This window comes from Triticum urartu, chromosome 3A, assembly GCF_056163025.1.
Source record: "Triticum urartu cultivar PI428250 chromosome 3A, HENAU_Tu73, whole genome shotgun sequence".
Classification (NCBI taxonomy): domain Eukaryota; kingdom Viridiplantae; phylum Streptophyta; class Magnoliopsida; order Poales; family Poaceae; genus Triticum; species Triticum urartu.
Window position 1 is genome coordinate 503499643 of NC_141875.1, and position 126019 is coordinate 503625661.

At 44.5% G+C, this 126019-nt stretch overlaps 4 protein-coding genes and 1 pseudogene across 7 annotated transcripts; 1 reads left to right on the forward strand and 4 right to left on the reverse strand.

The window, feature by feature from the left end:
• Positions 1-1749: 1749 nt before the first annotated feature.
• Positions 1750-5494, reverse strand: LOC125544676 (anthocyanidin 5,3-O-glucosyltransferase-like; annotated as a pseudogene). Its single transcript, XR_015619197.1, has 2 exons — positions 3922-5494; positions 1750-3574 (listed from the first exon to the last, which is right to left on the reverse strand). The product of XR_015619197.1 is annotated as an anthocyanidin 5,3-O-glucosyltransferase-like (transcript).
• Positions 5495-17973: 12479 nt separating this feature from the next.
• Positions 17974-23981, reverse strand: LOC147980281 (uncharacterized). Its single transcript, XM_087516865.1, has 3 exons — positions 23756-23981; positions 18576-18643; positions 17974-18489 (listed from the first exon to the last, which is right to left on the reverse strand). Exons 1-3 carry the CDS (start codon positions 23979-23981, stop codon positions 17974-17976), a joined length of 810 nt encoding a protein of 269 aa, XP_087372991.1.
• LOC147980282 (uncharacterized) lies at positions 18774-22379 on the forward strand. The gene is made up of 2 exons (XM_087545758.1): positions 18774-18876; positions 21760-22379. The coding sequence occupies exons 1-2, from the start codon at positions 18774-18776 to the stop codon at positions 22377-22379; spliced, it is 723 nt and encodes a 240-aa protein (XP_087401884.1).
• Positions 23982-26945: 2964 nt separating the features above from the next.
• On the reverse strand, positions 26946-34839 carry LOC125544653 (respiratory burst oxidase homolog protein A). Its single transcript, XM_048708396.2, has 14 exons — positions 34061-34839; positions 33808-33967; positions 33671-33719; positions 32776-32889; positions 30187-30606; positions 29543-29926; positions 29362-29457; positions 29171-29286; positions 28843-29010; positions 28599-28758; positions 28240-28437; positions 27997-28125; positions 27750-27828; positions 26946-27428 (listed from the first exon to the last, which is right to left on the reverse strand). Exons 1-14 carry the CDS (start codon positions 34704-34706, stop codon positions 27319-27321), a joined length of 2829 nt encoding a protein of 942 aa, XP_048564353.1. The 5' UTR covers positions 34707-34839; the 3' UTR covers positions 26946-27318.
• A 15318-nt stretch (positions 34840-50157) lies between these two features.
• LOC125548568 (uncharacterized) lies at positions 50158-52173 on the reverse strand. Of its 3 annotated transcripts, XM_048712137.2 has the most exons (3): positions 51998-52159; positions 50829-51059; positions 50249-50665 (listed from the first exon to the last, which is right to left on the reverse strand). In XM_048712137.2, exons 2-3 carry the CDS (start codon positions 51012-51014, stop codon positions 50483-50485), a joined length of 369 nt encoding a protein of 122 aa, XP_048568094.2. In that variant the 5' UTR covers positions 51015-51059; positions 51998-52159; the 3' UTR covers positions 50249-50482. The 3 variants fall into 3 exon arrangements, 2 of the variants coding, with proteins under 2 accessions (XP_087403607.1, XP_048568094.2); XR_015619198.1 differs by lacking the exon at positions 50829-51059 and having other exon boundaries at positions 50158-50665; positions 51998-52173; XM_087547481.1 differs by lacking the exon at positions 51998-52159 and having other exon boundaries at positions 50158-50665; positions 50829-51032.
• Between the last annotated feature and the right edge of the window lie 73846 nt (positions 52174-126019).

The following is a 126019-nucleotide window of genomic DNA, read 5'->3' on the forward strand; positions in this document are numbered from 1 at the left end:
GAGTAGTTTACTTCAGACCTACGGGTCCATAGTTAGTAGCTAGATGGCTTATTCTCTCTTTTTGGATCTCAATACAATGTTCTCCCCCTCTCTCATGGAGATCTATTCGATGTAATCTTGTTTTTGCAGTGTGTTTGTTGAGACCGATGAATTGTGGGTTTATGATCAAGTCTATCTATGAATAATATTTGAATCTTCTCTGAATTCTTTTATGTATGATTGGTTATATTTGCAAGTCTCTTCGAATTATCAGTTTGGTTTGGCCTACTAGATTGGTTGTTCTTGCCATGGGAGAAGTGCTTAGCTTTGGGTTCGATCTTGCGGTGTCCTTTCCCAGTGACAGAAGGGGCAGCAAGGCACGTATTGTATCGTTGCCATCGAGGATAACAAGATGGGGTTTTTATCATATTGCATGAAACTATCCCTCTACATCATGTCATCTTGCTTAAGGTGTTACTCTGTTTTTAACTTAATACTCTAGATGCATGCTGGATAGCGGTCGATGAGTGGAGTAATGGTAGTAGATGCAGGCAGGAGTCGGTCTACTTGTCTCGGACGTGATGCCTATATACATGATCATACCTAGATATTCTCATAACTATGCTCAATTCTGTCAATTGCTCAACAGTAATTTGTTCACCCACCGTAGAATACTTATGCTCTCGAGAGAAGCCACTAGTGAAACCAATGGCCCCCGGGTCTATCTTTATCATATTAATCTCCTACTAGTTAGTTATTTCCTTTGCTTTTTTACTTTGCCTTTATTTTACTTTGCATATTTATCACAAAAATACCAAAAATATTATCTTATCATATCTATCAGATCTGACTCTCGTAAGTGGCCATGTAGGGATTGACAACCCCTATTCGCGTTGGTTGCGAGGATTTTTATTTGTTTTGTGCGGGTACGAGGGACTCACGCGTAGCCTCCTACTGGATTGATACCTTGGTTCTCAAAAACTGAGGGAAATACTTACGCTACTTTGCTACATCATCCCTTCCTCTTCGGGGAAAACCAACGCAGTGCTCAAGAGGTAGCAGTTTCTAGTAGTGTTGAATACATCTTGTAGTTGATGCTAGTTGGTTTATTTGGTGGAAGATCATATGTTCAGATCCTTAATCATATATTATACTCCTCTGATCTTGAACATGAACATGATTTGTCAGTAGTTATGTTTGTTCTTGAGGGCATGGGAGAAGTCTTGTTATAAGTAATTATGTGAAGTTGGTATTCCTTCAATATTTTGATGATATGTATGTTGTTCTTCCTCTAATAGTGTCGTGTGAATGTCTACTACATGACACTTCACCATGTTTGGGCCCAGGGGAAGGCATTGTGGAGTAATAAGTAGATGATGTGTTGCGAGAGTGACAAAAGCTTAAACCCTAGTTTATGCATTAATTTGTAAGGGCTGATTTGGATCCATACGTTTCATGCCATGGTTAGATTTATCTTAATTCTTCTTTCTTAGTTGTGGATGCTTGCGAGATGGGGTAATCATAAGAGGGTTGCTTGTTCAAGTAAGAACATCACCCTAGCACCGGTCCACCCACATATCAAATTATCAAAGTAGTGAACGCGAATTAACTAAACATGATGAAAGTTAACTAGACAATATTCATATGTGTCCTCGAGAATGCTTTGCTCACTATAAGAAGTACTTTCTGCTTGTCCTTTGCTATAAAAAGGAGTGAGCCACCTTGCTACACTATTGCTACTATTGTTTGTTGCTACTTGTTACAAATTACTATTAGATAAAATGAGAATAAACAAGACATGAGAGACACAAAGTTTTACATACAAACCCTTGTGGAGAAAACCACGGACGCACGAAGGCGCAATCACTGTGATGGAGGAGTATTACAAGCACGAGACGACATGCAGTCGTTAGGTGCGACTACATGGGGTATATGTGAGAGACAATACACAAGAGTCCTTGGAGGACAAGTAAACGAGTGGTACTCGTACGCGTCAATGCCAACGCAACACCCACAACATGTGTACCACGTCTAGTCCAAGGCGGTAGAATTTGGATCACAATTTAAAATCTCCACATTGAGCCAAATTCCCTCTGGTAGTCCAAGAAAGTAAATACTCAATCCAAATTAGCATAAACACCTTGGGCGTCAAAGTCTATAGGACTAGTGACAAATACCAACTAAGCTTGAGCAAAGCTCTAACTTATTGGTAGGAACTGGCTTTATCATCATATCTGCAGGATTATCATGAGTACTTATCTTTCTTATCTTCAAATCGCCTTCAGCAATAATATCTCGAATGTAGTGAAATCGGACATTAATATGCTTTGTTCTATCATGACACATTGAATTCTTTGTAAGACATATTACACTTTGAATGTTAGAAAATATGGTTAGGCAAGATGAATCTTCACAAAGGTCGGCATACAAACCTCTCAACCAGATAGCTTCTTTGCATGCCTCAAAATAGCCATATATAATCGGCACCAGTAGTGGAACAAGCCACAATAGACTACAAAGTTGCTCTTCAACTCACAGCGCAACCACCAATGGTGAAAACATAACCTGTGAGTGATCTTCTCTTATCCAAATCACCAGCAAAATCAGAATCAACAAAACCAATAAGTGAATCTCTAGTTTTCCAAACTGCAAGTAAGCATTAGAAGTACCACACAGGTATCTAAAAATCCACTGAACTACTTTCCAGTACTCTTTTCCAGGATTAGCCATGTACCAGCTAACAACACTCAATGCATATGAAAAATCTGGACAAGAACAAACCATTGCATACATAAATGAACCAACTGCACTCGAATAGGAAACTCTAGATATGTACTCAATATCTGCATCTAACTCGTTACTGACTTGGCATTATGCATATTAAAACGATGAAGAACTTTATCAATATATCCCTTCTGACTTAGATACACTTTTCCTGATAGTCTATCTCTGGATATTTCCATGCCAAGTATTTTCTTTGTTGTACCTATATCCTTCATCTCGTTATTGAATTGCTTGTTTAATTCATTAATCTCCGGCATACTCTTTGAAGCAATTAACATATCATCAATGTAAATGAGCAAATAAATAGCTGAACCATTGACAGTTTTCAAATAAATACAGTTATCATAATTAGACCTTTTGAAACCTTGGGAGAGCATAAAAGTGTGAAATCTATTATACCACAGTCTAAGAGATTGCTTCAGTCCATAAAGAGATTTTATTAACTTACAGAAAAGCTTTTCTTTTCCAGGAATAACAAAATCTTCAGGTTGTTCCATTTCGATATCCCCTTCTAATTCTCCATGTAAAAATGCAGTTTTAACATCTAATTGTTCAAGCTCAAAATTATGCATGGCAACAATACTGAGTAAAGTGCAAATAGAGCTATGCTTTACAACAGGAGAAAAAGACTTCATTATAGTCAATACCTGGAATCTGGCTATAACCTTTATCAACTAACCTTGCTTAGTATCTTGACTCATCATTAGGAGAAACACTTTTTTTTCATGTCCGAAAAATGTTGAACTTGCTGGAATGCCTGTTGTGGCATGTATCTATGGAAGTGTTCTCCAAGGTCTTGTGTTCCGAGAATCTGCTGAAGAGTAATATTCTTGTTGTTAGAGAAATAACTAAGCTCCCAGACCCAATGTTAGATTTGGCATATGGGTGCTCACATATTTTTTGGATTAGTTCCAGTTTTTTCAATACTATTCTTTTTGGTGGTATATTCGTTAGACTACAAAATGATTGTGATGACTTCATCAATCTCACGATCTTCCGGCTCAGTTTCCAAAAGTGTTCATATAGGTAGGATGGGCTCATGCGTTCATATAGGAATAAGTTTGCCTGAGTATTGTGCGTCCCCAGTGTGTTTCTAAAAAGAAAATCCAACATTAAGTAGAGTTTACAAGCTTCGCATCAATCGTGCATGGTTGAGACCTTGGAAATGTCCATGTCTTTGAGGAATTGGGCAAACGCCAAGTTGGACGAGCCCCCTTCCTGGAGCGCCTCAGCCGCCGCATCCTTCGCTGCCGCTACCCGCACCCTGAGTGCCATGCCTCCCTCGGACGCCATAACCCATCTGACCTTCTCCTCCACCTCCTCGGCCTTAACCACCTCTTCACTGTAGCCTCTCATCTCCACCCCGAGCTTCATTCCCTCCACTATGTGCACCTTGTTCACCTTCTGCTCCGCGTACAGCGGCCAGCACAGCAGCGGCAACCCTGCCGTGATGCCCTCCAGCGTCGAGTTCCAGCCGCAGTGCGTCATGAATGCGCCGGTCGCCCTGTGGCGCAGGACCTCCACCTGCGGCGCCCAAGACTTCACCACGAGCCCTCTGTCCTTGGTCCTCTCCAAGAACCCTTCCGGCATGAGCGCGTCGAGGTCAGGCTCCAGGAGCGGATCGCCGTGCTTCTGGTCGGGACTGTGCGGGCTCCTTACAACCCACAGGAACCTCTCCCCTGACTTCTCCAAACCAACTGCAATTTCCTCGAGCTGCTTAGTGGAGAATGTGCCCAGGCTGCCGAAGGAGAGGAACACCACGCTCTGGTCCGGCTGCGCGTCCAGCCAGCGGAGGCACTTGCTCCTTGTCTCCGCCTCCCGAGACCAACGGTCCAATGCAGTATACCGGCGGCGTCGCACGACCAGGGACGCAAAGTCCGTCGTTGAGAGCGCTCAGTGCGGGCTCTTCCAACGAATCGAAGGAATTGATAAGAATTCCTTTCGCCTCTGCCATTCGCTCAAACATGCGTAAGACGTACACGAGCGCTTCGTCGTCGCCGATAACTTCGGAGGGCAGCTCCGAAGCCTTGAAAGGAGGAACACCCGGGAAGGTAATGATGGAGTCGCCGAGCTCTTTTACCTTGGCCGTATTGCTGGCGAACTTGCTCGGCAGGTTGAGAAAGATGGCGAGGTCGGCGGCAGCGGAGGCGAACGAGTAGTAGACCGGCAGCTTGAGCTCGGCCGCGACGTCCTGGGCGTCGACGCAGAACATGTCGAGGACGAGCGCGTGGACGGCGGGCAGCGAGCGGAGGAAGTCGCGGAGGGGCGCATTCATGGCGGCGAGCAATTGGATAACCTTGACGACGTGGTGCCTGGGCGCGCCGTCGGGGTTTGAATCTGCGGGCGGCGACGGCAGGACGTGGAAGGCGACGGAGGGGTTGGAGGCCCTCGCGCGGGCGACCGCGGCGGAGAAGTCCGTGGACTCGACCTGCGGCTCGACGAGCGCCACGGTGACGGCGAGGCCGTGCTTGAGGAACAACTTGGCGACCTCCACCATCGGCACCAGGTGGCCGACGCCGAGGCCAGGGTACAGGACCACGGTCTTCTTCATCGCTTCACTTCACTCTTCTAGCTAGTAGGAAATGGTTTTGGGTTGGTTTGTGTGTTGTGCCTCTGCTCTGCCGCCCTGCAAACAAACCCACCGGGAACGGGGATAATATAGTGTGGCCTGCTCGAATCCAGTCAAATTTGGACATGGTGGTGGTCTGGTAGAGCAATGCATGGCGACGTGAGACCGTGAGCTGAGCTCAGCGACACATGTCGACAGAATTTAAGCTCTGACACGGTGCCTGAAGCGGCCGTCGTAAAGGGACAGCTCCACAGTCCTCATCTCATCCAGAGTGGCGCCTTTGGGAGTGGTAACGTCATCCGTGACGGTACTCTCCGTGGAGCCTTCTTCCCGCGAGTTTCCGCCATCCCGATCTGCTCTTCGGATCGACGCCGGCTTCTTCTAGAAGGCTTTGTTTGCTCGCTCTTCAGAGCATTGCCACGAGCCCACGAGCACAAGTTACATTTCTCCTACTCACATGCCGATCGCCCATCGACTGCCATTATTGATACATAGTACTCCCGCGACTACAACTTTTAGGCTGGTCGATAATGGAAGTATTATGCATACTAACTAAGTAATTTTGATGAGGTGACATAGAATTAAATGAAAAAAAAAAGGCTTAAGTATCATATCATGATACAGTATCATATTAAATGATGTGCTACTTTATGTCATGCATGGCAATAAATATAGTCATCTATGATACCAACATATGATATTACGGAGGTAGTATTATAAGTTGTAGTATCATGCATGTCTTAGGATATAGTATCATAGACTAGTATCATATTAGTATATGATACTCTCCATTACAACCAGCCTTACTGTTGCAGTAACGTAATGAATGAATTATTTTTAAAAAGATCCACATCCAGGATTCAGCGAAAGTACAAAGGACTTTAAATACAAGGGTTAATATAAGAATCGCATCGAAATGCCTGTACCATGAATGGTCAATGCCGTCGCTAGAACAAGACTGCGGTGCGTCAATGACCAGCGCTCTAGAGTCATAATGGTCACTGTTGAATTGATCTGAAGAATCTATGATCAAATCTCATTGTCGCGTAAGTACCTTCCTAAAACAATGCTGAATGTTATGGGCCGAGCCAAGTTGATCACCAATGAGCATTTCGTTCATAGTGCGCGCTACAAGCGATACATTCGCTAACACGCTCGCCCACAAAAATGACTAGGTGAGGCTAGGCAAACTCAATGCCTGACTTTGGGATCGAGGATACTTTCAACAATAAATATATCAAAGCTTCGTCGGTTAAAGTGCACCAAAGGATAAGATATCTTTCTCGTCATACAAATTGAAGCCGTTCTAGCTTGATAATGTGCCCCGTGCCTTTAGCTTTTCAGGCTATACGCTCCTGCCTAGCATGACACACCATAAGCCAATGGAGCCCAACCCACCTCACGGCTTGTGCCACACGACTTGGATGCTAAGCATACGCACGTAGCTGAGGATGTGTCTATAGCTCACCCGCAGCGAGCATTTCCCTCGCCCTGCGCAACGCGCTACTGACTGGCACGGTAGTTGCTACGAATGTTAGTTCGTTCATTTGTTTCTTTCTTTCTTTTTTCCCTCTAGATATTCCGAAATTACTTTGATAATAATTTTAAAACATTCATCACACAAAAATGCCCATGTTGTGTAAAAATAATGTCCGCACCAATTTAAAAAGTGTTCATGTGTTTCAAAAAAATTGTTTGTGACATTTTAAGGAAATGTTCACGTAATTTTGAAAAAGGTATTTTATACCACTCAAAAAGATACTCACACATTTGAGAATGTTCGTCACATTTTATAAAATGTTTATATAAGGCAAAAAAATGTTTGCATAATTTTATAAAATGCTTTGTACCATTCAAAAAAAAAGTACGTGACATTTACAGTATGTTCACACATTCAAAATAATTGTTTGTGACATTTAAGAAAAATGTTTACATTATGTAAATAAATGTTCGTGGAATATAAAAAAATGTTGCATACCATACAAAAATATGTTTGTGACAATTTAAAATATGTTTGTCACATTTAATAATATGTTAATATATTGTAAAAAGATGTTTGCGTAGGACAAAAAAAGGTTCCATACCCTTCAAAAAAAGTTCATCATGTATGGGAAAATGTTTATCATCCATAAAAAATGATTGAAAATATTATTTTGGAAAAATCTTAATCATGTATTTGAAAAATGTTCAACATGTATCAAGAAAAATTAAATGTGTGTACGAAAAATGTATAACATGTATCAAAAAATGTTAAACTTGTATCAAAAAAATGTACAATGTGTACCAAAAAATACTCATTATGTATTTTTAAAATATTCAACATGTATACAAAAAATGTAAACATGTAGTGCAAAAAGTCGACATATAATTGATTTAATAAAACTACAAATAAAAAATACGAAGAAAATCAGAAAGAAACACAGAAAAAGAAAACCAAAAACCGAATATCATGAAAAAAAGACAGAAAAAGGTAAAGAAACACAAAAAACCAAAAACAGCAATAATAGCAGGTAAAAACCCAAAAAAACATGAATGCAGGAGGAGCTCCATAGATTTTGAATCTAGAAGATTCAAAATTCATACTTTTATGTATCAAAGAAACTACACATATACCTAGAGGCATAATGTACATGTGTGTAAATTTTCATGATGAAATACGTTGAAATGAGGGTTGTGCAAAGAAAAACAAATTTGTGGCTTTTCAACACATGATCTGTTCATTGCTGAAAGTCCATGATTTTTTTCTTATACAAGTCGCAATTCAAGATATTTAATCATGAAATTTTACACGCACATACAGGGTATTTTTCTAGAATTTTTGAACTAAAGAGGAAGTATATACATGTACTCTATGGAGCTCAGTCTCCAAAAGGTCCTATTCAAAACCCACACAAGAAACCAGACAAAAGTGTTGTTGACGTATAAAAAATGTAGAATAATAAGCAAAAGAACAAACAAGTGAAAAAATTAAAGAAGCGAATTGCGAAAAAGAATGGAAAAATAGAAAAGAGAAAAACTCAAAGAAAACAGGTTTGAAATAGCCTCAAGTACAACGCACACCTACAACTTATCACTAAGGGTGTGTTTGCTTCCAGTTTGGAACAGTAGTCGCATTGCATACCCTTCTCAACCCAGTCTGATTGAGAAAAAACAGGCCCTAATACGCCATATGCAACTTGTTTGGTTGTCTGCATCCCTAGTCCCTGCATTAGGTAATACGCAAGTGCACTTTGTTTGGTTGGCTGGATTGGCCCTAGCGGCACATGAACACGGTGTTTGGTTACATACGGCATACATGTTGTGCTTACCTTGTACCTAGTTGGTGAGCTTACCCACAATGATCACACCTAGCACACCAACGCCACAACACAGCAATGGTGATGAACTGGGCGAAGATGATGAAGTTCTTCAGCTTCAGGCCGAACTGACGATCCACCTTAGCAGCTTCCACTTTGATAGCTCCAACCTTGGCACTGTCGACACTGCTGCCTTCGTGCTTTCGCACCCAGGCGGAGTAAGCTTGTTCTGCTGCCTGCCTAGTCTTGAACCCTCTATAGTTGTTGTTGCTATACGATGCCACTTGTGCATTGGCTTCTTCCCATGAACTATAAACCCCTGGAACCTCACCGATGAACACGGCATACCACTTGCCCTAGCAATGCACAAGAGCAAGACTTGAAGCAGCAAATCAATGGAGCACAAGTAGCAAGAAAAGTAGCACACAAACAACAATGGAGCAGAAAGAAGTAAAGCATGCATGATCATACGACATAGCAAGTTCAACCTAACACTACCTTGGTGTTAACCTACCACCACATCCAAAAAAGGGTGTCGTCCTACCACCGCAAGTTCACCATCAGCGTGAGGGGTTAGTATATTGTTGGAAATATGCCCTAGAGGCAATAATAAAATGGTTATTATTGTATTTCCTTGTTCATGATAATTGTCTATTGTTCATGCTATAATTGTATTATCCGGAAACCGTAATACATGTGTGAATACATAGACCATAACATGTCCCTAGTAAGCCTCTAGTTGACTAGCTCGTTGATCAATACATGGTCATGGTTTCCTGATCATGGACATTGGATGTCATTGATAACGGGATCACATCATTAGGAGAATGATGTGATGGACAAGACCCAATCCTAAGCCTAGCACAAGATCGTATAGTTCGTCTGCTAAAGCTTTTCTAATGTCAAGTATCATTTCCTTAGACCATGAGATTGTGCAGCTCCCGGATACTGTAGGAATGCTTTGGGTGTACCAAACGTCACAACGTAACTGGGTGGCTATAAAGGTGCACTGCGGGTATCTCCGAAAGTGTCTGTTGGGTTGGCACGAATCGAGAATGGGATTTGTCACTTCATGTAAACGGAGAGGTATCTCTGGGCCCACTCGGTAGGACATCATCATAATGTGCACAATGTGACCAAGGAGTTGATCACGGGATGATGTGTTACGGAATGATTAAAGAGACTTGCCGGTAACGAGATTGAACAAGGTATCGGGATACCAACGATCGAATCTCGGGCAAGTACTATACCGGTAGACAAAGGGAATTGTATACGGGATTGATTGAATCCTTGACATCGTGGTTCATCCGATGAGATCATCGTGGAACATGTGGGAGCCAACATGGGTATCCAGATCCCGCTGTTAGTTATTGACCAGAGAGATGTCTCGGTCATGTCTGCATTATTCCCGAGCCCGTAGGGTCTACACACTTAAGGTTCGATGACGCTAGGGTTATAGGGAAAGTATGTACGTGGTTACCGAATGTTGTTCGGAGTCTCGGATGAGATCCCGGACGTCACGAGGAGTTCCGTAATGGTCCGTAGGTAAAGATTTATATATGGGAAGTCCCATTTTGGTCACCAGAAAAGTTTCGGGTGCTATCGGTAACGTACCGGGACCACCGGGAGGGTCCCGGGGGTCCACCAGGTGGGGCCACCAGCCCCAGAAGGCTGCGTGGGCCAAGTGTGGGAGGGGACCAGCCCCAGGTCCAGATGGAGAGTGGGAAGGGGGCAAACCCTAGGTCCAGATGGGCCTCAAGGCCCACCCTAGGGCGTCCCCCACTCCTCTCCCCTTTGGCCGCCACCCTAGATGGCATCTAGGGCTGCCGCCCCCCTAGGGAGGGAACCCTAGAAGGGGGCGCAGCCCCTCCCCTCCCCTATATATACTTGAGGTATTAGGGGCTGCCCAACACATGATTTGATCTCCCTCTTGGCGCAGCCCTACCTCTCTCCTTCCTCGTCTCTCGTAGTGCTTGGCGAAGCCCTGCTGGAGTCTCGCGCTCCTCCACCACCACCACGCCGTCATGCTGCTGCTGGACGGAGTCTTCCCCAACCTCTCCCTCTCTCCTTGCTGGATCAAGGCGCGGGAGACGTCACCGGGCTGTACGTGTGTTGAACACGGAGGCGCCGTTGTTCGGCGCTTAGATCGGAATCGACCGCGATCTGAATCGTTGTGTGTACGACTCCACCAACCGCGTTCTTGCAACGCTTCTGCTTAGCGATCTACAAGGGTGTGTAGATGCACTCCCCTTCCTCTCGTTGCTAGATTACTCCATAGATTGATCTTGGTGATGCGTAGAAAATTTTAAATTTCTGCTATGATCCCCAACAGTGGCATCATGAGCTAGGTCTATGCGTAGTTTCTATGCACGAGTAGAACACAAAGTAGTTGTGGGCGATGATTTGTTCAATTTGCTTGCCGTTACTAGTCTTATCTTGATTCGGCGGCATTGTGGGATGAAGCGGCCCGGACCGACCTTACACGTACGCTTACATGAGACTGGTTCCACCGACTGACATGCACTTGATGCCCAAGGTGGCTCGCGGGTGTCTGTCTCTCCCACTTTAGTCGGATCGGATTCGATGAAAAGGGTCCTTATGAAGGGTAAATAGCAATTGGCATATCACCATTGTGGTTTTGCGTAGGTAAGAAACTTTCTTGCTAGAAACCCATAGCAGCCACGTAAAACATGCAACAACAATTAGAGGACGTCTAACTTGTTTTTGCAGGGTATGTTATGTGATGTGATATGGCCAAAAGGATGTGATGAATGATATATGTGATGTATGAGATTGATCATGTTCTTGTAATAGGAATCACGACATACATGTCGATGAGTATGACAACCGGCAAGAGCCATAGGAGTTGTCTTAATTTATTTATGACTTGCGTGTCAATGAAAATGCCATGTAATTACTTTACTTTATTGCTAACCGTTAGCCATAGTAGTAGAAGTAATAGTTGGCGAGGCAACTTCATGAAGACACGATGATGGAGATCATGGTGTCATGCCGGTGACGATGGTGTTCATGTCGCGCCTCGAAGATGGAGATCAAAGGCGCAAGATGATATTGGCCATATCATGTCACTTTATGATTTGCATGTGATGTTTGTCATGTTTACATCTTATTTGCTTAGAACGATGGTAGCATAAATAAGATGATCCCTCACTAAAATTTCAAGAAAGTGTTCCCCCTAACTGTGCACCGTTCTAAGGTCCGTTGTTCCGAAGCACCACGTGATGATCGGGTGTGATAGGTTCTAACTTTCGCATACAACGGGTGTAAGCCAGATTTACACATGCAATACACTTAGGTTAACTTGACGAGCCTAGCATGTACAGACATGGCCTCGGAACACGGAAGACCGAAAGGTCGAAAATGAGTCATATAGTGGATACGATCAACATGAAGATGTTCATCGATGATGACTAGTCCGTCTCACATGATGATCGGACACGGCCTAGTTGACTCGGATCATGTATCACTTAGATGACTAGAGGGATGTCTATCTAAGTGGGAGTTCATTGAATAATTTGATTAGATGAACTTAATTATCATGAACATAGTCAAAAGGTCTTTGCAAATTATGTCGTAGCTCACGCTTTGGTTCTACTGTTTTAGATATGTTCCTAGAGAAAATTTAGTTGAGAGTTGACAGTAGCAATTATGCGGACTGGGTACGTGAACTAAGGATTGTCCTTAGTGCTGCACAGAATGGCTATGTCCTTAATGCACCACTTAGTGCGTTGAACCTCGAGCGTCGTCTGTAGATGTTGGGAAACATCTGACATACACGTTTTGATGACTACGTGATAGTTCAGTGCGTAATACTAATGGTTTAGAATTGTGGCACCAAAGACGTTTTTGAAACGTCACAGAACATATGAGATGTTCCAAAGACTGAAATTGGGATTTCAGACTAGTGCCCACGTCAAGAGGTATGAGACCTCTGACAAGTTTCTTAAGCCTGCAAACTAAGGGAGAAAAGCTCAATCGTTGAGCATGTGCTCAGATTGTCTAAGTACTACAATCGCTTGAATCGAGTGGGAGTTAATCCTCCAGATCAGATAGTGATAGTTCTCCATAGTCACTGCAACCAATCTATTAGAGCTTAGTGATGAACTATAACATATCAGGGATAGACATGATGATCCTTGAGCAACTCGCGATGTTTGACACCGCGAAAGTAGAAATCAAGTAGGAGCATCAATTGTTGATGGTTAAACCACTAGCTTCAAGAAGGGCAAGGGAAAGAAGGGATACTTCATGAGACGGCAAATCAGTTACTGCTCTAGTGAAGAAACCCAAGGTTGAACCAAACCCGAGACTAAGTGCTTCTATAATGAGGGGAACGGTCACTGAAGCAGAACTACCCTAGATACTTGGTAGATGAGAAGGCTGGCAAGGTCGACAGAAGTATTTTGGATATACGTCATATCATTGTGTACTTTACTAGTACTCCTAGTAGCACCAGGGTAATAAATACCGGTTCGGTTGCTAAGCATTAGTAACTCGAAATAAAAGGCTGCGGAGACTAGCTAAAGGTGAGATGACGATATGTGTTGGAAGTGTTACCAAGGTTGATGTGATCAAACATTGCACGCTCCCTCTAGCATCGGGATTGGTGTTAAACCGAAATAATTGTTATTTGGTGTTTGCGTTGAGCATAGACATGATTGGATTATGTTTATCGCAATACGGTTATTCATTTAAAGAGAATAATGGTTTCTCTGTTTATTTGAATAATACCTTCAATGGTCTTGCACCTAAAATGAATGGTTTATTGAATCTCGATCGTAGTGATACACATGTTCATGCCAAAAGATATAAGATAGTAATGATAGTACCACGTACTTGTGGCACTACCATTTGAGTCATGTTGGTATAAAACACATGAAGAAGCTCCATGTTGATGGATCTTTTGACTCACTCGTTTTTGAAAAGATTGAGACATGCGAACCATGTCTATTGGTAGATATGCATGAAGAAACTCCATGCAGATGGATCGTTTGGACTCACTTGATTTTGAATCACTTGAGACATGCAAATCATACCACATGGGCAAGATGACTGAAAGGCCTCGTTTTCAGTAAGATGGAACAAGAAAGCAACTTTTTGGAAGTAATACATTTTGATGTGTGCAGTCCAATGAGTGCTGAGGCACGTAGTGGATATCGTTATGTTCTTGCTTCACAGATGATTTGAGTAGATGCTGAGTATATTTACTTGATGAAACACAAGTCTGAATTATTGAAAGGTTCAAGTAATTGCAGAGTGAAGTTGAAGATCATCGTGACAAGATGATAAAATGTCTATGATATGATCATAGAGATGAATATCTGAGTTACGAGTTTGGCACACAATTAAGACATTGTGGAAATTGTTTCACAACTAATACCGCCTGGAACACCATAGGGTGATGGTGTGTCCGAACATCATAACTGCATCCTATTAGATATGGTGCATACCATGATGTCTCTTGTCGAATTACCACTATCGTTTATGGGTTAGGCATTAGAGACAACCGCACTCACTTTAAATAGGGCACTACAAAATTCCGTTGAGACGACACCGTATGAACTATGGTTTAGAAAAACCTAAGCTGTCATTTCTTAAAAGTTTGGGACTGCGATGCTTATGTGAAAAAGTTTCAGGCTGATAAGCTCGAACCCAAAGCGGATAAATGCATCTTCATAGAATACCCAAAAACAGTTGGGTATACCTCTTGTCTCAGATCCGAAAGCAATAGAGATTGTTTCTAGAATCGGGTCCTTTCTCGAGGAAAAATTTCTCTCGAAAGAATTGAGTGGGAGGATGGTGGAGACTTGATGATGTTATTGAACCGTCACTTCAACTAGTGTGTAGCAGGGCACAGAGAGTTGTTCCTGTGGCACCTACACCAATTGAAATGGAAGCTTATGATAGTGATCATGAAACTTCGGATCAAGTCTCTACCAAACCTCATAGGTCGATAAGGATGCATGCTACTTCAGAGTGGTACGTAATCCTGTCTTGGAAGTCATGTTGCTAGACAACAATGAACCTACGAGCTATGGAGAAGCAATGGTGGGCCCGGATTCCGACGAATGGCTCGAGGCCATAAAATCCGAGAGAGAATCCATGTATAAAAACAAAGTATAGACTTTGGAAAGAACTACTTGATGGTCGTAAGGCTGTTGGGTGTAGATGGATTTTAAAAGGAAGACGGACAATGATGGTAAGTGTCACCATTAAGAAAGCTCGACTTGTCGTTAAGATGTTTCCTGACAAGTTCAAGGAGTTGACTACGATGAGACTTTCTCACTCGTAGCGATGCTAAGAGTCTGTTGGCATTATGTTAGCAGTTACTGCATTATTTATGAAATCTTGCAGATAGAATGTCAAAACATTGTCTCCTCGATGTTTTTCTCGGGGAAAGGTTGTATGTGATACAACCAGAAGGTTTTGTCAATCCTGAAAGATGCTAACAAGTATGCAAAGCTCCAGCAATCCTTGTAAGGACTAGAGTAAGCATCTCTGAATTAGAATGTGCACTTTGATGAGATGATCAAAGATTTTGGGTTTATACAAAGTTTATGAGAAACTTGTATTTCCAAAGAAGTGAGTGGGAGCACTATAGAATTTTTGATGAGTATATGTTGTTAACATATTGTTGATCAGAAATGATGTAGAATTTCTAGAAAGCATACAGGGTTATTTGAAAAGTGTTTTTCAATGGAAACCTAGATTAAGCTACTTGAACATTGAGCATCAAGATCTATAAGGATAGATCAAAACACTTAATAGTACTTTCGAATGAATACATACCGTGACAAGATTTTGAAGGAGTTCAAAAATAGATCAGCAAAGAAGGAGTTCTTAGCTGTGTTACAAGGTGTGAATATTGAGTAAGACTCAAGACCTGACCATGGCAGAAGAGAGAGAAAGGACGAAGGTCGCCCCCTATGCTTTAGACGTAGGCTCTACAGTATGCTATGTTTTGTACCGCACCTGAAGTGTGCCTTGCCATGAGTCAGTCAAGGGGTACAAGAGTGATCCAGGAATGGATCACATGACAGCGGTCGAACTTATCCTTAGTAACTAGTGGACTAAGGAATTTTCTCAATTATGGAGGTGGTAAAAGAGTTCGTCGTAAAGGGTTACGTTGATGCAAACTTTGACACTAATCCGGATGACTCTGAGTAGTAAATCGGATTCGTATAGTAGAACATTTATTTGGAATAGCTCCAAGTAGCGCGTGGTAGCTGCATCTACAAGATGACATAGAGATTTGTAAAGCACACATGGATCTGAAAGGTTCAGACTCATTGACTAATAAACCTCTCTCACAAGCAAGATATGAACAAACCCCATGGGTGTTGGATTCATTACAATCACATAGTGATGTGAACTAGATTATTGACTCTAGTGCAAGTGGGAGACTGTTGGAAATATGCCCTAGAGGCAATAATAAAATGGTTATTATTGTATTTCCTTGTTCATGATAATTGTCTATTGTTCATGCTATAATTGTATTATCCGGAAACCGTAATACATGTGTGAATACATAGACCACAACATGTCCCTAGTAAGCCTCTAGTTGACTAGCTCGTTGATCAATACATGGTCATGGTTTCCTGATCATGGACATTGGATGTCATTGATAACGGGATCACATCATTAGGAGAATGATGTGATGGACAAGACCCAATCCTAAGCCTAGCACAAGATTGTATAGTTCGTCTGCTAAAGCTTTTCTAATGTCAAGTATCATTTCCTTAGACCATGAGATTGTGCAGCTCCCGGATACCGTAGGGATGCTTTGGGTGTACCAAACATCACAACGTAACTGGGTGGCTATAAAGGTGCACTGCGGGTATCTCTGAAAGTGTCTGTTGGGTTGGCACGAATCGAGACTGGGATTTGTCACTCCGTGTAAACGGAGAGGTATCTCTGGGCCCACTCGGTAGGACATCATCATAATGTGCACAATGTGACCAAGGAGTTGATCACGGGATGATGTGTTACGGAACGAGTAAAGAGACTTGCCGATAACGAGATTGAACAAGGTATCGGGATACCGACGATCAAATATCGGGCAAGTACTATACCAGTAGACAAAGGTAATTGTATACGGGATTGACTGAATCCTTGACATCGTGGTTCATCCGATGAGATCATCATGGAACATGTGGGAGCCAACATGGGTATCCAGATCCCGCTGTTGGTTATTGACCAGAGAGATGTCTCGGTCATGTCTGCATTATTCCCGAGCCCGTAGGGTCTACACACTTAAGGTTCGATGACGCAAGGGTTATAAGGAAAGTATGTACACGATTACCGAATGTTGTTCGGAGTCCCGGATGAAATCCCAGACGTCACGAGGAGTTCTGGAATGGTCCGGAGGTAAATATTTATATATGGGAAGTCCCGTTTTGGTCACCGAAAAAGCTTCGGGTGCTATCGGTAACGTACCGGGACCACCGGGAGGGTACCGGGGGTCCACCAGGTGGGGCCACCAGCCCCAAAAGGCTGCGTGGGCCAAGTGTGGGAGGGGACCAGCCCCAGGTGGGCTGGTGCGCCCCCCACCAAGGCCCAAGGCGCATGGAGAGTGGAAAGGGGGCAAACCCTAGGTCCAGATGGGCCCTAAGGCCCACCCTAGGGCGCCCCCCTCTCCTCTCCCCTTTGGCCGCCAGCCTAGATGGCATCTAGGGCTGCCCCCCCCCCCTAGGGAAGGAACCCTAGAAGGGGGCGCAGCCCCTCCCCTCCCCTATATATACTTGAGGTATTGGGGGCTGCCCAACACATGATTTGATCTCCCTCTTGGCGCAGCCGTACCTATCTCCCTCCTCGTCTCTCGTAGTGCTTGGCGAAGCCCTGCTGGAGTCTCGCGCTCCTCCACCACCACCACACCGTCGTGCTGCTGCTGGACGGAGTCTTCCCCAACCTCTCCCTCTCTCCTTACTGGATCAAGGCGCGGGAGACGTCACCGGGTTGTACGTGTGTTGAACGCGGAGGCGCCGTTGTTCGGCGCTTAGATCGGAATCGACCGCGATCTGAATCGCTGCGTGTACGACTCCACCAACCGCGTTCTTGCAACGCTTCCACTTAGCGATCTACAAGGGTATGTAGATGCACTCCCCTTCCCCTCGTTGCTAGATTACTCCATAGATTGATCTTGGTGATGCATAGAAAAATTTAAATTTCTGCTACGATCCCCAACATATATACCACCTCACCAAAATATACAGACCATCAAATAGTTTTTGAGCCCTAGCTACACAAAATGTACGTCGTCATCGTCATCGTCGTTGCCACCGTCATCGTCGTTGGGGATCATGCACGCTCACAGGCAGCACTACTCTAGTAGTAGTGCTTGCCCAGCCAGCTCCTGAGCCACAGCACCCTGTGAGCGTCGGCCATGGCAACGAACCCAACACCCTGGGCCTTGTTGTCAAGCAGGTGGCTGAGAGCTGCCAAGAGAGCCTCGTCGCTGAATCCACCCTGGGTCATGACAGCGCCATACAGGTCCGGGTGGACGTCGAGGGGCTTGCATTCCCTGATGGCTGTTGCCACCTCCTTCACCGCCTCAGTCATGCTGCAAAAGACATTGATCTCCTCCTCCATCAGGCCTCCTCTCTTCCTCTTCCTATCATGGATGGGGTCAAATGGCTTGTCGAAGGGCTTCGCAGCTGGCTTGTCAGGGCCATCAAGGACCTCGACGTCTGGTGTCCCAGGGAAGTCTGGCATGGGAGAACCAAGAGGCTCACCCGAGCCCATGGCATGCTTCCCAGTTGCCAGCCCAAAGAAGAAGATGTGCTGCATCTGGTTGTAGTTCTGGATGGGTGTGTTGAGGAACTCAGCGTCCCTTGGGTGGTCCTAAGAATGAAACACAAGTGTTGCTAGTTGCGATTAGGAGTAGGCAATGGTGGACAGTATGAAAAGGAAGAGGGTTGTGAGCTAACCACGACATGGCCGGCGTAGTGCTCTGCCTCCAGAACTATGGAACAAGCATTCTCATCCCATGAGGCGCAACTAAGGGCATCTCCAGCCATTCGGCCCCCCAGGGCGCCTAAATAGAGCGGCCTGGGGGCGTGCCGGCGCTAGTTCGGCCCCTGGGGGCGACCTAGCTCCCAGTCACGCCCCCAAGCGCCGGCCCCAGGATGCGGGAATTTAAACTTGGTCGTTCCCGCTCTCAAAAGACGCCACAAATTCGGCGATTGGATGTAGTCTGGCGTTACAAAAACAGAGCGCCGCACGCCGCAAGTTCGCGTGCGCAATGATTCACTCGGCGGGTGTAACACCCTCGATGCGGCTATAGCTCCTACGTGTCGAGGCACGACTTAGAGGCATAACCGCATTGAAAGCAATGTCGCAAGTTAGGCAATCTTCACAACATCCCATGTAATATATAGATAATAAAAGGGGAGATACATAGTTGGCTTACACTCGCCACGTCAATCAAAGTACACAAATAGCATTACAACATTCAAACACTCATGGCCCGACTACGGCGCCAAAATAAAAGATCAACCCAACATGCGACACGGTCCCGATCGCCCCAACTGGGCACCACTACTGATCATCAGGGAAAGAAACATAGTAATGGCGTGAGTCCTCGTCGAACTCCCACTTGAGCTCAAGCGCGTCATCTGGAACGGAGTCATCAGGCCCTGCATCTGGTTTGGAAGTAATCTGTGAGCCACAGGGACTCAGCAATCTCGCACCCTCGCGATCAAGACTATTTAAGCTTATAGGTAAGGCAAGGTACAATATGTGGAGCTGCAGCAAGCGACTAGCATATATGGTGGCTAACCTGTTCGCAAAAGAGAGCGAGAAGAGAAGGCAAAGCGCGAACGAATAACTAGAGAACAACCTGTGACAAGTATTACTCCAACACCGTGTTCACTTCCCGGACTCCGCCGAGAAGAGACCATCACGGTAACTCACACAGTTGGTTCATTGTAATTAAGTTAAGGTTCAAGTTATCTACAACCGGACATTAACAAATTCCCATCTGCCCATAACCGTGCGCACGGCTTTCGAAAGTTCAAATCCCTGCAGGGGAGTCCCAACTTAGCCCATGACAAGCTCTCACAGCCAACGAAGGAATAGACCTTCTCCCGAGACATTCCGATCAGACTCGGTATCCCGGTTCTACAAGACACTTCGACAAGTTAAAAAAAATCCAGCAATACCGCCCGAATGTGCCGACAAATCCTGATAGGAGCTGCACATATCTCGTTCTTAGGGCACACTCAGATTGTCTAAACTTCCGGTAGGCCGGCCCAGAGTTGCCCCTGGTGGCCACCGGCGGCTGACGAGGTGGACCAACACTTAGAGGAGCACTGGCCCGGGGGGGTTAAAATAAGATGACCCTCGGGCTCCGGAAACCCAAGGGAAAAAGGGGCTAGGTGGCAAATGGTAAAACCAAGGTTGGGCATTGCTGGAAAAGCTTTAATCAAGGCAAACTATCAAGGGGTTCCCATTATCACCCAACCGCGTAAGGAACGCAAAATCCGGGAACATAACACCGATATGACGGAAACTAGGGCGGCAAGAGTGGAACAAAACACTAGGCAAGAGGCCGAGCCTTCCACCCTTTACCAAGTATATAGATGCATTAAGATAACAAGATAATATAATGATATCCCAACAAGTAAATAATGTTCCAACAAGGAACGGTCTCCAATCTTCACCTGCAACTAGCAACGCTATAAGAGGGGTTGAGCAAAGCGGTAACATAGCCAATCAACGGTTTGCTAGGACATGGTGGGTTAGAGGTTGGACATGGCAAATAGGGAGGCATGATAAGCAAGTGATAGGCATCGTAGCATAGGCATAGCAAAAGAGCGAGCATCTAGCAAAGCAAAGATAGAAGTGATTTCGAGGGTATGATCATCTTGCCTGCAAAGTTGTCAGAGTTGACTGGATCCTCGAAAGCAAACTCAACGGGCTCCTCGTTAGCGAACTCGTCTCCCGGCTCTACCCAAACAAGACAAACAAGCAACAAGGACACAATCAACCACGTGCAAACGCAAACAACATGATGCAAACATGGTATGCTATGCGGGATGCGATATGTGATGCATATGCAAGATTTGACAAGGAATGAATGGACCTGGCCTCAACTTGGAAATCCAAGTGTGCCACTGGAAAGTTGAGATGAAATCGCTTGAAAACGATATAAAGAACGCCGGAATCGGAGTTACGGTTTGGAAATGGCAAGCAATTCAAATATGGCACCGGTCTGCGATATACAGCAAGTAGCCATCTAAATGCAACAAGATGAACATGCTACAGCACTCAAACATGACAAGAAAATACATGTCAGGGATCCATTCATGAAGCTTAACAAAAGATGAACACTGAGCTACGGCCAATTCATCCATTAACAGGTTCAAACAAGCATGGCAAAAATGCATTTGGTAAACAGATTTCAGACTTAGTGAAATTAACACTTGTCTGGGACTTAGCGGGCACGGGCGAATCAGACGGCGCCAAGTGGCGGCGGCGGGGTGGAGACGGACATGTCCGTCGGCGGCTTTTTGTCCGGCGGCGGCGGATGGAATGGATCTAGGGTTTCGGGGGGAAGGAGAAGGAGAATTTCGGAGGGGTCTTTATATAGTCATAGAGGGAGCTAGGAGTGTCCAAATGAGGTGCGGTTTTCAGCCACGCGATCGTGATCGAACGCTCTAGATGATGGAGAGGGTTTTGGGCCAACTTGGAGGGGTGTTGGGCTGCAACACACACGAGGCCTTCTTGGTCCCTCGGTTAACCGTTGGAGTATCAAACGAAGTCCAAATGGTACGAAACTTGACAGGCGGTCTACGGTAGTAAACCAAGGCCGCTTGGCAAGTCTCGGTCCAATCCGGAAATGTTTAATCCCCACACACGAAAGAAAGGTAGAAATGACCACCGGAGGAGAACGGAGCGCCGGAATGCAAAACGGACAACAGGGAAAATGCTCGGATGCATGAGATGAACACGTATGCAAATGCAATGCACATGATGACATGATATGAGATGCATGACAACGACAACAACGCACGGAGACAAAACCCGAACCCGAGAAAATAAAATAACTTAACGCCGAAAATGGCAAGAGTTGGATTACATATTGGGTAAATCATATCCGGGGTGTTACAGCGGGGTCGGCTCCAGGCGTTGGCGGAGTCGGTGTGCGCGGGCTCGGCAGTGTCGGAGCTGCTTCGGTGCTGGGCTGTGTCGGCGCGGCTTCGGCACTGCTGGGCGGCGATGTAGAGGCGTCGTTCGGGCTTGGCGTCCGTGTGGTCGTGGGCGCGGGAGCTTGCGTCGTCGGCTTCGTCGGCGTTGCCGTCTGCATCTGGTTCAGGATGAGGCCACGCTCTGCCATGTACCACGCCCTGAGCTGCTCGTCATTGCTCTGGAGCATGTCCGCCCCGCCCATCAGAAAAGCCATGTCGGTGTTCCTCTTCTTCGCGGCGACGTTCGTCCGGAGCAGGTCGAGCTTGATGGCGCTGTTCTTCATCAGCAATGACCACCGCGCCTCGGTCTTCTCTTCACGTAGGACGGCCCGGGCCTGGGCGTCGGCGAGGCAATGCTCGATGGACTCCTGCACTCGCGCGGTTGCTGCGTCGGCGTTTTTACCCTTCTTTGCCAATTTGTGGCCGTCCGGCCGCCCCTCTGACGCGCCCGGAGTCGTCGCGTCCGGCTTGTATGTCTCCTTGGCCTTGTCGAGGGCACGTCGGACTTCCGCCCACTTCTCGCACTTGTCAATGCGCTTGTAGACGTGGAGGTGCTTGAAGTCGGCGTCTTGGTTGTCAAGCCGATACATGGTGAACATACGCAGCAGCTGCATGGAGGAACAAACCTTTGGAGGGCGGCGGGCGTTGACGACGAAGAGATGCGGGCGAACGGCGTGCGTACCTGATTCTCAACGCTGGCACCGTACCGGTGGTCGGGTCGAGGCAGACGACTTTTCATGCTTCGGCGAGGCATTCCTCCTCCTTGGACGTCCACTTGATGCGCGGTTCATCTGACCTAGCCGCCCGCTTCTTCTTCTTCTGGCGCCCCTTCGTCGGAACAGGAGCCGGCTCCTCCTCGTCCTCCTCCTCCTCCTCGGGTTCCTGCGCTTCGTGCGCGTCCTCGCCGTAGACGTAGCCAAGCTCGGCCTCCATGTCGTCGCTGAGATCCACTAACTCGTCCTGGGTGGCGAACCCGGGAGACGCGGTGGCCGCGGTCGATCCTGTCGCGATGATGTCGTCCATGTCGGCTCCTGTGTCGTCCGTGTCGCCGAGGTGCGAGAAGGGCAGCGGTCCACGGCGGAGATGGGGCGTCGATGTGGACGCGTAGGCGGCGGGCGGCGAGTAGTTGTATGGAGGGTACTGCATGCCGACGAAGGCGGGCGAGGGTGTGCGCGTCGCGAGGTGGCCATGGGGGAAGGTCACGTTTGGGTTGAACCCCCCGTGCGCATCGCCGTCGGCGTAGCCGGGCGACGACGATCCCCATGGAGATCCGGCGCCTTGCTGTCCCCAGGGCGCGTACTGGGCGTGGCTGACGACGGGTGGATTCATCATCCCCGCGTGGTCGACCGATGAGGAAGACGCCGCCGCACGCGCCGTGTTGTCGCGGGCCTTCTTGGCAATGGCCCTGTTCTGCCGGTCGGTGGTGACTGCGTCGCGTCGCTGAACTTCCACCCTCCACTCGGCGCTCGACATGCCCGGTGGCTTCAATGGCGGCGCCCTCGGCTTCCTCTGCTTCTGCTGGGCCACGGTGCCAGTCGTGGTTGCCGCCGCGCGCGGCATGGCGTACTTCTTCGGTGGCATGGCGGCGACTGGAAGGCGAGCTGGAGGGGGTTTGGCGGGAGAAAGGGAGGGAATGGCGGGAGGAAGGCGAGCGACCGGAAGAGATGCGAGGGAAAAGCGTCAAGAAGTGGCGGGAAAAGGCCCTCGGGTCGCCGCCAGGGCGGGCCCACGCGCCTTTTTCGCTTGTGCCGGCTCCCCAAGCGCCCCCCAGGGCGCCGGGTTCAGCCTGGGTCCGCCGGCACCAGTTTTGGCCTGAGCCGGCGAAAAACGGGCTTCTGGGGGCGCGACTGGGCCGTTTTTTTGGCGCCGGCGCGGCAAAATCGCCTGGGGAGGGTCTGTTGGGGGCGCGGCTGGAGATGCCCTAAGGTCTCTCAGCTTGGACACTTGGATCCATCGACTTCTCCACTTCCTCAGGTGGTTGTACACCTGGGTGGCAGACACCTCTTGCCCACAGAACTCGAACACCTGCTTCGCAACAGTGTTCAAGTGCACCTCCTTGAAGCCCTTGTCAATCCTAACTCCACTAGAAATGAGCTCACACATCTTGTTTAGCACGAACGTGGACATGAACGGCTGCCACTTCATGTTGTTCGACCTACCATCCTTCTTTGCCTTTGCTGCTGCTAGCTTGATTGCAGCGGCAGCAGCAGCAGGAGTTGGCTCAACGAGCACTACTGGCACATAGAGGGAATCAGACTCGAACACCTCTGAAGTAGGTGCTATCTCGGACATAGGTTGCGAGTCCTCGACAAACGATGGAGCAAACTGGCTGTCGGACACGACAAGGGCCTGACTAAGATCTTGCGTCTGCGTGGTCATGTCCTACAATCATAGTACGCATTGACAGTGAGCATAGCACACAACATACCGGACAATCCATAAAAGCAGGAGCATACATGTACATGGTTCATCACTATCATAGCAAGCACATGCTTCATCACTACCATACTAAGCATACCAGACAATCTATGAGCAGGAACATACATCTACAACAAACAACATGCTACAAATGGACCACCAATAGCTACAAATCACAAATCTAAGCATGATTCAACACAAGCACAAGGTTCAACTTCAAACTCTACTACTAATCTAGCCTACCACATGCTTGAACATCTAGCCCTACCACAAATTGCAACCGCGGCATAGCAACCAACCATATCAGCTCACAGATCGGACCACTAATCAATCATGCATCTAAATCAAACCCTAGCTGCATCTCAGATCTAGCTAGAAGGAACAGAGAGAAAGGGGGATTGAACTCACAGAGGCCATGGCTGCAGCTTGAGGACGAGGGGGGCGGTGGTGGAATATGAACGGCGGCCGGTGAAGGAGCTCCGATATCGTGGACCGCCGGCCGATGAAGATGCGCCGCTTACCTGCTCGTCGGTGCCGATGCGCGTCAGCGGGAAAGCGCGAACGGAGGAAGAATGGTGGCGGGAGTTGGGGCGGTGAGGGAGGGGCTAAATAGGGGTGGAGCGGCAGGAGGTGAGCCGAAATCCTCCCGCCGATTTTTCGGCGACGCGGGCGAGCTCGCGCCATCTCCCCTGCTCGCATGAGGGGAGAAGCGCGTCGCCCTCCCCTGCCTCGCCCGAGTTAGGCTCGCAAGCTACTGCCGATTCGTGCGTTTCCCCTAGGCCTGGCCTGGACGTGCTTTAAGTTTACTGCGATGTGGGCCGCACAGTAAATGCAAAAAACCAAACAGGCCAAATTCTTCCTGCCCGGGCCAAGCTGGGCCTAGTGCGTGCAACCAAACACGCCCTAACATGACTTGGCGGAGTGTTAGCAGCACCCGGGGTCGCCCACTGAAGACCAGGGATGGAGCCCTGGTTCTCCCTTTTCCTCATCTCCTTTTCTTCCTACTGTATGCGTGCGCGAATGGGCCGGCCCAATACGAAGCGAGGAGAGGAACTCGGCTCTTTTTCTTATTGTGGGAGCAACTAGTTAACGAGCGCTTCTTCGGGAGCCTCGCAATGATCAGCGCCACTTGGCGCGCTCTCAGCCATTCGCCACATGTCTGGACGCTCCCTTCGGAAAAAAAATGTGCACGCGTTTTTTGCTTTTTAAACGGTTTTTTTTGTTTTTCGACGTTTTGGTTTTCTCCCGGTCTTCCTTAGCTTTTTGAAAAAAAATTGCACGAAAAGAACGCGTTTTTTTTCCTTCACGAAAGTCACGGTTTTTTCACAAGAGGCATGGTTGTGCTTTAGCAAGAGTCACGGCCGTGCCTCTCGAAAAGGAAAAAACAAAACGCGTTTTCTGTTTTTTTTCTTTTGCAGGAGTCACGGTTTTGCTTCCGCGAGAGGCACGGTCGTGAGAGTCACGGCTGTGCCTCTCAGAAAGGGAAAAAATAAGCTTTTTTGTTTTTTTTTCTTTCGCGAGAGTCACGGTTTTGCTTCTGCAAGAGGCACGGTTGTGCTTTCGTGAGAGTCACGGTCGTGCCTCTCGAAAACGAAAAAAATAATGTGTTTTCTGGGTTTTTTTTCCTTTCATGGGAGTCACGGTTTTGCTTCCACAAGAGGCACGGGTGTGCCTCTTTTGAAAAGGAAAAAAAACCATGCTTCTGGTTCGGTTTTTTTCGTCCGGTTTTTTCATGAAAAAAAATTCATCAAAACCTATCAAAATGGGATCTAATTTTGAAGATCTCGACGCGAGGAATCCAATAATGAAAACGGTTCAAGATTTTGACGCACAATTTAAAAGATAAAACGTTTTGAATAAACGGATGTACGAAAAAAAAGGGAAAACTTCCAGGTTGCGACAAGTGGCGCGCTGTATGTGCATCACTTGTCGCAACCTGGGAAAGTGGAGTGTTCTTTGCAACGAATACTCCTTAATTAGTGATTTCGTCTTATTGTTGTAGTATATATGGCTATATGCGTGCGTGAATGAGCCGGCTCAATACAAAGCGGGGAGAGGAAAAACCCTCAGCACGAGCAGCCTCTCGTCTCGCTTAATGCGAGAAATAGACGCCGCGAGAAGCTTCACTAAAAACCGCTTCCCCAAGAACCGTATTGGGCCGGCCCATCTGTCTCTCGCCTACTGCGAGACGCAAAATATAGCTCCGGCACCCAGCCGACGCGGCCCTCACTTGCTCCGCCGCCGTGCCGGGCGGAGCACCGGAGAGGGCAGCTCGACTGAGCGCCAGCCCTGTGCCCCTGTGCGCCACTGCGCACGCCCTTCTTCCTCACAGATTCTGTACCCCGGTCTCTGGAACACCCGAGGATCAAAAGTACCATTCGCTTCCCAGATGGCAATGTTCAGGTGAGTGAATCATGTTGGCTCCAGATTTCAACACGAGCATTATTAGATACAGCAATGCAGGCCTCGGTTTTACCCTTCCTGATCACTGTCACAACTCACAGCAATGACGCCACACCCAGCCTTGAACCAATCAGCACCGATGCACTGAATATACTTGTACAAGTTACAAACACCCGAATCGAGTATACATTTTCTTTTTTTCTTTCACTTTTCTTTCGTTTCATTTTTTGTATGTAAAATTACAGACACAAACGTACTTTTTTTGCCTTGGTCAGACACTCAGCTGCATGATAAAAAATATACAGTTAATTAGCCTTGTGGCTCGTGGTTCCCTTCCTATGTCCTACATATCATCATCCTATACTCCCAACTATATTCAGGAGAAGCTCAAGGTCTTCTTCTTCAGGTGGTCTCTGTACATTCGAGGCCTACCGGGAGGAATCCCCTCGCAGGTCCATGTTGTAAAAGCCATCACGGACGCCACATGTAGTTCTACATCCTTCTTGTTGGCGCATTTGGGATTCTGAAGTCTGGGGCGATGGCTATGGTTGCTTCTTCCCCTTGGCCTCTCCTGTCCTTTATAAAGAATATACCAGGACAAAAATGCTGTACAAGTAGCGTAGTCTCTATTCTCGTTTCCTGTCAAGTGTCTACTTGGAATTCAGAAATACTCCTTGTGGAACTCGAATTTTGTGGTGCATTTCCCATTGAACTCGTGGCAAAGCTTGGCAAGTTCTTGTGCCAGGACTGGAGCTCCACAGTAGAAGACACCTGTATGCAACATAAATAATTATGGACTTGGCTTATCGACATAGGATTTGATATTTACTAATACTAACTCAACCCAAGATGAAATAAAAAAATCATGATTACTAATACTAACACACCATTTATAATTTTAAAAATTTGCCTAGCAATCTTACTTGTGTAGTACATCCAACTGAACGTTTTGCATATCAACATACTAGTGCGTGCACATAATAACTCTAGCATGGATATACAAAAATAACTTTGATAACAGTAGATAATCCATGGGTCGATGACTTCAACAAATCAAATCACGTTTGATTAGGCTGTGATACGTATACTAACCTATCTTCGCATACGGGTGCTTTGAGGCAATTTTGGCTAGGACCTTTTTCCAATTTGGTCTTGCAAAATGTGTCCGGACCTGCAAAATGAGTTCACTGGTAGTCAAATGCAAGTGGTAGCAGTACAAGGCAAGTGTGAACCTCTTTTAAACATTTATGCCAATAAATAGGGAGAAATGGCTTAATATTTTGATGCATTCACTTTACAGACTATGCAAAGCTACTAATAGCTTTATATCACTGCTTACTTTAGTTCCAGAGACAACATCGACACCATTCTTGGCATGGTTCAGAGCTTGAAGCATAGTGATGAGCGCTGACCGAGCATCCCCTTCCTCGTAAACGCTTGTGAGGTAGTTGTGCATCTCAATGATATTCTACATGGATCAAAGGTAAGTTTAACTACAACTTCGCAAGGGGAACCTATTGTGAATTTCTGAAGATAACAAACTGCACCGCAAACAAAAGTAACTGTCACTTGATGTACTTACCCTTTGATCCATGTCGGCAATCTCATTCATGACTCCTTTGAACCAATCAAAAGAGCCTTGCTCACGTGTCACCCAATAAAAGTAAGCATTTGTAGTCTTTAAAACCTTCCTTGGTCTTGTGGTAACCCTCATAAGCGTACCCAGATCAACATGTGGCTTATTCCGACCAATTGGTGGATAGAGATCCGTAGAAGTATCCTGCAATTATGCTTGTGAGTGGAAAATAAACCATAGAAAGAATATGTGAATGATATTTTATTTCACTTCTTAGACTTTTTTGAGTAATCTATTTATTTCTTGAATAATTACTTCTAAGACTATGAAGATGACTGACTGATGATATGGAGAATATAACGAACCTCCTCTTCCTCCATCTTAATGATGTTGTTGAGGAGATCTTTCAAAATGCTGATAAAGGGTGTAGCACCAATTCCTAATCCAACAAGTAGTAAAACATCATACTTGCCGTAATCCTGAGCAGGAGAACCATAAGGGCCATCGATCAGAAGCTTGGGTAAGCTGCATCACCAAAAGACAGTATTATAAATTGTGAAGTGTCCACAGAGCACAAAGGTAACCGCTAAAATATAGGGGCGTTCATACGTTTTCTTAGTTGTCTCGTCTGCTCTAAGAAGACCACTTTTTCCACTCACTGGGGGCTCGCAGGCCGCGGAAAATACTCTCTTGAGCTCTCGTGTCCAGTCACCAAGTTGCCGAACATGGATGCTGAGATATTCATCCCCAGGTGCTGAAGTAATTGAGAAGGGGTGCCTGAAAGAGAGGAAGTGTTCAAAGTTCAATGTAATGAGACAGTCTGCCTTCTGCAGACATGAAATGTACAAGAAATTATGTGTTATCTATCCTAGAAGCTGAAACTAGCACACACAATTCAGCAATGATTAAGGGCCACAAGTGTACAGTAATAATATACCATTCAAAGGGCGACACTGCTGGACACTGAACAAACATATATTGCCCACTTTTATAGCGAAAGGTCGCAGGTTTGGTCATTTGCAGCGTCAAGACATTACCAGGATAAATGGCCACCTGCAGATAAATGGCACTAGATTAGTACAAGGCACAAAGAATCAATGCTCAAGTTTCTGATGTATTTTTACTGACCTTCAAGAGCCGGACAGCATAACTGCCAGACCTGAAGAACCTTAGAATCCTCTCCCCTAGATACAAGCACACAGGCACTGCAAGATACATCCATGTCTGCATCAAAAGAAAAATATAAGAATCTTAGGAATCCAACTCGTTTCAAGTAAAAGAATGGACGATAAATACATAAATATCTCACCGATTTTCTGTACCAGACACGAATAAGGTACAGAAACTGGCCATGAACAATGAGAGCCACGTACACAATGGCAAACAAATGGTGGGAGTACCAGAAAGCATTGAAGCCAGTCAGTTTGTCAAATGGTTTTGGAAGCTTTACTAGGCTACGCCGGAACCACCGGGTTGCTAAAGTAAAAGCAATTATCATGCACACAACCATGATTATCCCGGTGACGCCCTCGACTCCTTTGATCAATGCAAGATATGTTGGCTTTGTTTCCCCGAAATAAATTCCCAAAGGAGCGTACATTTCTTCTGATGAACGTATAAGCCGTGGAAAATCGCATACAAGGTGGTTCCCTGCATGGAGAATAACACCAACCACAATTGCTGCTGCAATAGTCTGCCATTACAACAAAAACACAAATTATTATTATTACTTGTGAATTTCATGTAAGCTAAAAGGTTCTGAGTTGGCAACAGGGCTACTATTTTATCTGCAATATAGATTCTCCCTAAGTTGGATTTAAGTAATTTAATCAAATCTACACACATTCACGTCTGTGAGGGCCTCTAAATACATTAAACTAACTTCTAAGGTGATTGCACTATGAAAGTCTAATTTAACTTCAGAAGAGAGGAAAATGATATGTCGTGTCTAACCTTGTGGAAGTTGATATTGTCATCAAATGGCAATACACGTGCAGCCCTTGTATTCCGCAGCCAAGTAATGGTATTGCGGCACACCGGCAGGAGGATGATTGCCATGTTCAGCTTCAAGGTTTCAGCGGCGCCCTTTGCAGTTGTCACGCAGTAGCCCATCACTTTAAAGACATAGCGCTCGCGGTACTGGATGAACTTCCAGGTGAAGAGTCCAGCCATGATTCCAATCCACAACGCGAGCACCCACAAGCGTTTCCAGTTGTCCTCCAAATAGTAGATCAGGGAGTTGCCTATTTTGCGGATGGAGCCCTTCTTCCTTAGCGCCAAGTTTTGGCTCAGTGCCTGGCTTGTGTAACTTAACGCCTGGCTGTAGTTCACGTAGGTGTCTTTCTGCAGCAGAAGTGTCTCCAATTGCCAAAGCTGAAAGGAGAAAAAGAATAGCAGTGCACTTCTCAGAAGTCAGTAAAAGTAGAACCATTGGCTCAAATTCAAGTGACAGTTATTAATTTGTAAAAGAAATAGCCTGTGACCAAAATGACACTTACATTGGCATTACTTACAGCGACCAAGCATAAGTTCAGCACAACAGTGGCCAAGCATAAGTTCAGCACAGCAATTCAGAATTCAGAAACAAAAAACAAAGGTAGAGAAGAGGTTACTCTACAGCCAGTCTGCATTCCTATGGGTCAACCTTCAGACTGCCTAATGATTGCTTAGACCAGCTCGGAAGGGATAAGCTTGCGCCTGAACGATGCACAGCTGAAGAATCATGGGAGCCATGACCGAACCATTCGGTTCGGTGGTAACGGAGGTGGTGGCGCGACGGGCTGTAGGTGGCAACCGGCACTGTACTAGGCAAAACAGAAATTGATGCTAGCTAGCTGGTCCGGCAAAAATCACTGTTTTGACCTGTGCATGAAACAAGATCACAAAATAAATTGTTGGTAAAAAAATTTCATCCGACTAACCTTTTTGTGTAGCACCCGTCATCTAGACGTCACACTACACTGTGCAACGCCTAGCTCCCAGACGCTACACGCCTGACCATCGTCGCACCCCGAGCTGACTGAAAAATGCTAAGTCAGTGTGCAACGCCTAAGATATAGGCGCTACACTATACAGTGTAGCGCCTACCATGTAGGCGTTGCACTAGTTGCACTTAGCGCTTGGGGTTCTAGGAAGGGCGAGATCAATGGGAGTCTTGGGAGTCGGGTCCCTTTTGTCACAGGAAGCGGTGAATGGAGTGCTTCGGAGGTGCACAGTGCATGGAGTGGCTCCAGTTTTTTGAAGCGGGCCGGGACGATAAAATCGTTCGTGGTGATAAAAAGTACTTCCTCCGTTTTTATTTACTCTGCATATTAGGTTTGACTGAAGTCAAACTTCATAAACTTTGATCAACTTTATAGAGAAAAGTATGAACATTTACAATAGCTAATCTATACGATGTGAAAGTGTATGCAACAATAAATCTAACGTGATTGATTTGTTATTGTACATGTTAATATTTTTGTCTAAAAACTTTGTCAAAGTTTATAAAGTTTGACTTTGACCAAAGCCAATATGCGGAGTAAATAAAAACGGAGGGAGTATATACAGCTAGAACGTGTCTTGTCGTTTTGTTCAGCCTCAGTCCACCTTTCTTTTACGGGCAGGAGCGTATGCTGACTGTTTTCTTTCGTTGCAGAGGGACGAGGGCAGCTTTTGCGCTAAGTGCAGCTAGTGCAATGCCTACGCGGTAGGCGCTACACTGTATAGTGTAGCGCCTATCTCTTAGGCGTTGCACATTGACTTAGCATTTTTCAGTCAGCTCAGGGCGCAACGATGGTCAGGCGTGTAGCGCCTGAGAGCCGGGCGTTGCACAGTGCAGTGTGACGCCTAGCTGTCGGGCGCTACAGAAAAAGGTCAGCCGGGTGAAATTTTTTCATCAACAGTTCATTTTGTGATTTTATTTTGTCTGTCATTTTTGCCAGCTGGTCCACAGCTGCTCACCAACCTCGATATGAATGATGATGGGGAAGAACAGCCCATTGGATACCACCATATCCAGCTTCATTCAGTCCATCGATTTCGATGCTGCATCTCGCTGCAGGTGGTTGGGGCCCTTCAATGTGGCGAGTAATTTTTTACTACAAAAACCATACTGGTGCTGCGTGTCGCCTGCCAAGTTTAAGGGTGCTACTGCTGCTGTTTATTTCGCCGGTTGAGGTACACCCATCACCCAGGCCAGCAATGCGTGAGATGCAGATAAAAACGATGATTGATATTGGACATTGGTACGGCTGGGCTCTACTACTATCATATTTTATACCCCTGCCGGTACAGCTCCACCGGCTTGCCGAGGTAGACAACCCAGGTCAACTGCTCCTAAAAATGCAGCGGGTCTTCTGGGCTGAGGTAAACAAACAAGGTTTACCTACGCGAATACCAGTAGAGAGCATGATCTCATTGTTTACGAAGGCGCACGCATCTCCACGCGCTAAACGAGTACGGTAGTAGTAGCACCAGCAATCGAAGAAGTGGTCGCTGACAGGTGTAGCACGCACCACGCAGTCAGGCACCAATGCTAAAGCGACGGTCGATCGAGCTCACCTCGATGTATCCCAGCTCTTCGGGGTCGAGCTCCTCCATGATCAACGCGGCGTACTCCTCCGCCTGCTCCTTAAGCCTCGACAGCTTATTGGCCGACGCGCTCAGCATGATGATCTGCCAAAGAGTTGAACATGATATGAGTTGAAGATGATGTAACATTTTCCAAAAAAACCTACGGAAAGCTGATGACGCCGCCCCAGTGAAAAGCACCCTGTACGCGCCCCAATCCATTTTTTTTACAGGCATAAAAAAATATCCTAGTACGTGAATCACCGCGCCTTTCAGCCTGAGTCGAGCGGATGAGAGAAGATCAGCGGGCAATCACGGAAATGCCCCTCACCTACTGCCTGGCCTCACACAAAGCGTTCTAGAAGAAAGCTGCCCGGGCTTTTCCTGAACGAGGGCTAAAAAACGAGCGTCCCAAAAGCTGGCAGGTGGGGTGGGAATTGCCGAGTTGGTGAGACGCGGAGATGTTTTGGTTCAGCTCACCGACTCCGATTAGATTGATGACCACAGCGTCTTACGTACGTGCTACTTCCCCCAGGTTCTTAATCCTCTAATAATTCTAATCTAATAACCTAATTAAAACCACTCCTTGCATGCCGGATTATAGTACTAGTACTGCTTAATTAAGAAAGAATTGTCCTTGGTCCTCTGGAAGCACGGAGTGATAATTAACAAGTGCTGGGGAATGCCATACGGTACGGGGGGCGCGGTGCATATTCGGCGAAACACTCGACCGATTTCTGATATGGACAGCTCGGTCGTCGACCAAATGTTTGAGCCGTCAAACCAAAGCCTAAATGATCAGATTTGGTGTCCTCAAATAGCAATGTTTGAAAACAAAGGGGAAAGGCAAGCACGGCGTAGTCATGGGCATGGAGTGTTTGCTCACCTCTTTCACCTCCGCCTCCCCGATCCGGCCGTCCGCATTCTTATCCACCCTGATGGCAAGCAATCAAAATAATGTGACAAAATGGCTAACTTGACAGTAAAATCGAATGACAGACTTGATAACGGTGAATTACATACATGTCGAAGAAGATTTGGAGGCGGGAGTCGAAGCTGTTGTCGGTGATCTGCTGCCAGATTTCCCGCAGCTCCTCCTTGCTGATCGTGTCCAGCTTCATCTGCCGCCGCCGGCTCAGCGTGTCGAACAGCTCCACCGCGAACTCCTTGGACTCCGTCATCCCTGCAGCAGCGCGCCTCGCCGGTGTTTGAATTCCTTGGATAGGGTTCGAGAGGAGCGAAATGGAGAGGCGGGCGGGACGATGGGGTGCCGTACCGATGCATTCCGCGAAGTCGGAGCGGGAGAGGTAGCCGTCGCGGGCGAGGCGGTCGAAGTTGGCCTGCACCTCCCTCCACGCGTTGCTGGCCTTGTTGCTGCTGATGAAGCGGAGGCCGCGGAGCGCCCGGTGCGCGCCGGAGCGCGTGCGGTCCAGCTGCGCGCGCTGCCGGCGCGCGGCGCGGGCGGCGAGCGCCGACTCGATGCCGGACGACGGCTGCTGGTGGGCCTCGTCGCGGCTGTGGCTGTGGCTGCGGCTGAACCGCCTGGTGAGGTCGTGCGAGAAGTGCCGCGCGCCGGCCATGAGCTCCTGCGACAGCTGCAGCAGCCGGTACGACGACGTCCGGCGCATCGACGGCGACCGCGACGACGACGACGACGCGCCGCAGTCCCCCAGCTCGCCCCGCGCCGGCACCGGCAGCCTCAGCGCCCCCGAGCCCGAGCCCAGCGCCGCCGCCGCGGCCGGCTCCACGCTCCGCAGCACAATGGTGTCGTCGTCCTGCAGGTCGAGCGTGACCTCCACCAGCTCCTCCCCGTCCTCGGAGGCCGGCTCGGAGCCGCGCGGCGAGGAGCCCGTGCTGAGCGACCGCGGCGTCGTCCCCGCGGAGCCCCATCGCGGGTGGCCCGCCGAGGCGCCGCCCCTCATCGCACACGCGGCCTCACGAGGCAGTCCGGCCCAATGCGCGAACGCACGCGAGCGCGAGCTCGACGGGATCGCTCCTCGGAACCTCTGGGGAAAGGCGGCCGCGACGCGTCGGAACGAGAGGCCGGCCGAGGAAGCAACGGGAGAGGGAGAGCAATATATGCGCGACAGGTCGACCCCAGAAGCACAGCGATAATAATTTACAAAAGTGACTGAAGTACTCCTACTACTAGTAGCGGCAGCTGCGGTCTAAGGACCTGTTTGATTTCAAATAAGTCACCAACTTATAAGTCGAAAAGTAAAAAACTGACTTATTTTGTCAAACAGACCTCACTTATAAGTCAGGTGACAACCAAACAGGCATGACTTATAAGTCACTAGTTTTAAGTCACCTAACTTATAAGTCGGATGACTTATTGAAACCAAACAGGCCCTAAGTACCGGAAGATTAGTGAGGGAGATGCGCTGGAGAGAATGACACGGGCGGTTCACTTTCCGGGCTCATCTCGTTCATATGAGAGTCCACACTCCACGGACTTGCCGAGCTCTTCTTTTTGAAATACAGTAGAAGAAGAAATTGGTACACTTCTCACTCTTCTGGCTTCAATGAGTAGCGCATTATCTTTGAGCGAAACGCGGGCGCTGCGTCAGCTCTATTAAGATACAAGAATCCAAGAATGCAAGACCGCAGTTTTCTAGCTTCAATGACCGGTGGATTTTGCAGTGCATTCTGTTGACACTCGTATGCAGCGTATAATTGTTTCGAGTAAATAACAGTGGAGGAAGCGTGGAAGGCAGTACGCGCGCGTATTAGGGGTCTAGTTTTGGGCTCTCCGTATTTAACAAGATGATGATTCTGTCCTTGTAGCGGAGTCAACTGTTGTTGTGATTATGATAGAAAAAGAACTGTTGCTGTGATCTTTCCTAACGTTGATGATGTAAGGTGGTTGGTGTTGGGCGATCGATGTTCTTACGTGTGATCCGAACGTGAGATATTAAGAGAGGGGCGGCCGAAACATACACGCGACCAATGCTCTGATGGGCTTGTATCTTTTTCTGGAAGAAATTGCATCGTATTCGACGTGTCATTACACCTACCAACCAGCCGTATGAAGATCATGTAGTAAGAAATTAAGCATCAAACGAAAAACTAGAGTATATCTCACGTTGCTTTGGAAACTGCTTACAATATACTTCCTCCGTTCTTAAATACTTGTCTTTCTAGGCATTTCAACAAATGACTACATACAGAGCAAAATGAGTGAATCTACACTCTAAAATATGTCTACATACATCCGTATGTAGTAGTCATTTGAAATGTCTAAAAAAACAAATATTTAAGAACGGAGGGAGTATTTCTGTAATATACTAAGAGTTTTTTTTTTGCGAGGAGAAAGATACTAAGATTAGACTGTGTGAAACATGAATATTTTGATTAATAATATGATGAGATTAAAATACATATAATTGATTATATGAAAAAATGCATCCTACCTCCCGGTGGTAGTTACGCTCATGTCTTATATATTACCATGTGGTTGTATATATATACCAATTTATCATTCTAAGTATGTTCATATATTATATCTAAGATATTTCAAACCTATCTACATGAAAAAAAATACATGTGAGTTCATAGTTTCTAGTATATTTTCAAAATTACTTCATATTTGTATGTATAAGGCATACTAGAAAAATAGTACATACTACCTAAAAATGGTATAAATATTATCAAAACATTTTTACATACTACATACTACGTGTATATACTCTCGGTTTTGAGAGATAATACATACAACATACAAAACACACATGAGGGTAACTACCACTGGGTGGTAGGAAACATTTGTCCTTATTATATTTGATTCTTATATAGTGATAAAATATTTATTAATTCATATAAGCTTTTTGTACATAGAGTATTTACGTTCCAGCCCACTTTGTGGTTGGAGGTGGAAGAGGAGGATCCGAGATGGCAAATGTTCGGAGATGACTATGAAAACACCTCTCTATATCCTCGATTTAAAAGAGAGATTGAGAGGGATCAAGAATCCTAAATGTCTTAGGGAGAAATGCTACAAAAGAAGAGATAAAAGGTTGTTGGGCCTCTCCTACTCTGTGGGCAAGGAGGAAAAATTCTTTTTTGAACCTGTGAAACCAAGAATCTATGGAATGTGGGCAAGGAGGAAAAATTCTTCTTTGGAACCTGTGAAACCAAGAATCTATGGAATGGAGATCCCTTTGAAATTCTTGGCCTCCTTTGGTTCATAGTATTGGAAAATTATAGGAATAGGAAAGTCATAGAAAATGAGACGACATGCATCTCAAATCCTATGCATAGGAATAGAAAAGGAGATGCCCTTTGATTCACACCATAGGATTTTTTTCCATTAAGTCTAGGCTAATGTTTATTTTCCTATGAAATGTGGAGGATAGGAAGAATTCCTCCATAGAAATAGGATTTCATTCCTACAAACCAAAGAGCTTTGAAGGAATTTTTCCTATAGAAATCCTATCCTATGAAAATCCTACAAAATTCTTCCAAACCAAAGAAGGCCTTATTGTTTTTTTCCTTCCAAATGCTCCAAGCGGCCAATAAGAATATCTCCATGAACATAGGTATGTCCCACACCTCCTGAAACAGTCCATTAATCGTGAGCCTTGTATGGAACCCTGACAATTCTCTCCATAGCAGCATGGTAAATTTCTGAAACACATGGTAATTTTCTCTACTGCAGCATGCCAAATCCCTTAAACATATGACAATTATTTCTGATATAGCATGTCAATTACTCCCTCCGTTCCTAAATATTTGTCTTTCTAGAGATTTCAACAAATGACTACATATGGAGCAAAATGAGTGAATCTACACTCTAAAACATGTTTATATTACATCCGTATATGGTAGTCCATTTGAAATCTCTAAAAAGACAATTATTTAAATACTCATTGATTGCTAACATATCTTCATAAATAATGGTACTGCTAGTTGATAAGATAGTTATTTAATAATCATATAGTTAATAACAAAAGAAAAATGCACTTGATAGTTATTCGCAAAAAAGGAAAAAAATTATCCATATAGATGCTTTCATGTTCTTTTTTTTTAGATGGGGATGCTTTCATGTTCTGTTATGAAGTCTTTTCGGTTCGCGAATTCGTTAAATATTACTAAAAGGGAAAAGTGACTAAGGGATATGAGCTAAAGATTTCTTAGCTTTTTTTTGCGAATCGATTTCTTAGGCTAGTTGTAATGGTAGTATTATAGCTAGTATCATGCATGCCAACTAGGCAATTTTGATAAGGTGTCATAGCCTTAAATGAAGAAAGAGATTGTGGAGTATCATATCATGATACAGTATCATAATAAATGTTATGCTACTTTGTGTCATGCATGTCAATAAATAGAATACTATATGATACTATGCATTAGGGAGATAGTATCATATACTATACTATTATATGATACTCCCCATTACAACCAGCCTTAGCATATTATATCGGTCTCCTCAACTAATACACCGTGAAGATTAGTCTCGTCATTCGCCAACAAGTAGCACTTGATCCGATGAGCTAAATATACTCTATATATAGTAGTATATGTTTGCACTCCAGAATTTCGCTACCTTACATCAGCTGGAACGAACTAATCCAACCAGCGTGGTTGGACGATCGCGGATCGATAAAATAGTGCCGGCTCAGAGCAGCGGCCAGTTGCACCCTGAACCGCCGGCTCGATTAAATCGAAATGAATCATCATCAGAAGATAGGTTGACCCCGAACACCTGAACCGATTCCCATCCTCCCAGACCCCACAGGGAAAGAAATAGGGCAATGGAGCTCCAGGTGCCGACCTGATCCGATCCAATCCTCAGAACGAGCTCCAAAGGAGAAAAATCCAGACGCGCGCGCGACAGAACCAGACCAGACCAGACAGGAAGAGACCAAGCCCGTCGTATCATGGCGCCGTGACGTACGACGACGCTCCGAGCAGGCCAAGTCGGAGGAGGAGGAGGTGAGGTTTGGTGGACGAATTGACGTGCGCGCCGGGCGCGAGCGACGTGTGCGCTGCCGGTGACCGGGCCGGCGTCGACCGGCGTCCGCGCGTACCGGTGACCGGCACCGGCGAGCCGATTCGACCCCGACGTACGTACGTCTCCACGGGTCGGGTGGGAAAGTGGCGTTTCCACGGGCTTTTTAGTTGGACGCGAAGCGGCGGGAGAAGCTCGTCGTACAGTCGCGTGGCACGTCGGTCAATTCGAGAATATGTGCGCTCTGGACCTCGGAGTGTACCGGCGTTAGTGGCGACAGCATCATAGCGCCGGGCCGACGAGCGATCGATCTGGACTTAGCTAGTTGACTTAATGGCTAGGGACATAGTGTCTTCTACGTTAAGTGTCGGCTCTCAAGGCTTCTTGTACTGTAAAAACCGGCGGAGTCTCATTCATTACTACACCGGGCTGCAATTTATGTTACCCGGTGTTCTCTGCACTGCCATGATGTTTGATAGATACATCGAAAGTTTTTTTCAGAAATAAATTAAAGATATGTTTGGTTTCAATAAGTCACGCTTGTTTGGTTATCACATGACTTATAAGTCACCTGACCACACCTTCCCACCTTGTTTTTTTTATGTAAAGATGGTGGGATCCACACAAAAGGGGATGACTTAGGCTGGTTGTAATGACAAGTATCATATACTACTATCATGCATATGATACTAGTGTATGATACTACATTCGTAGTGCATAGTATCATATGTTAGTATCATAGATGACTTCATTTATTCGCATGCATGGCACATAGTAGCACAACATTTAATATGATACGGTATCATGATATGATACTCAACCATCTCTTTCCTCATTTAATTCCATGATACCTCATCAAATTTGCCGAGTTGGCATGCATGATACTCAGTGGCGGGCGCCACGGTAAGGGCGACTATGGTCGGCCGCCCCGGGTAGCCGAAATCCAAATACGATTCGCTTGTACATAGGCTGATACATGTGTGCATTTACACTGCACTGCACGGTCACACCCTAGCCTAGTTGCAGCTCGTAGAGCATTGGATGGGTTTTTTCTCCGAAAAACTCGGAGCCTCCAACAGAGGCGATTAGGGTTTCTGGGAGCGACGGCGGCGCACGCCCGAACTACATCGGCGGGGCGCGGTGAAGCTGAGCAAGATGGCTGCATCGGGCTCCGGCAAGTCGAAGGATGACGCCCCTCCTTCGCGGGGGGCCTCAGATCGTGGGAAGGAGGCGCGGGCAACCCCGGGTTCGCCAGGCGCGGCTAGGGTTCATCTTGAGGAAGCCCTGGGGAAACTCGGCATCACGGATGAGGAAGCAACTCCGCTGATCCTAGATGATCGTGAGGATGAAACTCCGCCGAAGTGGCTACTTGCGGGGAAGGTGCTGCACCGAAACATACTGCATATCCAGACGATAGGTAATGCACTTCGCCTGGCTTGGGGGAATCTTCGAGGTCTGCAATTTCGATCTATGGGGGACAACATGTTCGTGGTGGAGCCGGAATCCAAGCGCGACAGAGAGAGGATTTGGGCAGGATCGCCGTGGCATGTCAGCAATCATGCGGTGATCCTTGCTGATTTCGAGGAGTGCATGCGCCCGGATGAAGTGAATTTCGATCGACTCCATCTGTGGGCTCGTGTCATTAATCTGCCATACAACCTTCGGGGCGATGCATGGGGAATTGAGATTGCTAAGCAGATAGACAAAGATGCTATGTCGGTACAGTTTGATCATATGGGCGGCTATCTGCGGGCGCAAGTCTCTGTTGATGTGAGGAAGCCACTCAGGAGATGGATCCTGATTGATTGAGCAAGAAGGAAGCGGCAAGATCTCTATGACATCCAGTACGAAAATGTACCACACTTTTGTTTCTCTTGTGGCCGCTTAGGGCATTCTGATCTCTACTGCCCCACCTCGGGGAAGAGAGACATACATGGTGATCTTCCTTTCGGGCCTAGTCTGCGGGCGTCGGATGAACGGAAGAAAACTACATCCAATGACAGTTCAAGTAAACAAGGTACTGCTGCCAATCAGAGCAAAAGGGAATAAAAAACTCAAGTAATGTTGGTGCTAGCAAAACTACTCCTGAGGTAAACTCACCGATCAAGAATCGCCCTATCAAACGGAAAGAGGTACCTCGGCAGGAGTATAGGAGGGCGACTGGCCCACTTCTACTGATGGACTCGGGTGCAGAACAGGTGGACCTTGACACGACCTCGATGCACGATGAGGACCTATCAGAAGGACGGCATGATGAGGATGGACGGAAGAAGAAGAAACCCACCCCAGAAAACTCGGCAGAGGCTGTTGGTCAGCCCTGCCCATCCAAATGAATTGCATAAGTTGGAACTGCCGGGGGCTTGGGAACCCTGCGGCAGTTTGAGAGCTTCGCAGCATAGTGAAGCAAGAAGGTCCTGCCCTTGTGTTTGTCATGGAAACCAAAATAAGGGCGAAAAAAGTAGAGAACCTGCGAAATACTTTGGGTTTTGCAGGATGTTTTTCTGTTGACAGTAACGGTCTCAGTGGTGGGGTGGGACTGTTCTGGTCGAAGGAGGTTTCAGTTGAACTGAAAAATTATAGTGTGAGCCACATTGACGTGGTTGTCACAAAGGCTGGAATGGATTCTCCGGGATGGAGATTTACTGGCTTCTATGGAGCTCCAAGAGTGGAAAATCGACACCACGGTTGGCGCTTCATGAGGACTTTATTCGGCATCCAACATCAAGCGTGGATGTGCGTAGGTGATTTCAACGAAACATTATACGGGACGGAACACTTCAGTCGTACTGCACGGCCGGAGTGGCAAATGCGAGCTTTTCGCGAAGTCGTTGATGAGTGTGCCCTCCAGGATCTTGGATGGGCGGGAGTGGAATACACATGGGATAACCAGCAGCAAGATGCGGCCAATGTCAAGGCACGCTTGGACCGGGCTCTTGCCAACTCGGCCATGTTGAATCTGTTTGAGGAGTCCAGGGTTAGACATGTTAGCTCTATTGAGTCAGACCACTGTTTTATTGTAATTGAATTGCGTGAGCTTAACAATCACACCCGTAATAAAGGAGTGAAGCAGTTTTGTTACGAGAACGTGTGGCAATCACATGCCGACTATGATGATCTTGTTAGTGAATCATGGTAGTGGCTACATCAAGGTCAAGGCCTTGCGGGTATCGCATGTACTCTCTCCAAGATGCAAGGCGAACTTGGTGCATGGGGTGCAAAAGAGTTTGGTAACCTCTCCAAAACAGTCAGGACACTTCAAAAAAAGATTGAGAGGTTGCGCCGGCATGCAGTTGGCCGAGGGCCTTCGGCGGAGGAGATGGAAACAGCTCGAAAACTCAGGGAAGCTCTCCGGCAAGAAGAAGTTTGGCTGCGGCAGCGCTCAAGAGTACACTGGCTACGCGCGGGTGATCGCAATACAGCCTATTTCCAAGCTCAGGCGAAGCAACGGAAGCGCATGAATCACATAGCCGGTCTAAAGCGCCTAGATGGGTCTGTATGTGCGAATCCAGAGGAGGATAAAGCGGAGGTCCAAGAGTTCTACCAACATCTCTACACATCACAGGGCTTTCACAATATGGATAGATTGTTACAGTTTGTGCCCGAACGAGTTACACCGGAGATGAATGCTGACTTACAGCGACCCTTCGATGCCACGGATGTACGCACGGCGCTGTTCCAAATGGCCCCGTCTAAAGCACCTGGCATTGACGGCTTCACAGCGGGTTTCTTCCAGCGACACTGGTCAATTGTTGAGAAAGACTTAGTGCCAGCTGTGTTAGATTTTTTGAATGGTGGGGAGCTTCCGACGGGTCTCAATGACACTTCGATCACGCTGATTCCTAAGGTACGACACCCCCAATCCATCACGCAATACCGTCCCATATCTCTCTGTCCAGTGCCATACAAGATAGCTGCCAAGGCGATCACCAATCGCTTGAAACCATGGATGGATTCGATAGTGGGAGAGGAACAAAGTGCATTTGTACCAGGCAGGTTGATAACAGATAATGTACTGGTGGCATTTGAGAGTATTCATTCTATGAAGAGAAGGAAGAAAGGTAAAAATTTCTCATGTGCTATTAAACTAGACATGATGAAAGCGTATGATCGCGTCGAGTGGCATTACTTGGAGGCTATGCTCCTCAGATTGGGTTTTGGCCACCTTTTTGTTCGTCTGCTAATGAAGTGTGTCATGTCAGTCAGATTCACTGTTAGGATGAACGGCGAGTTGCTCCCTTTTTTCACACCCTCTCGGGGTTTGAGACAGGGATGCCCGGCATCCTCTTTTCTGTTTCTGCTCTGCGCAGAGGGACTCACCTCACTGCTCAACCACTTTGGCGGAAATTTTGTCGACAGAGGAGTTCGGGTCTCATACAGATCACCATGGGTAAATCATCTTCTGTTTGCGGATGACAGTTTAATCTTTATCAGTGCAACAGAGGAAAGTGCAGATAGGCTGGATCAGATTCTGCAAATATACGCGGATTGTTCGGGCCAAAGTGTCAACAAAGATAAGAGCTCGGTCTTCTTCACTTCAAACACTCCCACCCTAGTCCGGAATTTAATCAAACAGAGACTTGGAATTATGGTGGAAGCATTCAGTGAGAGATATCTTGGTCTACCCACAGCTGTGGGAAGGATCACCAGCGACACCTTTGACCATATTGGCGACAAAGCTCGTGGAAATATGCAGGGGTGGTCGGAGCGCAACTTTGCATGTGCAGGGAGAGAGATCTTGCTTAAGTCTATTATCCAAGCTATCCCTACTTTCAGTATGTCATGCTTTCGGCTCACGAAGAAGGTATGCAAGAAATACACTTCCAACATGGCCAAATATTGGTGGAGTAGCTCTCTGGACAGAAAATCCTTGCATTGGATTTCTTGGAAAGCACTTGCAACTCCAAAAGTTCAGGGGGGAATGGGTTTTCGTGATATGGAGCTGTTCAACCTTGCACTTCTTGGGAAGCACGGGTGGAGGTTCATGGTTAGTCCCGATTCACTGTGCGCTCGAGTTATGAAGGGTTGGTATTTCCCGAATTCAGACTTTATGCAGGCCACAGTGCCGAAGTCCGCATCCCCAATTTGGCGGGCGATAATGGCTGGGCGTGAGGCCCTTCAAACAGGTTTGATCATGCGAGTTGGTGATGGAAGCACCATCTCTATATGGGAAGATAAGTGGATTCCAGGCACCATCAGTATGTCTCCCATGTCTATCATCACTCCTACTACATTACATACAGTCAATGAGCTTATTGATGAAGAAAATTGAATATGGAAGACGGATCTTGTGCGACAAAACTTTCTTGCTCCGGATGCAGAAGCTATATTAAACATACCTTTGCGCACCGGAGGTGGACAGGATTTCTTTGCTTGGGCTTTTGAAAACTCAGGTGTCTACACAGTCAAATCGGCGTACCGTGCTCTCGTGAATCAGAAAGAGCGTCATGCTCTAGAGGAAGGGACGGCTACCGGCGCCTCAAAATCAGAACAACAGATGTGGACATCTCTATGGAAGCTCAACGTGGTGCCTAAGGTCAGAGTCTTCTGGTGGAGAGTTCTTCGTGGGATCCTCCCTGATGAAGCAACCTTAAAGCACAAACATATCAAACCTCTTAGTCTATGCAATGTTTGCCTGGCCAAAGAGGAAGATCTCATGCATGCATTGGTGTCTTGCTCCCATGCACGCCGATTTTGGGACGAAGCGCAAAATTGGTTTGGCCTTCGACTCCCGCGCTTGCACCCTGCCACCTGGGCGCGGGACATCCTATGTGATGATCGTTTCTCGGATCAGGTAAGAGAACAGATTGTGTCGGTGATGTGGGCTATCTGGCAAACGTGGAACCGATGAACTCACGAGAAGGAACATGTTGACCCAGTATACTCCACTCGACGCATTCGAGAGGATTTGGCCTTGCTGGAGATTCCTATGAAGCAGGCCACTTTATTGCCAGGACATGGTTGGCGGCCTCCAGAAGCAGGATTTGTCAAAATCAATGTTGATGGTGCAATCAATTCGGAAGCGGGACTAGCCGGAGCAGGCAGTGTTGCTCGTTCTGCTATGGCGATGCTTGCTTCCTGGTCCAAACCGCATGTCGGTGTTACGGATCCCCTCATTGCGGAGGCCTTGTCACTACGAGAGGGAGTTCTCTTTGCTCGTCTCCGAGGCTATGCACATGTGATATTGGAATCCGATTGTCTGGAGGTAGTGAATCTCTGGAACACTCGTCACGGCTCTCGTTCGGTTGTGGCTCCGTTACTAGTAGAGATTGGAGAGCTAGCTTTGTCTTTTGATTCTTTTGTAATTCAGCATATAAACAGGTCTGCTAATCTCCCGGCCCATCTCTGTGCAAAACATGCCAGCACGTTGATGGTGACCGAGACTTGGTTAGATTCTGCACCCTCGTTCCTCATCACTAGCCTGATGGTTGATGATCCTAGGAGCGTTTTTGTTTGAATAAAGCTCTCACAATTTCCTGCAAAAAAAAATAGTTGCAGCCCGTAGCTTCAATAGTTAGCCCGACACACCCCATTCGCCCGAACAGGTACTGGCAGCCCCGGGAAATCTCCACATCGAGCCAGCCAGCCAGCAACCAAGCACACCCAGTTGTGACGTTTACGTTAGATTTTATGATTTTTGGTGGTTAGATTATCTATAGTCAGACTTTGCAAATTTGACCCCTTAAACGCCCGTGTACGCGTCCGCGGACACTGACCGGGCACGCCTCATGCATATTTCCTTCTCCACGTATAACTTTCTCATATTCATCCCCTAAATCCATACAAAAGCATGCAAAATATATAGCTACGTACTACATTTTTCCTATTCAAATTTCGTTGTTGGCGGCGATGACCGGAGCCGCCTGCGCCGGAGCCGGAGCTGCCAAAGTCGGAGCCTGGGCTGCCTGCGTCGCCTCCATCTGTTGCCGACGGCGACGCCTGGCCTCCGCAACCGACTCCGAGCAGATGGAGTTCAGGATGGCATGCTACTTCAGCCACACGCTCACGTCCTCCTCCATCATCGACACCGCCTCCTTCCCCACATCTAGCGGCGGTGCCTCTTCCTCTTCCTCCACAGGCTCCTGCTCCTCCTTCTCTTCCTCCTCCCCCCAGCACCTCCTCCTCAACCTCCTCGAAATCCTTCTCCGGTTCCAGAGGTAGCCTCGCTTCCCTATGGATCCGGACCTTCTCAAGGAGGTAGAGACGGAGTTGGATCGTGTAGTAGCGGCGGCATGGGGGTATGGCTAACAGGCTCGAGTGGCGGCGGAGGGAGGAAAGAGGCGGATGTGCTAGGGCTGGGGGTGCCGGCCGGCTTAAATAGGCGGCTACGGCCTCGGGTGGCGAGCATTTGTCAATCAAAAAATTTATACCTCAAATGTTTCGCCCCGGCTAAGTTCAATTCGTGGATCCGCCACTGATGATACTACCTATGATACTCTCATTACGACCACCCTTATAAGTTTTAAGTTGGGGTGGAGCAACTTATGACTTATAAGTTGAGTCTGTTTGGCAAAATAAGTCATTTTTTTTTTCACTTTTCGACTTGGTAACTTATTTGAAAACAAACATGCCCTAATGTACACGTGTTGTGGGACTGCTCTTCTCTATATGTTTCATGCACATATTTTTGTTTCTTCTTTCCTGTTCGATCTAATGTGTTTCAGCCAGCTGGTATGCAACAGAATGTACCGACCGACGTGTCCAAAGCAAACGAAGGTGTGGCCGTGTGGGCGAGAATAATCGAGTAGTCGGCCATCAGCAAAGCGGAAAACGGACGATGCATAAAGCAAAAAACTGCAATTGACTAGGGTGTCGATCGTGCGTGTCCCCCCGTCCGACTTTGCAATGCAAAGTAGGGAGACGGAGACCATGAATAAAGCTGGATAGTTGTTTTGGAAATCAATTACAACGTCAAGGCCGTGATTAGGTCGTCATGAGTTGAAATCCAAGATGAATTCTTGAGAAGGTTGTTATGATCGATCTGTGAGCATGATGAAGCCCCCTTGAAGAAGTTCCGAGCCATGTCAGAGACAAAAAGGTCTGGCATGGCCCATGATTTTTCACATTTGTAGTACTGTGTCAATCACAAGCTAGGGAACACGGCGCAGATGAACACTTCGTATCATATGAACAAACGGCCAAGAACAGAAAAGGCAAGACACAGTTGAAAAGACGAGGAAATCGAAGTATAATTGCTTCAGAAGGCAGCTAGATTTATCTGCAGATTCCTCATTCCTCTCCCCAAAAAGAAAGGAAAAAAAAAGACTTGCTTGCACATGAAGCATCATTTTTTTAACAAAAAAAGGTTTAATTTCATTGACAGCCAGTCCAACCATATTAATGTTGAACAGAAATACATCATCTCTTATTTCTTTGTTATTAAGTAAAATGGTACTTCTTGCATGTCACATTGTCACTCTCTCCATCATATAAAGATTTTCCTTTGCCCAAAGCATTTTTTTTAATTAGTAGCACGAGGAAGGCACCTGCTCCTTTTTCTCTTTCACCTTTCCAAGAACTGCCAACTCCAAATGAGCAGGAAAAAAGATAGTACACTATATAACTTTTCGACAAAACTGTGACCGGAAGACCTGTTCCATGTACCACCTGGGTCTCTGATAGATCCAAAGTCCAAGGTTGCCCTGGGTGTCCAACTTACACGATCAGTGACGTGATCGTAGCCCAACAACGTGAGGAAGATCAGATCAACCACCCCGATCCAAGTGAGACAATTGAAATGCTACAGCAGTGCCTCTAAAGGAGATCTCTGATCCTTTCAGCGATAGCCACCGGCCCGCCTATTCACCTAACACTAGACTAACCTTTTCTTTCAGATGAACACTAGGTTAGACTAACCTTAGAATGTTAAGTGAACTCATAGTTTCCTCGGCGATGGAGACGGCGAATGATCATGTAAGGGCAAGGCTAAAAGAGAGGAAGATGTCTTTGCTTCTAGTAGTGAATTTGCAATATACTAGAGGCCAAGGAAAAAGCATTCATTTGCGAATGTTGAACTCATAGTTAAACCCAATGAATTTCCAGACGTATCCTCTTGATGAAAACATCGGACGAAGTTCATGCCGTCGGAGCTCGTCATCGGAGGGGACATGATAGAACCGAAGGAAGAGAAACCAACTGTGCATTGAAAAGCAACATTGTAACTGATGCTACAATGAAAATAGTACTAGGAAACGTGTCACTGGCATGCTAAACGTTTGAACTGCGCTTCTAGAGCGGGGAAGGTGGCACCAACTATTATGGTTGCAGCTCGCGACGTCAGGAGCACAAGGTCAAACTCTCTTCGAGTGGATGTGGTCAGATGAGCCTATTAGCCCGGTTGTTTTCCTGAGATGGCCACCAAACCCAGGGGGACGATGACAAGCAAGCCATCTGCTCCAATTGGCAATTGATCACTTCAGCGCGACTGGGCTCAAAAGATAAATACTAGTCGTACTACTGCATGGATGCTAAGCTTTCATTTGTGATGTGAACTTTGGGGTTGGTATCTTCACCGAAATAGTCCAACGGTTATGCTTTCTGGAGGCGAAACGTTTCAGCTAATCAGAAAAGGAAACGTATAATAACGTGTCCATGCGGAAACCATGGGTACAGAGACCGATTAGATGGCCTGATTGTACTAGACCAGAGCCAGACCCTTCATGTATGATCTGTGAGATCCCTAGGAGTCATTGTTTGCGTGGTTCACCTACTGTTGTCTCCGTCATACAGAAAGCATAGGATGGGAGGTTACACAATATGTCACTCGACTCTAGTCATTCTAACCAAGCTGGTTACCTACTCAGCGCAGTCACAGTAAAAGCAAACAGTGCCGTGTTAGATTGAGAACTCCTCAATTTTTCAGAAGCAATTGTATACCACCTCTGTTTCTAAATATAAGATGCTTTGGCGGTTTAAACTGAACTACCAAAACGTCTTATATTTAGGAGCGGAGGGTGTATATCCTGGATACTGAAATATTGTACCGCGCAGCATGAATATCTCAAATCACAAAAGGCAATATGTAGACAGTATGAGGTGTTTTATGAGGGTGAATGGCAGAGAATCACACAAGCAAAAGAAACCAAAGAAGTTCCTTTCTGCAGCCTGCAAAGAGGGCAAGAAGAAGTGGATTTGATAGTTTTTCAGAAAATGCTTACACTGTTTGATAATGCAATCATGGAGGACGGCTGCTTTATTCCCACATCGGCTGATAAAATTCTGGTGCATTCCAGCCAAGAGGAGGCCACCAGCTGCATCCATGGCTCTGCTGCTCCGATCTACATGTGGCGTTCACACTCGCATGGGTAGGGACAAAAGTTTACCAAGGAAAAGCATATGCAGACAAAACCGAAGAGCAGATCTGATGTGCGATTGGCCGGGAAAAGAAAAGAGAATCAGCCACAAACCTGTGTGCGCAAGTAAATTCCTGGAATGTCTCTGCTTTAAGCTTTCTCTCATTCCGTTGGGAAAAGGATAGCCCGGACACACCGAGAAGCTGGCCCATGACATTCTGTACACATTGCCCATTCAAGAAAACATTCTTTACACACCGTGGCATTCCTTGGCTGGAGCAGTTGCCACATATGTGGAAAGTGCCTGAGTGCATTGCCTGGTCCTGTTACCTGATCAATCAATGGTAACACATCTATATATGATTGCACATATAACATGTTACAGAATAATTATGCTCCGCGGGTGCGGCTCTATTTCTATATACGAGTATTAGTATTCTGTTTTAGCAGAATTTGAAGTTATAGATAATATATATGTATCTCACATCACATGTGCATGTATGACCATTGTCAGATGGGCCTTGGGAACATTAGCAAAGTAAAGAAAGGGACAAAGGAATGCACGAAATTTGTTACTTCATTTTCAGGAGAAGAATTTCTGTTTTAGCATATGCACTACTCCACGCCAAGTGAACTGAGGTTCTGAGCACCCCATCTGATCAAAAACATGTACTGCTAGTTCTCTTCTATACACCAATGAATGGCTGGTATGGGAAGTGTAATCAGAGGATATCCTTTTTAGTGTAAATAATCAGAAGAGGTCTGTTACTGACCAAGAGTAACAAGGACATTGGACTTAGGCCTTGTTTGTTTCAGCTTCAGGGCAAAGCTTAATCTGAAACAAACGGCTATTTTCTTGAAGCACGTCCCGGTGTACTTCAGTGGCAAAGCTGATTCTGAGTGAAGCGAATCCACAGCTGATTTGACAGAAGTTGAAGCTGAAACAAACAAGGCCTTACTGGGATCGAGCCAGACGATTCCATAACTTCAAAAGAATTCTGAACATCATGCACTCTTAACTCTTGCGATGAAAAATGAAGAGACGTGCAACACTCCCTTGGTTCTGCTCTCTAGACACAAGCACTTTACAGGTACGCATTTAGAAGAGGGGTATTTACTGGTCACAATTATAGATGAGCACAACACAAGGGTCACCGATCTCTATCATATTGCTACAGAAGTAACAATCGACATTGATAACTTGTAACACAGAGAACTCTCTCTATAAGACCAACAGAAAGGGGACTCTCTCTATAAGACCAACAGAAAGGGGCCAAATGAGCAATAATTCATTGAAAAGGTGTTCCTGCTAAAGAGAATACCACAGGGAATGGCAAAAGGAGATTACATGAGTCACCTCCAGGATACAAGATATTGGTGGACTGGTAATAACTTTCAGTTGCAACGAAGGGAAAACGGAAGACCGTCATGACAGCAGTAATTTATTGCACAAGCTGTTTCACAGAATAGCTGCTAGACCTTCCTTTTGGGTAGGTGGTCTGTTCCCCGGAAATGCAGTGCGAGATACATCAACAAGTGCCTTGAAGCTGTATGGCTCATGCATTGACAGCTCCGAGAGCACCTTCCTGTTCAGTTGGATGTTCTCCTTCATCAATCCATGCATGAAGTTGCCATAATTCACCTGCCAGTCAGATGCAAGAAAAGAGTTAGTTAAACCACAGAATGTAGTTTCTATCGACCTGTCTGTCTTGAGATAATCATTCAAAAGATGATGTTTCTTTCTTTATTCATAAATAAAAAGGCTATGGTTATTAGACATTCCTAGCAAACAGATCGAGACATACCCCATGCAGTCGTGTACCAGCATTGATGCGCTCAATCCATAGGGACCGCATGTCTCTCTTCTTGTTACGCCTATCCCTGTAGGAATATTGCAAGGCTTTCTCAACCCTCTCCCGTGCTATCCTTATGCAATTTTTCGCCCTTCCTCTAAATCCCTTTGCCAACTTGAAAATCTTCCCCTTGTTCATTTTGTAGCTAACAGGCTCCTAGATGCTTTGACCCCTTCCTACAATCTGAAACAAAAGATTTTTAAAACTTGTTAGCTAATACTCCCTCCGTCCCATGTTAGTTGTCGCTGAAATGGATGCATCTAGACATATTTCAGTGCTAGATACATCCGTTTGAGCGACAACTAGAAACATATGATAGTGAAATTTCATGTGCACTGTTAGCTCCACACAGAAACACCGTGTACCGACCGAAAATTCAGAACATTTTCTCTTTGCTTGCTCTGCAAATAGTAGCATATGCTGTCATATGATACTCCTTTTATTTTAATAAACAACAGGCTATTCGTACAATATATGGCCCTGAACTTTTAATCAACATGAACATCCCGGTGAGGAGTTGAAAGAACATCCCCGCCCTGGATGTCATCGCCCTCCTCCATTATCCACCACTATCAAGGGAATGGGGACCTGTTGGGGCTTGTTTAGTTGTTGGGGAAACAACCCACTAGGGGAACCATCCTTCCACACAATCCCCACATGGACTGAATGTCGCTCTATTCGATCCCCTCCACCATGAGAATTCGTTTGGACTGGCAGGGATTTTCATATTGTAACATAAAGCAACTCAAGAAACTGGGGAAAATGTTTCAGGAAATTCAATAATTCACACAATTCCCGAAAATATACTAAAAGTTTGAAATCGTATGTTAACCATTGCTACCGCCCTGTAGCAGGACATCGAAACATACATGGACGGCTACAGGCGAAGCAGGCGCAAGATGACTAAGGGGGTGATTTCGCTCGGTTACGGGATGGGTTCTACAGGCGGCTGGATGGCGGACGCAACGGCCTTGCGGCCTTAATCTCGTCAGATGCGGAATAACATCAACTGCAGCCGGACAATTTTAGCCCTTTAGGGAAAAAACAGGAATTTATTACACTTCGTGATTGCGGAGGGAAAAGGGGTCGTTGGCAATAAGAAAAATTGTGCGAAATCATACCCTCCAGCCGAAGCGTCGCTCCGTGGTGGCTGCTGCTCGTCGGAGGGATGCTAAAGCTAGACGGCGGCGGCGGCGGAGGGTGGAGGGTTTGGGGGCTTTGTTCTAGCGAGACTTAGCAGGCGGTCGACACAGCAGCGCGGTGGGCCGGCCTTTAATGGCCCATGTTACAACGTCCAGAAATGGGCAAGCCTTAAGCGGTTAGCTGGGAGGAACGGTTTTAAAAAGGTTCTGAAAGCTTCCATCGGGTTGGAAGCTTCCAAGTCGGGTTTTATTTTACCTTCTTCCTTTATTTACTTCTCTGTTGTTTTTTCTGTTTTATTTAATCGGTTTATTCATTTCAATTTCATTAGTAAAGTTTGCTTTTTCATTTTTTTTCTTCACCGGTTTTTCCGGGTTTCTTTTCTTTTTCTTTCTTTCTTTTTCACCACTTTTATTTTTCTATTTTAATGTTAATGAATTCGTGAATATTTTTAAAACAAACAACAACAACAAAGCATTTACTCCCAATCAAGTTGGGTAGGCTGGAGCTGGAACCCATAAGATCTCGAAACTAACTCATGGTTTCAACATGTAGATATCTAACTTCCACGAATCTCTATCCATGACTAGTTCTTTGGTGATATGAGCATTTTTCAAAGTAGTCAACACCTTTTTCATTCATTATTTTTTCTAAATTCGTAAATGTTTAATTAAAAATTGTAAACATTTTTTGAATTCATGTAAAAAAATAAATTTTGCAAACGTTCCTTTCAAATTCATAGAAATTTTCCAAATTCAGGATTGTTTTTCAAATACATGAATTTTTTTTCTAAATATGATATCATTATTCAAATTCATGAACATTTTAATAAATTCTCAAGGTTTTTAAATTTATGAACATTTTTCAAATTTATGAACATTATTTTGAAATTCTTAAAGCTTTTTAAATTTATATAAAAATATAAAAAAATTCCAAATTCCTGAACTTTTTTCCAATTCGTGGACATTTAAAAAGAATCCTGAAAAAAATTCACAAAAAATCATGTTCATGGACCTTTTTTAAGTTAAATATTAAACTGGCAAAAATAAGAAAATATAGTGGAAAATATTTTAAAAAACATGTGTTCACTCTAATTGAGCAGCTCATGTAGGGGGGGGGGGAGCGATGCATGTTGTAGTCCTTGTTCCCTATTCCTTGCCCGTTGAATAGAATAGGAGACCTCCTCTTCAACGCCTTAAACGGTTGAACAGTAAGTTGACGCAAACACGCGCATAGCGGGCCGTGGCCGAAGTAGCTCACTTGCTCGCCCCAACTTTGACCGCTCGAGCGATGCATGTTGTAGTCCTTGTTCCCTATTCCTTGCCCGTTGAATAGAATAGGAGACCTCCTCTTCGGCGCCTTAAGCGGTTGAAGAGTAAGTTGACACAAACACGCGCCATAGCGGGCCGTGGCCGAAGTAGCTCACTTGCTCGCCCCAACCTTGACCGCTCGAGCGATGCATGTTGTAGTCCTTGTTCCCTATTCCTTGCCCGTTGAATAGAATAGGAGACCTCCTCTTCGGCGCCTTAAGCGGTTGAAGAGTAAGTTGACGCAAACACGCGCCATAGCGGGTCGCGGCCGAAGTAGCTCACTTGCTCGCCCCAGCTTTGACCGCTCGTGCTATTGATACGTCTCCAACGTATCTATAATTTTTGATTGCTTCATGCTATATTATCTACTGTTTTGGACATTATTGGGCTTTGTTATACACTTTTATATTATTTTTTGGACTAACCTACTAACCAGAGGCCCATCCCAGAATTGATGTTTTTTTACCTATTTTAGGGTTTCGAAGAAAGGAATATCAAACGGAGTCCAAACGGAATGAAACCTTCGGGAACGTGATTTTCTCACCGAACATGATCCAGAAGACTTGGACCCTACGTCAAGCAACCAACAGGGAGGCCACTGAAGGAAATATGCCCTAGAGGCAATAATAAAGTTATTATTTATTTCCTTATATCATGATAAATGTTTATTATTCATGCTAGAATTGTATTAACCGGAAACATAATACATGTGTGAATACATAGACAAACAGAATGTCACTAGTATGCCTCTACTTGACTAGCTCATTGATCAAAGATGGTTATGTTTCCTAACCATAGACATGAGTTGTCATTTGATTAACGGGATCACATCATTAGGAGAATGATGTGATTGACTTGACCCATTCCGTTAGCATAGCACTTGATCGTTTAGTTTGTTGCTATTGCTTTCTTCATGACTTATACATGTTCCTATGACTATGAGATTATGCAACTCCCGTTTACCAGAGGAACACTTTGTGTGCTACCAAACGTCACAACGTAACTGGGTGATTATAAAGGTGCTCTACAGGTGTCTCCAAAGATACTTGTTGGGTTGGCGTATTTCGAGATTAGGATTTGTCACTCCGATTGTCGGAGAGGTATCTCTGGGCCCACTCGGTAATGCACATCACTATAAGCCTTGCAAGCATTGTAACTAATGAGTTAGTTGCAAGATGATGTATTACGGAACGAGTAAAGAGACTTGCTGCTAACGAGATTGAACTAGGTATTGAGATACCGACGATCAAATCTCGGGCAAGTAACATACCGATGACAAAGGGAACAATGTATGTTGTTATGCGGTCTGACCGATAAAGATCTTCGTAGAATATGTGGGAGCCAATATGAGCATCCAGGTTCCGCTATTGGTTATTGACCGGAGACGTGTCTCGGTCATGTCTACATAGTTCTCGAATCCGTAGGGTCCGCACGCTTAAAGTTCGATGACGGTTATATTATGAGTTTATGTGTTTTGATGTACCGAAGGAGTTTGGAGTCCTGGATGAGACCGGGGACATGACGAGGAGTCTCGATATGGTCGAGACGTAAAGATCGATATATTGGACGACTATATTCGGACATCGAAAAGGTTCCAAGTGATTCGGGTATTTTCGGGAGTACCGGGGAGTTACGGGAATTCGTATTGGGCCTTAATGGGCCATACGGGAAAGGAGAGAAAGGCCTCAAAGGGTGGCCGCACCCCTCCCCATGGGCTGGTCCGAATTGGACTAGGGAGGGGGGTGCCCCCTTCCTTCCTTCTCCTTTTCCCTTCCCTTTCCTTCCCTCCTACTCCTACTACTTGGAAGGATTCCTAGTTCTACTAGGAAAGGGGGAATCCTACTCCCGGTGGGAGTATGACTCCCCTAGGGCGCGCCATAGAGAGGGCCGGCCCCTCCCCTCCTCCACTCCTTTATATACGTGGCCAGGGGGCACCCCATAGACACACAATTGATCTCTTGATCTCTTAGCCGTGTGCGGTGCCCCCCTCCACCATAATCCACCTCAGTCATATCTTAGCGGTGCTTAGGCGAAGCCCTGCGTCGGTAGAACATCAACATCATCACCACGCCGTCGTGCTGACAAAACTCTCCCTCAACACTCTGCTGGATCGGAGTTCGAGGGACGTCATCGAGTTGAACGTGTGCAGAACTCGGAGGTGTCGTGCGTTCGGTACTTGATCGGTCGGATCGTGAAGACGTACGACTACATCAACCGTGTTGTGCTAACACTTCCGCTTTCGGTCTACGAGGGTACGTGGACAACACTCTCCCCTCTCGTTGCTATGCATCACCATGATCTTGCATGTGCGTAGGAAATTTTTGAAATTACTATGTTCCCCAACAATAGCATCCGAACCAGGTTTTTTGTGTTGATGTAATATGCACGAGTAGAACACAAGTGAGTTGTGGGCGATATAAGTCATACTGCTTACCAGCATGTCACACTTTGGTTCAGCGGTATTGTTGGATCAAGCGGCCCGGACCGACATTACGCGTACGCTTACGTGAGACTGGTTTTACCGCCGTGCTATGCACACAGGTGACTAGCGGGTGTCAGTTTCTCCAACTTTAGTTGAACCAAGTGTGGCTACGCCCGGTCCTTGCGAAGGTTAAAACAACACCAACTTGACAAACTATCGTTGTGGTTTTGATGCGTAGGTAAGAACGATTCTTGCTCAGCCCGTAGCAGCCACGTAAAACTTGCAACAACAAAGTAGAGGACGTCTAACTTGTTTTTGCAGGGCATGTTGTGATGTGATATGGTCAAGACGTGATGAGATATAAGTTGTTGTATGAGATGATCATGTTTTGTTGAAGTTATCGGCAACCGGCAAAAGCCTTATGGTTATCTCTCTATTGCATAAGATGCAAGCGCCAAATAATTGCTTTACTTTATCGCTATGCGATAGCAATAGTTGCAAGAGCAATTGTTGACGAGACAACCATGTGACGACACATTGATATAGATCAAGATGATGGAGATCATGGTGTCATGCCGGTGACGATGGAGATCATGACGATGCTTTGGAGATATAGATCAAAGGCACAAGATGATGATGGCCATATCATGTCACATATTATGATTGCATGTGATGTTTATCTTTTATACATCTTATTTTGCTTAGTTCGGCGGCAGCTTTATAAGATAATCTCTCACTAAATTATCAAGGTATAAGTGTTCTCCCTGAGTATGCACCGTTGCGAAAGTTCTTCGTGCTGAGACACCACATGATGATCGGGTGTGATAGGCTCTACGTTCAAATACAACGGGTGCAAAACAGTTGCACACGCGGAATACTCAGGTTAAACTTGACGAGCCTGGCATATAACAGATATGGCCTCGGAACACGAAGACCGAAAGGTCGAGCGTGAATCATATAGTAGATATGATCAACATAGTGATGTTCACCATTGAAACTACTCCATATCACATGATGATCGGACATGGTTTAGTTAATATGGATCACGTGATCACTTAGAAGATTAGAGGGATGTCTGTCTAAGTGGGAGTTCTTAAGTAATATGATTAATTGAACTTTAATTTATCATGAACTTAGTCCTGGTAGTATTAGCATATCTATGTTGTAGATCAATAGCTCGCGATATTGCTCCCCGTTTAATTTTTATATGTTCCTAGAGAAAACTAAGTTGAAAAATGTTAGTAGCAATGATGCGGATTGGATCTGTGATCTGAGGATTATCCTCATTGCTGCACAGAAGAATTATGTCCTTGATGCACCACTAGGTGACAGACCTATTGCAGGAGCAGATGCAGATGTTCTGAACGTTTGGCTAGCTCAATATGATGACTACTTGATAGTTTAGTGCACCATGCTTAACGGCTTAGAATCGGGACTTCAAAGACGTTTTGAACGCCATGGAACATATGAGATGTTCCAGGAGTTGAAGTTAATATTTCAAGCAAATACCCGAGTTGAGAGATATGAAGTCTCCAACAAGTTCTATAGCTAAAAGATGGAGGAGAATCGCTCAACTAGTGAGCATGTGCTCAGATTGTCTGGGTACTACAATCGCTTGAATCAAGTGGGAGTTAATCTTCTAGATAAAATAGTGATTGACAGAATTCTCTAGTCACCATCACCAAGTTAGTAGAACTTCGTGATGAACTATAATATGCAAGGGATAACGGAAACGATTCCCAAGCTCTTCGTGATGCTGAAATCAACGAAGGTAGAAATCAAGAAAAGCATCAAGTGTTGATGGTAAACAAAACCACTAGTTTCAAGTAAAGGGACAAAGGGAAGAAAGGGGAACTTCAAGAAGAACGGCAAGCAAGTTGCTGCTCAAGTGAAAAACCCAAGTCTGGACCTAATCCTGAAACTGAGTGCTTCTACTGCAAAGGGACTGGTCACTGGAAGCGGAACTACCCCAAGTAATTGGCGGATAAGAAGGATGGCAAAGTGAACATAGGTATATTTGATATACATGTTATTGATGTGTACTTTACTAGTGTTTATAGCAACCCCTCAATATTTGATACTAGTTCAGTTGTTAAGAATAGTAACTCGAAACGGGAGTTGCAGAATGAACAGAGACTAGTTAAGGGTGAAGGGACGATGTGTATTGGAAGTGGTTCCAAGATTGATATGATCATCATCGCACACTCCCTATACTTTCGGGATTAGTGTTGAACCTAAAATAAATGTTATTTAGTGTTTGCGTTGAGCATGAATATGATTAGATCATGTTTATTGCAATACGGTTATTCATGTAAACTAGAGAATAATTGTTGTTCTGTTTACATGAATAAAACCTTCTATGGTCATACACCCAATGAAAATGGTTTATTGGATCTCGATCGTAGTGATACACATATTCATAATATTGAAGCCAAAAGATGCAAAGTTAATAATGATAGTGCAACTTATTTGTGGCAATGTCGTTTAGGTCATATTGGTGTAAAGCGCATGAAGAAAATCCATGCTGATGGGCTTTTGAAATCACTTGATTATGAATCAGTTGATGCTTGCGAACCATGCCTCATGGGCAAGATGACTAAGACTCCATTCTCCGGAACAATGGAGCGAGCAAAAGATTTGTTGGAAATCATACATACTGATGTATGTGGTCCGATGAATATTGAGGCTCGCGGCAGTTATCATTATTTTTTGATCTTCACAGATGATTTGAGCAGATATGAGTATATCTACTTGATGAAACACAAGTCTAAAACATTTGAAAAGTTCAAAGAATTTCAGAGTGAAGTGGAGAATCATCGTAACAAAAATAAAAGTTTCTATGATATGATCGCAGAAGTAAAATATTTGAGTTACGATTTTGGCCTTGAGTTAAAATAATGTGAAATAGTTTCACTACTCACGCCACCTGGAACACCACAGTGTAATGGTGTGTCCGAACGTCATAACCGTACTTTATTAGATATAGTACGATCTATGATGTCTCTTACCGATCTACCACTATTGTTTTGGGGTTATGCATTAGAGACAGCTACATTCACGTTAAATAGGGCACCATCTAAATCCATGGAGATGACACCGTATGAACTGTGGTTTGGCGAGAAACCTAAGCTGTCGTTTCTTAAAGTTTGGGACTGCGATGCTTATGTGAAAAAGTTTCAACATGATAAGCTCGAACCCAAATCAGAGAAGTAAATCTTCATAGGATACCCAAAAGAAACTGTTGGGTACACCTTCTATCAAAGATCCGAAGGCAAGTTATTCATTGCTGAGAATGGATCCTTTCTAGAGAAGAAGTTTCTCTCGAAAGAAGTGAGTGGGAGGAAAGTAGAACTTGATGAGGTAACTGTACCTGCTCCCTTAATGGAAAGTAGTTCATCATAGAAATCTGTTCCTGTGACTACTACACCAATTAGTGAGGAAGCTAATGATGATGATCATGTAACTTCAGATCAAGTTACTACCGAATCTCGTAGGTAAACCAGAGTGGTACGGTAATCCTATTCTGGAGGTCATGTTACTTGACCATGACGAGTCTACGAACTATGAGGAAGCGATGATGAGCCCAGATTCCGCAAAATGGCTTGAGGCCATGAAATCTGAGATGAGATCCATGTATGAGAACAAAGTATGGACTTTGATTGACTTGCCCATTGATCGGCGAACCATTGAGATTAAATGGATCTTCAAGAGGAAGACAGACGCTGATAGTAGTGTTACTATCTACAAAGCTAGAATTGTCGCAAAAAGTTTTTCGACAAGTTCAAGGTGTTGACTACGATGAGAGTTTCTCACTCGTATCTATGCTTAAGTTTGTCCGAATCATGTTAGCAATTGCCGCATTTTATGAAATCTGGCAAATGGATAAACAAAACTACATTCCTTAATGTATTTATTAAAGAAGAGTTGTATATGATGCAACCAGAAGGTTTTTTCAATCCTAAAGGTCCTAACAAAATATGCAAGCTCCAACGATCCATCTATGGACTGGTGCAAGCATCTCGGAGTTGGAATATACGCTTTGATAAGTTGATCAAAGCATATAGTTTTATACAGACTTGCGGTGAAGTCTGTATTTACAAGAAAGTGAGTGGGAGCACTACAACATTTCTGATAAGTATATGTATGACATATTGTTGATCAGAGATGATGTAGAATTATTCTGCAAAGCATAAAGGAATGTTTGAAAGGAGTTTTTTCAAAGAAAGACCTCGGTGAAGCTGCTTACATATTGAGCATCAAGATCTATAGAGATAGATCAAGACGCTTGATAAGTTTTTCAATGAGTACATACCTTGACAAGATTTTGAAGTAGTTCAAAATGAAACAGTCAAAGAAGGAGTTCTTGCCTGTGTTACAAGGTGTGAAGTTGAGTAAGAATCAAAAAACCGACCACGGCAGAAGATAGAGAGAGAATGAAAGTCATTCCCTATGCCTCAGCCATAGGTTCTATAAAGTATGCCATGCTGTGTACCAGACCTATTGTATACCCTGCCCTGAGTTTGGCAAAGGAGTACAATAGTGATCTAGGAGTAGATCACTGGACATTGGTCAAAATTATCCTTAGTGGAATAAGGATATGTTTCTCGATTATGGAAGTGACAAAAGGTTCATCATAAAGGGTTACGTCGATGCAAATTTTGACACTGATCCAGATGACTTTAAACTCAATCTGGATACATATTGAAAGTGGGAGAAATTAGCTAGAGTAGCTCTGTGCAGAGCATTGTTGACATAGAAATTTGCAAAATACTTACGGATCTGAATGTGGCAGACCCGTTGACTAAACTTCTCTCACAAGCAAAACATGATCACACCTCAGTACTCTTTGGGTGTTAATCACATAGCGATGTGAACTAGATTATTGACTCTAGTAAACCCTTTGGGTGTTGGTCACATGTCGATGTGAACTATGGGTGTTAATCACATGGTGATGTGAACTATTGGTATTAAATCACATGGCGATGTGAACTAGATTATTGACTCTAGTGCAAGTGGGAGATTGAAGGAAATATGCCCTAGAGGCAATAATAAAGCTATTATTTATTTCCTTATATCATGATAAATGTTTATTATTCATGCTAGAATTGTATTAACCGGAAACACAATACATGTGTGAATACATAGACAAACAGAGTGTCACTAGTATGCCTCTACTTGACTAGCTTGTTAATCAAAGATGGTTATGTTTCCTAACCATAAACAAAAGAGTTGTTATTTGATTAACGGGATCACATCATTAGGAGAATGATGTGATTGACATGACCCATTCCATTAGCTTAGCACCCGATCGTTTAGTATGTTGCTATTGCTTTCTTCATGACTTATACATGTTCCTGTGACTATGAGATTATGCAACTCCCGTTTGCCGGAGGAACACTTTGTGTGCTACGAAACGTCACAACGTAACTGGGTGATTATAAAGGTGCTCTACAGGTGTCTCCAAAGGTACATGTTGGGTTGGCATATTTCGAGATTAGGATTTGTCACTCCGATTGTCGGAGAGGTATCTCTGGGCCTCTCGGTAATGCACATCACATAAGCCTTGCAAGCATTGCAACTAATGATTTAGTTGTGAGATGATGTATTACGGAACGAGTAAAGAGACTTGCCGGTAACGAGATTGAACTAGGTATTGAGATACCGACGATCGAATCTCGGGCAAGTAACATACCGATGACAAAGGGAACAACGTATGTTGTTATGCGGTCTGACCGATAAAAGATCTTTGTAGAATATGTAGGAGCCAATATGAGCATCCAGGTTCCGCTATTGGTTATTGACCAGAGACGTGTCTCGGTCATGTCTATATAGTTCTCGAACACGTAGGGTCCGCACGCTTAAAGTTCGATGACGGTTATATTATGAGTTTATGTGTTTTGATGTACCGAAGGAGTTCGGAGTCCCGGATGAGATCGGGGACATGATGAGGAGTCTCGAAATGGTCGAGACGTAAAGATCGATATATTGGATGACTATATTCAGACATCGGAAAGGTTCCGAGTGATTCGGGTATTTTCGGGAGTACCGGGGAGTTACGGGAATTCGTATTGGGCCTTAATGGGCCATACGGGAAAGGAGAGAAAGGCCTCAAAGGGTGGCCGCACCCCTCCCCATGGGCTGGTCCAAATTGGACTAGGGAGGGGGGCGCCCCCTTCCTTCCTTCTCCTTTTCCCTTCCCTTTCCTTCTCTCCTACTCCTACTACTTGGAAGGGTTCCTAGTTCTACTAGGAAAGGGGGAATCCTACTCCCGGTGAGAGTAGGACTCCCCTAGGGCGCGCCATAGAGAGGGCCGGCCCCTCCCCTCCTCCACTCCTTTATATACGTGGCCAGGGGGCACCCCATAGACACACAATTGATCTCTTGATCTCTTAGCCGTGTGCGGTGCCCCCCTCCATCATAATCCACCTCAGTCATATCGTAGCGGTGCTTAGGCGAAGCCCTGCGTCAGTAGAACATCATCATCGTCACCACGTCGTCGTGCTGACAAAACTCTCCCTCAACACTCGGCTGGATCGTAGTTCGAGGGACGTCATCGAGTTGAACGTGTGCAGAACTCGAAGGTGCCGTGCGTTCGGTACTTGATCGATCGGATCGTGAAGACGTACGACTACATCAACTGCGTTGTGCTAACACTTCCGCTTTCGGTCTACGAGGGTACGTGGACAACACTCTCCCCTCTCGTTGCTATGCATCACCATGATCTTGCATGTGCGTAGGAATTTTTTGAAATTACTATGTTCCCCAACAGCCACGAGGTAGGGGGCGCGCCTACCCCCCCCAGGCGCGCCCTCCACTCTCGTGGCCCCCCTGTTGCTCCACCGACATACTTCTTCCTCCTATATATAGCTACGTACCCCCAAACGATCAGATATGGAGCCAAAACCCTAATTCCACCGCCGTAACTTTTTGTATCCACGAGATCCCATCTTGGGGCCTGTTCCGGAGCTCCACCGGAGGGGGCATCGATCACGGAGGGCTTCTACATCAACACCGTAGCCTCTCCGATGAAGTGTGAGTAGTTTACCTCAGACCTACGGGTCCATAGTTATTAGCTAGATGGCTTCTTCTCTCTTTTTGGATCTCAATACAAAGTTCTCCCCCTCTCTTGTGGAGATCTATTCGATGTAATCTTCTTTTGCGGTGTGTCTGTTGAGACCGATGAATTGTGGGTTTATGATCAAGTTTATCTATGAACAATATTTGAATCTTCTCTGAATTTTTTTATGTATGATTAGTTATCTTTGCAAGTCTCTTTGAATTATCAGTTTGGTTTGGCCTACTAGATTGATCTTTCTTGCAATGGGAGAAGTGCTTAGCTTTGGGTTCAATCTTGCGGTGTCCTTTCCCAGTGATAGTAGGGGCAGCAAGGCACGTATTGTATTGTTGCCATCGAGGATAACAAGATGGGGTTTTCATCATATTGCGTGAGTTTATCCCTCTACATCATGTCATCTTGCTTAAGGCGTTACTCTGTTCTTATGAACTTAATACTCTAGATGCATGCTGGATAGCGGTCGATGTGTGGAGTAATAGTAGTAGATGCAGGCAGGAGTCGGTCTACTTGTCTTGGACGTGATGCCTATATACATGATCATACCTAGATATTCTCATAACTATGCTCAATTCTGTCAATTGCTCAACAGTAATTTGTTCACCCACCGTAGAATACTTATGCTCTCGAGAGAATCCACTAGTGAAACCTATGGTCCCCGGGTCTATCTTCATCATATTAAATCTTCCAATACTTAGTTATTTTCATTGATTTTATTTTACTTTGCATATTTGTCATAAAAATACGAAAAAATATTATCTTATCATATCTATTAGATCTCACTCTCGTAAGTGACCGTGTAGGGATTGACAACCCCTTATCGCGTTGGTTGCGAGGATTTATTTGTTTTGTGCAGGTGCGAGGGACTCGCGCGTAGCCTCCTACTGGATTGATACCTTGGTTCTCAAAAACTGAGGGAAATACTTACGCTACTTTGCCGCATCACCCTTTCCTCTTCAAGGGAAACCAAGGCAGTGCTCAAGAGGTAGGAAGAAGGATTTCTGGCGCCGTTGCCGGGGAGGTTCGTGCAAGTCAAGATTTGACTCCCGACAACGAGCCATTTCTGGCGCCGTTGTCGGGGAGGTCTATGCAAAAGTCAACATACCAAGTACCCATCACAAACCCTTATCTCCCGCATTACATTATTTGCCATTTGCCTCTCGTTTTCCTCTCCCCCACTTCACCCTTGTCGTTTTATTCGCCCTCTCTCTCTATCCTCCCTCTCTTTCTCTATTTGCCTCTTTTTGCCCATTTCTTGTTTGCTTGTGTGTTGGATTGCTTGTTTGTCATGATGGCTCAAGATAACACTAAATTGTGTGACTTTACTAATACCAACAACAATGATTTTATTAGCACTTCGATTGCTCCTCTTACCGATGCTGAATCTTGTGAAATTAATGCTGCCTTGCTGAATCTTGTCATGAAAGATCCGTTTTCCGGCCTTCCTAGTGAAGATGCCGCTACTCATCTAAATAGCTTCATTGATTTGTGTGATATGCAAAAGAAGAAAGATGTGGACAATGATATTGTTAAATTGAAGCTATTTCCTTTTGTTGGGGAACATAGCAGAAATTTAAAATTTTCCTACGTGTCACCAAGATCTATCTATGGAGAAACCAGCAACGAGGGGAAGGAGAGTGCATCTACATACCCTTGTAGATCGCTAAGCGGAAGCGTTCAAGAGAACGGGGTTGAAGGAGTCGTACTCGTAGTGATCCAAATCACCGGAGATTCTAGTGCCGAACGGACGGCACCTCCGCGTTCAACACACGTACAGCTCGGTGACGTCTCCCATGCCTTGATCCAGCAAGGAGAGAGGGAGAGGTTGAGGAAGACTCCATTTCAGCCCTCGAAACATCTCATATGTTCCGCGACGTTTCGAAAACGTCTTTGGTGCCTCAACTCTAAACCGTTTAACTGAACTATCACGTAGTTATCTAAACGTGTATGTCTGATGTTCGTAACATCCACAAACGACGTTCGGGGTTCAGCACACTGAGCGGTGCATTAAGGACATAAGCTTTCTATTGTCCGCATAATTGCTACTGTCAACTTTCAACTATATTTTCTCTAGGAACATATCTAAACAGTGGAACTAAAGCGCGAGCTTACAACATAATTTGCAAAGATCTTTTTGACTATGTTCAGGATAATTAAGTTCATCTTATGAACTCCCACTCAGATAGACATCCCTCTAGTCATCTAAGTGATTACATGATCCGAGTCAACTAGGCCGTGTCCGATCATCACGTGAGACGGACTAGTCAACATTGGTGAACATCTTCATGTTGATCGTATCTTCTATACGACTCATGTTCGACCTTTCGGTCTTCTGTGTTCCGAGGCCATGTCTGTACATGCTAGGCTCATCAAGTCAACCTAAGTGTTTGCATGTGTAAATCTGTCTTACACCCGTTGTATGTGAACGTTGGAATCTATCACACCCGATCATCACGTGGTGCTTCGAAACAACGAACTGTCGCAACGGTGCACAGTTAGGGGGAACACTTTCTTGAAATTATTCTGAGGGATCATCTATTTACTACCGTCGTTCTAAGTAAACAAGATGCAAAAACATGATAAACATCACATGCAATCAAATAATAGTGACATGATATGGCCAATATCATATAGCTCCTTTGATCTCCATCTTGGGGCTCCATGATCATCTTGTCACCGGCATGACACCATGATCTCCATCATCATGATCTCCATCATCGTGTCTCCATGAAGTTGTCTCGCCAACTTATTACTTCTACTACTATGGCTACCGGTTAGCAATAAAGTAAAGTAATTACATGGCGTTGTTCAATGACACGCAGGTCATACAATAAATAAAGACAACTCCTATGGCTCCTGCCGGTTGTCATACTCATCGACATGCAAGTCGTGATTCCTATTACAAGAACATGATCAATCTCATACATCACATATCATTCATCACATTCTTCTTGGCCATATCACATCACATAGCATACCCTGCAAAAACAAGTTAGACGTCCTCTAATTGTTGTTTGCATGTTTTACGTGGCTGCTATGGGTTTCTAGCAAGAACGTTTCTTACCTACGCAAAACCATAACGTGATATGCCAATTGCTATTTACCCTTCATAAGGACCCTTTTCATCGAATCCGTTTCGACTAAAGTGGGAGAGACTGGCACCCGCTAGCCACCTTATGCAACTAGTGCATGTCAGTCGGTGGAACCTGTCTCACGTAAGAGTACGTGTAAGGTCGGTCCGGGCCGCTTCATCCCACGATACCTTCGAAACAAGATTGGACTAGTAACGGTAAGCATATTGAACAAAATCAACGCCCACAACTACTTTGTGTTCTACTCGTGCAAAGAATCTACGCAATAGACCTAGCTCTGATACCACTGTTGGGGAACGTAGCAGAAATTTAAAATTTTCCTACGTGTCACCAAGATCTATCTATGGAGAAACCAGCAACAAGGGGAAGGAGAGTGCATCTACATACCCTTGTAGATCGCTAAGCGGAAGCGTTCAAGAGAACGGGGTTGAAGGAGTCGTACTCGTCGTGATCCAAATCACCGGAGATTCTAGTGCCGAACGGACGGCACCTCCGCGTTCAACACACGTACAGCTCGGTGACGTCTCCCATGCCTTGATCCAGCAAGGAGAGAGGGAGAGGTTGAGGAAGACTCCATCCAGCAGCAGCACAACAGCGTGGTGGTGGTGGAGGAGCATGGTACTCCAGCAGGGCTTCGCCAAGCACCGCAAGAGACGAGGAGGGAGAGGGGTAGGGCTGCGCCAAGAAGGAGAGGAACTCGTGTGTCTTGGGCAGCCCAAACCTCAAGTATATATAGGGGGAGGGGAGGGGCTGCGCCCCCACCTAGGGTTCCCTCCCTAGGGGTGGCGGCAGCCCCCAGATCCCATCTGGGTGGCGGCCAGGTGGAGGGGAGAGGGGGGCGCACCAGGTATGGGCCCTAAGGCCCATCTGCCCTTAGGGTTTGCCCCCCTCCTCCCCTTAGGCGCCTTGGGCCCTTGTGGGGGGGGGCACCAGCCCACCTGGGGATGGTCCCCTCCCACACTTGGCCCATGCAGCCCTCCGGGGCTTGTGGCCCCACTTGGCGGACCCCCGGGACCCTCCCGGTGGTCCCGGTACGTTACCGATAAAACCTGAAACTTTTCCGGTGACCTAAACAGGACTTCCCATATATAAATCTTTACCTCCGGACCATTCCGGAACTCCTCGTGACGTTCGGGATCTCATCCGGGACTCCGAATAACATTCGGTAACCACATACAAACTTCCTTTATAACCCTAGCGTCATCGAACCTTAAGTGTGTAGACCCTACGGGTTCGGGAACCATGCAGACATGACCGAGACGTTCTCCGGTCAATAACCAACAGCGGGATCTGGATACCCATGTTGGTTCCCACATGTTCCACGATGATCTCATCGGATGAACCATGATGTCGAGGATTCGATCAATCCCGTATACAATTCCCTTTGTCTAGCGGTACGATACTTGCCCGAGATTCGATCATCGGTATCCCGATACCTTGTTCAATCTCGTTACCGGTAAATCTCTTTACTCGTTCCGTAACACATCATCCCGTGATCAACTCCTTGATCACATTGTGCACATTATGATGATGTCCTACCGAGTGGGCCCAGAGATACCTCTCCGTCACACGGAGTGACAAATCCCAGTCTCGATTCGTGGCAACCCAACAGACACTTTCGGAGATACCTGTAGTGTACCTTTATAGCCACCCAGTTACGTTGTGACGTTTGGCACACCCAAAGTATTCCTACGGTATCCGGGAGTTGCACAATCTCATGGTCTAAGGAAATGATACTTGACATTAGAAAAGCTTCAGCATACGAACTACATGATCTTGTGCTAGGCTTAGGATTGGGTCTTGTCCATCACATCATTCTCCTAATGATATGATCCCGTTATCAACGACATCCAATGTCCATGGTCAGGAAACTGTAACCATCTATTGATCAACGAGCTAGTCAACTAGAGGCTTACTAGGGACATGGTGTTGTCTGTGTATCCACACATGTATCTGAGTTTCCTATCAATACAATTCTAGCATGGATAATAAAAAATTATCATGAACAAGGAAATATAATAATAACCAATTTATTATTGCCTCTACGGCATATTTCCAACACCTTTTTCTCTTAGAGATCGTGCTAAAGCTTGGTTTTCGTTTTTGCCTAAAAATAGTATTGATTCGTGGAATAAGTGCAATGATGCTTTTATCTCTAAGTATTTCCTCCCGCTAAGATCATCTCTCTTAGAAACGATATTATGAATTTTAAACAACTTGATCATGAACATGTTGCACAAGCTTGGGAGAGGATGAAATTAATGATACGTAATTGCCCTACTAATGGATTAAATTTGTAGATGATTATACAAAAAAATTATGTCGGATTGAATTTTGCTTCTAGAAATCTTTTAAATTTGGCTCCAGGAGGCACTTTTATGGAAATCACTTTAGAAGAAGCTACTAAACTCCTAGATAATATTATGGTTAATTATTCTCAATGGCACATTGAAAGATCTACTAATAAGAAAGTGCATGCGATAGAAGAAATTAATATTTTGAGTGGAAAGATGGATGAACTTATGAATTTTTTTGCTAATAAAAGTGTTTCTTCTTATCCTAATGATATGCCTTTGTCTACTTTGATTGAGAATAATAATGAATCTATGGATGTGAATTTTGTTGGTAGGAACAATTTTGGTAACAACGCGTATAGAGGAAACTTTAATCCTAGGCCTTATCCTAGTAATTCCTCTAATAATTATGGTAATTGCTACAACAATTCTTATGGAAATTTTAATAAGATGCCCTCTGATTTTGAATCTAATATTAAATAATTTATTACTTCGCAAAAGAATTTCAATGCTTTGATTGAAGAGAAATTGCTTAAGATTGATGAGTTGGCTAGGAACGTTGATAGAATTTCTCTTGATGTTGATTCTTTGAAACTTAGATCTATTCCACCTAAGCATGATATCAATGAGTCTCTCAAAGCCGTGAGAATTTCCATTGATGAGTGCAAAGAAAGAACCGCTAGGATGCGTGCTAAGAAAGATTCCTTTATAAGAGCGTGTTCTTCTAGTTTCCATGATAATAAAGATGAAGATCTAAAAGTTATTGATGTGTCCCCTATTAAATCTTTGTTTTGCAATATGAATCTTGATAATGATGGGACTGAATATGATCCACCTTTACCTAGAAGGCGTTCTAAAAATTCGGAGTTTTTAGATCTTGATTCTAAATTTGATTAAAGTGGGATTGAAGAGATCAAAACTCTAGATGTTAATGAACCTACTATTTTGGATTTCAAGGGATTTAATTATGATAACTGCTCTTTGATAGATTGTATTTCCTTGTTGCAATCCGTGCTAAATTCTCCTCATGCTTATAGCCAAAATAAAGCTTTTATCAAACATATCGTTGATGCCTTGATGCAATCTTATGAAGAAAAACTTGAGTTGGAAGTTTCTATACCTAGAAAACTTTATGATGAGTGGGAACCTACTATTAAAATTAAAATTAAAGATCATGACTGCTATGCTTTGTGTGATTTGGGTGCTAGTGTTTCCACGATTCCAAAGACTTTGTGTGATTTGTTAGGTTTCCGTGATTTTGATGATTGCTCTCTAAACTTGCACCTTGCGGATTCCACTATTACGAAATCTATGGGAAGAATCAATGATGTTCTTATTGTTTCAAATAGGAATTATGTGCCCGTAGCTTTTATCGTTCTTGACATAGATTGCAATCCTTCATGTCCTATTATTCTTGGTAGACCTTTCCTTAGAACGATTAGTGCAATTATTGATATGAAGGAAGGAAATATTAGATTCCAATTTCCGTTAAGGAAAGGCATGGAACACTTTCCTAGAAAGAAAATTAAATCACCTTATGAATCTATTATGAGAGCCACTTATGGATTGCCTACCAAAGATGGCAATACCTAGATCTATCCTTGCTTTTTATGCCTAGCTAGGGGCGTAAAACGATAGCGCTTGTTGGGAGGCAACCCAATTTTATTTTTATTCGTTACTTTTTGCTCCTATTTAGTAATAAATAATTTATCTAGCCTCTGTTTTGCTTATGTTTTTTGTGTTTAATTAGTGTCTGTGCCAAGTAGAACCGTTGGGAAGACTTGGGGAAAGTCTTGCTAATCTTGCTGTAAAAAACAGAAACTTTAGCGCTCACGAGAACTGCTGCCATTTTTATTTGGAAAGTTATATTTAGTTAATTATTTTTTTATATGATTAATAGATAAATTCCTCACGTCCATAAATTTATTTTAGAATTTTGGGGGTTCCAGATCTTGCGCTAGCTACAGATTACTACAGACTGTTCTGTTTTTGACAGATTCTGTTTTTCGTGTGTTGTTTGCTTATTTTGATGAATCTATGGCTAGTAAAATAGTTTATAAACGATAGAAAAGTTGGAATACAGTAGGTTTAACACCAATATAATTAAATAATGAGTTCATTACAGTATCTTGAAGTGGTCTTTTGTTTTCTTTCGCTAACGGAGCTCACGAGATTTTCTACTTTGAGTTTTGTGTTGTGAAGTTTTGAAGTTTTGGGTAAAGATTTGATGGATTATGGAACAAGGAGTGGCAAGAGCCTAAGCTTGGGGATGCCCATGGCACACCCAAGATAATCTAAGGACACCTAAAAGCCAAAGCTTCCGGGCATCCCCTCTTTCATCTACTTATATCGGTAACTTTACTTGGAGCTATATTTTTATTCACCACATGATATGTGTTTTGCTTGGAGCATCTTGTATGATTTGAGTCTTTATTTTTTAGTTTACCACAATAATCCTTGCTTTACACACATTTTGAGAGAGACACTCATGATTCGGAAATTATTAGAATACTCTATGTGCTTCACTTATATCTTTTGAGTTATATAGTTTTGCTCTAGTGCTTCACTTATATCTTTTAGAGCACGGTGGTGGATTTATTGTATAGAAACTATTGATCTCTCATGCTTCACTTAGATTATTTTGAGAGTCTTAAATATCATGGTAATTTTCTTAAATAATCCTAATATGCTAGGTACACAAGATTAATAATAAAATTCTCTTATGAGTGTGTTGAATACTATGAGAAGTTTAATACTTGATAATTGTTTTGAGATATGGAGATGGTGATATTAGAGTCATGCTAGTTGAGTAGTTGTGAATTTGAGAAATACTTGTGTTAAAGTTTGTGATTCCCGTAGCATGCACGTATGGTGAACCGTTATGTGATGAAGTCGGAGCATGATTTATTTATTGATTGTCTTCCTTATGAGTGGCGGCCGGGGACGAGCGATGGTCTTTTCCTACCAATATATCCCCCTAGGAGCATGCGCGTAATACTTTGCTTTGATAACTTGTAGATTTTTACAATAAGTATATGAGTTCTTTATGAGTAATGTTGAGTCCATGGATCATACACACTCTCACCCTTCCACCATTGCTAGCTTCTCTAATACCGCGCACCTTTCGCTGGTATTATACACCCACCATATACCTTCCCCAAAACAGCCACCATACCTACCTATCATGGCATTTCCATAGCCATTCCGAGATATATTGCCATGCAACTTTCCACCGTTCTATTTACTATGACACGCTCCATCATTGTCATATTGCTTCGCATGATCATGTAGTTGACATTGTATTTGTGGCAAAGCCACCGTTCATAATTCTTTCATACATGTCACTCATGAGTCATTGCATATCCCGGTACACTACCGGAGGCATTCATATAGAGTCATATCTTGTTCTAAGTATCGAGTTGTAATTCTTGAGTTGTAAGAAAATAGAAGTGTGATGATCATCATTATTAGAGCATTGTCCCAGTGAGGAAAGGATGATGAAGACTATGATTCCCCCACAAGTCGGGATGAGACTCCGGACGAAAAAAAGAGCCATAAAAAAGAAGAGAAAAGGCCCAAATAAAAAAATGAGAGAAAAAGAGAGAAGGGACAATGCTACTATCCTTTTACCACACTTGTGCTTCAAAGTAGCACCATGATCTTCATGATAGAGAGTCTCCTTTGTTATCACTTTCATATACTAGTGGGAATTTTTCATTATAGAACTTGGCTTGCATATTCCAATGATGGGCTTCCTCAAAATGCCCTAGGTCTTCATGAGCAAGCAAGTTGGATGCACACCCACTTAGTTTCTTTTTGAGCTTTCATGTACTCATAGCTCTAGTGCGTGTGTTGCATGGCAATCCCTACTCACTCACATTGATATCTATTGATGGACATCTCAATAGCCCGTTGATACGCCTAGTTGATGTGAGACTATCTTCTCCCTTTTTGTCTTCTCCACAACCACCATTCTATTCCACCTAAAGTGATATGTCCATGGCTCATGCTCGTGTATTGCGTGAAGATTGAAAAAGTTTTGAGAATGTCAAAAGTATGAAACAATTGCCTGGCTTGTCATCGGGGTTGTGCATGATTTAAATACTTTGTGTGGTGAAGATAGAGCATAGCCAGACTATATGATTTTGTAGGGATAACTTTCTTTGGCCATGTTATTTTGAGAAGACATAATTGCTCAGTTAGTATGCTTGAAGTATTATTATTTCTATGTCAATATTAAACTTTTGTCTTGAATCTTTCAGATCTGAATATTCATACCACAATTAAGAAGAATTACATTGAAAATATGCCAAGTAGCATTCCACATTAAAAATTCTGTTTTTTTATCATTTACCTACTCGAGGACGAGCAGGAATTAAGCTTGCGGATGCTTGATACGTCTCCAATGTATCTATAATTTTTGATTGTTCCATGCTATATTATCTACTGTTTTGGACATTATTGGGCTTTATTATACACTTTTATAATATTTTTGGGACTAACCTACTAACCGGAGGCCCAACCCAGAATTGAAGTTTTTTTTGCCTATTTTAGGGTTTCGAAGAAAAGGAATATCAAACGGAGTCCAAACGGAATGAAACCTTCGGGAACGTGATTTTCTCACCGAACATGATCCAGGAGACTTGGACCCTACGTCAAGCAACCAACAGGGAGGCCACAAGGTAGGGGGCTGATATGTCTCCAACGTATCTATAATTTTTGATTGCTCCATGCTATATTATCTACTGTTTTGGGCATTATTGGGCTTTATTATCCACTTTTATATTACTTTCGGGACTAACCTATTAACCGGAGGCCTAGCCCAGATTTGCTGTTTTATGCCTATTTCAGTGTTTTGAAGAAAAGGAATATCAGACAGAGTCGAAACGAAACGAAATCAACTAGAGAAGTTATTTTTGGAACGGAAGTCACCCGATGGACTTGGACCCCACGTCAAGGAAGGAAGGAGGAGCTCACGAGGGTAGGGGGAACGCCCCCCTACCTCGTGGGGCCCTCGTGGCTCCCCTGACGTGCTTCTTCCGCCTATATAACTCCACGTACCCTAAAACTTCCAGAACAGAGATTAGATCGGGAGTTCCATCGCCAGAAGCCTCCGTAGCCACCGAAAGCCAATCTAGACCCGTTCCGGCACCCTCCGGAGGGGGCAATCCTTCTCCGGTGGCCATCTTCATCATCCTGGTGCTCTCCATGATGAGGAGGGAGTAGTTCTCCCTCGGGGCTGAGGGTATGTACGAGTAGCTATGTGTTTGATCTCTCTCTCTCTCTCGTGTTCTTGATTTGGCACGATCTTGATGTATCGCGAGCTTTGCTATTATAGTTGGATCTTATGTTTCTCCTCCCCCTCTTGTCTCTTGTAATGAATTGAGTTTCCCCTTTGAAGTAATCTTATCGGATTGAGTCTTTAAAGATTTGAGAACACTTGATGTATGTCTTGCCGTGGATACCTGTGGTGACAATGGGATACCACGTTCCACTTGATGTATGTTTTGGTGACCAACTTGCAGGTTCCGCCCATGAACCTATGCATAGGGGTTGGCACGCGTTTTCATCGTGATTCTCCGGTAGAAACTTTGGGGCACTCTTTGAGGTCCTTTGTGTTGGTTGAATATATGAATCTGAGATTGTGTGATGCATATCGTATAATCATACCCACGGATACTTGAGGTGACATTGGAGTATCTAGGTGACATTAGGGTTTTGGTTGATTTGTGTCTTAAGGTGTTATTCTAGTACGAACTCTAGGGCTGTTTGTGACACTTATAGGAATAGTCCAACGGATTGATTGGAAAGAATAACTTTGAGGTGGTTTCGTACCCTACCATAATATCTTCGTTTGTTCTTCGCTATTAGTGACTTTGGAGTGACTCTTTGTTGCATGTTGAGGGATAGTTATGTGATCCAATTATGTTAGTATTGTTGAGAGGACTTGCACTAGCGGAAGTATGAACCCTAGGCCTTATTTCCTATCATTGCAATACCATTTACGCTCACTTTTATCATTTGTTACCTTGCTGTTTTTATCATTTCAGATTACAAATACCTTTATCTACTATCCATATACCACTTGTATCACCATCTCTTCGCCGAACTAGTGCACGTATACAATTTGCCATTGTATTGGGTGTGTTGGGGACACAAGAGACGCTTTGTTATTTGGTTGCATGGTTGCTTGAGAGAGACCATCTTCATCCTACGCCTCCTACGGATTGATAAACCTTAGGTCATCCACTTGAGGGAAATTTGCTACTGTCCTACAAACCTCTGCACTTGGAGGCCCAACAACGTCTACAAGAAGAAGGTTGTGTAGTAGACATCAAGCTCTTTTCTGGCGCCGTTGCCGGGGAGGTTAGCGCTTGAAGGTATATCTTTAGATCTTGCATTCGAGTCTTTTAGTTTCTTGTTTTATCACTAGTTTAGTTTATAAAAAGAAAACTATAAAAAATGGAATTGAGTTTGTCTCATACGCTTCACCTTTTTAATATCTTTCGTGAGTATGATGGAAAGGATAATTGTGCTCAAGTGTTAGAAGAAGAAATCTATAAAATGTTTGGCACTAAATATTTGAATGATGAGCATGATTGCAATGTTGTTAGTACGAATTCTTTGAATATCCATGATGCTAATGATGATTGCACTAGTTATGATGAAAATGCCTCCTATAAACATGTCAATTTTTGTGGAGTAGACTGGGTTTGCAAGTACACACCAAATAGGGAAGATAGATATTGCAAGAGGCATAAGTACTTAGAAACCAAATCGTTGCAAGAAAGCCTAGATGAATGTGCTGAAAGATTCAATATTTTTCGTGCCCCTTGTGAACTTTGCAATGAACATGGTCATTTAAAGCTCCAATGCTATTTGTTTCATGATCAACTCGTGTCCAAACATTGTGATAATTTGATTACCCTTGAGCATCATAAAGAGCTTAGCCTTCTTTTGGGTTATGAAGAAATGAAACATATAACTGAGGGTATTCCAAAGTTTAATCTTGATAGAGTTCTTGATTTTGATCTAGTGCGGTGAATTGCATTGAAAATCCTTATATTGCCAATTACATAAATAAAAGAAAACAAATAGAAGATGAAGAGAATACTAATGAAAGGGAAGAGACTTCCCAATATCCTCCTATTATCTCTTATGATGAATCAGGTAACGAGGAGGAGCCTCCTATTCAACCAATCTCATTAATAAGGAGCTCCAGAAATAGGATTGAACCCACACACGATGTGGTAAATAAGAAGAAAAGAAAAAGGAAGAGAGGTAAAAAGGTATCTCTCCCAAATAAAGTTGCTCCTATTATTGTTGTGCCTCATGAAAATGAAGATGATACACTCGATGATGATCTCGTTATGCCTATTGCTTGTTGTGATGATTATGATTGGGAAGATAATGATAATTCTTATGATCTTGAAAATCTTTTTGGCACATGCTTGGAAGAATATAATAATTGCTATACTATTGGTGTTATCCATGCTATTAATGATGAGAGTGATTATGCTTATGATACGAAAAGGCCCAAGCTTGGGGAAACTATGTTTGATGAGGATGACATATTTGAGAATATATTTGCTGCAATTAATGTTTGTCCCAAGCTTGGGGATGATATGTTTAATAATGATGATATTTTTATCCTTCCATGTTTTGATATGCAAAGTGATTATGATGAGAACAAAGTTGCTACTTATGATGATTATTGTGATGAAACTTATGCTATAAAAAGTAGTGATGATTATATTTATAAAACTTGTCATGATTATGATTACCCCTTCTCTGAACATTACTCTTTTAATATGGAAACAATTTATAGTATTCGAGTTTCCTATGATACTCCCACTATTCCGAATGAGAAGAATTTTGCCTATGTGGAGAGTAATAAATTTTCTATGCTTGTAGATCATGAAAGGAATGCTTTAGGTGCTGGTTATATTGCTGAATTAATTCATGATGCTACTGAAAATTATTATGAGGGAGGAACATATGCTTTTAGGAATTGCAATAATATCAAGTTTCCTCCCTATGTGCTTAAAATTTTGAAGTTATGCTTGTTTTGCCCTCCTATGCTAGTTGATTATTTTTCCCATAAGTTGTTTGCTCACAAAATCCCTATGCATAGGAAGTGGGTTAGACTTAAATGTGCTAGTCATATTCTTCATGATGCTCTCTTTATGTTACAATTCTTATCCTTTATGTGAGCATCATTGAAATCATCATGCCTAGCTAGGGGCATTAAACGATAGCGCTTGTTGGGAGGCAACCCAATTTTATTTTAGTTCCTTGCTTTTTGTTCCTGTTTATTAATAAATAATTCATCTAGCCAATGCTTAGATGTGGTTTTATGCTTTTAATTAGTGTTTGTGCCAAGTAAAACCTTTGGGAAGACTTGGGGAAATTCTTGTTGATCATGCTGTAAAAAACAGAAACTTTAGCGCTCACGAGAACTGCTGCCATTTTTATTTAGAGGGTGCTATTTAGTTAATTATTTTTGTATATGATTAATAGATAAATTACTCAGGTCCAGCAATTTATTTGAGAATTTTATGAGTTCCAGAAGTATATGTTTGATTCAGATTACTACAGACTGTTCTGTTTTTGACAGATTCTGTTTTTCGTGTGTTGTTTGCTTATTTTGATGAATCTATGGCTAGTAAAATAGTTTATAAACCATAGAGAAGTTGGAATACAGTAGGTTTAACACCAATATAAATAAAGAATGAGTTCATTACAGTACCTTGAAGTGGTGATTTATTTTCTTATACTAACGGAGCTTACGAGTTTTCTGTTAAGTTTTGTGTTGTGAAGTTTTCAAGTTTTGGGTAAGGATTCGATGGATTATGGAATAAGGAGTGGCAAGAGCCTAAGCTTGGGGATGCCCGAGGCACCCCAAGGTAATATTCAAGGACAACAAAGAGCCTAAGCTTGGGGATGCCCCGGAAGGCATCCCCTCTTTCGTCTTCGTTCATCGGTAACTTTACTTGGAGCTATATTTTTATTCGCCACATGATATGTGTTTTGCTTGGAGCGTCAATTTATTTTGTTAAGATTTGCTTGCTGTCATTTAGAACAATGTTTTGCATCTTTTATTTCAATAAAAGTGGCATTGATAGCTGAGGGAGTCCTGGATTAGGGGGTGTCCGGATAGCCGGACTATACCTTCAGCCGGACTCCTGGACTATGAAGATACAAGATTGAAGACTTCGTCCCGTGTCCGGATGGGACTTTCCTTGGCGTGGAAGGCAAGCTTGGCAATGCAGATATTCAAGATCTCCTACCATTGTAACCAACTTTGTGTAACCCTAACCCTCTCCGGTGTCTATATAAACCGGAGGGTTTTAGTCCGTAGGACAACTTCATCATACAACAATCATACCATAGGCTAGCTTTTAGGGTTTAGCCTCCTTGATCTCGTGGTAGATCTACTCTTGTACTACCCATATCATCAATATTAATCAAGCAGGACGTAGGGTTTTACCTCCATCAAGAGGGCCCGAACCTGGGTAAAACATCGTGTTCCTTGCCTCCTGTTACCATCCGGCCTAGACGCACAGTTCGGGACCCCCTACCCGAGATCCGCCGGTTTTGACACCGAAATTGGTGCTTTCATTGAGAGTTCCTCTGTGCCATCACAATCAGGAAGGATGCCTCTTCCCGTCTTTAAAGACGGCGCCGTTACTAAGGGAGCCTTGGCTGTCGGCCAAACTCTCCGGCTAGGCGGTTTTCTCATGACCACCTGTTCGGCCGTTGCGCCGACGGTGACCTCTCGGGTCATCAAAAGCAATCTTCACGTCAGCTCGGAACTCATCGAGCAGTTAGATCCAATGGAGCTCTCTTCCGTAAACGAGCTCTTGGATCGCATCGCCGCCTTGGGGGTCACTACGGATTATGACCAGGTTGGGCTTAAACCCAATCTAAGAGAAATTAATTCTCCCCAAGTCACCCATCACGTTGCCGTGGTAGAGGCACAATGCGGCGACTCTTCATCTATCTTAAGGACTAGCTACGTCCGGATTCCCGATCCCTCCAAGCCGGATACCCGCGGAGGGGAGGATGTAACTCAAGACCTGAACTTAGAATCAGGCAACGGGCTAGATTCACTGGACAACATCCAAGAATCCAAACTTCAGAGTTCGGAAACTCCTTGGCCTCTGAGTCTTAGATTGGGTGAAGTTCCGGATTTAATTCCACCCACCCACCCGAACATAAGCGATCTATCCCAAATCAGGCAAAAGCCCGAAGAAACAGTACATCATTACTGGGCAAGGTTCCTCCTGGTTATGAACAGGATAAAGGACTGCCGCGAGGAAGACGCAATCTCAATCTTTTGCAATAATTGCACGGACAAGGGAATCCTCAACGCCACAGGTCGTCGTGATATTACACGCTTCTCTGACTTGGCGTCCATAGTACAAAAGTACTGTGCGATGTAAAGCGCCCGGAAAACCGAAACTAAATTATGGGACAATTCGGCCCTGAATAGAAACCTCGTCCGAAATAAAAGGGTGCATCATCATCAGACACCCGGGTTAAAAACCAAAAAACCAAAACCCTCTACAGGGCATGGAACCGTACTGGAGGGATGGCTTAATGGACCCTGTAAAATTCATAGTACAGAGGACGCCACACCAACTCATAGCCTTAGAGCATGTTGGATACTCTGGCAGGTGGCCAAAAGGGGCGAAGATCTCCTAATTCCGGAGGCCGCAGAAAACCACCTCAGGGACTCCAGTACAGTCTTAACAGTCTTCGAGACTTTCGCATCAAATAATATGCAAAAAAGAACACTCCACAGCCTCGCTGAAGTCTATCAAGTAGCAACAATAAACCCATGGAGTGACACGGCTATTACTTCTAATGCCAGTGATGAACCTAAAATCCGAACAGCTCGAGCACCAGCCGCATTGGTACTCAGTCCTATAATGGACGGCTTTCGCCTCACCAAGGTACTCATGGACGGAGGCAGCGGATTGAACCTCATTTATGAGGAAACCCTTCAAAAAATGGAAATAGACTGGAACCGCATTGAGCGAAGCAGCACAACCTTTAGAGGAATAATCCCCAGTCGGGAAGCGCGCTGTGCAGGAAAAATCACACTAGATGTGGTGTTCGGCACGCCGGATAATTATACGTCCGAAGAGGTCACATTCCAAGTGGACCCGTTCAGTAGCGGATACCACGCTTTGCTGGGGTGGGAAGCGTTTACAATCTTCCAAGCAATACCCCATTACGGGTACATGAAGCTCAAGATGCCCGGGCCGAACGGAATCATCACTCTCGCTAGTGATCCGGACATAGCACTCCGCGCCGAAAACAAGACAGCCGCATTGGCCCTTGAGGCACTATCCGAAGCCCTAGCGGCTGAGAAACTGACTACGCTGCGCTCCACGATAAACAGAGACGATGTGATACTCGATAAAAGATCCAAGTCCACCTCCTTTAAACCAGCGGATGAAATAGACAAATTCCAGGTCCATCCAATGGACCCCAATAAAACAGCTTCCATCGGGGCACGATTAAACCCCGATGTAGATGCCGCACTGCGAGAATTCCTACGGGAGAACTGGGACATTTTTTCCTGGCACCCTTCAGACATGCCAGGAATCCCACGCAGGCTGGCCGAACATAGCTTAAATATCCTAAAAGGATTCAAACCTGTCAAACAAGCCCTTCGGCGTTTCTCTGAGCCCAAGAGATAGGCAATGGGAGAGGAGCTAGCCAAACTATTGGAGGTCGGATTCATCAGAGATATAAAACATCCGGACTGGCTAGCAAACTTGGTGATGGTACCAAAGAAGGACAAATCCTGGCGCCTGTGCGTTGACTTCAAACACCTTAAAAGGCTTGCCCAAAGGATCCCTTCCCCCTCCCCCGCATCGATCAAATTATCGACGCCACTGCAGGACACGATTCGTTGTGCTTCCTCGACGCATACTCCGGTTACCATCAAATCAAGATGGCCAAGTCAGACCAAGCCGCAACGGCATTCATCACCCCATACGGCCCATTCTGCTTCAACACAATGCCTTTCGGGCTCAAAAACGCCGGCGCAACATATCAGCGCATGATTCAGACATGTCTGGCAAACCAGATCGGCAAAACAGTAGAAGCATATGTGGATGATGTGGTCGTAAAAACAAGACATGTCGAATCTCTAATAGATGACTTCAGGCTTACATTTGACAACCTCCGAGCATATGACATCAAGCTAAATCCAGAAAAATGCGTTTTCGGCGTTCCAGCCGGAAAGCTCTTGGGCTTCATTGTATCCGGTAGAGGAATCGAAGCAAATCCAGCCAAGATCCGAGCTTTGTCACAATTGGATATCCCAAAGGACCTCAAACAAATAAAAAAATTAACCGGATGCATGGCGGCTCTAAGCCGCTTTATCTCCCGGTTGGGAGAAAAGGCGCTACCCCTCTATCGCCTCCTTCGGCGCACCGAACACTTCGAGTGGACGGATGCCGCCACGGCTGGACTCGAGGAAATAAAAGCCATATTGGCAACAAACCCCGTCCTGGCCGCGCCAAACATCGGCGAACCAATGCTATTGTACATTGCAGCAACCCATCAAGTTGTCAGCGCAGTACTCGTCATCGAGCGGGAAATGGATGGACACAAATTCCCCCTTCAAAAGCCGGTTTACTATGTGTCCACTGTCCTCACCCCATGCAAATCATGGTACCCACATTATCAAAAGATTGCATATGCGGTATTCATGGCATCCCGGAAGCTACGACACTACTTTCAAGAGTGCTCAATCACAGTAGCATCGGAAGTACCACTCAACGATATTATAAACAACCGTGACGCAACGGGCCGGATTGTAAAATGGTCCATCGAGCTCCTCCCGTTCGACATAACTTATAGGCCACGACGAGCTATCAAGTCGCAAGTTTTGGCCGACTTCGTCGCAGAATGGACGGAGGCCGAACTCCCTAAAGAGTACGACACATATTCAAACTGGATCATGCACTTCGACGGTTCCAAAATGTTGGCCGGACTAGGGGCCGGCGTTGTTTTGACGTCCCCCACAGGAGACATAGTTCAATATGTACTCCAGATTATGTACACGGACTCCAACAATGCAGCCGAATATGAGGCCCTTTTACATGGTCTTCGGATGGCAGTATCCATGGGCATTCAACGCCTAGAGGTGCGCGGGGATTCGAACCTCACGATATCCCAAATAAATGGAGACTTCGATGCCAAGGATCCAAGAATGGCAGCTTACCGCAACGCCGTCCTCAAAATGTCAGCTCGGTTTGAGGGGCTCGAATTTCACCATATAGCCCGAGAAAACAATCAGGCGGCAGACGTCCTGGCACGCATCGGCGCAAAACGCGATGCGGTCCCCCCCAACATCTTCCTGGAAAGGCTATTCAAGCCATCCGTAGTATGGGAAGGGGAACATGGCAATATTAGCCCGGACCCAACCGCACTGTCCGACGCCGAACAATCTGACATAATCGGAGGCTCTGCCAATGAAATCACAACCTCGGCCCACGTACTAATGGCCGTTATCGCCCCATGGACAGAACCATTCCTAGCCTACCTTACTAGGCAGGAACTCCCAGAGGACCAAAACGAGGCACATTGTATAGTGCGGCGATCTAAAACCTATAAAGTCCATGAGGGAGAACTTTATAAGAAAAGCACTACCGGAGTCCTTCAAAGGTGCATCTCTGAAGAGGAAGGGCGGAACCTGCTGGCTGAAATTCATGCCAGACTCGGTGGCCATCACGCCACAGCTCGGTCCCTTGTAAGCAAGGCTTTCCGTACAGGCTTTTATTGGCCGACGGCCCGGGCGGACGCTCAGGACTTGGTCCAACGATGCGTCGGTTGCCAGCTTTTTGCAAACCAAAGCCATATGCCACCCACCGCCCTCCAAACTATCCCCATCACTTGGCCTTTCGCAGTCTGGGGGCTTGACATGGTGGGACCCCTTAAAGGCGGAACCCACAAGAAAAAAAATACTTACTGGTCATGGTGGATAAGTTCACCAAATGGATAGAAGCCAAGCCTGTTAAGACGGCCGAATCCGGACCTGTGATAGACTTTATATCCGGGGTCGTACACCGTTATGGCGTCCCCCACAGCATCATCACCGATAACGGCACGAACTTTACGGCCGATGATGTAAAACTCTGGTGCAAAAACATGGGCATTAAGCTCGATTATGCTTCCATCTATCACCCACAAACTAACGATCAGGTCGAACATGCAAATGGTCTCATCATGAGCGGCATCAAACCCAGATTAGTGCGGTCCCTCAAGGAATCTAACACGCACTGGGTAGAGGAGCTCGACTCCGTACTCTGGGGGCTGCGGACCACGCCGAATCGCACCACCGGATACACACCATTTTTTATGGTGTACGGCGCAGAGGCAGTCTTGCCCTGCGACATAATTCATGACTCACCTCGAGTGCGCATGTACAAAGAAAGGGAAGCCGAGCTCGATCGGCAGGACAGTTTGGACGCCTTAGAGGAGGAGCGCGACGTGGCAAAAGCCCGTTCCGCATTCTATCAACAGCAGGCTCGAAGATATCAAAGCAGAGAAGTGCGGGCCAAAAACTACAACATTGGCGAATTAGTTCTACGCCTGCCGGACAAGAAAAAGGACAAGCTGAAGCCCAAGTGGGAAGGTCCCTTCATAATCGACCAAGTCCTGACTGGTGGAGCATACCGCCTACGAGATGCGTCGGATAACCGACTCGAGCCGAACCCATGGAACGCAGCCCGTCTCCGAAGATTCTACGCCTAGCGCCGGACTCTGTGTTTGTCTCCTTCCTCTGTCCATTTTTTACATTTTCTGTCTTACATTTCTCTCCTTCCCCTCTTTTCTTTTATAGCCCTTAAAGGCTCCTCAAGTGACGTGCTACTCGCGCTCATTAAACCTGGGGGCTTCTTTAACAAAAGCTTATTTATACGGGCTTCACGCCCACCACATGTGTCAAACTTCCGCATGTACATTTTCTTCACCATTATATGCATCGATATGACTTAAGTTTTGGCCAAGCTGGGTTGCCTGGCTCCTGTGCTTACCCCTATGTTCCTGATTGTTCGGCTAGGTGGTAAAGGGAGCACCTCTGCGATTGTTACTGCCGGATCAGCCGGATGTGTACCTCAGACTAGGTGAAGCCGAAAGCTAGCATTCTTAAGGGAATATTCGGTCGGTGAACTAAAAGATGACCTTTTTTACTTATTTATATATATGCCCCCAGATGATTTTACTACGTTTGCAGTCCGGACATGCACTTTAGGGCATGCCTCCCAGAGAAAGGAACCCCTAACGAAACTATTCTCTCTGGAAGATGTTTCTTACTAACCATGTATATAACATAACTAGTTGGGCACTTGTCTGATAAAGCACTAATGACCCCTACGCCTGGTCTCCATGCATACCCCGGTTCTTACATAACCGGTAGGGTATTCGGACACACTCCGGACTGTCAGGTCCTGAGGTTGAAGAGAAAAGCTCGGCAACGACAAACGATCTACAATCCGGCTAGAAGGCATTACACATGTCAATTAAAAATTACATAGTCACTCTGACTGATTGTATTCCTCTTCAATACCATCTAACAGGCTGTCTAACTTACAGTCCTGCTGGGAATACTTTGCGGCCAATTCTACTTGGCCGTACACTAAGCTTACAGGGATCTCCTTCCCGTCAGGCCCCACAGGTCCGACCTCGGCCATGTGGTTTGGGTCAAACTTCGTGTACCGCGTCTTCACCATGGCCCAGGCCTCCCTAGCGCCTTGTCGGCAGGCCGATATCTTCCATAACCGGAAGCGCCGCCGAGCTCCCTTAAGCTTCTCCGAAAGCTCTCCAAGGCCCTCGGGCATGGAGTGGGAAGGCCATAAGGCTCGGGCAACGCCTCGCATCGCCTGCCAAACTCGCTCGTGCAGTTGCGAGAGCTCGGGAAGAAGGTCACCCGTAGAACCGGGCATCTCCTCTGCAGGACGACCCGTTAGCATACCTACAGACATTACTCTGTTAGTCGAATTCCTCGCCGAACTCTTTTCTTTCAAAGATTCGCTTAAGCACTTACTAAATATGCCGCGTCGAAGCCGCTGATTCTCCTTATTAGAGTCCGACAGCTGGCCACGAACATCTTTAAGTTCAACGTCCATCTTGGTGTTGGCATCCTGAAGATCATTCTTCTCCCGCCTCACCCTTGTCAACATACTCTCACCGGCCTTTAGCCGGTGCAAGAGTTGTTGCCTCTCCGGATCTAGTCCGGCGCCATCTGCAATATGATTTGTCAGATTTACACCCACGCCGCACTTTGCAAGATACTAATCTTTCGAAGTGTATCTTACCAGAGGGGGTCTCTTTGAGCTCCCCTGCCGCGGCTAGTGCGGCCTCCAGTTGGGCTTTGCACTCTTCCAGCTCCTGGGACAGTATGGTATTCTTCTCTGTAAGAACCTGCATAACAAATGATCCTTAAATCAGTTACCCTAACTGTTTCAAGTCTCGGGGGCTACTGGTATATATATTTACCAAAATTTTCTTACCCGTATGTCTTCTACATATTGCTCCGTGGCTCTGGCTAAACCATTTTGAGCGGTACGGAGGTACGCATCTCCCGAATTGAAGGCATCTAATGCCTCTTGGGAGAAACAAGCGTCGTGAAGAACTGTCTGGCGACGCCTGTGGTTCATGGCACTCTCCACCTCAGAGTTGGTGGCAGACAGCCTGTCCGCATCCTCTGTCGGAGGAGCATCCGGTGCGCGCCTTGTGTTCGCTTCCGCTTCCGGGCCAGGCGTTGGAGCCTGGCTGGTGGGGGCGCGATTGGCAACCTCTCCGGATGTAGTCCGGCGGGGTCTCTTCATCCTGAAGATAGCACGAATGTTAATATGCCCTGAAGGAATAACACCAGGGAAAAAGAGGGTGCGCTATACCTTTGCACCGACGTCTCAGTCCGGACTACATTCCTTTTTACCCCACGGGGCCCTGCGGCCCCTCGTTGGCTAGCCGCTGCAGGTTCGGCCTCCCGCCTCGGAAACCTCCCCTGCAAAACACGGCTGTTGTCAGGAAAACTGAAATGCGTGAGAATGGATTCCTTCTCAAGGGGATGAGACTCCGCTTTCTGTTACCTAGGAGGCCGGGATTAACCCTGGGTAATCAGCCGTAATGGCCACCAAGGTATTGTCCTTGCTTAGCTGATGAAACACCCCGTCAATCAGCTCCACCGATATGTCCGAATCCTCTTCGGAGTCCGGATCGAGGGACCGTTCTGGATCCTCGGGCTGTGGGGGACGGCTGTTTATATCCTTTACTTCCTGACGCAGTTCCTGCGTTGAAATCAAAAGACTACACATTTAATCATGGGAATATAAAACGGATGGGCAAGCACAATTGTCCACTTACCCAACTCGGAGGGTTGTACATAGAAAATCCGCCCTGCGGGTTGACGCGGAGGAATTCCTCCTCTTCTCCCTTGTACAAAGAGGATAAGATCTTTACTAGAGCGGCAGCTGAGGCTGGCCCCTTACGACCGTAACGGGTGGCGTCATCCTCCCCGTTAAAATCCCACATGGGGTGGCCTCTATATTGAAGCGGCTGCACCCCCCGCATAATGCATGCGGCCATGACTTCAATCATGGTTAGTCCGGAATGAGCCAATAGTCTTATCCGACCCATCAGGTGAAGGACGTCCCTGTCGCCTTCTCTCTAAGAGCTCCGCGGACGCCAGCTTAGGTGTTTCTTTAAGGGAGCACTGTTGAATTCGGGGAGACCGGCCCGGATAGGATCCGACAGCGGGACATCATCTATATAAAACCATTCCGAAGGCCAATCCTCGGACGCCTTCTTTGGGGTTCCGGATAGATATCCGGTCCCGGCGATACGCCACTTCGGCTCCGCCCACTTGATATATAGACCCCTCTTGAGAGCGGGGCACCAGGCAAAATAACCTCTTCCACAGCGCGAAGTGAGCCTCAACACCCAAGAATAGCTCGCAAAGGGGCGACGAAGCCCGCGATATGCAATATAGAGGCGGGCGTGAGATTGTGCAGCTGGAGGCCATAGAACTCCAGAAGCCCGCGGAGAAATGGATGAATTGGAAATCCAAGTCCTCTTACTAGATAAGGGACGAGGCACACCCGCTCTCCTTTGGAGGGATTGGGGGTGCTCTCCGCCTGCTCTCCACCATTATAGGTGGCGAGTCCAGCTCGGACCGGGACCATATAGGCCTGAGGGAGAAATCCCTTGGCCTGAAGCGACACTAGCTTGCTGTGCGGGATGGAGCACCTCTCCCAGTCTCCAGGTTTAGGACTGGAAGGGCGAGAGGAGGATCTGCGACGGCTGGCCATGTTGGAATGGACCTTTGCTGGAGGCGCTCTGATGATTACTCGCGGAGAGGAGAAGGTGTGGTTTGGATCTGAATCCCCATCCCATTAAATAGGCGGCTCGTTTATGCGGCTAGGGGTGTGAATGTAAAAACACCCCGACTCTTTGCATTCGTTTAACACGTGGAAGACGGCCATTATTGGGCGTGGAAGCCAAGGTGCGCTACATTACGAAAATCGGACATTATTCAGCAGGTACACGGAATTTGGAGAAGAACCCGCCTTGCAATGCCGAAGACAATCTGCGCGCCGGACTCGTCGTCGTTGAAGCCTGGTTTGAGGGCTACTGAGGGAGTCCTGGATTAGGGGGTGTCCGGATAGCCGGACTATACCTTCAGCCGGACTCCTGGACTATGAAGATACAAGATTGAAGACTTCGTCCCGTGTCCGGATGGGACTTTCCTTGGCGTGGAAGGCAAGCTTGGCGATGCGGATATTCAAGATCTCCTACCATTGTAACCGACTTTGTGTAACCCTAACCCTCTCCGGTGTCTATATAAAACGGAGGGTTTTAGTCCGTAGGACAACTTCATCATACAACAATCATACCATAGGCTAGCTTTTAGGGTTTAGCCTCCTTGATCTCGTGGTAGATCTACTCTTGTACTACCCATATCATCAATATTAATCAAGCAGGACGTAGGGTTTTACCTCCATCAAGAGGGCCCGAACCTGGGTAAAACATCGTGTTCCTTGCCTCCTTTTACCATCCGTCCTAGACGCACAGTTCGGGACCCCCTACCCGAGATCCCCAGTTTTGACACCGACAATAGCCTTTAATATGCCTATGTTACAAGTATACATGTTGCTGTTTGAAAACAGAAAATTTACCGCTGTTGCAATAATTCCCTAGAAAAGTAAGAATATGATAAAATGTTGAAACCTGTTGCATATTAAGCTCTGATAAATTTACTACAGTGGGAATTTTATTTAATAATTTTTGGAGCTAGGGAAGTATGGATGTTGCATCATTCTTTACAGACTATCCTGTTTAGGCAGATTGCTGTTATGTTTGCATTGTTTGCATATGTTTGCTTCTTTAATGATTATATTTGAGGATTGGACTATTAAATATGCAGACGCATTTATTATACAATGTTGAATAATAATTTTAGTGATTTGCTACAGTAGATTATGATAAGGTTTTGGCGATGGTTTATACTAACTTATCTCACGAGTCCTTGTTGAGTTTTGTGTGGATGAAGCTTTTGAGATTTAGGGAGACCGTGATATGAGAGGAATTAAGGAGACACAAAAGCTCAAGCTTGGGGATGCCCAAGGCACCCCAAGATAATATTTCAAGAAGTCTCAAGCATCTAAGCTTGGGGATGCCCCGGCCGGCATCCCACCTTTCTTCTTCAACAACTATCGGTTAGTATCGGTTGATCCTAAGTTTTTTCTTCTTCACATGATGTTTGCTATTCTTAGATGTCATTTTATTTTGCTTTGCTTGCTGTTTGAATAGAGTACCAAGATCTGAAATTATTAAATGTTAGAGAGTCTTCACATAGTTGCATAATTATTCGACTACTCATTGATCTTCACTTATATCTTTCGGAGTAGTTTGTCATTTGCTCTAGTGCTTCACTTATATCTTTTAGAGCATGGTCGTAGTTTTATTTTGAATAAATAGATGAACTCTCATACTTCACTTATATTATTTTGAGAGTCTTAAATAGCATGGTAATTTTCTTAAAATCTTAATATGCTAGGTATTCAAGAATAATAAAATTCTCTTATGAGTGTGTTGAATACTATGAGAAGTTTGATACTTGATAATTGTTTTGAGATATGGAGATGGTGATATTAGAGTCATGCTAGTTGAGTAGTTGTGAATTTGAGAGATACTTGTGTTGAAGTTTGTGATTCCCGTAGCATGCACGTATGGTGAACCGTTATGTGATGAAGTCGGAGCATGATTTGTTTATTGATTGTCTTCCTTATGAGTGGCGGTCGCGGACGAGCGATGGTCTTTTCCTACCAATCTATCCCCCTAGGAGCATGCGCGTAGTACTTCGTTTCGATAACTAATAGATTTTTGCAATAAATATGTGAGTTCTTTATGACTAATGTTGAGTCCATGGATTATACGCACTCTCACCCTTCCACCCTTGCTAGCCTCTCTAGTACCGCGCACCTTTCGCCGGTACCATAAACCCACCATATACCTTCCTCAAAACAGCCACCATACCTACCTATCATGGCATTTCCATAGCCATTCCGAGATATATTGCCATGCAACTTTCCACCGTTCCGTTTATTATGACATGCTTCATCATTGTCATATTGCTTTGCATGATCATGTAGTCGACATCGTATTTGTGGCAAAGCCACCGTTCATAATTCTTTCATACATGTCACTCATGCATCATTGCACATCCCGGTACACCGCCGGAGGCATTCATATAGAGTCATCTTTGTTCTAGTATCGAGTTGTATCATTGAGTTGTGAGAAAAATAAAAGTGTGATGATCATCATTATTAGAGCATTGTCCCAGTGAGGAAAGGATGACAGAGACTATGATTCCCCCACAAGTCGGGTTGAGACTCCGGACGAAAATAAATAAATAAATAAATAAATAAAAGAGGCCAAAGAAGCCCAAATAAAAAAAGAGAAAAGAGCCATAAAAAAGAGAAGGCCCAAATAAAAAAATAAAAAAATGAGAGAAAAAGAGAGAAGGGACAATGCTACTATCCTTTTACCACACTTGTGCTTCAAAGTAGCACCATGATCTTCATGATAGAGAGTCTCCTATGTTGTCACTTTCATATACTAGTGGGAATCTTTCATTATAGAACTTGGCTTGTATATTCCAATGATGGGCTTCCTCAAAATGCCCTAGGTCTTCGTGAGCAAGCGAGTTGGATGCACTCCCACTAGTTTCTTTTGTTGAGCTTTCATATACTTATAGCTCTAGTGCATCCGTTGCATGGCAATCCCTACTCACTCACATTGATATCTATTGATGGGCATCTCCATAGCCCGTTGATACACCTAGTCGATGTGAGACTATCTTCTCCCTTTTTGTCCTCTCCACAACCACCATTCTATTCCACCTAAAGTGCTATGTCCATGGCTCACGCTCATGTATTGCGTGAAGATTGAAAAAGTTTGAGAACATCAAAAGTATGAAACAATTGCTTGGCTTGTCATCGGGGTTGTGCATGATTTAAATATTTTGTGTGGTGAAGATAGAGCATAGCCATACTATATGATTTTGTAGGGATAACTTTCTTTGGCCATGTTATTTTTAGAAGACATGATTGCTTAGTTAGTATGCTTGAAGTATTATTATTTCTATGTCAATATGAACTTTTGTCTTGAATCTTATGGATCTGAATATTCATATCACAAGTAAGAAGAATTACATTGAAATTATGCCAACTAGCATTGCACATCAAAAATTATCTTTTTTATCATTTACCTACTCGAGGACGAGCAGGAATTAAGCTTGGGGATGCTTGATACGTTTCCAACGTATCTATAATTTTTGATTGCTCCATGCTATATTATCTACTATTTTGGGCATTATTGGGCTTTATTATCCACTTTTATATTACTTTCGGGACTAACCTATTAACCGGAGGCCCAGCCCAGATTTGTTGTTTTATGCCTACTTAAGTGTTTTGAAGAAAAGGAATATCAGACGGAGTCGAAACGGAACGAAATCAACTAGAGAAGTTATTTTTGGAACGAAAGCCACCCGATGGACGTGGACCCCACGTCAAGGAAGGAAGGAGGAGCTCACGAGGGTAGGGGCGCGCCCACCCCCCTGGGGCGCGCCCCCTGCCTCGTGGGGCCCTCGTGGCTCCCCTGACGTGCTTCTTCTGCTTATATAACTCCACGTACCCTAAAACTTCCAGAACAGAGATTAGATCGGGAGTTCCGCCGCCACAAGCCTCCGTAGCCACCGAAAGCCAATCTAGACCCGTTCCGGCACCCTGCTAGAGGGGGCAATCCTTCTTCGGTGGCCATCTTCATCATCCCGGTGCTCTCCATGACAAGGAGGGAGTAGTTCTCCCTCGGGGCTGAGGGTATGTACGAGTAGCTATGTGTTTGATCTCTCTCTCTCTCTCGTGTTCTTGATTTGGCACGATCTTGATGTATCGCGAGCTTTGCTATTATAGTTGGATCTTATGTTTCTCCTCCCCCTCTTGTCTCTTGTAATGAATTGAGTTTCCCCTTTGAAGTAATCTTATCGGATTGAGTCTTTAAAGATTTGAGAACACTTGATGCATGTCTTGCCGTGGATATCTGTGGTGACAATGGGATACCACGTGCCACTTGATGTATGTTTTGGTGACCAACTTGCAGGTTCTGCCCATGAACCTATGCATAGGGGTTGGCACATGTTTTCGTCGTGATTCTCTGGTAGAAACTTTGGGGCACTCTTTGAGGTCCTTTGTGTTGGTTGAATATATGAATCTGAGATTGTGTGATGCATATCGTATAATCATACCCACGGATACTTGAGGTGACATTGGAGTATCTAGGTGACATTAGGGTTTTGGTTGATTTGTGTCTTAAGGTGTTATTCTAGTACGAACTCTAGGGCTGTTTGTGACACTTATAGGAATAGTCCAACGGATTGATTGGAAAGAATAACTTTGAGGTGGTTTCGTACCCTACCATAATATCTTCGTTTGTTCTTCGCTATTAGTGACTTTGGAGTGACTCTTTGTTGCATGTTGAGGGATAGTTATGTGATCCAATTATGTTAGTATTGTTGAGAGGACTTGCACTAGCGGAAGTATGAACCCTAGGCCTTATTTCCTATCATTGCAATACCATTTACGCTCACTTTTATCATTTGTTACCTTGCTGTTTTTATCATTTCAGATTACAAATACCTTTATCTACTATCCATATACCACTTGTATCACCATCTCTTCGCCGAACTAGTGCACGTATACAATTTGCCATTGTATTGGGTGTGTTGGGGACACAAGAGACGCTTTGTTATTTGGTTGCATGGTTGCTTGAGAGAGACCATCTTCATCCTACGCCTCCTACGGATTGATAAACCTTAGGTCATCCACTTGAGGGAAATTTGCTACTGTCCTACAAACCTCTGCACTTGGAGGCCCAACAACGTCTACAAGAAGAAGGTTGTGTAGTAGACATCAGGGGCGTGCCTACCCCCCAGGCGCGCCCTCCACCCTCGTGGGCCCCCTGTTGCTCCACCGACGTACTTCTTCCTTCTATATATACCTACGTACCCCCAAATGATCATATATGGAGCCAAAACCCTAATTCCACCGCCATAACTTTCTGTATCCACGAGATCCCATCTTGGGGCCTGTTCCGGAGCTCCACTGGAGGGGGCATCGATCACGGAGGGCTTCTACATCAACACCATAGCCTCTCCGATGAAGTGTGAGTAGTTTACCTCAGACCTACGGGTCCATAGTTATTAGCTAGATGGCTTCTTCTCTCTTTTTGGATCTCAATACAAAGTTCTCCCCCTCTCTTGTGGAGATCTATTTGATGTAATCTTATTTTGCGGTGTGTTTGTTGAGACCGACGAATTGTGGGTTTATGATCAAGTTTATCTATGAACAATATTTGAATCTTCTCTGAATTTTTTATGTATGATTAGTTATCTTTGCAAGTCTCTTTGAATTATCAGTATGGTTTGGCCTACTAGATTGATCTTTCTTGCAATGGGAGAAGTGCTTAGCTTTGGGTTCAATCTTGTGGTGTCCTTTCCCAGTGATAGTAGGGGCAACAAGGCACGTATTGTATTGTTGCCATCGAGGATAACAAGATGGGGTTTTCATCATATTGCATGAGTTTATCCCTCTACATCATGTCATCTTGCTTAAGGCGTTACTCTGTTCTTATGAACTTAATACTCTAGATGCATGCTGGATAGCGGTCGATGTGTGGAGTAATAGTAGTAGATGCAGGCAGGAGTCGGTCTACTTGTCTTGGACGTGATGCCTATATACATGATCATATCTAGATATTCTCATAACTATGCTCAATTCTGTCAATTGCTCAACATTAATTTGTTCACCCACCATAAAATACTTATGCTCTTGAGAGAAGCCACTAGTGAAACCTATGGCCCCCGGGTCTATCTTCATCATATTAAATCTTCCAATACTTAGTTATTTTCATTGCCTTTTGTAAGTGCATCTAGTGCCCCTTAGTGATTTTGGTGTATTGAAGACTTATAGGTTAAGGGACTAATGCGTTTGTGACTGTACACACGTCTATAAGTCTATGAGGAGTTTGATATTTACAGAGAAAGTCGACCCCTAAAAATGAAGTTCTTTGACTGAAGACTTTGGATTTCTGAAGACTTTGAAAGTGAAGAAATTGGCGTGACCTTGAAGACTTGGTATTCATTCGAGGAACATGTAGTGTGAAGACTTTTGTTTTCGTAGTTTCATTTTCTCTTTCTTGAGTCATAGGAAACACCGTACTGTTAAAGGGGGTTGAGGAAATACTAAGGAAAAATTTCCATGTGATGCTCAACTCAAAATCCTACACCTACCAATCCCTTCGAGTGAAGCCATTGGAAATCTCATACATTCCAGTCATATTCTTCAGTGACAGAGACGAAGTTCTTTTGGTCTCTGAGGAATTTGTTCTGACTGAGGAGTTAGGAATTCGCCAGTGCGGATTGCCTACACAGTGAGGAACATGATAGCCCTGAGGATTTCGCCAGTCAAAATTCCGACCGTTGCTATGCTATGCGCCAGCTGTCCCAAAATATCTACCCACCTAACGGTCATATCATTGAAGGGCATTTATGTCTTATCATGTCGGGCTGCTCCCTAGGCTATAAATAGCCGCCCCCTACAACCACTAGCGGGTTGGCTGCTCCAAGAAAAACTGACACTTGTGATTTGAGAGCATCCCATCCTCCGAGGACTTTGAGCAAAAATCATCAAGTGAGGAAAACCCAAACCCAAACACCTACAAACCCCAAGTGATTGAGCATCACTGAAGAGATTGATCCTGCGTGGATCCGATGCTTGTTACCTTTGAAGACTATGCTTCTTCCAGACGGTTAGGCATCATGGTCTAGAGCATCCAAGAGGAATTGTGGATAGCCAAGTGACCAAGTTTGTGAAGGTTAGGAAGTCACCTGAAGACTTACCACGAGTGATTGGGCGAGGTCTGTGTGACCTCAGCTCAAGGGGAATACGGTGAGGACTGAGTGTCCTGAGCTGCATGTTCAGGACTGGGTGTCCGGGACTGTGTGTCCTCAGGTTTAAATACCTAGCTTCCCTAACCAGACGTACAACTGAGACAACAGTTGGAACCAGTCTACCAAATCATTGTCTTCACCAAGCTTACTGGTTCTATTTCCTCAACTCTTTAATTTCCTCATAATTGTGTTTGAAGACTTTGACTGAAGATTTTCTCAATTTCCTCAGTTCAATTTCTTCAGTCTGTTTGTCTTCATCCTGTGTTATCCCATGCTTATGCCTTCTATACTCTGTGCCTGTCTTCATTTCATCATGATGACTATGCTTGTGTTCTGTTATGTTTACTTTTGAGTACTTATTCCGCTGCTAGTAGTTCTTCGCTAAGAAATTTCCTCACCTGCAAATTCCTCAGTGAAGAATTCATAAAAATCGCCTATTCACCCCCCTCTAGTTGATATAACGCACTTTCAATTGGTATCAGAGCAAGGTACTCCCTTGTTCTGTGTGATTTTGGTTTAACCGCCTGGAGTTTAGTTATGTCGACCGCAGGTATGAAGAAAGTGACATACCCCATCTTTGACGGTCACGAGTATCCCAAGTGGAAGGCCATGATGAAGAAGCGCCTCATGGCGATGAACAACGAGCTGTGGACTGTCACTGAGATTGGTCTGACCGATCTGTGCAAGATGGCGGAAGCAGATGACTCTTCTCAACCTCACGGTGAAGGACGTCATCTTCTCCTGTCTGTCTCAAAATCAGTTCAGGAATATCATGCATCTCGATCATGCGAAGCTTATCTGGGACCATCTCTCTGAGGTCTATGAAGGTCATTGAACCTGTCATGATCCTTGGTTTGAGGACTTCAAGGAATCTCTCAAAGCAATGACATTCGAACCAGAATCATCATCTTCTGCATCATGCCTTATGGCAAAAGATGCTAAGGTAACTGAATGCTACCTATCCGAGTCTAGTGATGATGAATCTGGTGATGAATTTGGACCCAGCTATGTCAAACTTGCTTCCCTTGCCACTAAACAACAAAGAGCTTTGGAAAAAGTTCAATACATGCTAAATAAGAGTGATGATATGTTGGGTGAAGAAATGGATCAGTCAAAAGCTTTGGCTGAAAGTCTTCAGAGACTTCATACTAAGTATGACACCCTTCAAGATCATCATAACACTCTCTTATCTGATCATGAGAAGCTTTCTTATGAATATCTTCAAAGAAAGCAAGACCTTGAGGAGCTAAGAGTGAGTTATGAAGATCTTCAGAAGGAGCGCGATTCATTACTTGCTCAACAAATCAGCGCTTCTCAGGAAGAATTTGTTCCTCCTTGTTTGAAATGCATTGAACGTGAATCTGCTAATTCTTCACCTGAATGTTCAAATGCTTCTAATGCTACAAATTCTTCACCTGCCTCTGCTATCACTAATTCCTCATCTGAGGACACTGCTAGTATCACTGATGATGCAGAGCTGAAGGAATTGTACATGACAGGCATGTACAAAAGCCTCAAAGGGCATCAGACTCTTTGTGATGTGCTTAAAAAGCAAATCCTCAACAGGAACCCTAGGAAAGGGGGTATTGCCTTTGAGAGGAAACTCAATACTGATGGTACATATTGGAAGCCTGAGCAGTACCCCAAAACTACATGGGTTGCTGCAAAGGGACCTCCAGTTGATCCATCTAACTTATCTGGATTTTCATGTGAATCTCCTCGTTCTGGTGATGAGTCATTTGACTCCAACTATAAACTGTTCAAAAATCAGAATGGTGAAGTATTTGCTAGATATGTTGGCACTAACTGCAGGAATGGTTCCCCTATGAAAAAATCTGGGTTCCCAAAAGGTGCCTTGAAAGTCTTCAGGTGAATGTCCTCAGGACACCACCTGTGAAGAATAGGAACCCCAGAGCAAATTCTTCATATGGACCAAATTCTTCATATGGATCCAAGTCCTCATATGAATATCATCGTGCTAACAACTCTGTTTCGCAGGGAAGAGCTAAGGGCTATGAATATGAGCATTATTCTTCTAATCGTCATGTTCATAAGTCCTCGAAGAATTTCTCTGCTTATTCATATGCTTATCCTAACTCCTCTTATGTGAAATGAAATGGACTGGCTTCTATGCCACCTTTCTCGTATGGAGCTCGCAGAGTGATGAACTCTTTGCCACCCCTTCAGATGTGGGTGGTGAAGAAAAATAACTAATCTCTTCTACAGGGTCAGGTCTCCAGACGTACGTAATCATCTGAAGAATCTATTGGAGACCTGAGTATGCCTGATAGGATGCAGGCTAATCATGAAGAAATGAACTTTCATTTCTCACGTCCTCATACTGCTTTATTTGTTCTTTTGCTTGATGAAATTGATCTGATGAATTGATGTCATATTCTTCACTGATGAAGTATATGAGTTCGTAAGTTGCACTAATTCATCTGCAGGATGATCAACCCAAATCCACTGAGTGGGTCCTCGATAGTGGATGTACAAATCACATGACTGGTGACAAGAATCTATTGATGGATGCTCCATCATCTCCGTCGCATATGAAGCATATCATCTTTGACGACAAAGGCAAAAGTCAGGTATTGGGTCTATGTAAGGTTGCAATCACAAAGGATCGACACATGGACAAAGTCATGCTTGTCGAGTCCTTAGGATACAACCTCATGTCTGTCTCAATGCTTTGTGATATTGATATGGTTGTTGTCTTTGGCAAGTACCGTTGTGTTGTGGTTATGGAAGCTGACAATTCCAAAGTCTTCGAAGGCTTTAGGAGAGGAGACCTGTATATTGTTGATTTCTCTACAGGACCACAACCAGCAGTGTGCCTACTTGCAAAAGCTTCAGAAGGCTGGCTATGGCATCGACGACTTGGTCATGCAGGCATAAGGAATCTGCACACGCTTGCGAATAAGAAGCATGTCATCGGCATCGAGAATGTCAAATTCCTCAAGGATCACCTATGCGGAGCCTGTGAAGCTGGGAAGATGACAAAGGCTAAGCATCCAGCGAAGACTATCATGACCACTACTCGTCCATTTGAATTGCTTCACATGGATCTCTTCGGCCCTAATCATTATTCTGCTGATACAAATGATGCATCTCTATATGGTTTTGTTATTGTTGATGATTACTCTCGATACACATGGGTACACATTGTTACTTACAAACATGAAGTGCAGGAAGTCTTCAAACGATTTTCCTCGAGGGCTTCAACCAACTTTGGTGTGAAGATCAAGCACATCAGAAGTGACAATGGAACCGAGTTCAAGAATTCTGGTCTAGATGACTGTCTTGATGAACTTGGTATTATCCATGAGTTATCTGCTCCTTATACTCCTCAGCAGAACGGCATCATGGAGCGCAAGAACAGGACTCTTGCTGAGATGGATTGCACTATGCTTGATGAATACAAAACACCTCGTCGTTTCTGGATTGAGGCAATTCATACTGCGTGCCACATCATCAACAGAGTATATCTTCACAAATTCTTCAAGAAGACTGCCTATGAACTCCTCACTGATAAGAAACCCAATGTAAGTTATTTCAAAGTCTTCAGTGCTAAATGTTGGATTAGAGATCCTCATCACAACTCAAAATTTGCACCGAAAGCACATGAAGGTTTTATGCTTGGTTACGAAAAGGACTCGCACACCTACAGAGTCTTCAACAACGTTCTTCACAAGGTTGTTGAAACTGTAGATGTACGGTTCGATGAAACTAATGGCTTGCAAATAGAGCACCTACCTACTGTGATAGATGAACCAGCACCTGAGGAAACTATCAAGTTCAATGCTACTGAGGATGTCATTCCTACTGAAGAATTCATTCCAGAACATGAAGAACGTGGAGCTAATGCACCTAAAGAAAATACTGAAGAAAATGGTGCTAAAGAGAATGTTGATCAAATTCCTCAACGGCAACCAGCTCATCCTCGCATTGCAAAAAAAGTGCAAGTTGAAAATATTATCAATGACATCAAAGCGCCAGGTCCTCTCACACGCTCAAAAACTTCACATTTTTATCTAACTTTTGTGGGCACTATGCTTTTGTCTCTATCACAGAGCCCACTAAGGTAGATGAAGCATTTTTGGAGCCTGAGTGGATTCAGGCCATGCAAGAAGAATTACATCAGTTCGAGCTCAACAATGTCTGGGAACTGGTCAAACGTCCAGATCCTCGCAAGCACAATATCATTGGCACAAAGTGGATCTACCGCAACAAGCAAGATGAAAAATGGCCTTGTGGTGAGGAATAAGGCACGTCTCATAGCTCAAGGCTACACATAGGTTGAAGGAATTGATTTCGATGAAACTTTTGCACCTGTTGCTAGACTTGAGGCTATTCGCATATTACTTGCTTATGCTAACCATCATGATATCACTTTATATCAAATGGATGTGGAAAGTGCATTCCTCAATGGTAAGCTTGAGGAATAAGTATATGTTGCTCAACCCCCAGGTTTTGAAGATCCAAAGAATCCTCACAAAGTCTTCAGACTCAACAAGGCCCTCTATGGCCTCAAGCAGGCCCCACGGGCGTGGTATGATACCTTGAAGGAATTCTTCATGAAGAAAGGCTTCAAACCCGGTTCACTCGACCCTACTCTTTTCACTAAATCTTATGATGGTGAATTGTTTGTGTGCCAAGTATATGTTGATGATATTATCTTTGGTTGTACTGACCAACGTTATAGTGATGAATTTGCCTACATGATGAGTGAAGAATATCAAATGTCTATGATGGGAGAATTAAAATTCTTCTTAGATCTTCAAATTCGTCAACAATGCAATGGCATATTCATATCTCAGGAGAAATACCTCAAGGATGTACTGAGGAAATTTGGCATGCAAGATTGTAAAGGCGTCAAAATTCCTATGCTCACAAATGGCCATATGTGCACTGATGAAAATGGTATTGACTTTGATCATAAGGTATACCGCTCCATGATTGGTTCTTTATTGTACTTATGTGCATCTAGGACAGATATAATGCTTAGTGTTTGCATGTGTGCCCAATTTCAACCTACACCGAAGGAATCACACCATAAGGCTGTGAAGCATATTCTTCGATATCTAGCTCACACATCAACACTTGGATTATGGTACCCCAAGGGCTCGGCTTTTGATCTCATTGGATATTCTGACTCTGACTATGCTGGTGATCGTGTGGACCGCAAGTCAACATCTGGTACATGCCATTTCCTTGGACGATCTTTGGTCTGTTGGTCCTCGAAGAAACAGAACTGCGTATCACTATCTACTGCTGAAGCTGAGTATATTGCCGCTGGTTCTTGCTGTGCTCAATTGCTATGGATGAAGCAAACTCTCAAGGACTACGGCGTCAACATGAAGAATGTGCCTCTCTTCTGTGACAATGAGAGTGTCATCAAGATTGCTCACAACCCATTTCAGCACTCGAAGACTAAGCACATTCAGATTCGTCATCATTTTCTTCGTGATCATGTGTTGAAGGGCGAAATTTTTATTGAGCATGTGAAGACTGAAGAACAGCTAGCCGATATCTTCACAAAGCCCTTGGGTGAGAAGAGATTTAGCAAGTTGCGGTGTGAGCTAAATATCCTAGAATCTTCGAATGTTCTTTGAAAAGGACACTCATCCTAACACTTATGCAAAATTGATGACTTAGATGTGCAACACATGAAGAAATGTTTTTCTTCAATCAATGAAGAATAACACTCTAAGTGTGAAGAAATTAACGAAGAATTTGATTCTCAGAACCCTACGATAATTATACACGGTGTCTGAAATCATCATTCTTATACGGTGGGTCACGCCACCACCAAAACTTGAAATTCCTCAGTTGTTTATATTCTTCAAATTTGCATTGTATTCACTGTTTCCGTTGTTTTTCTTCATTGGCTATATATATATGAGTTTATGTCCTCTACAGCATTCACTTATGGCTACTTCTTTAAGTTGGTTTTTCTGCTAAGTGAATGTGATCGGACCCTTCCCCCTCTATGCTATACTCAACCCAATCTGTTCACAAATTCTTCATGTGCGTTCTATTTGAAACTCGTTCAAAATCTTCACTGTGTCCTTGTCAGCTGAAAAAATTGCGAACGGAACTTTTAACTTATCTTATCCAATTTTTTGGTGTTGCTGCTCAAACCGTTCCGCATCCCACGACATACTTATCCACTCACCCACGATCTAACACGATTTCCACTTCTCAGTACGTGGGTGGCACATGTCATGCGAAGGAGAAGGGTCAGGGGCACGTTCGTCCAAATTCTTCAGGCGACCGGTTTTCACCATGGCTATAAATACCCCTCTCCCCTTCCTCACGTCTTTCACTCTGCTCGACCTCTCTCCAGCTCGAGCTTCTCAAACCCTAGCGCCGCCGCTACTTCATCATCGCCGGTGAGGAAGAGCTTCACTGCCTCGACCTCGTCACCGCCGTACTCGCGCCGGTCGCGGAAATCTTCACTCCGCCGCCGCCGTAGCTGTCTTCCTCCGCCAAGTTAGGGCGTGGAAGATCCGCACTGACGAACTTCACATCTCCTCACTCCAGTTCATCGTGTTCTTCGTTCAGGGTAATTAAAAGTTACTTTTACTGCCCTCATTGATTCGAATGATTATCTACAAAATCTTCAAAGGTGTTTTTCTTCATATCTTCACACACTAAAACACCTCTCATATCATTTGTTCTTGATTCATTTCTCTAAGCTGCGAATTTCTCTTCAAGATTCCTCAATTGTGTGGATTTCGGATCTGTACAAATCTGGAACCTAGGACTAAGAACGCTTAGTGAAATTCTTCAAGACTTATCTGGTCAAATTGCTCAAACTTGTTCTTTATAAAACCTTCTGAGAACGCATATGACCTCTCCAAATTCCTCGCAACTATACTCTGTTCACAGGTACTCATGTCAGCTGCTGAATCACTAGGTTCTCATCAACTTAACTCATTTGCAGCGTTCCTCGAAGAAAAGTTGCATACTTCTTCAGAGAATTCAATTGTTCAAATTCCTCAACTGAAGAAAATGGCTGACGGTAAGAAGCCACAGAAAGGAGGAAAGAGGGCTGAGGTCAACACAGCGTTTGAGATCCCTGATGAAATATATGCTGGGTACTACACACCTCCCGAGGAAGACAAAAATCAGCGCAAGGTGCGCATTCAGAAGATAGAGAGGAGATGGGCTAGAGAGTGGAGAGAGTACAGATATGTCACTCCCAAATACATGAAGAAATTCGCACTCAATCCTCCATGCCCAAGACCTCCATTGGCACCTGGTCAAATAGCTGATCCCACCAGCCTCAAGCGTGGTGAGGATTATCCTGATAAATGGGCCAAGCGCCAAGCCAAGTTGGCTAAACAAGCCAAAGAAGCTGTGAGGAAATTCAATGAAGACTCTGCTGCTGCTGCTGCCGCTGAGGCCTCTGTCAATCCTAAGAAGGCCATGTCAAAGAAGACTGCGCACAAGCCAAGTGCTTCACCTTCAGTGGTTTCAAGGCCAAGTTGCTCGGCAATGCCCTCGCGGGCAGAATCTTCAAAGCCCTCAAGGCCAACTTCTCATGTTGCTCCTGTTCCTTCCAAATCCTCAGCTCCTCACAAGTCCTCAGATGCTCTGACAAAGTCCTCTGCACCTGTGCATCTCGCCACATGTCAAAGTACCACATGCGTCTCAATTGCCTTAGGAGCTTTAGCTAGTTCCTCAGCTGCACCAAATTCTTCAAGGGGACCCGCTCTACTGAAGACAAAGGCCACTGCTGGACGAGGTCCTCGCCCTAGTCCTCAGAAAAAGTAGGTCGCCTTCCAAGTGTCGTCTGAAGAAGACGAAGCTGATGATGATGAACTTGCTGAAATCATCAGAGATAGGCAAGTCAGGGCCGCTAGAGCCAAGGAAACAGATGTGCCACTACTTTTGGATCCAAAGTTGATCCTCGAATACATTGATATTTGGCACAAGGACCCCAACACTCCCATGCCTGACTTCAAGCTGACTCCTGGCCAAAGTCACATGCTGACCCACTTCATACAAGAAGAAAAATGGAAATATGAGAAGGCCAGGCAGATCAAGAAAGCGCAGTACAAGAAGGAGCGCTATCTGAAGAAAAACGTTGTCTCTATGACAACTGAAGAACTTGTCGATGTTCAAACTGAGATCAAGAAACTCAGTGATGAATTTGAAGCATACCACACTGACTGGCTTTGAGCCAAGGTGCGCTTTGTGAAATTTGCGGATAACTTCACCTCAAATGTTGCAGCCCCAACGCAACAGGAAGTTCCTCAGGCTGAAGCATCTGCTCAGCCGACTGAAGAACATGCCAGCACCACTGATGAAAATTAGGCTGCTGAAGAAAATGTGAGTTCCAGGGCTGATGACTGCATACCAGCCGCTGAAGAAATTGGCAGGGCATCCACTAGTGGTGCACCTGAAGAATATGAAGAAATCAGGGAAACTGCATCAGTTCTGTCTGAAGAAAATCAACCAGATTCCTCTGATCCTCCTGAGCCAACACCAACCCTGATCCTTCCATCTGCATCAGATGTGAAGAAAACCAAGGCTGCAGAGCGTGCAACAGTGAAGAAAAGGAAAGCATCAGCTACTTCAGATTCTTCAGCTCCGAAGAAGATGAAGCCTTTGACCAGCTCGTTTGAAAATCCCATTGATACTGTTCCTCTCTCTACCATGCCATCAAAGGACCTTGTCCCTTTCGATGAAGAATATGTGATCCCCAGCAGATCTGATGAAGAAACTCCTTCTGCTGTTTCGTCAGAGCAGTTGGATGAAGAAATTAAAGTGGATGAGATCCCTTCAACACGTGTCATTTCCTCGCCTCTGCCTCAGTTCACTGCTGAAGAGGCTGGCGTTGAAGAAATGGAAGATGAAAATGTGGACGTTGGTTGCTCCACACCAGTGATGAATTCTAGGAAAGTCATCATCCAAACTCTCAAATGTTCACACCATTGCAGCAAATACCTCAGTCCCCTGCACAAACTATTCAAATGGGCTCTGAAGAAACTCACCCCACTTCATCTGTACGTGAAGAAATTCCATCCACTAGTGCTGAAGAAACTGCTGCTGCTAAACATATGAAGACGCAGACTACAACTGAAGAGGAACCAGAAATTCCTCAGCCCGAAGAACCTGTGATTGAGATTCCTGAGGTCGTGATGCAACTCACTGACACTCCTCTACCCAAGCCAAAGGATCCATTCTCCGGGAAGCAAAAATTCAAGGCTGATGATTTCTTCGGCGAGCACGTATTCTTCACAGACTACAACCCTTATAACTCTGCTCGCATTAGGAAGAGGCGTTCCTGGACAGCCAGCCAAGCCAATTTCTATTCCTCAGTGCTGTTCAACAAAAACAAAATCTTCTACCATGAGCACATTCCTCACGTGGATATGGAATCTCTACCGTGCTTCATGCCAGTCCTCAGTGTTCTTCACGATGCTGGACTGTTAAATTTCTGCTCTGACATCTGTGATTGGAATGAAGAACTGATTCTTCAATTTTATTCAACACTGCACATCACAGGAGATTCTGAAGATGTCAATTCATGGGTGCTGAACTGGATGTCTGAGAACACTCACTACACAGCACCAGCTATTGAATTGCTTCGTGCCTTACCACTCAGTCCTCCCCTTGAAGAAGCTCGTTGCATTTACAGTGAACCTGAGCTTACAAATCACTACATGCAAGTTCTGATGAAACCTTTGAAGCCAGGTCAGGCCCCACGAACCAAATTCCTCGTGAAGGAATTACTATATGTGCCCAGAACTATCTATCGCATTCTAACGAGGACAATGAGTCCCATCAAAGGCCACGACTCATAAGATGAGGAAATTGTTGGCATCATGAAGAATCTGGTATTCAATATCGTTCATGGCATTCCTGTTAATTATCACGATTTCTTCATCAGGACTCTGGCAAATGTTGCACTTTCTCCGTTTGAGCTGAAGCCTTATGCACCTTGGATTATGAGATTCCTCAAGACAAGGTCTTCACTCAACTACAAAGCTGATTTTCAGAATCACCTCAGCTACTTGCCCCCGATTGAAGTCCTCAAGCGGACCTATTCCTCGGTTGATGAAAAGGGCAAGGCACCAACTGTTATAGATGAAGGCATTCGTCCATTGGATGGACAATTTCGCAAGGTTGCATCTTATTCCACCAATGATGACTCTGCCACACATGACTCTGCCAATGCACCCAAGTCTACTCCTCAAGCCACTGCTCCTCGTGTGATGACTGATTGTGAGCTTCTGCTTAGTCTTCACCAGAAGGTGGATCGAAATCATAAATGGGTTAAGCGTCAGTTTGGTTCATTTCTTCACAACATGACTGCTACACACAATGCAGTGAAGAAAAATCATTACTACCTCCATGAAGTTTATGGTCGCACCTGGGCAATACTGTCACATCTGTATGGTGAAGAAGATCTCAATAAAATGGGTCTCAAGGAAGATTTTGATTGGTCTGCACCTCCACCGAAGAAATTCAAGAAGGTCAAGGTTCCTTCTTTGGTGTCCAGCTCATATTCATCATCGCGCGATACTGACGAGTACGAAGACTTGGACGACAATGCGGCAGGCCCTTCCATGACAAACGACCCAAACAACGTTGGCGCTCCTTCATCAACTTGATATTCTTCAGGGGCGTTAGTCCTCATATTCGATCCTTCTGGTCATTTGATGACAAAGGGGGAGAATTTTGAGTTAGTCTTCAAGCGGGTCTTTCTATATGGGCGTTTTTTGTTAAGTTACAACTCTCGTTCTTCTGAGACTTTATTGGATCGAGTTGTAAACTTAAACCCGATGGTGCTCTGATACTTTCGATATGTTTTTCTGCATGCTTATTCCTCATATATGCTAATGCACACATGCTGAATTACATCAGTCATCATATTTCATCATGCATTTCAAATTCTTCATTGTGATATGTCAAATGCGTGTATGAATTACAAGATATAGGGGGAGATCTCCATGATTCTACTCTTCAAGTGTGCAATGCTTCAAAAGCAAATACCTCACCATGCACATATTCAGGGGGAGTTCTTCTATATCTTGCAATCAAATTCCTCAATATCAGTATTTACACTTCATATGTTTATCCCCGTTGAAAACTTAATCTATATTGTCATCAATCACCAAAAAGGGGGAAATTGTAAGTGCATCTAGTGCCCCTTAGTGATTTTGATGTATTGAAGACTTATAGGTTAAGGGACTAATGCGTTTGTGAGTGTGCACTGGTCTATAAGTCTATGAGGAGTTTGATATTTACAGAGAAATTTGACCCCTAAAAATGAAGTTCTTCGACTGAAGACTTTGGATTTCTGAAGACTTTCTGAAGACTTTGAAAGTGAAGAAATTGATGTGACCTTGAAGACTTGGTATTCATTCGAGGAACATAAAGCGTGAAGACTTTTTTTTGTAGTTTCATTTTCTCTTTCTTGAGTCATAGGAAACACCGTACTGTTAAAGGGGGTCGATAAAATACTAAGAAAAAATTTCCATGTGATGCTCAACTCAAAATCTCATACAGTCCAGTCATATTCTTTAGTGACAGAGACGAAGTTCTTCTGGTCTCTGAGGAATTTATTTTGACTGAGGAGTAAGGAATTCGCCAGTGCGGATTGCATACACAGTGAGGAACATGATAGCCTTGAGGATTTCGCCACTCAAAATTCCGACCGTTGCTGTGCTATGCGCCAGCTGTCCCAAAATATCTATCCACCTAACGGTCATATCATTGAAGGGCATTTATGTCTTATCATGTCGGGCTGCTCCCTAGGTTATAAATAGCCGCCCCTACAACCACTAGCGGGTTGGCTGCTCCGAGAAAAACTAACACTTGTCATTTGATAGCATCCCATCCTCCGAGGACTTTGAGCGAAAATCATCAAGTGAGGAAAACCCAAACCCAAACACCTACAAACCCCAAGTGATTGAGCATCACTGAAGAGATTGATCCTGCGTGGATCCGACGCTTGTTACCGTTGAAGACTGTGCTTCTTCCAGACGGTTAGGCGTCATGGTCTAGAGCATCCAAGAGGAATTGTGGATCGCCGAGTGAGCAAGTTTGTGAAGGTTCAGAAGTCATCTGAAGACTTACCACGAGTGATTGGGCGAGGTCTGTGTGACCTCAGCTCAAGGGGAATACGGTGAGGACTGAGTGTCCTGAGCTGCGTGTTCAGGACTGGGTGTTCGGGACTGTATGTCCACAGGTTTAAATACCTAGCCGCCCTAATCAGACGTACAACTGAGACAGCAGTTGGAACTGGTCTACCAAATCATTGTCTTCACCAAGCTTACTGGTTCTATTTCCTCAACTCTTTAATTTCTTCATAACTGTGTTTGAAGACTTTGACTGAAGATTTTCTCAATTTCCTCAGTTCAATTTCTTCAGTCTGTTTGTCTTCATCCTGTGTTATCATGTGCTTACGCTTTCTGTACTCTGTGCCTGTCTTCATTTCATCATGATGACTATGCTTGTGTTCTGTTATGTTTACTTTTGAGTACTTATTCCGCTGTTAGTAGTTCTTCGCTAAGGAATTTCCTCACCTGCAAATTCCTCAATGAAGAATTCATAAAAATCGTCTATTCACCCCCCTCTAGTCGATATAACGCACATTCACTTTTATTTTATTTTGCATTTTTATCATAAAAATACCGAAAATATTATCTTATCATATCAATCAAATCTCACTCTCATAAGTGACCGTGTAGGGATTGACAATCTCTTATCGCGTTGGTTGCGAGGATTTATTTGTTTTGTGCTGCGAGAGACTAGCGCATAGCCTACTATTGGATTGATACATTGGTTCTCAAAAACTGAGGGAAATACTTACGTTATTTTGTTGCATCACCCTTTTCTCTTCAAGGAAAACCAACGCAGTGCTCAAGAGGTAGCAGCTATCACCGGTTCCAAAGCAAATCGCGTGCCTATCGCTAGTTTGTTATGTCAAATAAACCAGTTGTTTTCTTTAGTTAATTTGAAAAAAAATATGTGTGTAATACAAAAAAGTTCATGAATTTAAAAAAGTACATAAAATTGGCAAAATAGTTCAAAAGTTAAAAAATGTTTGCGTATTCAAAAAATGTTCAATGAAAAAACATTAACAAGATTAAAAAGTAATCATGAATTTGAAAAGTATTCATATTTTTAATAAAAAAGAAAACATTGTAAAGTATTCATGAGTTTGAGAAAATTCAGGATGAAAAAATGTTCATGGATTTTAAAAAACACGAACGAAAGTGCAAGTGAATGAATAAATTCAAACACAAGTGAACCCCCACCCCCACCCCAAAAAAACCCGGTCCAAAAAAGCCAGAGAAACCAAACTCGATAACCAAAAGGAATCTTTTCAAAATTTCCAAAAAATATGGGAGCAGCTAATGGGGAGGTTACCCCTAATGTGACGAAACTACCGGACACTTTTTCGAGTCATATGTGGCGCGCGCCACAAGGGCGTGCGTTGGATGCTTCTTGCATCGGGATTTTTTTCCGGGTTTTTTCCTTCTATTTTTAGTTTTTTATTTCTCTTGCTGAAAGAAAAAACCGGCAGGTACGTGAAAGCACACTAGTGCTTCACGGAAGCACAGTTATGCTTCTAACGTGATAGCACAACTGCGCTTTTTTGAAAAGAGTGATGAGCACAGTTGTGCTTCGTTGAAAAGTGAAGTACAATAATGCTTTTTCTGAAAAAGGTGAAACACAATTATGCTTTGATGCGAGAAGGACATGCTGCATGAAAGCACAACTTTGTCCTAAAAAAAACATTTAAGTATGGCTTGAAGCACAATTTGGTACATTTTTGAAACACGGGTTACTGCAGTTTAGAGCACATATTTTGTCAGAAAAAAGTTCATCAAAACCTATCGACATGGATCTAATTCTGAAGATCTTGACATAGGAAACACAATGATGAAAATGGGATTTCAACACACGATTGGAGATAAATCATTAAAAAAGGGAATATAAGAAGAAAAATAGCACAAATGAACAACCTCCGATCCGCCACCTGTCACCATAAGAAAAGATGCAAAGGTAACCTACTACGGACCTTAGCGCTAACAACTGTATCGTCGGTTCTAATGATATTTTGGACGGTACATGGGACAACTGAGAACTGATGGTTTTCGTCGAAATGTTCTTCTAACTTTTTTTGGTTTTCTTCCTATTATTGAGCTTTTTCTGCTTTTGCACTTTTTTTTACTTTTTGTTCCCCTTTTTCATTTTTCTGTTCTCTCCTTCCCCCATTTATTCTCTCTCCTTTTACATTGTTATTCATTTTTTAAAACATAATTTTTTCTTGAAAATTTGTGATTTTAAAATTTTGTATCTTTAAAATTTTATTAATAATTTATTGATGAGATATTTTTAATATATGAGCATTTTGTGAATATTTTTTAAAGTTCATGGACACTTTAAAAATTCACGAACACCTGCCATACTCTAATTAATATTTTAAGAATTCAAGAAGAGTTTAATAATTCATGAATATTTTTAAATACTTTAGAAACACATTTTTAGAATTCTCATCACTTTAAAAATTCATGAATATTTCTATGTTTGCGATCTTTATTTAAATTTTAAGACCTTTTTTAATTCTTGTAATTCTCTAAACCATAAACACTTTTTCCATAAAAAATGGCTGAAGTTAAAAAAAAGGTCAAAAATAAAAGAATGAGCTAAAAAGCGCTAAATTGTACAAGAAAACTGGCCAAAAACCTGACGCACCTTACAAGAAATGGTTTTCCTACCATCTAACAAAAGAAGGGGCACGAAGCCAGTATACTGGGGCGGCCCGCCCGCGTGTGGGGGTTCTCATTTTTGGGAATCAGGGATGCCCCATGAAGGCCGACCGCCGGGGCGAAATCCGCTCAGTGTTCACAGAGCAAAATGTAAGGCGTACCTCACATACTTCTTTGGCACCGAGAGCACCAACTATGCAAAAGCGCTTTTGAAAATCATTCACCATCGAAGGAACAAGTTTTTACTTGGTTGGTCGTGAGGAATCGATGTTGGACGATGGACCGTCTCGCTAGAAGGGGCTCCCTCACCCTGCATGTTGCCCTCTTTGTGATTAGGCTCCTGGGTCTATCGATCACCTGTTGGTTCAGTGCTCATTCGCGAGGTACTTCTGGTTTCGCTTGTTGCATGGTTTCAGGCTTACACAATTTACACCTATACAGACGATCATGTGAGAGAGTGGTGGTGTTCAATGGAGGAAAGGTTGTCGCGTGCTAGAATGAAGGAGCTAGCTACGATTTTGATTGTGGGGCTACACATAATATGGCTTGAAAGGAATTCTAGGGTTTTTTAGGGTGAGGTTGCGGCGGTGCAAAAGGTTGTAGTAACGGTGGTGGAAGAGCATAAACAGTGACTACTTGCAAGGCAGATTGAGGCATGGTTTAGAGAGGAGTAGCGGAATTGCTAGACAGTGTGTGCCGTTTATTTTTTCTTTGGGTGATCAAGAGGATGTTCTTCTTCACCTAAATCATGTAATTTAACTCTTTCTCCACCTTAATGAAAATGGCAGGCAACTAATATTTTCTGTATATTGAGAAAAATGTTCCATTCCTACAAGAAAACGGCAACAGGTTACATCAATTCCAAAATGATGCTCTACTAGTCCGAGAAAGTTTTTTTAGGTTGCTTACCACATACATCATGTGGTTAGTTCGATAAAGTAGTTTTGGCTAGATCACTAAGACATTAACTTGTGTTGATATCATGTTTTCATGACAAAAAAAACAAAAATCACTCTTTTTTTGTGGGTAAAATAATGTATTGCTCAACTCAAAAGGTTCATACAATCAATCGCAACTAGTTCTGTAGCAATGAAAGGCCCCGAACCGATCCAAGTCATGGTTCTGCCTTCTAAACGAGCAAACTTAGCTAAGCTATCACTAATCTTATTTCGGCCATGACTGATATGAGTAATATATGATTTCCGAAGAGACATAAGGTATCTAATCTCCTTAATAAGTGATGCTTAGATTGATCTATCCACCTCTTTTCCCTGGATCAACTTTCACTCCAATAAGAGACTCCATCTCGATCATGACTGGAAGATCACTTCTCCGTATAGCCAACAAGAGACCCTCCACACACGCACACGGTTCGGCTTTAAGGGATTCACGACATGAGAAAATTTGCCCGCAAGACGAGAAAATGAAAGTACCCTTATCATCTCTCAAGACCATACCGGCACCCGTTGAACCACCATCTGCATATGAGCCGCCAATGCACAGTTTTACTCAGCCAACGTTTGGAGTGCTCCACTTGGGTTGAACGCTTGTTATCGCATGTGGCCTACTAGGACAATTATCATATGTTATGATAGATTTGCCCTTGCTTTGATCAGAAGAGAGATCTGTCCTAATACCAATGGGGGAGTCAAGGTATCTCACCAAGAAACAAGTAGAAGCTTCTATGGGCGGTGATGGTTTATTGTGAACCACCTTGGCAATGATCGCTGTGAGTGCCTCCATCGCAATGACGAGCTCTACAAGAGGGGGTTCTAAGTAACTACACCGGAATATCGGCCATGCAAAGATTGTCAATCTATGCAGACGATGTGGCATTCTTTGTGAGACCATCGGCGCAAGACTTGGATTTCGTCAGGAGTGCTTTGGAAATCTTTGGTGAAGCATCCGGTATGAGAGTAAACTACATCAAATCCTCATCCATACTAATCACCGATGATGCAGAAGATAGAGCTCGAGTGCAGAACCTACTCCAATGTCCCATAGGAGAGTTCCCCCGTCAATACCTCGGGCTCCAGCTGGCCATCAAAAAACTGAACAAAGCCCAATGGCAACCTCTTCTTGATCAACTGAGGCACTTTATACGTGCCTGGCAGAGAGGGCTCATTCAGCGACCAGGTCGGTGTTGGGGATCGTAGCAGAAATTCAAAATTTTCCTACGTGTCACCAAGATCAATCTAGGAGATGCTAGCAACGAGAGAGAGGGAGTGCATCTTCATACCCTTGAAGATCGCTAAGCGGAAGCGTTACAAGAACATAGTTGATGGAGTCGTACTCGCAGCGATTCAAATCGCGGAAGATCCGATCTACCGCCGAATCCAAGAAGAAAACTAATTTAGTTATGCCAAGACTACTGTTTTTTTGTGTATCTTTGTTCCAACTTTGCATTGACACCATGTATGCTTGGACAATGTTTATATGTTCCTTTGATTTTCACCCAAGACAGTAAAAACTCTAAAATCTTCATAGGGTATTTGATTCCATTTTTACTATACAATAGACTCAATAGGTTATGCCCTTACATTCTCTGTGGAGAAGTTCAGCCAGTTGATTTGTGACATTTTCTTCTAATTTCTTGGTGGCATGATTGGCATCGTGAAAAGATAATTTATGGGTTTGTAGGTATTCTTATGTTTATAGAGAAAGGGTCATCCTATAGTATGAATTCAAAATTGTATACTCGCATGAATTTGACATGGTTTGATCACGACGTGCGTTGCACGTGCACGCTTACTAGTCTAATCAAATTATTCAATGAACTCCCACTTAGATAGACATCCCTCTAGTCATCTAAGTGATATGATCCGAGTCAACTAGGCCGTGTCCGATCATCACGTGAGACGGACTAGTCATCATCGGTGAACATCTTCATATTGATCGTATCCACTATACGACTCATGTTCGACCTTTCGATCTTCCGTGTTTCGAGGCCATGTCTGTACATGCTAGGCTCGTCAAGTTAACCTAAGTGTATTGCGTGTGTAAATCTGGCTTACACCCGTTGTATGCGAACGTTAGAACCTATCACACCCGATCATCATGTGGTGCTTCAGAACAACGGACCTTAGCAACGGTGCACAGTTAGGGGGGACACTTTCTTGAAATTATTGCGAGGGATCATCTTATTTATGCTACCGTCGTTCTAAGCAAATAAGATGTAAACATGACAAACATCACATGCAAATCATAAAGTGACATGATATGGCCAATATCATCTTGCGCCTTTGATCTCCATCTTTGAGGCGCGGCATGAACACCATCGTCACCGGCATTACACCATGATCTCCATCATCGTGTCTTCATGAAGTTGCCTCGCCAACTATTACTTCTACTACTATGGCTAACGGTTAGCAATAAAGTAAAGTAATTACATGGCATTTTCATTGACACGCAGGTCATAAATAAATTAAGACAACTCCTATGGCTCCTGCCGGTTTTCATACTCATCGACATGCAAGTCGTGATTCCTATTACAAGAACATGATCAATCTCATACATCACATATATCATTCATCACATCCTTTTGGCCATATCACATCACATAGCATACCCTGCAAAAACAAGTTAGACGTCCTCTAATTGTTGTTGCATGTTTTACGTGGTTGCTATGGGTTTCTAGCAAGAACGTTTCTTACCTACGCAAAACCACAGCGGTGATATGCCAATTGCTATTTACCCTTCATAAGGACCATTTTCATCGAATCCGATCCGACTAAAGTGGGAGAGACAGACACTCGCCAACCACCTTATGCATCAAGTGGATGTCAGTCGGTGGAACCTGTCTCACGTAAGTGTACGTGTAAGGTCGGTCCGGGCCGCTTCATCCCACAATGTCGCCGAATCAAGATAAGACTAGTAACAACAAGCAAATCATCGCCCACAACTACTTTGTGTTCTACTCGTGCATAGAATCTACGCATAGACATAGCTCATGATGCCACTGTTAGGGATCGTAGCAGAAATTCAAAATTTTCCTACGTGTCACCAAGATCAATCTAGGAGACGCTAGCAACGAGAGAGAGGGAGTGCATCTTCATACCCTTTAGGATCGCTAAGCGGAAGCGTTACAAGAACACGGTTGATGGAGTCGTACTCGCAGCGATTCAAATCGCGGAAGATCCGATCTAGCGCCGAACGGACGGCGCCTCCACGTTCAACACACGTACAGCCCAGGGACGTCTCCTCCTTCTTGATCCAGCAAGAGGAGAGGAGAAGTTGAGGGAAAGCTCCGGCAGAACGACGGCGTGGTGGTGGTGGAGCTCGTGGTTCTCCGGCAGGGCTTCGCCAAGCACTATGGAGGAGAAGGAAGAGTTGGAGGAGGGAGGGGCTGCGCTAGGGAAGGGGTGCGGCTGCCCTCTATCTACCTCACTATATATAGGGGGAAGGGGGTGGAGGAGGCACCCTAGGGTTCCCTAGGGGAGGGGCGGCGGCCACAGGGGAAACCCTAGATGGGTTTGGGCGCCCCCAACCCCTAGGAAACTTGCCACCCAAGCCGGGAGGGTGGCTGCCCTAGGGGAGGTGCCCCCACCTCTCCACTTTACGTGAGAGGGGTGGGAGGGGCGCACAACCCCTTAGTGGGTTGGTGTGCCCCTCCCCTTGGCCCATAAGGCCCCCCAACGCTTGCCGGCGCCTCCGAAACACCTTTCGGTCACGCTGGTCGTCACCCGGTACTCCCAGAACAATTCCGGAATCCAATACCCTTCGTCCAATATATCGATCTTCACCTCCGGACCATTCCGGAGTTCCTCGTCATGTCCGGGATCTCATACGGGACTCCGAACATCCTTCGGTAACCACATACTATTTCCCATAACAACTCTAGCGTCACCGAACCTTAAGTGTGTAGACCCTACGGGTTCGGGAACCATGCAGACATGACCGAGACAACCTCCGGCCAATAACCAATAGCAGGATCTGGATACCCGTATTGGCTCCCACATGTTCCACGATGATCTCATCGGATGAACCACGATGTCGGGGATTCAATCAATCCCGTATACAATTCCCTTTGTCTATCGGTATGTTACTTGCCCGAGATTCGACTGTCGGTATCCCCATACCTCATTCAATCTCGTTACCGGCAAGTCTCTTTACTCGTTCCGTAATGCATGATCCTGTGGTTAACTCATTAGTCACATTGAGCTCATTATGATGATGCATTACCGAGTGGGCCCAGAGATACCTCTCTGTCACACGGAGTGACAAATCCCAGTCTTGATTCGTGCCAACTCAACAGACACTTTCGGAGATACCCGTAGTGTGCCTTTATAGCCACCCAGTTACGTTGTGACGTTTGGCACACCCAAAGCATTCCTACGGTATCCGTGAGTTCCACAATCTCATGGTCTAAGGAAATGATACTTGACATTAGAAAAGCTTTAGCAGACGAACTATATGATCTTGTGCTATGCTTAGGATTGGGTCTTGTCCATCACATCATTCTCCTAATGATGTGATCCCGTTATCAACGACATCCAATGTCCATGGTCAGGCTTACTAGGGACATATTACGATCTATGTATTCACACATGTATTATGGTTTCCGGTTAATACAATTATAGCATGAACAATAGATAATTATCATGAACAAGGAAATATAATAATAACCATTTTATTATTGCCTCTAGGGCATATTGCAACAGTCTCCCACTTGCACTAGTGTCAATAATCTAGTTCACATCACTATGTGATTGTAACGAATCCAACACCCATGGGGTTTGTTCATATCTCGCTTGTGAGAGAGGTTATTAGTCAACGGGTCTGAACCTTTCAGATCCATGTGTGCTTTACAAATATCTATGTCATCTTGTAGATGCAGCTACCACGCGCTACTTGGAGCTATTCCAAATAACTGCTCTACTATACGAATCCAGTTTACTACTCAGAGTCATCCGGATTAGTGTCAAAGTTTGCATCGACGTAACCCTTTACGACGAACTCTTTTATCACCTCCATAATCGAGAAAATTCCTTAGTCCACTAGTTACTAAGGATAAGTTCGACCGCTGTCATGTGATCCATTCCTGGATCACTCTTGTACCCCTTGACTAACTCATGGCAAGGCACACTTCAGGTGCGGTAGACAGCATAGCATATTTTAGAGCCTACGTCTAAAGCATAGGGGACGAACTTCGTCCTTTCTCTCTCTTATACCGTGGTCAGGTCTTGAGTCTTACTCAATACTCACACCTTGTAACACAGCCAAGAACTCCTTCTTTGCTGATCTATTTTGAACTCTTTCAAAATCTTGTCACGGTATGTATTCATTTGAAAGTACTATTAAGCGTTTTGATCTATCCTTATAGATCTTGATGCTCAATGTTCAAGTAGCTTAATCCAGGTTTTCCATTGAAAAACACTTTTCAAATAACCCTGTATGCTTTCCAGAAATTCTACATCATTTCTGATCAACAATATGTTAACAACATATACTCATCAAAAATTCTATAGTGCTTCCACTCACTTCTTTGGAAATACAAGTTTCTCATAAACTTTGTATGAACCCAAAATCTTTGATCATCTCATCAAAGCGTACATTCCAACTTCAAGATGCTTACTCCAGTCCTTAGAAGGATTGCTGGAGCTTTGCATACTTGTCAGCATCTTTCAGGATTGAACCTTCTGGTTGTATCACATACAACCTTTCCTCAAGAAAAATGTCGAGGAAACAATGTTTTTTACATCCTATCTGCAAGATTTCATAAATAATGCAGTAACTGCTAACATAATTCCAACAGACTCTTAGCATCGCTACGAGTGAGAAAGTCTCATCGTAGTCAACTCCTTGAACTTGTCGGGAAACATCTTAACGACAAGTCGAGCTTTCTTAATGGTGACACTTACCATCATTGTCTGTCTTCCTTTTAAAATCTATCTGCACCCAACAGCCTTACGACCATCAAGTGGTTCTTTCAAAGTCTATACTTTCTTTTATACATGGATTCTCTCTCGGATTTTATGGCCTCGAGCCATTCTTCGGAATCTGGGCCCACCATCACTTCTCCATAGCTCGTAGGTTCATTGTTGTCTAGCAACATGACTTCCAAGACAGGATTACATACCACTCTGAAGTAGTATGCATCCTTGTCGACCTATGAGGTTTGGTAGTGACTTGATCCGAAGTTTCATGATCACTATCATAAGCTTCCACTTCAATTGGTGTAGGTGCCACAGGAACAACTTCATGTGCCCTGCTACACACTAGTTGAAGTGACGGTTCAATAACCTCATCAAGTCTCCACCATCCTCCCACTCAATTCTTTCAAGAGAAACTTTTCCTCGAGAAAGTACCCGTTTCTAGAAACAATCACTTTTGCTTCCGGATCTGAAATAGGAGGTATACCCAACTATTTTTGGTTATTCTATGAAGATGCATTTATCCGCTTTGGGTTCGATCTTATCATCCTGAAACTTTTTCACATAAGCATCGCAGCCCCAAACTTTTAAGAAACAACAACTTAGGTTTCTCTAAACCATAGTTCATACGGTGTCGTCTCAACGGAATTGTGTGGTGCCCTATTTAAAGTGAGTGCGGTTATCTCTAATGCCTAACCCATAAACGATAGTGGTAGTTCGATAAGAGACATCATGGTATGCACCATATCCAATAGGGTGCAGTTGTGATGTTCGGACACACCATCATACTATGGTGGTCCAGGCGGTATTAGTTGTGAAACAATTTCCACAATGTCTTAATTGTGTGCCAAACTCGTAACTCAGATATTCATCTCTATGATCATATCATAGACATTTTATCATCTTGTCACGACGATCTTCAACTTCACTCTGAAATTACTTAAACCTTTCAATAATTCAGACTTGTGTTTCATCAAGTAAATATACTCAGCATCTACTCAAATCATATGTGAAGTAAGAACATAACGATATCCACTGCGTGCCTCAGCACTCATTGGACTGCACACATCAAAATGTATTACTTCCAACAAGTTGCTTTCTTGTTCCATCTTACTAAAAACGAGGCCTTTCAGTCATCTTGCCCATGTGGTATGATTTGCATGTCTCAAGTGATTCAAAATCAAGTGAGTCCAAACGATCCATCTGCATGGAGTTTCTTCATGCATATCTACCAATAGACATGGTTCGCATGTCTCAATCTTTTCAAAAACGAGTGAGTCCAAAGATCCATCAACATGGAGCTTCTTCATGCGTTTTATACCAACATGACTCAAATGGCAGTGCCACAAGTATGTGGTACTATCATTACTATCTTATATCTTTTGGCATGAACATGTGTATCACTACAATCGAGATTCAATAAACCATTCATTTTATGTGCAAGACCATTGAAGGTATTATTCAAATAAACAGAGTAACCATTATTCTCCTTAAATGAATAACCGTGTGGCGATAAACATAATCCAATCATGTCTATGCTCAACGCAAACACCAAATAACAATTATTTCGATTTAACACCAATCCCGATGGTAGAGGGAGCGTGCGATGTTTGATCACATCAACCTTGGAAACACTTCCAACACATATCGTCATCTCACCTTTAGCTAGTCTCCGCAGCCTTTTATTTCGAGTTACTAACGCTTAGCAACCGAACCGGTATTTATTACCCTGGTGCTACTAGGAGTACTAGTAAAGTACACAATAATATGACGTATATCCAAAATACTTCTGTCGACCTTGCCAGCCTTCTCATCTACCAAGTATGTAGGGTAGTTCTGCTTCAGTGACCGTTCCCCTCATTATAGAAGCACTTAGTCTCGGGTTTGGTTCAACCTTGGGTTTCTTCACTAGAGCAGCAACTGATTTGCCGTCTCATGAAGTATCCCTTCTTTCCCTTGCCCTTCTTGAAACTAGTGGTTTAACCATCAACAATTGATGCTCCTACTTGATTTCTACTTTCGCGGTGTCAAACATCGCGAGTTGCTCAAGGATCATCATGTCTATCCCTGATATGTTATAGTTCATCATGAAGCTCCAATAGCTTGGTGGCAGTGACTATGTAGAACCATCACTATCTCATCTGGAAGATTAACCCCCACTCGATTCAAGCGATTGCAGTACTCAGACAATCTGAGCACATGCTCAACGATTGAGTTTTTCTCCCTTAGTTTGCAGGCTTAAGAAACTTGTCAGAGGTGTCATACCTCTTGACGTGGGCACTAGTCTGAAATTCCAATTTCAGTCTTTGGAACATCTCATATGTTCTGCGACGTTTCAAAAACGTCTTTGGTGCCACAATTCTAAACCGTTAGTATTACATACTGAACTATCACGTAGTCATCAAAACGTGTATGTCAGATGTTTCCCAACATCTACAGATGATGCTCGAGGTTCAACACACTGAGCGGTGCATTAAGGACATAACCCTTCTGTGCAGCAATGAGGACAATCCTCAGTTTACGGACCCAGTCCGCATAATTGCTACTGTCAACTCTCAACTAAATTTTCTCTAGGAACATATCTAAAACAGTAGAACCAAAGCGTGAGCTACGCCATAATTTGCAAAGACCTTTTGGCTATGTTCATGATAATTAAGTTCATCTCTACTACTATTAAACAAGCAAACATTTTCTTCCCTAAACGCACCCCGCTAACGGACACATAACTACACAGGATAGTTAGAGCCTCATGATTATGCCTATCCATTTAGATCTAGCTGTCCAAATAACTACTCATCGTCATCAAAAGTACGGTTAGCAATTTGCGGGGGTGGATGAAAACTCTGCCATCCGCACCCGCACCCGCATTTGTTAGGCGACAGAAAAAAGGCACAATATATACGGGAAACAACCCGTCCGCTCCACACGAGCGAGCTGTTGGGCGGTGGCGGCTGGCTTCGTCGCACGGTGGGTCGCCTGGGATGCGTCGATGCGACGGTCACAGGCAGCAGCGGGTCGCCCAGGATGCACCGGTCGCGGGCAGTGGCGGGTCCCAACCGATGGTTGTGGGTTAAGCCGGGGCAGCGGCGCATCTTCGGTAGATGAGGAGAGGGAAGGAGAAGGAGAGGCCTGGCGGCGGCCGAGGAGATGCTTGCCGACAAGTGGGCTCCGGCGGCCACCTGGCGCTTAGAGTTGGATCAGGGCGCTAGGGTTTCCCCGCCGCCGACTCACATGCCACAACAGTCAGGGGGTGACGCAAAGATAGCAGTCTGACGGTGATGGCGGTAGCAGGTTCAAGATCTGGCGCCCTCTTCTCCTCTATGCCCACAAAAAACAGCTAGCTGGATGGATTTTTTCTTGGAGGAGCACATGCACATATGGAAACTGCAGCCGTCGGCTTGCTTGATCCAACAGGCATGTGAACACAATCGATTTGATGACCAAGTGTGTGTTGTCCATGGAAGCGGGCTCCCCTATCCAGGCCCTCCTCTGCAAGGCCAGTTGGGTATGTTTGATTTCTTTAGTACATGCAATGACAACCACCATTATTCATGATATATTCTGAAGATAGAATATTAGCAGTGCAACATCTTTGTTGGTTTAATCAAATACTTCAGCCAGCTTCAATTTTTAGCCTGCTCGGTCATTTTGGATTGTTTAGTTTCTGTTTTGGGTGCATGTCTTCAATAGAACAATAAAGTGATTTCAGGTGCTAAAATAAACACTAAAGGCTACTTCCTCATGGCGACTACATGTGTAGAAAGATGATCCCAATGGAGGAGATCCCGACTATCCATGTGAAGCCGGGGTGGAAGAAGGGCACGAAGTTTTTCTGGTACAGTTATGTGTTTCAAAAAGTTATTTGGGGTGTGATTTTTATATTATCAGCAAGTCTATGAAGTTATATTTCCAAATATTTCACTTTTGGCATAAGCCGAGGCACCATTTATTTTAAAAAAAATTCTGAAGTAAAATTTGTGAATAAACTGCATGATGTTTCAAGTGTGTGAATTGCACTTTTGCTAAAAAATAAGATAACAAGGTGCATGATATGAATGGTTGTGGCTTATGGGGTCAGTCAGGGAGGCGGCGACGACGGGGAGCAGCGACACATCGGCAAACTGCAATGCATGTGTAGCACGCAGTGGCAGCGGCTGCATGGCCACAATGGACGATCAACAACGCGAAGCAGGTGCAGGTGGGGCCGTGGGGGTAAGAGTAAGTATCACTTGTCATGTTTAACTCATGGCCAACAAAGAGTATCACTTGACACTCCCTATTGGAAGAATACTGTTGTGATGATTATATATGTATGTGTCCACTCAGTTGGTCATTTAGTATTAATTTCTTATCACTTCCCTTTTCTTGCAGTCAAGTTTTGAAACTGGGCTATGATGAGAAGTTCATCCATATATGGGAATTCTACCTTGTATACTCTGCCGCTGGTTTCAAGTCATGAGCAGTTAGAGATTACCAGGTCCGGATGTATATACGTGTGCTCTCTGTATAGGTTTACCTACATTATTCCTAGACAAATGGAAGTCATATATACCCTCTGTTCTTCAAATATCATCTTACTAGAAATTGTTTGGTGCTATCCAATGCAGACTAAAATTTGAGTTGATGTTGATTTCTACAATTATGTTAATCTCAGCCATATGATTAAGAGATATCTGTAGATAACATGTATTTGAGTAAAAAGTAGATTAAGAGAGATCTGTAGATAACATGTCTTTGGGTAAAAAGTAGTAAATTAGAAACTTTGGTGAACCGGAGAAAGCAAGCTTTCATCGTCGACATTGTAAATAACCCGGGATAGAGACTTGACGGCCACATAATTATTTTACACTGACCTACCGAACCATGAAACAATATTGCTGAGCTTCAACATTTTGTTAAAACATCACACAGAAAATTATATACAACCGACCAGATTGTTAAATCTTGATGTGTTTTAGGCTGAACTCAAGAAATGTGAATAAGCAAGAAAGCTTCTGAAGAGATCAGTGCATAATCTCTTACACAACTGCTACTGCAATTGAGTCCTTTCCAAGAACCGGTAAGATCTTTCTACAGATCTTTGCGACGTATCTCTTTTAAACTTACAAGGATTTTATGTAGTTGCTTTTCCTCTAACAAGGTGCATCTATATATATATATATATTCAACACATTTTATAGAACTGATAACTTTGAATCTTTCAGTCTTTCATCAAATCATGCTTACTGTTGGCTTTGCACTTGAATAACTAAAAGTGCCAGGACAGTACGCATTTTCATCATTTTAGCCATTAAACTTACTTATGTATCTTTGGTATATTCATCTTAGTTAGGAAGGTCTTTGAGTGGATTTGGTCATCCTAAATTTTGTGTGGATTCTTTTTATATTCCCTCTCTCCATTTCCTTACCATGAATCTAACGCTTTATTGATCTGTTTTTAGCTTCTAGATGTTCTGCAACTATATACACAATAGATATTGTTTGTCTGAATTATAGTTTCACTCGATGAGAAGCTGAGATAAACTGAGAATGGGGCAAAAAAATTGACTCTTCCTACTCGCAGGCGGTGCCTTATGACTCCCATGGGTGGTTTTACCACATCCATCAAACCTTCAAATTCTAAAGATAACAAGCAGCCCAAATCCAAGAAGAAAACTAATTTAGTTATGCCAAGACTACTGTTTTTTTTGTGTATCTTTGTTCCAACTTTGCATTGACACCATGTATGCTTGGACAATGTTTATATGTTCCTTTGATTTTCACCCAAGACAGTAAAAACTCTAAAATCTTCATAGGGTATTTGATTCCATTTTTACTATACAATAGACTCAATAGGCTATGCCCTTACATTTTCTGTGGAGAAGTTCAGCCAGTTGATTTGTGACATTTTCTTCTGATTTCTTGGTGGCATGATTGGCATCGTGAAAAGATAATTTATGGGTTTGTAGGTATTCTTTTGTTTATAGAGAAAGGGTCATCCTATAGTATGAATTCAAAATTGTATACTCGCATGAATTTGACATGGTTTGATTGCGACGTGCGTTGCACGTGCATGCTTACTAGTCTAATCAAATTATTCAATGAACTCCCACTTAGATAGACATCCCTCTAGTCATCTAAGTGATACATGATCCGAGTCAACTAGGCAGTGTCCGATCATCACGTGAGACGGACTAGTCATCATCGGTGAACATCTTCATGTTGATCGTATCGATTATACGACTCATGTTCGACCTTTCGATCTTCCGTGTTTCGAGGCCATGTCTGTACATGCTAGGCTCATCAAGTTAACCTAAGTGTATTGCGTGTGTAAATCTGGCTTACACCCGTTGTATGCGAACGTTAGAACCTATCACACCCGATCATCACATGGTGCTTCAGAACAACGGACCTTAGCAACGGTGCACAGTTAGGAGGAACACTTTCTTGAAATTATTGCGAGGGATCATCTTATTTATGCTACCGTCGTTCTAAGCAAATAAGATGTAAACATGACAAACATCACATGCAAATCATAAAGTGACATGATATGGCCAATATCATCTTGCGCCTTTGATCTCCATCTTTGAGGTGCGACATGAACACCATCGTCACCAGCATTACACCATGATCTCCATCATCGTGTCTTCATGAAGTTGCCTCGCCAACTATTACTTCTACTACTATGGCTAACGGTTAGCAATAAAGTAAAGTAATTACATGGCATTTTCATTGACACGCAGGTCATAAATAAATTAAGACAACTCCTATGGCTCCTGCCGGTTTTCATACTCATCGACATGCAAGTCGTGATTCCTATTACAAGAACATGATCAATCTCATACATCACATATATCATTCATCACATCCTTTTGGCCATATCACATCACATAGCATACCCTGCAAAAACAAGTTAGACGTCCTTTAATTGTTGTTGCATGTTTTACGTGGTTGCTATGGGTTTCTAGCAAGAACGTTTCTTACCTACGCAAAACCACAGCGGTGATATGCCAATTGCTATTTACCCTTCATAAGGACCCTTTTCATCGAATCCGATCTGACTAAAGTGGGAGAGACAGACACCCGCCAACCACCTTATGCATCAAGTGCATGTCAGACGGTGGAACCTGTCTCACGTAAGTGTACGTGTAAGGTCAGTCCGGGCCGCTTCATCCCACAATGTCGCCGAATCAAGATAAGACTAGTAACGGCAAGCAAATTGAACAAATCATCGCCCACAACTACTTTGTGTTCTACTCGTGCATAGAATCTACGCATAGACCTAGCTCATGATGCCACTGTTAGGGATCGTAGCAGAAATTCAAAATTTTCCTATGTGTCACCAAGATCAATCTAGGAGACACTAGCAACGAGAGAGAGGGAGTGCATCTTCATACCCTTGAAGATCGTTAAGCGAAAGCGTTACAAGAACACGGCTGATGGAGTCGTACTCGCAGCGATTCAAATCGCGGAAGATCCGATTTAACGCCGAACGGACGGCGCCTCCGCGTTCAACACACGTACAGCCCAGGGACGTCTCCTCCTTCTTGATCCAGCAAGAGGAGAGGAGAAGTTGAGGGAAAGATCCGGCAGAACGACGGCGTGGTGGTGGTGGAGCTCGTGGTTCTCCGGCAGGGCTTCGCCAAGCACTATGGAGGAGAAGGAAGAGTTGGAGGAGGGAGGGACTGCGCTAGGGAAGGGGTGCGGCTGCCCTCTATCTACCTCACTATATATAGGGGGAAGGGGGGTGGAGGAGGCGCCCTAGGGTTCCCTAGGGGAGGGGCGGTGGCCACAGGGGAAACCCTAGATGGGTTTGGGCGCCCCCAACCCCTAGGAAACTTGCCCCCCAAGCCGGGAGGGGTGGCTGCCCTAGGGGAGGCGCCCCCACCTCTCCACTTTACGTGAGAGGGGGTGGGAGGGGCGCACATCCCCTTAGTGGGCTGGTATGCCCCCTCTCCTTGGCCCATAAGGCCCCCAACGCTTGCCGGGGCCTCCGAAACACCTTTCGGTCACGCTGGTCGTCACCCGGTACTCCCAGAACAATTCCGGAATCCAATACCCTTCGTCCAATATATCGATCTTCACCTCCGGACCATTCTGGAGTTCCTCGTCATGTCCGGGATCTCATACGGGACTCCGAACAACCTTCGGTAACCACATACTATTTCCCATAACAACTCTAGCGTCACCGAACCTTAAGTGTGTAGACCCTACGGGTTCGGGAACCATGCAGACATGACCGAGACAACCTCCGGCCAATAACCAATAGCGGGATCTGGATACCCATATTGGCTCCCACATGTTCCACGGTGATCTCATCGGATGAACCACGATGTCGGGGATTCAATCAATCCCGTATACAATTCCCTTTGTCTATCAGTATGTTACTTGCCCGAGATTCGACTGTCGGTATCCCCATACCTCGTTCAATCTCGTTACCAGCAAGTCTCTTTACTCGTTCCGTAACGCATGATCCTGTGGCTAACTCATTAGTCACATTGAGCTCATTATGATGATGCATTATCGAGTGGGCCCAGAGATACCTCTCCGTCACACGGAGTGACAAATCCCAGTCTCGATTCGTGCCAACTCAACAGACACTTTCGGAGATACCCGTAGTGTGCCTTTATAGCCACCCAGTTACGTTGTGACGTTTGGCACACCCAAAGCATTCCTACGGTATCCACAATCTCATGGTCTAAGGAAATGATACTTGACATTAGAAAAGCTTTAGCAGACGAACTATACGATCTTGTGCTATGCTTAGGATTGGGTCTTGTCCATCAGATCATTCTCCTAATGATGTGATCCCGTTATCAACGACATCCAATGTCCATGGTCAGGAAACCATAACCATCTATTGATCAACGAGCTAGTAAACTAGAGGCTTACTAGGGACATATTACGATCTATGTATTCACACATGTATTATGGTTTTCGGTTAATACAATTATAGCATGAACAATAGATAATTATCATGAACAAGGAAATATAATAATAAGCATTTTATTATTGCCTCTGGGGCATATTTCCAACAGTCGGCTCATCCTAGTAAAAGTTGTCATCGCAACAAGGCCGGTACACCAACTTCTCGTGATGAAGCCGCCAATTTGGGTGCTCGAGGACATGGATAGTTGGATGCGCGCATTTTCTGGGCTGGCAAAGATCGAGTGCACGGAGGCCAGTGCCTTGTGGCTTGGAATGCTATATGCAAACCACTGACATTTGGCGGCCTCAGAGTGAAGAACTTGGGGATGCAAGCCCTCGCCTTGAGGGTGCGTTGGGAGTGGTTGAGGCGCACGGATGACCAAAGACCATGGTAGGGGCTCCAGTATCTGGTGGATGAGGACGCGAGGATGGTGTCCGACAGCTTGGTCAAGATCGAAGTAGGCAAGGGGAACAAGATTCTATTTTGGAGAGATAGATGGATTCACGGTTTTCCAGTTCAAGACATTGCCCCTACTCTGGCCAATGTCGTTGACACTAAAACGAGGAACGCAAGAACGGTAGAGCAGGCTTTGATCGGTGAAAGATGGATTCATGATGTGCCACCGCAAACCTCCATGGGCGCCTTGCTGCAATCTGAGCATCTCAGGCACGCAATCGCCACTTTGCCAAGAGACGAGTTGGCAAATGACAAGTTCACCTGGCCTCACGACAAATCAGGAGAATACACTGCAAAATCCACTTACAAGCAACTTTGCCAAGGCGGGATTCGTGCCCCGATAGCTGAGGCGATTTGGAGGAGTTGGGCACCTCTAAAATGTAAAATCTTCGCTTGGTTGGCCGGACAACATCGGTTGTGGACCTCTGACAGACGTGCACAACACGGCTTGCAGGATGAGACATCGGAGTGCTTCCTATGCTCGCAGGAGGAGGACAACGTAGAGCACATCTTGGTGCAATGTGTTTACGCAAGGGAAGTGTGGCACACTTGCCTCGACACACTACAATTGAACAGTCATGCACCGGGTGCACAGGATACTTGGGAGGCTTGGTGATGCACTGAAGAACAGAATATCAGGGGAAGGATAGGAGGGGGTTCGATTCTCTTGTCATCGGAGTGGCTTGGTCCCTATGGAAGCAGAGGAACGCGAGAGTGTTCAACCGGCCAGAGCAATGCAAAGGACCACGGGATCTAGGTAGCTGGATCTTAGAGGAAATCCTCGAATGGAGGCAAGCGGGTGTGGGAGTAGGAGGACTAGATAGATTTGTGAGACATTGATCTATGTGTAATGGTTGGTGTGGGAGTCCCGGCGGTTGATGTTCGCATCGACTAACGGATTCTTGTAATTATTTTGCTCTCTTCTATAAAAATATGGTATGCCATTGATGTATTCTCGATTTTTTTATTTATGAACCACCTCATTACGGGTGTGCCATGCCAGTCAATGACATCATGAGAAGCATTGAATAATGTTCAGCTTCTGGTAGAGGCTCTAACGTATGTAGAAGCCACTTCTTCTCAGTATCCAGCATCATAGTAATACTTGGCAATGTCCAAACTCCAGCCATTGTATCCCATAGTACTCGTGACAAAGGTGCGGCGACAGAGGGCATGTAAACATCCTCAGGTTCATATTGGGCATAGGTCGCTTGTCTCTAGTCCCAGGACGTGCTTATTCCTCCACGTTGGCAGTGAATCAGTAGCGACTCGCCATGCAAAATTGCGTACTATTGGGGGGACATC

Bases quoted from the DNA above. Each gene is read 5' to 3' on its own strand.
- LOC125544653 (XM_048708396.2), bottom strand. From the start codon at position 34,706: ATGAGGGGCGGCGCCTCGGCGGGCCACCCGCGATGGGGCTCCGCGGGG. The intron at 29,287-29,361 runs GTCAGTAAAAAT...ATTTATCTGCAG, and splicing joins ATGCTGTCCGGCTCTTGAAG to GTGGCCATTTATCCTGGTAA. The intron at 28,759-28,842 runs GTATGAACGCCC...TTGGTGATGCAG, and splicing joins GACGAGACAACTAAGAAAAC to CTTACCCAAGCTTCTGATCG.
- LOC125548568 (XM_087547481.1), bottom strand. From the start codon at position 51,014: ATGAACAAGGGGAAGATTTTCAAGTTGGCAAAGGGATTTAGAGGAAGG. The intron at 50,666-50,828 runs GTATGTCTCGAT...TCTGACTGGCAG, and splicing joins CTGGTACACGACTGCATGGG to GTGAATTATGGCAACTTCAT.
- LOC147980281 (XM_087516865.1), bottom strand. From the start codon at position 23,981: ATGAAGTGGCAGCCGTTCATGTCCACGTTCGTGCTAAACAAGATGTGT. The intron at 18,644-23,755 runs CATCTCCAGCCG...ATGCCCTTAGTT, and splicing joins CAAGCTGAGAGACCTTAGGG to GCGCCTCATGGGATGAGAAT. The intron at 18,490-18,575 runs GTTAGCTCACAA...TTTCATTCTTAG, and splicing joins ACTACGCCGGCCATGTCGTG to GACCACCCAAGGGACGCTGA.
- LOC147980282 (XM_087545758.1), top strand. From the start codon at position 18,774: ATGCGGGAATTTAAACTTGGTCGTTCCCGCTCTCAAAAGACGCCACAA. The intron at 18,877-21,759 runs GTTCGCGTGCGC...GGGGTGTTACAG, and splicing joins CAGAGCGCCGCACGCCGCAA to CGGGGTCGGCTCCAGGCGTT.